This window comes from Natator depressus, chromosome 2, assembly GCF_965152275.1.
Source record: "Natator depressus isolate rNatDep1 chromosome 2, rNatDep2.hap1, whole genome shotgun sequence".
Lineage (NCBI taxonomy): Eukaryota > Metazoa > Chordata > Testudines > Cheloniidae > Natator > Natator depressus.
This window is the reverse complement of record NC_134235.1, coordinates 200,239,364-200,350,417: the sequence shown is the minus strand read 5'-3', so window position 1 is coordinate 200,350,417 and position 111,054 is coordinate 200,239,364. Positions and strand designations below refer to the sequence as shown.

Sequence of the window (111,054 nt, the reverse complement as noted above, 5' to 3'; positions counted from 1 at the left end):
GCCCCAAGCAATTGCTTAATCTGCTTATGCCTAGTGCTGGCTCTGTTCATGTTACCTGAGCTTATCAAATGGGCTCCCTGTCCTTGTTAAGGTGCAGCTGGATATTGAAAGAATGTAACGCTGTGTCCTGCTAAAAAGAGGCCAGGAAAGCCAGTCTTCCCAGTTCCACTGTCACTCTATTACAGGAGTGGGTAGGTGAGATTCTGTGACCTGCAAAGTGCAGAAGGTCAGAGTAGATGATTATGATAGTCCTTTCTGGCCTTAAAGTCTATGAAAATAGCATCAGAGTACAGCTAATTCCTGCACTGCCTAGGAGAAGTCTGAGAAAGGAGGGAGAGCCATTGCTGATCATTTGTATTTAAGGCCTGGCAAATCCTTTCAGGACAGTAAGAAATTTAACGGGATGTAGTGCTGATCAGTGGGGCTTCCACTTCTGACTCTACAGCTGGCTGACTATGTAATTTCTGACAAGTCACTTAGGGCCTCTGTGCCTCATCTATCTTGTCTAAAATGAGAATAATCCTACAGTTTGTACAACATTTTGAGATCAACAGTTGAAACTCCCTAGACAGCCACAAAATATTATGTTTGGATTCTTTGTTGTTGTTATTGTTAGAATTCAGCTAGGATGTTCAAAATGTTGCTATTAGTGTTTAATACCAGTACTGGTCAATATCTGACCAATTGTCAAAGTCCCATGTTATAAATGAGTAAGAGCTCAGAACAGGGTCAGACTGTGAAGTCATTTTACCCCCAAACAGCATGGATAGCAAGAATCTTCCTGTCTTTAGACTGCTCTGGAGCGGGGGGTGGGGAAGAATAATTCTGTTTTCCGGCTCAGTCAAGCCCTTTGCTTCTCCACTGAAACTATCAAAAAGAAAAGTGCTGTCAGTGTTGATGGTGGCTTTTGACAAACTGGATTTATCCATTAGAAAATGAGCTGTGACCATCATTTCATTGCACAGAGGCCATCAGCTTCTAGGTGGTAATACATTTGGGCCACATTTCTAGAGGCAAAAGGTTCCATATCCTATTACTAACCCCCATAACCAATGAACCCACTGGTTTAATTAGCTTAAGTGAATCGAGATTTTACACAATGCTAGAAAATATGTCATCATATTAATTATGCAATAATTGTATGGAATTCTTGTCACTCCAAAGGAGGCTTTCTTTCCAGTTTAGAGTGGGTGAGTGGGCAGTGTTGGAGAACACTTGGTCAAAGACAATGTATTTCTATGCAATAAATGCCTATGGGGGGAAATTGTATTCAAGATACTTATATATTCCCCTTCTTCCTGCCCCAACTTTTTATAAAATGTATGTTTAAGAAAAGAAATCCAGGAAGTAGGACAACTTTAAAAAAAAAAAAAGTAACTGCAAAGAGACAAGAAGATGAGGTTCAATTTAACTCTGCATGGTAGCATTGTAATTACTCCTAATCTAAGTATCATTAAGAATTTGAACTGATTAAAGAAATGAACTTTTTAGGATGAAAAATCAACATTCAAAAAATGAAAAGAAGCTTTATTAAGAACCTTGCAAAATGTTACCTTAAAGCCTGATCAGTCCTGCACTGGCTGAACTAAAGACAGAAGGGGAAGACAGGGTTTAACTAGCTGGTGACTCATTCCTTGCTATTATATGCTGGTCAGGTTGCTGCTCACTCTTGTTGCAAAGAAGATTGGGTAGGGCAGTTGGAGGCTCCCTTCTCCACATGTGGAGGGTGACTTCACCTGAAAAAGACATATCTGGCTCTTCTGAAGCCCCAAGGTCTGCAAGAATTTAAAGGAATCAACATCTAATGCTGCTGAGATGTTTGTACCTGAGGATCTAATGTAAGAACTGCAAAGGGATAGATGGGACTACTTGTGCACTTTATTGCTTCTAAATTATATTTGTATAGTTCAAATTCGACTTGTTTTACATTAGAAATATGAGGTCTTGTTTTTTTGTGTGGAGAATTAGTGGGATAATATCACAAGAGGTTGAAATCTGAGCAGCTATATTCCCAACCCGGAATTGAACAGAAGGATCAACATGCCCTGGCTATCCTTTGAGAGCAGCAGCTCAGCTTTCAGCCTCTTGTGATGTCATGCCCTCTAGTCCTCCAAAGTGTTTGGCAGCAAAGCTGGGAAGCCAGCTCCCAGTGTTTTTCTTCTTTCTTAAGAAAGAATCTTTGGTGCAGAATTTCTACATTAGGAGGCACAATCCCTCCCCCCCCCCACATCATATCCTCCTTTATTCCCTCTGATATTCACCTAAGGGTCCTTCCCCCCTGCCCTACCACTAACCTATGGTAAGCCAGGGTGGAGTTTTGCAGGGTTCTGACATTTCCCAAGCATCTTAAAAATAGGAATAGATCTTTGGATGTAGACTTCAAATAAAAATTTAAATGATCAGTAGCTCCATCCAAAGAATTGAATTTAACATTCACATTTAAATACTTTATCTCAACAAAGCAGTATGTGTGCATTGGAATACAAACTTATAACAGCCTTAGGCCCTGATCCTATCTGAGTACCTTTACTCAGATGAGCAATCCCCCCTGAAGTTAATAGGAATCCTCACATGAGTAAAGATAAATGTAAGACTTTGCATAGTTTGGGATGGCAGTTCATAATATTTGACACTTGATACATACAGTTTATCCATGCCAGAAGTATTTTGCTCTTGTGTGCATGGCTTTCTTTGCCATGTCTCCTTCTGTTTTGTATCTGCAAGAACACCTCTTTTTCAGTTTTGATCCTTTCCCTTATTCCTAGGAACAGCTCACTATTGCTTAAGTAACAACTGCAGGCTCTAGCTCACCCTTCGCCCTTATGCTCTGAGCATTCAACACTGAGTTAAAAACTCAGTCCTTTGGGCCAATAATAGTTAAAGAAATACAAACCTACATATTTGTTCCAATCAGGAAATAGGTATACTGTCCATTCTACTGTTGCAGACACATGGCTTTTTCTTTACACCACTGTTTTTCCATTCCAGGCCTAGAACTCAATTTTGCAGGTCCATGTTTTGTCCCCAATCTTGTAAACGTTTACACAGGTGAACCATACCATTGATTTCAATGGGGCTGGTCAAGAGCACAGAGTTATTTACATGCATAAGTGTTTGCAGGATCTGGTACACAATGGCCAAGAAAAAAAAGAGAGAGCTCAATTTTACCCTTCCTTATAGAAACTGTTTTCCTTATAGAAAATTTTGCCAGTGATTTACATAAATGGAAGCTGAATTGAGACTTAAATTAGGTGCTGTAAATACACCTACCGAAGACATATGAATATTTTCCCAGGTTTGCAGCCCCTTGTAATTGTGTAACTCCAGAGGTGTTCTCCATGACTGGAGCTTCTAAAAAAGCTCAGTGTTGGCCCCAACTGCTCTAATGTAAGTGGGAGCAGAGTTAGAACAATGTTGCATGCTTTTGAAAAAAAAAACCTTTAAATGCTACCGGCAGACTCCATACTCAGTCCTGAAATTATTTAGTAAGGTAGAATTTTATTTAAATGCAATAGTTACAGGTACAGGATAAATTTTCAAGGGCAAAACTCAGAGCAGTTCATTTCAAATCATTCTAAAAAGGACCAAGAGAAGTTTCTGGAAACTGACTATTGTGGGTGCAACCACTGTCTAAAAGAAGGGGACAGACTAACATGGGTTTTTGGTTTGTTTCTTTGGTGTGATGTCAAGATTGAGCATGGTGCATGAGGTGATGCTGTCTTTAGCAAGAGGCATAAAACCACAAGTAGTCCTTCTCTTGTGCATGAAAGAGAGTCTTAGCACTTCCTGCAAGACTACGGTGGTATCTCCTGTGTCCTGCTTGATTCCAGTTTGAATAACTATATTCAATATATTGAAATTCATCTTGTTCATGCTTTAGCTATAGCAGGTTTTAATACCATCCCATTGTCTGAAATGGGAAACTACTATGTCAAGAAAGCAATGTACAGCATTATAGTTTCAAACACTACTGCCCGCCTCTCCGCAACTTCTTATGTTGATTTGAAAGCTGAAACCTAGAAACACTATCTTTGCAATTACAGACAATCACTTTTCCCTTACGCATTATGTAGAAGTCAATATTATTTTTCTGTGATTATGGTTTACTGTACAGGCGATTTTGACAGTTGATTTAATGCACTATTCATCCATTTGAATAAGCTTTCCAGTTGCTTTTTGTTGTACCAAGGGAGAAATTGGCCGTGTCCATCAACTGTAAAATTTTAGGCTTCAATAAACCTTAAGGATGCTTATACAACCCACCTCACACCCACACACCCAACTTTAATAATACTTAGCAACTTGCATAGTGCGTTACTTCTCCATAGCACAGTGGTCTGAACATTAATCCTTATAACACTCCCAAAAGTAGATAAGTATTATCTCTATTTTACAGGTAAGTCTGTAGGGCCAAATTCATATCTTATATAAGTAGCTGCATCTCCACTGGCTACATGCATCTTGTATTTGCTATTGTCTGAGAATGGAAACTAGACTAGATGGAAGGTTGCCTCAAAAAACCAACTTCTAATAAAATGTGGATTCAGAGTCAGATGAGCATTCTAAAATGTTTGGTCTCTACCTGAAGTGATTATCCAAACCTCTTGAAGTTTGCCCATCACTTATCCACATAATAAAGTGCAGATGCTGCATATCTCTAGCAAACAGTTCCTGATAGACCACATATTATAAAGTATGGGTGTGATTTTAAAATGTGCCTGAAAGACTTAGGAGAACAAGTCTCATTGACTTGCAGTGGGACTCATGGTCCTTAGGTCTCTTATTTAATAAAAAAAAATAAATAAAAAAGGCTTGGTATAACCTAGGGTGAGAATTTAAACTGATTTAATTATACCAATATAACCCTCCTTGCAGATGCTCTTATTCCAGTATAAGGCTGTCTCTACATACTACACAGACTATGCTGGCAAAGCTATGTTGGTGTTGCTATGATGCTAGGATAACCTACCGTGCAGACAGAGCCTACACTGATGGAAGGGATTTTTCCATTGGTGCAGGAACACCACCTCCTCAAAGTTACCTATGTTGATGGAAGCGCTCCTCCATCGCCAAAGCTGCATCTCCACTGGGGGTTAGGTTGGCATAGCTGTGTAAGTGAGGGGTGTGGTTTTTCCCCACCCCTGACTGACACAGATACCTTGACCTGACTTTTAAATGTAAACCAAGAGGGCCTTTTTTGGGGGGGTGGGGGTTAGTTTATGTCTCTTGGGTAGAGGGTTAAGCTTAAATTGAAAGAAGGTCCTCTTATTCTGTCTGGAATAAGTGTGTCCACAAAGGGGGTTATACCAATATAACTAAGCCTATGTCACTTTAGTGCCAGCTGGGTATGACACGTTTCCTATGAAAATTATCCTCATGACAAGTATGTTAATAAATGTTACAGCACAGAGCAGTCACCATTGGGTTAATAAATAGCACATGATAGTTTACCATAACGGCACATACCAGACGACTGCATGCTAATGTATGAATTTCTTTTTCTGTGTTTTAAAGCATTCATGCTGAAGGGAGAGTTCCTCCCCCTCAACAGCTATTCTTGCCTTCCAGCTGCTACTTGATCTTTTCCAGCTCTTGCGCAGAATTCTTCCTTAAAGAATCTTTCAGTGAAACTTTTTCAATCAGGCTGTAGTATAACATTTCTGCAAAGCCACTGTTCCTTTGTTCTCTTTCTCCAGATCGGGTTGTACTTGTAAGCAGCTTTCTTCATAAACCCAAGAGAAATCTTCTTTTTCCTTTTGTCTCTATTGAGAGAGAGAGACCTAAATCCCAAGTCAGTTATAAGCCCTGAAATGTGTGTTTTTCCAGTGTTTTGATATTGGTTACTGCCATGGTCTTTACCTATTCCCCTGGCCAGCCAGGAAAAGACACACCCTCAGTCAACACAATCGAAAGCCATTTAAGTAAAAGCTCTTCAAATGCTTTAAAAATGTTTGCTTCCAGCAAATCCCAGTGTCAAGCAGCAGTCATCTGACACCTTTCAAAAGCAGCCAGTGTAGAGTAAAAACAGCAGCATGATTCTATTCGTAAATCATTTTTAGGTCTGAACTGCTATCATAAAGGCCTACGTTATGTTTCTGAGGGGACGTGAGGGGACACTTGCACAGGTTTCATTGGTTCTTTCTGCCATTTTCTGATTGTATAGAGGCTGCAGTATATGGTACCAAGGATTGTAAGAATTTTACTCTCTCTCTCTCACACACACGCGCGCGCACGCGCACACACACACACACACAGTAGTGCAAATATAGGGCTAAATTATCTGGAGTCCTTGCAAATGTGGTATTTGTATGCCCACATAGCACCTAGCTGGTCAAATCTGTATGCAAATACTTCACTTGTCAGTACACATTGGGTATTTGCATGCGTGAGCTGACATGTGCAAATCCACATGTGATATGGCACGCATGTAACCTTTGAAAATCTGGCCTTTGATGTCTCAATAAATGCTTTTAGGTTTGAAGGTTTGAATGGAGAATCCCTTGAGAGTTCAAGGTGAAATACAATGCAAGCAGGCTCTGAATAGAAAGCCCAGTGTTCTGAACCTGCCATACCTCGTCCCAGACTGTTACAGGAGTTCTGAGAGAGGAAGACATACCTGCTCTAACAGCAAATTAAGCATAAAGATTTTAATCTGACAAAAAGCTGTTTAATGGAAAGTTTAAAAGTCCAGGGGAGCCTGGAGAGCACAGCTCTATCTTTTCTGCTAAAATCAGAGGCAGGGCTCCTCTTCTCCTTTATTTGTGGGGGCAGTGCTGTGGTCAGCCGGTGCAGTGCAAGCTCCCCAACCTGTTTCAATCTATTTTAACCCATGATTCAGTAGCCTCATTTTGATGTGTTATGGTGAGGTTCACTCAGGGCTCAACTCACAAGGCACTTGGAGAAGTGCCAGTTCTGCTTGATCAAACAATTGCATTAGCTTATTAAATATATGGAGAGGCTGAGGGCAAATACAGAAGGGATTCCCCTTGCCCATGCAATAAGCATCTCTGAGTGTGGGATTGGGCTCTGAAACTCCCCCTTGACTTCAGTGAGACTAGAGTTGGGCCAATGCTGAGCATTTCTGAAAGCCTCACCTTTAATGTTTGCACATTATAGAGCTCAGATGAAGATCTGTTTCTTGTATGGCAATTTAGTGGACACACTTTCTTGCTCCTACTAGTAGGCAAGTCACTTGCATCTTGGTACTTTGAGGGGAAACATACCCTTGGGATTTCAGGGTATACAATGAGCTGGCAAGTGGCAATTGCAGCTGTAGTGAGCCAGTGTCTTTTGCTTTAAAGAAGGTAAATCCTGGAGTCATTCTGCTGGAATCCTGAATTGGAAACCTCATTCTGCATCCTAGATAGGGACTGGGGCTGGAAGAAGAGAGGTCATTCTTGGTGGAGGGTTATCATCTCTGGAACTCATTCTCCTTTGTGGTTTTTCAGAGCCCAACATGATGGCCTGCAGGGATGGTGTCAGACCAGTCTGTTTACGCAAATATTTTGCTTGAGCCAGGCAAGTGGGTTGTCTTTTTTTCCCCCTCCTGATATTGGTGGCTAATAGCCCTTTATGGGTCATTTCCATCAGGTTCAGTGTCGTGTTTTGGTCTCTGCAGACAGGTGTTTTTTTCACAATGTGTTTTTGATCTTTCCTGTGACTTTGCCTAGATGCTCTAAAAAATAACTACACCTGATGATGTGGCTGTGTTGCTTCACCAGGTAGTTGTGCAGTCTCACCCATCCCACTGAAAAAGGTTTGAACCCAGTCAGTACATAAGTGAAAGACTGCCATGGAATAACTGTCGGAAGAGGACCGAGTCATTCAGTAGGTGGCACTCCTCCTTCCTCTGTTAGTACTGAAGCATGGAGTTGAGGACAGAAAGATGTTATCTGAAAGATGAGATGTAAAACTGAGGTCCTGATAATGTGAGAGACAGGGTGAGTGAAGTAATATTTGTTATTGGACCAACATCTGTTGGTGCGAGAGAGAAGCGTTCAAGCCATACAGAGCTCTTCTTCCTGATAAACTGTCAGTACTATTAAAATTCCAGTAGCTTGCCTATGTAAGGTACTTACATTGCTCCTATTACCATAGTATTTGAGTACTCCATGACCTTTAGTGTGTTTATCCTCTGAGGGGAAGAAATACTATTATTCCAATTTTACCCATGAGGTGCTGAGACACAGTCAGGCTCCTTGACTTGGCCCCAGGAAGTCATTGGCAGAGCAGGGAATGCTTTTCACAAAAAGAAGGACGGTCCTGATTAAATTCCAAATTTGTCTGATAATTTCTTGGTGCCCTCCCTAACCTCAAATGAATCTTGCCACATCCTCTTTACTCTGTCATGTAGTGCTGATGCATGCTGTTATATTTCTGCTACATTTCACATCAGAGGTGGCTGTGTTTCTGTGAATTGCATACTGATTCCTATGCAGACAATCTGCAAAGTATTTTGGGATCCCTCTGGATAAAAGATGCTGTATAAATATAAGTTGTCACAAGAGTGTCTATTAGGTTTCTGACAGTGGCTGTGGTCTCATGGCAGAAATGCAGGCACATGCACTGGGTCACAAAATACATTTTAAAAATTATCTTTGCTTGCCTGGTGTTTGATAAAGTAGGTCTGAGATGGCATGTCACACAGTGCAGGCTGGCTGGCATGTCACACAGTGCTGACAGATATATAAGATTGTACAATGTTCAAATAATATAAATATTCACCACAATTACAAAGCAATAAAAGTGATCTCCCCACCCCTGGGATAGGCTGGTCTGACAAGCTCTTAGGTCTGCACCCTTAATTGGAAGGAACTCATGTCCTGTTGAAGATTCTAAAGTCTGTTCACCTTAAGGGACTAGCTGGTTCCAGTGGGTAGCGCCTCTCTTGTTCCAGTGCTGTTTCTAGTGGCTCCCCAAGCTTGGGCCATGTCTACATGGGAAAGTCTTTGGGGTATGATTTTTAAACCAATAACCACTAATAAGAGTGTCCACACAGGAGGAGGAAGGTTATGCCTGTTTAAGTATATCTGTGTAACTGGTAAAACCTTCCTGCTAGACCTAAAGCCTAAGATGGCTCACTTGGAGTGGGGTCTGTGAGGGTATGTAGACACAGGGATGAAAAAACCCATGACCCCGACTCAACTCACCCAGGCCAGCTGCGGCTGTGCCAAGGGGCTTTTATCCCCCTGTAGATGTACCCTCAGTCTCTTGTAAACAGTGTTCTTCAACGAAGGACACAGTCACAAAGGAAATCACTGAAAATGGATCCTTTTACAGAGGTTGTTAAAAGAAGGCCAAAGAGATGGCTATATTTAGGGGATGGGGGATTCTATATTTATGGCTATATTTATGGGATGGGGGAGTCTATCCTGGGAATCAGTGACTCTGAAAAAGATCTGGGGGTTGTGGTGGATAGTCAGCTGAATATTAGCTCCTAGTGCAACACTGGGCCAACAGGGCTAATGCGATCCTTGGATACATAAACAGGAATCTTGAGTAGGGGTAGAGAGGTTATTTTACCTCTGTTTGACACTGGTGAGACCACTGCTGGAATGCTGTGTCCAGGTCAAGAAGAATGTTGATAAATTGGAGAGGGTTCACAGAAGAGCCATGAGAATGATTAAAAGTTTAAAAATAATGCTTTGTATGGATAGACTTAAGGACCTTAATCTATTTAGTTTATCAAAGAGAAGGCTAAAAGGTGACTTGAGTCTGTAAGAACCTACATGGGGATCAAATGTTTGATATGGGCTCTTTGATCTAGCAAACAAAGGTATAAGATGATCCAATGCCTGGAAGTTAAAGATAGACAAATTCAAACAGGAAATAAAGTGCCAAGTTTTAACAGTGAGGGCAATTAACTATTGGAACAATTTACCAAGGCTCATGGTGGATTCTTATTATTATCAATTTTTAATCAAGATTTGATGTTTTTCTAAAAGAGATGCCTTAGGAATTATTTAAGGAAAGTTCTGTGGCCTGTGTTATACAGGAGATCAGACTAGATGATCACAATTGTCCCTTCGGGCCTTGGAATTTATGAATGTCTGGAAAGGAGAAAAAAATCACCAGAAACAGTTAAATTAAGAGTGAAGAACAATTTCCTCCACTCCTGGGATTATTGGGTGAAGCTGGGTCATGCAGGAGCTCAGGTATCATAACACCCACTTTTGCAACTTATGGGCTCTTAACATCTATGAACTTTGAAATGGAAGCTCAGTCAGCCCCTTACCTTGGCACTCTCCTCATCATCCTGACAAACCAGTTTAAAAATATGCTGATTACAATTTTATTTGTTGGACTATGAAATAGACTTTTCTGATTGATACTCTGCCAAGGATGTAACTTGCCCAAAGTTTTTCCCCCTCACACTTCATTAAGTTTTTCCTTTCTGAAAATTCAGGAATGGAATTCTCTCTGTTCTTCAAAGTCCAGGAATACACAGGTGATCCCACCATCTTGGTACCTAGAGGGGACACCCTTGGCATCTCAGGTACATCAAGTTGACAATTGCAGTTGTACTGAGCCAGTGTCTTTTACTATCAAGAGCAGGGTATAACTAATAATTTTGGCACATTTGGGGCTCCCTCTTGGCTTGTTGGGCCCAACAAGAATCTACAGGTTTCATGGGCATTCTACAACCATCTCTCATACATTGGTTACTATAATAATATATTGGGGTGAGGAAGAGAATATTTTAGCTCTTCTGAAAATCAAAAGCATGGTAAAATAGCTTAATAAGGGGCATGCCCAGGCTCATTGATTTTTTTAGATTTCACATACAGGGATTTAATGTGAAGGTTATTTAACTTGGTGCTTGAGTCATTAAAATGAATGAGTTTTACCATGTCAAAATATTAAGAGCATGAGACCTTTTAAAAACAGTAACTGGCCTTCCATCCTGCCCAATATGCTGGTCTGGTTTTGGACCCCACTTTCCCCAAATCTAGGTGGGCATTTATACTCATTTATACCCTCTGTTTATTCACCTTCCCTGGTAACTTATTTCATAGTGTGTGTTCACTATTACCCTCTGTTCAGTTCTACTGTAGATTCCTAATGTTTAGGTTATAGGTCCCCTAGTTTTGATACTTTCAATGGTATGACTTTCTCCCCAGGATTTTTTAAAGTCAATTCAGATGTTTGGATAGCGTATGTTTCACTTACTGAGAACGATTTTTATTTTTTTTTGCTTGATATAAAGTTTTGGTGTATGTAATCAAGGATAATCCTCAATACACCCAAGGATATATGTCTTCAGATCTATTTCCAGTAGAAGAAGCTGTTCCCACAAGACAGTAGTGAGATACATTATGCAGCCTCCTGATCAGCAAAATGACAGAATCTGAAGTCTTCAGAGAAGCCACCTGCAATGGAGGTCAGAAATCTTGAGAAAGAATTCCCTCCACCCCAACCCAAAACATGAAGAAAGCTAATTCCTCAGTAAGTTCTTCATGCACTTGCTTCGAATGTTCTGAACACTGTAGGGTGTTAGCTATTAATTGTACCATTGCTAAAGGGTTCATTGAGTAGGAACAACAGCATCTGAGGAATAAGACATAATGTGCTGTGAGGTATTTACAAGTGTGGTAGGTATAAGCACACTAGAGAGGTACAAGACATAACGGAATGTCTTCAAAAGTACATCTGTTATAAAACACAGCTTTGGACATACATATTTAAATGTGGCCTTTACACTCTTTGACGGACAGGCAATCTGATTTGCTGAGGCTATAGCAAATTGGCAACAAAATGGTGTGCTGAGCTGAGACTCACTATGTGCTTTATTGTGTATGCATTATGAGCCTGAACTAGTTCCCACTGAAGTCAACTCCTGTATTAGGATTCTAAGGAATATTTGGACTACAATAAAGTTGATTCTCAGCTGATAGGTGACAGGATGTTTTATTTCCCAGTTGAGAAAAGCTGTTGGAGCAAATCAGTCTTCCTGCACAGTTGTTCTCTGGTTTTTGAAAATCTGTGGGGTGGAGTTTTACCAATAAGTTCTAGGTAAGCAGAGTTAGGCCAATGCTGAGCACTTTTGAAAATCCTATTCTCCATGTCTAATCACTGAAACAAGCATTCATTTTGAAGTCAATGGTAAAACTCCCCCTGATTTTCACAGAATCAGAGTTGAACACTTTTGAAAATTTCACCCTGAAATTGACGCTATTTTCTTTTATTCTATACATTCTCTCCTCAGAGAATCTAGATTTCCTAGTACTTCTAGAAAATGAGCTGTCATCAGTGCAGGTCCCTTATGCCACTTCATGTTTCTTGGAATATATGATATCATTAGGCCACAAGATTGCATGGTCCAGCAACCTGCTTTATGTGAATGTGCAGTTGTCAGGTCATACATTTAAATGAGCACACATTTGAATGTGTGACTGAAGGCTGTACATTCAACGACAGGCACTGGGATATTTATCAGTATTTTCTTTTTCTTCTCTTGATTCTTCTTCTTTTAAAAAAAATCAGAACAAAGCGTTCAAAGAGAAAACACCATGCTCATGTGATGATTGAGATTTTAAATGCACAAAAGGTCATTAAATTCAAAAGTTAGGATCCCCCAGCAGCCATATCTTATAAACATTGGGGGAGAGGGAGAGAAACAAAATTAATGCCACACAGAAATATGAAATACTCCTTATGCACATAGGTGCCAAGTTACAGTTGAATCCAGTAGGTCACAATGACATGCACTGCAAATCGGATTTATTTATTTTTTTGGCAGTTTAACAAATTGAGATTGAGGGTTTATCCACCCGATAATGGATATCTCTGGGCACTGTTTTATGAAGATTCCATAGAACTTGTGTGCAGTGTGTCACTGTATGGCAAACATTGCAGGAGAGCTATTGTAAAGTTACATGATTTGCTTATTATCTGCACTCAGTCAGCAATTAAGTAGCAGTACTGGTATATTGATACATCATGTTATTACTACGGTAATAAAGGTCAAGCCAAAGTCTAAATGCTAGCACCTCAGATGTTTCCTCAGATCCTGAGTTGAAGATCCGACTCTAGGTCTTTTGTTAAAAATTGGCCTGATTTTAAAAGGAATGAATATAGCACACACTAAATCTTAGGGATGGGCCTAAACCAATATTCTGGGCCTGGTTCACTTTAGAGTTCATAGTTTAAATGTATCTCTAGAAAAGGTAACTCCAAACAGCTCGATATTGGAAGGCTCAGATCTGGATCCATATTTTTGAATTCCCAAGTTTGGGAATGCTTAGAAGTAGAGCTCTGGTTTGGCCAATTATAGAGAGATGCATTCTTGATTTAGATTTAATTGAGGCTCATCTCTACTAAAGAGCAATAATACTTTGCATCTACATAGCACCTTTCAGCTGGGACTCTCCAAGTGCTTTACAAAAATTAGTTCAGGCTTACAATCCTCCTGTGAGGTAGGCAAACATTACACATTTTTTGTTTTGTTTTGTTTTTGTTGTTTTTGTAGAAAAGAAATCCATGCAATTTGCTAAAGGGGTTTATGCTCTTCCATTAGAAAACAAGACTTGGGAAAAGGCACTTTCTGTGTGTTTGGATTATTCCTCTCCATGAGGCCCTGGTACCCACAAGAGCATGTCAATTTCTCACTATGCAATTTAAGGATAGCAGTTGTGGAAGCCAGTAAGCTGAAGAAAAGGCTGGAACAAAGGTGGCCTTTACCATACTCCCACTTAGCTGTCAGCTTCCAATTCTGAAAATGTATGTTTTGGCTCATCTAGAATATCAGCTGATATGTTGTTTTAACAAGCAGGCCTAGAAGGTGGCACCAACGTGCCACTTTCCAAAAATGTGCATGGCCAAAGTCTCAGCACAAGCTGTCTGACCTAGTGTGAGATTGTAAGCAGCATACAGGGAGAATGAAGATTGCAGTGTGGAAAAGGTGAAAGAGGACACAAAGATAAAGCTAGTATGATCTTGTCAGCTTTTGCATGCTAAACAGGGTCATGACTTGGATAGGATATGCCCCAGAGAAATCAGAGAGCAGATCTCAGCACTGAAACAACCCTGGAGCATGGTAGTAGGGGGCACGGTGCTATTGCAGCGCTTGGCCAAAAGTGACTAGCGATTTTAGGTGCCTCAATTTCTAGGTGACTATCAAAGGGCATGATTTCCCTGCAGCACCCTTCTGGATAAATGTGGGTCTGCTGAGGGTTGCCTCAGTCTCCCTTTCATTCAGGATCCCTTAAAAAGTCCACACAGTCAAACCATTCCCCCTTTTGGAGTCCAGTTTACTAAGTCCTGCACAAAGTCTTTCAAAAGAGAAAAAAGTACAAAGCCTTCATCCCAGTTTCAGATGTGCCCAACCCCTCCTCCCTGAGGGTCTTCCTCCCAATATCTCTTGGCCTTTTTCACACACCTTCCCCACTGGTGTTTTCTTTACTCTCTGCAGTGCCTCCAGGCATCTGCCATCCACATGCAGATGTCTCACCCTTTATAAGGCCCAGATGCCTTCCCTGAAGCCAATAGTGCATCAGAACCTGCTGCAGTGGACCCTGCTCCCTCTTAAAGGGTCCTGTCATCCTGCAACAGTGGCCAAAATAAGGTACTTTGAACTGAAGGGGCCTGATTTTCTGAGGGGGCTTCTCAGCACTTTGTGAAAATCAGGCCCCTTTAAAGTGTCTCAAGTTGGGCATCAAAATCTTGAGTCGCTCTTGAAGATATAGGCTGTTGTCTTGGCTGTGTCTTGGCTGACAGGTAAAATCGATTTCTCTCTCTTGCTCTGAGGGATTTCTCATTTGCTCATCATTGTGATATGTATCTACAGGATGATAGAGGATCATTCAAGATCTCCATGCACTATTTCCAGTAAATATGTCAACCCCCTGATGTTCTGATCAAATTCTAATTTTGTTAATTACATTTCGATTACCTAAATTCTACTGAACTGCAGTTAGGATTAGTATTCTTCTTCACCTCTGAACTGAAACTGTTTTGTTCTCTTGCTGCATATGGCTACAAAGTTGCTGTGTTCCACTCTAGAAGTGGCTGCATTGCATTAGCTGGTGAATGACTCCTGAATATATAGTGCGTTTGGTATCCTTTGTGTTATATTTTCCACACACAAAGTATCATTATGTGCTTCCAGTCAGGAGGCTTAATTTTAGATTAAGGAAAAAACCCCAGATGTCTCAGGGGACAGAGAGAGGACAGTGTGACTCCTTCCCTTTTTAAAATCTTCTATCTGGAATGCTTCAAGCACTTAGTGGAAAGTATTCAAATTTACAGGGGCAGTGCACAGAAAACAAATGGAAGTTGCATAGCTACAAACACCATAATTTGGGATAAAAATATATAAAAATTATATATAAAAATATAAATAACATGACAGCATACAGGTCCTAGGCGGGGAACTGTACAATCAATTTAACAGAGCTCTAAAATAATTTAAAATGGCAATTAAAAACAAACAAACAAACAAAAACCCTTGCTTTGAAAGTCAGCGCAGACTTGGTATTATGAACAGTCCAAAACTGAGGATCACAATTAGAAAAGTTCAAGGGTAGAATTTTCAAAGGCACTTAAGGGTGTTTGACACCCCACTACCGTAGACTTTCAACAGGAACGGGGTACCTAAATCCCTTAGTCACTTCTGAAAATTCCATCTCTGGTTCCTAGTGTCTCAAGATTGTTTTCAGGACAAAACTAAACAGCCTGCTGCTTCATAAGGCATTCAAGGAACATGGTCCGGTATGCTGGTCCACAGCCATTCAGGGCCTTGGAAATACTGTAACTAAGAAGACTTTAATATTAATATGAAACTATTCAGGAAGCCAGTACAAAAAGTTTAAAATAGGAGTGATAGGCTGGTTAAGATAACTGAATGCTTGTAACAATGAAAACTGCTGCATTTGGAATAAGCTGCATCATAGAAATAACAGTGAAAATGAAGAGTTACAGTAACTTCAATCTCTTTGGTCACTCGATTACAGACCTAAAAGTGGCAATTCTTCAACAAAAAAAACTTCAAAAACAGACTCCGATGAGACACTGCTGAATTGGAATTAATTTGCAAACTGGGTACAATTAACTTAGGCTTGAATAAAGACTGGGAGTGGATGTGTCATTACACAAAGTAAAACTATTTCCCCATGTTTATTCCCCCCCGCCCCCACCTGCTACTGTTCCTAAGACGTTCTTGTCAACTGCTGGAAATCGCCCACCTTGATTATCACTACAAAAGATCCCACCCCCACCCCCGCTCTCCTGCTGGTAATAGCTCACCTTACCTGATCACTCTTGTTACAGTGTGTATGGTAACACCCATTGTTTCATGTTCTCTGTGTATATAAATCTCCCCACTGTATTTTCCACTGAATGCATCCGATGAAGTGAGCTGTAGCTCACGAAAGCTTATGCTCAAATAAATTGGTTAGTCTCTAAGGTGCCACAAGTGCTCCTTTTGTTTTTGAGTAACTTACAAATTAGTCTATATCCTCAGTGAATGCAAGATTCCTATAATTTTACTGACAATCCAATTGATGTGCCTTGATCTGTCAGGGTGTTTGTATGAAAACAAAAAGACCAAAAGCCAAATGAAAATTAATTGACATCTTTAGTTTGTCCAGTCGCTTAATTTCTCTCATCCCAAGAGCTGGATTCAGATCTCTCCCCATGGATATTGATGTACTTCCAATACCTTAACTGTGGGGGATCTCTTAAAAACTATCCTTCCTGAACCCAGTGTCCCAGGTCTGTAAGTGTTCCTGGAGAGGAGAATTTAAGCAGTAAGGTCTCTATTCTTTTTTTCCCAATTTGAACAAATGACTTTCTCATAGCCAAGGAGGAAGGCAGCATAACAGGGCAAACAAGCTTATATTAAGATACTACTTGCTAGAAATATTTACACGTTATATAAGAACGGACATACTGGGTCAGACCAAAGGTCCATCTAGCCCAGTATCCTGTCTTCTGACAGTGGCCAGTGCCAGGTGCCCCAGAGGGAATGAACAGAATATGTAATCATCAAGTGATCCATCCCCTGTCACCCATTCCCAGCATCTAGCAAACAGAGGCTAGGGACATCATCCCTGCCCATCCTGGCTAATAGCCATCGATGGACCTAACCTCCATGAAGTTATCTAGTTCTTTTTTGAACCCTGTTATGGTCTTGGCCTTCACAACATCCTCTGGCAAGGAGTTCCATAGGTTGACTGTGCGTTGTGTGAAGAAATACTTCCTTTTATTTGTTTTAAACCTGCTGCCTATTAATTTTATTTGGTGGCCCCTAGTTCTTGTGTTATGAGAAGTAGTAAACAATACTTCCTTATCTACTTTCTCTACACCAGGCATGATTTTATAGACCTCAATCATATCTCCACTTAGCTGACTCTTTTCCAAGCTGAAAAGTCCCAGTCTTATTAATCTCTCCTCATACAGAAGTCATTTTGTTGCCCTTTTCTGAACCTTTTCCAATTCCAATATATCTTTTTTGAGATGGGGCGACCACATCTGCACACAGTATTCAAGATGTAGGCCTACCATGGATTTATATGGAGGCAACATGATATTTTTCTGTCTCTTACCTATCCCTTTCTTATTTATTTCCAACATTCTGTTTGCTTTTTTGACTGCTGCTGCACATTGAGTGGATGTTTTCAGAGAACTATCCACAATGACTCCAAGATCTCTTTCTTGAGTGGTAACAGCTAATTTAGATCCCATCATTTTATATGTATAGTTGGGATTATGCTTTCCAGTGTGCATTACTTTGCATTTATCAACATTAAATTTCATCTGCCATTTTGTTGTCACCCAGTTTTGAGAGATCCTTTTGTAGCTCTTCGCAGTCTGCCTGGATCTTAACTATCTTTAGTAATTTTGTATCATCTGCACATTTTGCCACCTCACTGTTTACCTCTTTTTCAGATCATTTATGAATATGTTGAATAGGACTGGTCCCAGAACAGACCCCTGGGGGACACCACTATTTACCTTTCTCCATTCTGAAAACTGACCATTTATACCTACCCTTTGTTTCCTATCTTTTAACCGGTTACCAATCGATGAGAGCACCTTCCCTCTTATCCCATGGCAGCTTACTTTGCGTAAGGTGAGGGACCCTCTCAAAGGCTTTCTGAAAATCTAAGTCCACTGGATCCCCTTGGTCCACATGCTTGTTGACCCCGTCAAAGAATTCTAGTAGATTGGAGAGGCATGATTTCCCTTTACTGTTGTTCCTGGAAAATACTGAATGAGCCAGATCCCTGCCATGGAGCTATGCCAGTGTACACCAGCTGAGAATCCGTCCCTAGACTAGTTTATTGAAAATATAGCTTTGTACTATCCCACTTGTGCAAAGGGAAGGTAGAATGGGAAGGGAAAGCATGTCTTCTAGGGGGACCCAAAGGAATCCTCCTCTGGGAATTTTTAAAAAAATATCTGTAGTCTGGTGGAACTTGGTCCATTCCAAAGTAAGTATGAAGAAGGCAGCAATCTAGCTTGCTGAGGATAAAGCCATGAATGACCACTGCAAAATCTGCAGTAAAGAGCAATGGCCAAACCTTGTGAAGAACCCAGAGATAACAGCTACTCTAGAAACTGTCCCAGCAGTGGTTTGCATGGTGAGAGAGAAAGCCAGAGTAACTCAAATGCCAAGCTTGTCTCCATGGTGTTTTCCTCACCCTCTCAGCTCTTCTCAGTGCCCACAAAATCCATTTGTCCGATGCAGCCTGAGCTGGCCAATCATTCCTTAATCAAATAGAGATGCTAATCACGCAACTTGCTCTACAAATAGTCAACTGAAAAGCAGGCATTGAGCAAAGTGTAAAGCAGGCATTGCGCAAAGCCAGTGAGCAGGAATGCAATGAGATTACATACACAGCAGAGAACAATACAGTTATAATAACTTACTGCAAATGGCCACATAGTTTGGAAAAGATTTTGATATACGGGAACCCTACCCAACAAAGTTTCCAGCTGAAACTAGGATTTTCTTGCTTTCACTATTGCTTTTTCTTGTTTAATACCTTGAATACTGTGTTGTGACATGAACAGACTAGGACCAAGCCCTTTAGGATAAATAAGGTATAATGGCATCTGCTTTCTAAAGACACTTGCCCGGTCAGTATTATCAGTCTCTTCAGTATGTGTATTGTGATCACTATTCTATATGTTCTAAAAGAACATGCATCAAAATCTGTTCAGATCTAACCAGACTCACTAATAAGAAAACAAATGGGTAACTGGGTGTGGTGCCAACCTTTGCTCATGCTTTGTTTGTTTGCAGTTGTCAGGAAGCAGGCTGAACCATTTATCTTGTTCAGTGAAAACCATACACTAATATTTAATTGTAGTCACAAGGAAATGGGCATGTTCTTATAGTCACTGCTTTAGTTATGGAAAGGTGGTAGTCACCTGGCGTGTAATCTGCATTTCATTGGTGGGGCTCTGGAATCTTTAAATTGTCCCTCAAATATAGCTGTCAAAGTGTTCTTTGTTAATATTTCAGTATTCATACTAATTATTATTATGTTGCCCTGGATAACTGGGAACCTCCCCAAATATAGTAATGTGCATGTATCAGGTAGGGCAACTGTTCCCCAAGTTTTATATTATGATCATTGATTCTTTTTTTGTAAAAAAAAAAAATCTTCCTAATATGTTCATTTATATTTTGGGATGTTTGACAAATGTTACTAATAACAAATGTATTTTATTATGCAAGGGTAATTACAAAAAAAGCCTAATCAAGAACTGGAGAGACATGGTGGGTGAAGGAATATTTTTTATTGGACCAACTTCTGTTGGTGAGAAAGACAAGCCTTTGAATTATGTAGAGCTCTTTCTTAGATCTGGGATAGGTACTTATGGTGTCACAGCTAATACAAGATATAAGAGATAGTTTAGCATAAGTAGTTAGCACATATTCTAAGGAACCATTCAAGGTGAAATGACAGGTTTCAGAGTAGCAGCCGTGTTAGTCTGTATTCGCAAAAAGAAAAGGAGTACTTGTGGCACCTTAGAGACTAACAAATTTATTTGAGCATAAGCTTTCGTGAGCTACAGCTCACTTCATCGGATGCATTCGGTGGTCAACTGCATGCATCCGATGAAGTGAGCTGTAGCTCACGAAAGCTTATGCTCAAATAAATTTGTTAGTCTCTAAGGTGCCACAAGTACTCCTTTTCTTTATTCAAGGTGAAGTGATTGGTTAACACCCCTGCAGTCAAAAAGAGGGGGTTAGTGGGTTACAGATTGTTATAATAAACCAGTGTCTTTACTAGACACTAAAAATCATGGTCTTAATAGAGTAATGAATTTATGCTCACAAGCTCAGCTTTTGAAAGTGTTGTGTGGGTTTCCTTTGAGGATAAGGACCAATAGGTCAGCAACCACACAACAAAACCACTAACCCAGGAACCTATCCTTGCAACAAAGCCCGTTGCCAACTGTGTCCACATATCTATTCAGGGGACACCCTCATAGAGCCTAATCACATCAGCCACGCTATCAGAGGCTCGTTCACCTGCACATCTACCAATGTGATATATGCCATCATGTGCCAGCAATGCCCCTCTGCCATGTACATTGGTCAAACAGGACAGTCTCTACTTAAAAGAATAAATGGACACACATCAGACATCAAGAATTATAACATTCAAAAACCAGTCGGCAAACACTTCAATCTCTTTGGTCACTCGATTACAGACCTAAAAGTGGCAATTCTTCAACAAAAAAAACTTCAAAAACAGACTCCAATGAGACACTGCTGAATTGGAATTAATTTGCAAACTGGATACAATTAACTTAGGCTTGAATAAAGACTGGGAGTGGATGTGTCATTACACAAAGTAAAACTATTTCCCCATGTTTATTCTCCCCCCGCCCCCCGCCTTCCTCAGACGTTCTTGTCAACTGCTGGAAATCGCCCACCTTGATTATCACTACAAAAGGTTCCCCCCCCCTTCCCCCTCTAGCTCTCCTGCTGGTAATAGCTCACCTTACCTGATCACTGTCATTACAGTGTGTATGGTAACACCCATTGTTTCATGTTCTCTGTGTATATAAATGTCCCCTCTGTATTTTCCACTGCATGCATCCGATGAAGTGAGCTGTAGCTCACAAAAGCTTATGCTCAAATAAATTGGTTAGTCTCTAAGGTGCCACAAGTACTCCTTTTCTTTTTGTCAGATGTAGAGTGATGGCTTTATGAAAAGTGTTCACCCACAGGTGATAGGGTGTTTTTGACTTTTATCATTTCCCTGTGTGATTTCATCTGAGAGCACAGTGTTTGTCTGGTTTCACCCACGTAGTTGCTATTGGGGCATTTAGTGCACTGGATGATGTATACCACAGGTTGTGATAGGCCAGTGTAAATCTCCTAGAACTTGAAAGGTGTGTTGTGGGGGACGTTGATCATTGTAGCAGTGGAGATATGTCTGCAGGTTTTGCATCTGTTGTTCTGGCGGGATCTGGTGCCGCTTTGAATTGGTGTGGAGATTGCTTCTGATGATGAGCTTGGAGAAGTTGTGTGTGGGGGGGGCAGGTGTTGTTTGAAGGCCAGAAGAGGGGGTTCAGGAAAAAATTCTTTCAGCAGTCCCCATCGAGTATGGATTGTAGTTGTTGATGATACCTCATATGAGTTCTAGTGTGGGATGGCAGGTGACAAAAAGGGGTGTGTGGTTGGAAGGGGTTTTATTTCTGTATTGAAGCAGGTTCTCTCAGCATATTTCGGTGGCCAGTTCCCTGATGTGATCAACTTCTCTGGTGGAATGTCCTTGTCTGGTAAAGGCAGTTTTGGGTGTGTTAAGGTGTGTGTGTGTGTGTGTGTGTGTATATATATATAGAGAGAGAGACTTTCTCCTTGGATAAAAAATATTACCTCACCCACCTCATCTCTGTAATATCCTGGTACCGACACAGCTACAACAACATGGCACACATCATCAAAAACTAGTTATTTTTACTAGAACATGGACCGCTCTTGCAGTCCTGCTAAGGCAATGTGAGGCTTATCTGTACAGGCGCTGGAGGACGGGCTCCTAATTGGACAACTAATACTTAAAAACATGTTAGTTCAGTAAATGCAAGAATCCTGAGGGAATACAGCACTGCTTCTATGTGGACAAGGGCCTTTTAAGGCTTACCCCATCTAGATATTCATAAATTCTGCCGCAGACCCTATGATCACATGGAAACTCTGCATGCTGAAACTCAGAATTTCTAGTCACTTATTGGGCTTCCACCACTGTAATGCCCATGGAAAGGTTGATTTGTCCCAACAAATGGACTTGGGAGCTCACCTGTAATGAGGCTTATTCCCATCACCCGTTAGGCAAAGGGGTTAAAAGCCAATTAGGGCACCAGTAATTGATTGTTGCCTGGGGGCAGAGGTCGGCAACGATCACTAGGCACCTTCCCTTATAAGGGAGCTCAGGAACTGCAGAGGCTGTCATGGAGAAAACCCAGTAAAGTGTAGGTTAGTGGACAGGTGGAAGAGTGGTGAGTTCAGCACAAAAAGGAGATGCTAGGAGGGTTGAGGGAGAAGCCAGAGGCCTCAGAACCAAGGGGAGGTTGTGTTAAGCACAAGCTGTGGAGAAGCAGCCCAAGGGAGCTTGGAGGTAAGAAGCAGCCTGGGGAAACAGTAGCACATCTGAAGAAGCAGACTAAGCTGTTTAATACAGGGCCCCTGGGCTGGAGCCCAGAGCAGAGGGTGGGCCTGTGTTCACCTACCAATCCCTGAGGAAGGGGCATGGAAGCCACCAGCAGGAGTATTGAGCCCAGGGTGGGGTGGAAGACTGACACCAAAGGCTGAGTGGAGGAATAGCCCAAGGGGGTGGAAGGCTCTCCTGTGTTGCGATATCTTGTGACGTTTCCGTTTAGACCTTTCCTTACCCTGGAAAGGGATTGAACTTTGTGACTTGGCTGAGTCTAAGCCACAGAAGACCTGGTGAGAGGCAGGTGGCCTGAAGGAGGTACTAGAGATGAGGGCCCCTTGTGGTATTACACCCTGACACAAGGGGATGCAATGGGTAGTGAGTACGCTACCTTATGCCATCATCAAATGTAAAACTATGCTGGCCTTTGTTCTTTCCAGATCTGGGCAATACTACACAGGCAAGAAAGAAAAAATGATCCTGCCCTTGCCTACTATGTAGTTGAGATTGTTGGATTATATTTTTAAATAACTGTAGAATGAAATCAAATGTACTGACAGTGTGGGCTGTACTGCTAACAAGTCTTTGTTGGCTTTGTGTTTATTGGTCAAATCTTCTTTTTGAGGAGATATCTATATAGTTCACTTAGTATTACACCATTTGCTGTATGGAAGTAAAAGAGAGATAAAATCAGAGAGGGGTGAGAGAGAGATTAGCTAATTTAAATTCTCTCACCTGGATAATTTGTTAGGTATTTCCATATATATTTACTTTCTTTATAATTCTTACAGTAAAGTAGCACACATTTGGGACCCGTTGACATAGTAGGGTCTCTTTGGAGAGCAAATAACTATACAGCGAGAATAATAATATTTGTGCATGCACAAATTTGTTGGTATCAACACATCTGCTGCCAGCTAAAGAAAAGCGGTTAGTTCTAGCTTCAGAATGGATCTTCTAGAGTTAGGGTTTTGATACCAAGAATTATTTCTGAAAGACAGTGAATTAAATTACACTGTATAGGAAGGCAGCTGCTTCTCCCAAGATCACAGAAATTACAGTTTATAATCTATTTTGGCCAAAACCCTCATATGGTCCCATGACATGTCCCTTATTAATAAACCAAGAGTGACAGATTACAAAATCCAAATTGTTTCATTTTAGCCTGTAGTTCTTTGGCACTTTTCTGCATTATCCCATGTATTACTAAGTGTACGAGGTCTGTCACAGGACATGCCCTCATCCCATTCATGGAAAGACTAATGAGCATGTCTGCACTCAGGAAGCAACAATTAAGTGAAGGTGGTCTGCCTGGGGAAGGGGTGCTTAAACAAGTGAAACTTGCCAAGGAGCGGGGGGAGGGGAGGAGTTTGCCCAGGAGGCGAGGCTGCTAGGAACTGCTGTTGAGCTCCGGGAGCCAAGCCTGAGGCTGGGGCTAGCGTTTCCTTCCTCTGCCCCCCTCTGCTTGGGGACAGACTGACACTACAAGGCTGACATGAGGCAGAGGCCCCAGAAGGCTGCTCCTAGCCAGTGCCCTGTGGCATGCAGCCAGGGACTAGAAGTAATTGGACTCTGAGGGGACTTCGGGAGAGAACTGAATTCCTGCCAGGGACAGAAGGATTTCCCAGGAGTGGGGGCTCCTTTATGGGGCAAAGGGACAAGAGACCCAAAGGGTATGTCTACAATGTCATTAAAAAACCTGCAGTGCCAAGTCTCAAAGCCTGGGTCAGCTGACTTGGGCTCATGGGGGCTTGGGCTCAGGGAGCCCAAACATTTACACAGCTGTCTTTAGCCCCCCTGAACCCAACTCAACTGACCTGGGCCAGCTGTTGCTGTGCTGTGGCTCTTTTATTTCAGTATAAGCATAGCCAAAGAGACTACACCGAGCCCAGGCTCAGAGTCAGCCAACTACAAGTCAAGAAAATGGTCAGGGATGGTCTAGATAATACTTAGTCCTGCCTTGAGTCTCTTCCAGTCCTGTGATTCTAAGAAAACAGAACTTGAGTAGTGTTCTCATTTAGATCAGTTGTGCTGTTGTTCAGTAGGGAGAGGTCAGGTCTCAGGTATACATTGTATATATCTTATATAAATTTAAGAGAAATGGGTGAGGGAATATCTCTTACTCGACCAACTTCTGTTGGTGGAAAAGACAAGCTTTTGAGCTCTGCTGAGCTCTTCTTCCTGTTTGGCAAATTTGATAGTCAGTTACTTACTTGAGCCTTCGTAACTTTTTAAAAAGCGAGCGCCACCTTGTGATCCAAGGGAATTAATGCTGCTCGTACAGTGCTGCTTTAATTGCTCATTGTTAGAGGCAAATCAATGATACGTGTGTATCATCTTGCTTAGAAAAGTTTGTGAAGATCAAAATATTCAATCATATAAATGTATTGTAAATACTGGAAAGGATACAATAAAGCAGGGAGTTTTATGATGTGCTAGGATTGTCCCAAATGTTAGAAAAAACAAAAAGTTGTTACAAATATCTGTGTGCATATCATGATGGGACAACTCAGGGTGACTATTTTTATGCTTTATTGGAAATTGTAAAAACAGTCAAAAGCCAAATGAGACACTGCTTCAGCTTCTGATGCTGTTTATCCAGATGGTGATCGCAACTGGAACATCCAACTCCTTCACAGTCCTTAAGAAAAGCCATTGTAAATTTTGACTTTAAGACATTTATTCTCATTGGATGGATTTCAAGTTGTCTTTATAATCACTTCATTTGGCTGTTGTTAAGCAATTGCAACTCTTCTCTGTACTAGTAAACGTTATCTAGAGTGTATAAATCTTGCAATGGAAATAGCGAGACTAGTATGCTAAATGGTTGGGTTTGTTTTCACTAACTATACTGAATGTAAAGGAGCCGGATTGCACAACAGCAAGCAAGTTAACTGATCCTTAAAAGGAGACCGCCAACTTGAAATCTGGTCAGCTGTAAAAAGTGAGTTTAAAAGGAGCTTCAAAAGCTACACCTGCCCCTAAGTCACCCTAACAATGTTTCCAATCCACAGCCACAAGTGTGGTGTTACAATCAGGTTTTCCTCTTTTTTTTTTTCTTTGCTTGGCTTTTTAATATTTTTCATTCCTGAGATACCCCATGCAAACAGGGACAACTGGCTAAATGCATATCATCAGTTTTCACTGTTTATAGAGTCAAAGCACTGAGGTTCTCCCCACCCCACCCCTTTCATGTCTCTGGTACATGAACATCACATGTTATTTACAACACTATCCATTTAAACGACATTTTCCCAACTCGTGTTCCTTTAATTTTACTTTCTTGAGTGTTTAACATCAGAATGTTTCCTCTGGATTTCAGACTGAAGAAATGCCATAAAAACCTATTTGACCAAATAAAAAAATGGCCCACAGGAAATTAAAAATTATACTGTCTGACATATGCATGCTTCACTCATGAAGTGCAGATACAGTGACTGTGCTTAAGAAGCCCATACAGAGATCCATTGTCCTGAATTTCATTGCACCGCTGAGTCCTGGGACTTATTGCTTTGTGCTAGAGGGAAAAGTGACTTGGGATCCCAGCCTTTGTGAAATGCAGTACTTGCATAATCATGAATCCTCTCCTGTTTATCTCTGTTTTTTATCTAATATTCATGGGTTGGGGTGGGAAATCTCAAGTTTCACACACATTCTCTAACAGAAGGCAAGTATATTGTCAAGCCACAACTGTGGCCTCCTCCTGAGCGCTTAAACAAAGACAGCCTTTTACATCTCTGGTGATCCATGGAACGGGGTATTGTGAAACGTCCCTGCTGCTAATGCACTGTGAGGTGAGCAACCACCTGGACTGCTTACTGCAATCAGCTACAAAAATGGGGGAAAAACAAAGTGATTGTGTCGTCCTTCCCACTCTGGAAAGAAAGAACCTCATCCAAAGATGGTGTGGGGAGGGGGCTATTAACACAGGGAGGTCAAACTCCATTCTGTGGAGAGCGCTGCATTACAGCTATGGGCCCTACAAAGTTAGAGTCATGAACTACCATCCCTCCACAATAGCTATGCCCCACTGATAACAATAGGCTTCATCCTGAGAGGAGTTGCAGGTGCTTAGCAGCTCGCAGGGTCAGCCCCCACAGAAGGTTTGCCCAGAGAGCAAGTATAAAAATGTGGCCTATATCTAGTCACTCTATATTTTTAGAGCCAGATCCTGGGCTCAGTTTTGCAGGGCCAACTTCTGTTGACTTCAGTGGGAGTTGCAACTGTGTTAAGGCCTGATCCAGTTCTACTGACTTCCGTAGATTTTGCAACAGGTTCTGTGTTCAGAATTTGACCATTAGCAAAGCTTGTCTAAACAGTTCTTGTGCTGCAGATAGAGTTTAAAGCAATACAACTCTCTCTATTGTTGCCAGAGCCTTACTGGTGAACAGGTACTTATGTAGCACTCAAGTTAAAACAGGTATGTAAAAGTATTTTCATGTGAATGTTTTGTTTAAGAACTAGATGGAATGCCAGGGCTGTATTTTCCTGGACCCTGTCCCTTTAAGGATTAGAACCGTACTGCAAAGGTCAGAGGGGAGCCAGCTTGAGGGAGCAGGGATGTGGTCACTGCAGTGTGGTATGCTCCTGTAGGACTCCTGAAATAGTTTTGTGCAAGTTGGGTTTTTTGTACTTGTTTTCTGGGGTAATTTTTACTTATGGCAAAAGCTTCATAAAATGCTCCTGTTTTAAACTGTCCCTGGTCTGTCAGTATCATTGCTAAATTGAGGGGAATAAGTTATTCCAATATAGGCACCTTTATACAGGTATAACTGTCTACGCTGCAGAGCTTGTGCACTTTAACTCTGTTAGGCCATGTCTATCTGTGCAGCGGTGCAGCTGTTCTGATGCTGTGCACATGAACGGTTATATCGTTGTAACTTACGTCGCTCAGGGGGGTGGTTTATTCATACCCCTGAGCAACATAAGTTATGCTGACATAGGCTGTAGTGTAAACATAGCCTTACTACATTGGTGTAGTTAAAGTGGTAGAAAAACTACCAGTACACCAGGCCTTAGTGGGGAATAATGATGCAAGGCACTCTTAGTATCGCTATTTCTGCCCTTTATGTATCTGGCCATTGGTGGGTTAATGATCTGTGCTCTCAGCTGCTGAAAGAACAAATTAGGCACACCATTGCAAGAGCGAAATTCATTAATACCCCGATAAACTGAATGGGTAGTTTAAAGCACTCACAGGGCTGCTAAGTAAGGCTATCTCTGGTCACGTTTAGTAGACTGTCTTGTCTTATTTTTGAATACACGCTTGTGTGATGGCTGCCATCTTAGCTGACACACCAGGTGGGGACTTCCAGGGGTAAAAGGGTCCATGCTACAGCTTGAGCTAAAGAGCCAAGGTTGTGGCCATTGATATCCTCTGTGGATCAGCACAGAGAGGAACCTGCAGAATGTGCTCGCCAGTAGGTTATACTTGCATTCTGCAAAATCTGGGTACCTCAAGCACATTAAATTCAGCCATGGTGTTGATCAAATGAGCTAGGGCTATTTTGCCATCTCCCCCCTGTATTAAATGAATACATTGCAGTGCAAAACACTACACCCTGTTCACTTTTACTCTCATTTATACACTAACAGCTGTCAGTAGCCACAGACCACAGTGGTACTGAACTCTGACATGTGACAAGGTTGTTAACCTTTTGTAAACCTGAATCAGGTTGTGAGGTGGGAAATAAAGACAAGCCTCTCAAGGGTGTGTGTGTCATACCTTTATTACAGTAATGGACAGTGCTTTCACATGAACTCAAGTCCTGTTTATCTTTTATACACATTTTAAACGAGAAGTTATGAAACTCTGATTTCACACCAGACATGACATGTTCACACACAACATACACTTAGTTTCTTTGCTCAGAAAAACAGGATGAAAATAATCATAATCGTGGCAGCTGTCTCCAATGGATAAGGATCATCTTACTGGGTCCAATTAAATATTTAGTTGAATACACTTTAGTTTTGTGTTGTGTCATTCACTTGATTTCAATGAATTTGCACCAGCATGATACTACAGTACTGAAGTAATGAATCAGGCCCACTGTCTCCTAATCACTGATCTGATGTGCTGTGACCAGCTTGTCTGAGATCAATAACATTACTGAAAGCCAGAACCTGATTTCCAGGCTTAAGGGCAGATTTCACAGGTGTTCTATCGTGGAACCAAGTACATCTGAATAGGTGGTTAGCTGCTGCAGATTGGCAGAATGGTCAGTATTTTGATGCTCCTACCTCTGCCAGCCATAAACCTTCTTGATCTTTGTGTCTAAACTGTTCTGCAGTGTTGCTGTATACTATTATATAGCTGCATGTCAGTAGTGGGAGAGAAGATTCCTGTACATATAATTTGTGGAGAGAAGATTCTGTACGTATAATCTGTAGAGAGAGTCCCCCAGCTGCAAAGTTTTGATCCACATCAGGCCTCTGGATTTGATTTTTAGCTCATTAAAGAAAGATTGAATTCTAAATCTGTGGATGCTTACATACAGGGATTGGTTTGGACTAGTCTTTCATTGTTGGCAAAATATTTTGGGGCTCAATGGGACTATAGAAATGACTCCTCCATATCTACCAGAAGTTATTCTTTTTAACTGTTTCATTCAGTTTAGTACCCTTTCATTTAAAAAGGGATTCACTACTTTTAGGAATAGATTTGTTTATATTCAGGCCTTTTCCTTTTTCTGCTGTACTAAAATTCTTCCTCTTGCTATCTCTTTAATGTACAGGGAAGTTCAATATGTTTCTACATTATTGTCTTTTTTTTGTACAAAGTATCATTAAGTGCTTTGCAGTGACCGTTAAAGTGAAGCGAAAAGGAAGACTTTAAAGGACTAAGAGGAGGCTAAGACTTCAGGAGCAGACATTAAAGTAGATGGATATTAGGTCTGACTGCAGAGTGCAACAAAACCATGGAGAATTATGAAAAACAGGAAGGTAAAACTGAAGCAGATTCAGAAATGGACAGGAAACCATTGGAGATAAACAAATGATTATTAGTGTGATCCCATTTTTCTGGCCCTAGTAGTTTTGCCTCAACCTTCTATGTTCCCTGAAGCTTAAAGAATTGTGATTTATATACAATGTTAAGAGAATGGCTATCATCAGGATGGAAACTGTTGAAATGAAAAAGGATTTCGGTAGAGATGGTGAGTGAGGATAAACTCTAGTTGTGTGTTGGAGGAGGTACTAAGAACTGCAGAGAATGGAGGTGTTGGGAATTCTATTCAGTCAAGAATGACTGCAAGATTTATGGACTAAGATCAAATTTATCTTCTGAGTTAAAGATGAATCAAAGACATAGGAATATGGAGACTGTCCGGATGGGTAAACTGATAGGAGATACAAGGATTTAAAGACTGAGTTAATGACATTTTAGATTTGGTTTTATCCATAATATCTGGAGTTCAAGCTAGGAATGATCCTGAGATGTCCTAGACAGAAATCATAGCTAAGCTAAATACTAGTTAAGGTGGTCCTTGAGGTGCTCTATAATAAAGAGTAAGGGGAAACTTCACCTTTCCCGCCCTTCAGTTCAGTGAAATTGTTACAATCAGATATAAATTAGAGCAGAAGATGATCAGCCACTGTAGGGTGAGTTGAGACAGGGGTCTGTGATCAGAAGTATGGAACATCATTGACCATACCAAGAAAAGTAGCTGTTTCATTAGTGAGGATACTCAGGGTGAAATTCTGACTCCCCTTAAGTCTACATCAAAACTACAATTGATTTGAGTGGGGTCAGAACTTCACCCTAGATGTCTGACTGGATCCCATGTGGAGAACAAAAAAATGTATAATGTGCCAGGGCAAAGATAGAAGGAATGGCAGAAAGTGGCTGTTAACACACAGAGGAGTAGCTGGGTAAAAGGACAAGGATATAATCTATGGAGACATGATGACCTTGTTGCCTATAAACTTTTTTTAGATGGTGTTTTGTTAGTGACTTTATCTTTGGCTGGAGTAAACTTGGCAGCTACTGCAATCTAGAGGTGCTAGCGGATTGCTAGCAAACAGTGGTTGGCTATGATTCTGCAGGAAGGTCATTTTGCCCTCTGTACTGAAACTAATTCAGTTGGCAAAAGTGTTGTGTTGGGTTCATTTGTGCTGAGCACCTGTGGAGTTTGGCACCAACCTTCTATGGAATATTGTAAAGGAAAAGGAAATTTGAGATTTTTTCCGGTGATTTCATAGAAAGACTCTCTGTTATGGGGCCTGCTCTTAATACAATCCGGGGGCAGTTTGATTAATGGTGGGTCATGCCTTCCCATAGAGTGACTTTACTGACCTCAGAAATAACCAGACTGGATTTTATTTAATCTTTTGTTTTTTCAAGTGCATTTCATATGTGTAAAATGGGCTGGTTGGCTGGACTGTCCTGGACATGGGAATATGTCTTTAATAATAACACTGGTACCTTTATTTGTATTACCATAGTGACTAGGGGCCCTAATCATGGATCAGGACCCCACTGTGCTAGGTGCTGCACAAACATAGAATAAAAAACAACCCCTGCCTTAGAGAGCTCACAATTTATGTATGTCCTGGGTAGGATCGAGCAGTCCCTGCCAGTTGGATGGACTAGTTGTAGAAGTGAGTGGGTAATTTCCATGTTTGTTCACGCCCTTCTGTTGAGACTGCCAATGTCTGCAATGTGGCTAGAGAGACCACTTGGCAGAAAACTTTCAAAGTATTTTTTTCCTGAAAACTGGCTTTTTTATTTCTAATTTTGTGTGTGACTTGTCCATGTTATTTTCATTTCTCATGAAAAATGTTCTGCATTCTTGGATCTTTAAAATTTTTTGAAAGTTTGGAAACTAGCATTTGTGGAAACTCTTTTTAAAAGTAAAGTATCTTTTGAAGCGTTGAAACAAAAACAACTTTTAACATCTTGAAAACTTCCACAAAAACTTCTCATTTTGCCACCAGCTCTACCAACAATTCACTTCAGATAGGCCACTTACAGCTATCTGAGGATAACTATGAACTGGATTTGAAGCGCTGACCAAGAGGTGAAAGGCTCTGTATCCCATTCATATTCACCTAAGCATGTCCTCTGACTTTTTGCACACACACTGGGGCATTTCTCTCTCCAAAATGGCCCCAGATATTGTAGCATAGTTAGTTAGGCTTCATTTAATAAAGTTAGGCTTTGTTTTTTAAAAATTTATTCGTCATAGGCCAAACTCATAGGTACTTATTCAGGTACAGGCATGCTGCAATTCTCCAAAAAGGGCCATAGTTTTGGAGTTAAATGTACCCACACACAACCACAGCATATATCATTTGAAAGCTTATTTTATGTACATCTAGATGAGGTATGACGTGGAGCTGTCCAATGGTGCTGTAAGCCTGTAGGTGAGGTGAAATGATGGTACCAAAATGAGAAAATAGTTTTTTGCACAGTTTCAGAAACACTGCAACATGACTGACTACAGTTCTTACTCCTGAAGTTAATTTCAACACCTTAATATGGTGTTAAGTGATCACAGCTACCAAAGGACAATGTATTAAAAGATTTTTATTGGTTTTGCATAGGCAAGTATTTTGAGAAATAATTAAGCTGCTTAAAATATATTCATCCCATGGACAAGTGATTATAATTTTCTATATTTGAAATTTACTGAGCATATCAGTCTCACACTGAAGGTTGTGAACCAGTAGCAGTAAATTGCATGCCCAGAGTTTGTACTGCATAGTGGGTAGATATAAACGTACATGAATTCCTAATGTAATGCTTTGCTACATACAACATAGCATCTAGTCTGCCTGGTAGAAGGTTTTAATTTGTAATTGTCTATGCATGCAGTACTAGTCTTTGAAATATTCTAGAAACTAGCTTTTTAATTCAGTGATGCTTATGCACAGGTTAGTATTAGAGAGGACAAAAGAGTGGGCTTCAGTTAAAGTGCTCACTAAACAAAAATGACAATTCTGAAAGTAATTAAGCACAAATTATGTTAGATACGTCTGTATATTTGTACAAAATGAAAAGTGTGGTGGTGATGCTAACATGCTTTGGGAATCTTACCTTTACAGGAAAGTTACAGTAGAAAGACATTGACGATACAAACCGCTTAAACCGTACATCAAGGAGGAAAAAGCTCTCAAACTTTGAAAACTGTGTTATTTCACAATAAAAGCAAAAGAATGCAAAACTGTCAAAAGCTGCTAGTGCTGGACAGAATTCTGTGATGCTGGCAGCAGAAGCCAGAAGAGATGAACTGTATTGGTGGCTGCTGAATGAGTTTTTCTAGTTTTGCAAATCATCTAATACTCCTATCACAGGGATTGCTTTCAGAGCTACTCAAACAAGTTGAATTTGGCATGTTAGAGTTTAACTCAGGAAAGACACTGAATTTGATTAGATTCAATCATGTTCACCTGCTTCTATAGCCACCAGAAGGAGCATGTTCTCCAGTGCTTGGTCCTGTCGTTATTGTCTGTTTGCTTGAGGAAAAATAGAAACATTTTGAGAGAGCAACCATCTAAGGGAGGCAGCTCTCCAAACACAAAATCTCATGTTATTGTCCAGAATACCCGTGAAAGACTTAAACTGCACCCTTGGCAATCGTCACTTACCATGCCTTTCTTTCTACTTGAGTAAAATGAATCTTAAATCAAAACTATCTGGTTACACTGCAACAATATTCACCTTTTGTCATTTCATTTTATCAGCTAATTGAAGAGAGAGAGAATGATGTTGTAGCTTTGTAGCAGCTTGGAGAGAATAAAACCGTACTTCTCTCAGATGTAGAAACTGCAAGCTACTCCAGAAGCAAATTACAGGCAAGTCTAGAAAAACACTGATTCTGCAATTTCATCCCATGGACAAGGCAAGCCTACCACTGTTCTGTGCAGCACAATGCCATTAGCTGATGTCATCCAAGCTGCCAGCCGTCTGAATCAGGAACTTACGTCATCCAAGTGTTTTGTGATGTTCTCCTGGCAAGTGAGCCTGATGAACAGCTTTCAAAAGAACAAGTGTTTTTTGTATAATGTCTCTTCAATCCTTCAGTCTGAAATAGCCAAAATGAAAGCTTCAGAATATTATACAAAGCCATATCATCCTTCAGAAGACCTTCAAAGAAGGTGCCTCTGAAATGCAGAGTGCATAGTATTTAACAGTTCTAAGATTATCACATCACTGCACATAAGCCTGGCTGCACAGCTACACCCTGAGTCTGGGTCTCACAATTTAATTTAATACTACACCTTCATGGATTCTGCATCAATGATGATGACTGGAGATAGTTTATCATTAGTGCTGCAAAATCTGAAGTAGTCTTCAGGGAGGTGTGTTCTTCATGGGTGAGATTTCCAGCAGCCTGAAGAAAACAGTTATCTATGTAGAAATGTAGAATGTAGAAACCACCGATGAAAAGAATACATTCCATTCAGTGACTAGAGTGGTATTTCAAGAACAGTCTGCAAATAGTCCAGCATCACAAGAAATATCATTGTAGCATGGGAAAGAAAAGTCACACACTTTCCCTGGGCAAACAGAGTCTCTTACGCAGCATACGAAAAACCTAGAACACATCCAGAACCAGCTTGCCATGGAAAAAGCACTTGAGAAAATAAATTAGGTTCATTTGTAGATAAACAGGTTTGAGATCTCTCCTGGTGGTGGGGGTTTTTTTGTTTGTTTGGTTTTTTTGGTCTTTTTAAGACTACTACTTTGTGATGTCCTACCAATACGAAATGACATTTGATATTGTTAATCAGTTGATTCCATTTTGGACTGGTTTCAATCACAAGCTTGCAACAAAGAGCAGCTACACAGCAGTTGCATATACACCTTTTCTGGAGATCAAATCAAACCAGCTGACAGAGCCACAGTCCATACTACAATGCTGAAATGTCAGCAGCTGTAGAACATTAGCATGCTGCTTGGACCATGGATCAGCCGCTCTATCTGTTGCCCAGGAAGTGATATGGACTGTCCCAAATTAACTTAGTACCAATGGGATTCACCCGGGTGGTCTTCACACCCTGTGTTGTTTTATTGCACGTATTGGGGAAATTTTGGGGATGGCTAGATCATCTTGTTGATTCTGGTGTGTAGGCAGCTTATACTACAAGCAAATACTTGGTCGTAAGTAATTCAGCTGTGCTCTTTGTGGCTTGACTCTCTGGCATTTGAGGCAATTGTGCGCTCTGAAACGCTATTCATTTGCCAAGTGGTGTGAGCAGGGAGGAGGTACTCGTATAGTTCCAGCATTTGTCTGGCAAGTGTTAGCTGACACTCAAAAGGTGTCATTAAAGAACTTGATGCTGTAACCCAGCATATGCTACCACTACTGGAGGAATTTCAGACCTGGGTGGTATGCCCAGTTTCCTACATTCAAGTTCTGGGATCACTTTCTCCAGGTTTTGCAGATACTACGTCTAAATGGCTGAGTCAGAGGATGATTTGGAAATTTCTGTGAATGGCTAGCCAACTACAAAAGCAGTTTCTCCTCCCTTGGCGTTCACACCTCAACTGCTAGAAGAGGGCCTCATCCTCCCTAATTGAACTAACCTCATTATCCCTAGCCTGATTCTTTCTTGCATATTTATACCTGCCTCTGGAAATTTCCACTACATGCATCCAATGACGTGGGTACTCACCCACGAAACCTCATGCTCCAATACATCTGTTAGTCTATAAGGTGCCACAGGACTCTTTGCTGATTTTACAAATCCAGACCAACACGGCTACCCCTCTGAAGTTTGACACCATGCAAGGCACTGCATTTAGCCGTATGAGTGGAAATCCATCAACCTCATGAAGAAACTTGCACAAGTACAGACAGATATCATCTTCCTTTCCAAATGCAAACAGATGGACATCATACCAAATGGACTGAAGGTGAAAAATCCATTGCTATCTACATACTACACAGACCACAGTGAGAGATTATGCCATACACAATCAAAGAAACTGAGGAACCACCTGATCAGCATCCTATACAGCAAACAGGAAACCATCAAAAAGGAGCTCTCCAACCTGGAGACTCTCATAAATAACCAACCTTCCATACAAACGGACTTTACTAAAATAAGACAGGAAATCTACATTACACACTTCACCTCTCTACAAAGGAAAAAGGACAGTAAGCTGTCTAAAATCCTACTTGCCACATGGGGCCACAACAGTGGTACCCCTAACTCACCCAGCAATATTGTCAATCTATCCAGCTATACACTCAGCCTGGCAGAAGAGTCTGTCCTATCTCAGGGACTCTCTTTCTGCCCCGCCACCCCCACAACCATGATACAGTTCTTCGGTGATCTGGAAGCCTACTTTCGCCATCTCCAACTCAAAGAATACTTTCAAGATAACACTGAACAGCACACTGATACACAAATACCCTCCCACCAACAGCACAAGAAGAAGAACTCCACATGGACTCCTCCTGAGGGTCGAAATGACAGTCTGGACCTATACATAGAATGCTTCCGCCGATGTGCACAGGCAGAAATTGTAGAAAAACAACATCGCTTGCCTCATAAGCTAAGTCATGCAGAACACAATGCCATACACAGCCTCAGAAACAACCCTGACATTATAATCAAAGAGGCTGATAAAGGAGGTGCTGTTATCATCATGAACAGGTCTGACTACCAAAAGGAGGCTGCCAGACAACTCTCCAATACCAAATTCTACAGGCCACTTTCCTCAGATCCCACTGAGGAATACACTAAGAAACTGCACCATCTACTGAGGACACTCCCTACACTAACACTGGAACAAATCAACATATCCTTAGAGCCCTGACCAGGGTTATTCTATCTACTACCCAAGATCCCTGGGTAGTAGAAACCCTGGACACCCCGGCATTGGTACTCTCACTGAAGACTGTCAGGATATTTGGACTCTCTACTCAGACCCTACGCCACCAGCACTCCCAGCTATCTCTGTGACACCACTGATTTCCTGAGAAAACTACAATGCATTGGTGATCTTCCAGAAAACACCATCCTAGCCACCATGGATGTAGAGGCTCTCTACACAAACATCCCACATGCAGATGGAATACAAGTTTTCAGGAACAGTATCCCTGATGAGGCCACAGCACAACTGGTTGCTGAGCTCTGTAACTTTATCCTCACGCACAGTTATTTCAAATTTGGTGACAATATATACCTCCAGACCAGTGGCACCACTATGGACACCCACATGGCCCCACAATATGCCAACATTTTTATGGCTGACCTGGAACAATGCTTCCTCAGCTCTCGTCCACTCATGCCCCTTCTCTACCTACGCTATATTGATGACATCTTCATCATCTGGACCCATGGGAAGGAAACCCTGGAAGAATTCCACCACGATTTCAACAGCTTCCACCCCACCATCAACCTCAGCCTGGACCAATCTACATGGGAGGTCCACTTCCTAGACACCAGGGTGCAAATAAGTGATGGTCACGTTAACACCACCCTATACCGAAAACCCACCGACCGCTATCCCTACCTTCATGCCTCCAGCTTCCACCCCGGACACACCACACGATCCATTGTCTACAGCCAAGCGCTGAGGTACAACCGCATTTGGTCCAACCCCTCAGACAGAGACCAACATCTACAAGATCTTCACCAAGCATTCTCAAAACTACGATACCCACATGAGGAAATAAGAAAACAGAACAACAGAGCCAGACGTGTACCCAGAAGCCTCCTGCTGCAAGACAAGCCCAAGAAAGAAACCAACAGAACTCCACTGGCCATCACACACAGTCCTAAGCTAAAACCTCTTCAACGCATCATCAGTGATCCACAACCCATCCTGGACAACGATCCCTCACTTTCACAGGCTTTGGGAGGCAGGCCTGTCCTCGCCCACAGACAACCTGCCAACCTGAAGCATATTCTCATCAGCAACTACACACCGCACCATAGTAACTCTAACTCAAGAACCAATCCATGCAACAAACCTCGATGCCAACTCTGCCCACATATCTACACCAGTGACACCATCACAGGACCTAACCAGATCAGCCACACCATCACTGGTTCATTCACCTGCACGTCCACCAATGTAATATATGCCATCATGTGCCAGCAATGCCCCTCTGCTATGTACATCGGCCAAACTGGACAGTCCCTATGTAAAAGGATAAATGGACACAAATCAGATATTAGGAACGGCAATATACAAAAACCTGTAAGAGGACACTTCAACCTCCTTGGACACACAATAGCAGATTTAAAGGTAGCCCTCCTACAGCAAAAAAACTTCAGGACCAGACTTCAAAGAGAAACTGCTGAGCTTCAGTTCATTTGCAAATTTGACACTAACAGCTCAGGATTAAACAAAGACTGAATGGCTAGCCAACTACAAAAGCAGTTTCTCCTCCCTTGGTGTTCACATGTCAGCTGCTAGAAGAGGGCCTCATCCTCCCTGATTGAACTAACATCATTATCCCTAGCCTGTTTCTTGCTTCCATATTTATACCTGTCTCTGGAAATTTCCACTACAGGCATCCAATGAAGTGGGTACTCACCCATGAAAGCTCATGCTCCAATACGTCTGTTAGTCTATAAGGTGCCACGGGACTCTTTGCTGCTTTTACAGATCCAGACTAACACAGCTACCCCTCTGAAGCTTGGAAATTTCTCTCTCTCTCTCTCTCTCTCTCTCTCTTTGCCCCTCCCTCCGCCCCTCCCCACTCCCCGCATGCATTTCCATACTACTTACTGCAAAGAGGCTCAACTATGCCAAGTGGATACCAGTCTACATTCTTGATATGTTAAATCTTCCTACACAGAACTGTGTATCTGCCAAGGCAGTGAAGACTGTGGTAACCCATGCACTCTGACAGATCATAATGATGAACAAGATGTTGACTAGAAATATCACCAATCTATTACATTTCAATGATACTTGTATAAATTATTAGACTTTGTTTTAGCTGTGACCTCAAATTCTCAAAGATCCCATTTTATGTCTTGAAATAATAGTCATTGAACTAAAGAACAATGACCCCATCTACAGGTCAAAATGGCTGCTTTGAAATATTTGTATCAGTTTATATCTGTTTCTATGGTAATGGCACCACTTGACAGATCCCTATCATCCTCATCTTAATGTAGAGGTAATAAATTTTCAAATGACTCTTATGGGGGGGGTGTGTGTGTGTGTGTGTGTGAGTGAGGGGTGGAGAGGGTACATTATCGACCAAATCGGTGATGTCTGTGGCTCACCTAGTAAATTTTGAATTTCATTGTTAATAGTTAATAATAATAAACTAGGTGGAGACCTCACAACGTGATTCAATAAAAAATATTAGCAGAGCTGGTTTATAAATTTTCCAACAAAATGACTTTTTGACAGTTTCAGGTTTTGGCATTTTCAATTAATGTTTTTCTGATTTATGAAAAACTTTTGAGAGAATTTCATCATCTTGAATGTGGAGGGGGAGGGGGACCCAGAGGCAGAGGATGACTCAGAGGTCAGAGATGCATGCAGCCAGGAGCTCTTTTCTACCCCAGAGGACGCTAGCCAGTCACAGCTGTCAGATGTTGGTGAAGCGCAAACAGGAGAGGAGACCCCTGGTAGGTGGATCTGATTTTGGGAATTGCTGAAGCGAGTTGTTGGGGGCAGGAGGTTTGCAGAAAGCAGACTTGTGTCTCTGTGATGCACATACCACCACATGCCTAGTCTGAGTGGCTGAACAGGCTGTTGATTGACTCCCTCACTTCCCGGGAATCTCTCTCAGATCTCCAGGAAACTCTCATGGAGATACTGGGCAAACCACTGCTCACCCTCAGCAGTGAGATATCTTCCATAATGATCACATCCTGTGAAAAGTGTGGGGACAGGAATGATTATCAGGCCCCTCCTACAGTGCTGGCTCTCCCCAAGAGCCACGTGCCCAGTGTACAGCAGCGTCCATGATTTACCCTGCCCCTGTGGCTAATCACCAGTTTGGGGGACTTGTGGCTTATGTGTGGTTGCCTGGGGTCAGCCTGTTAGTGACAGGTATGTGAGTACTGGCTGTGTTTTAAATCACTGAATCAGTGTTCTGTGTGTTGCAAACAATAGTGCTTCTGTAAAATGTTCCGTTTAAACTTCACAGAGATGACCCTCTTTGTTATCTGCAGCTGAATGGCTGTGCAGAATTAGAAAGTGGCCAAGAAGAACTAAGGAGGACTTTCTGCGTGAGGTTATGATGCACTCCGCGGCCAAGAAGGAGGAATTGAAGGAGTAGCGGGACAGCGAGACGAGGGACTGAAACGAGAATGTGGCATGCCAGAAAGAAGCCACGGAGCGGCTCTTAAACGTTATGGAGCTCCAAGCAGACACGCTTCAGGCGATACTAGCTCTGCAAACTGAGCAGCTCTGTGCCTGCCCTCCCCTGCAGCCACTGTCTCAAAACTCTTTCCCATGTTCCGCCCAGACACCGCCAACACACTTTTATCAACCTCCTGGCTCCAGTCTCTACCCGCAGCATTCCACTCCTCCCCCCTCACAGACTGTGGACTCCCACTACCCACTGAACTCAACACCCATCCCTCTGCAGTTTGGCCCTGCTGAAGTACAGCACCCGCTGCACTGTACTCCAGAGGAAAAGGTTGGACATGATCCCTGGACATACTCAAATCTCTAGCTGTCCCAGGACCCCACCTCCTCCTGAGACCTTCCCTTCCCCCATACTCCTCACTGCTGAGGGGTTGTTTTTTGGGTTTGACTCTCTCCGCCGGTGGTTGATTTTTAATAAAAAAAATTGTGTTGGTTTGAAAGCAAACAGAGCCCTGCGAAGCAACAGACAATAATGTTAAACCTTCATATTTCATCGTCTGCACCAGTCACCTCCTAGCATTACAAGCACTGCACTCCCGAGCATCGCAACAAATATTAGTGGCTTTCAGCTGCAAATTGCTGCCTCAAGGCATCCCTGATCCTTACGGCCCCACACTGCGCCCCTCTAATAGCCCTGCTCTCTGGCTGTTCAAACTCCAGGCGCTGAGCCTCTGCAGTCCAGCCCTGAGTGAAGCTTTCACCCTTCCCTTCACAAATATTATGGCGCATACAACACATGGCTATAAACATAGGAATATTGTCATTGGCCAGGGTCAGCTTCCCATATAGGCAGTGCCAGCAGGCCTTTAAATGGCCAAAAGCACACTCAACAGTCATTCTGCACTTGCTCAGCCTGTTGTTGAACAGCTCCTTGCTGCTGTCAAGTTGCCCCGTATATGGCTTCATAAGCCATGGCATTAGGGATAGGCAGGATCTCCCAGGATCACAATGGGCATTTCAACTTCCCCTACGGTGATCTTCTGGTCTGGGAAGAAAGTCCCTGCATGCAGCTTCCTGAACAAGCCAGTGTTCCGAAAGATGCGTGCATCATGCACCTTTCCAGACCAGCTTATGTTAATGTCTGTGAAATGCTCATGGTGATCCATTGAGAACCATTGAGAAATATCCCTTGTGATTAATGTCCTCGGGGGCTAGGTGGTCTGGTGCCAGAATTGGAATGTGTGTGCCATCTATCACCTCTCCGCAGTTAGGGAAGCCCATTTTTGCAAAGCCATCTGCAGTGTCATGCACATTGCCCAGAGTGATAGAATCATAGATGATTAGGGTTGGAAGAGACCTAAGGAGGTCATCTAGTCCAATCCCCTGCTCAAAGCAGGACCAACACCAACTAAATCATCCCAGCCAAGGCTTTGTCAAGCTGGGTCTTAAAAACCTGTAAGGATGGAGATTCCACCACCTTGTGGAGAGTCACGGTCTTTCGGAGAAGGATGCAATTAATAGCCCTGCACACTTCCATCAACACAAGTCCAACGGTCGACTTTCCCACTCCAAACTGGCTAGTGACCAATCGGTAGCAGTCTGGAGTAGCCAGCTTCCACAGTGCAATCACCACGCACTTCTCCAATGGGAGGGCAGCTCTCATTCTCTTGTCCTTACGCTGCCAGGCTAGGGCGAGCTCATCACACAGTCCCATGAATGTGGCTTTCCTTATCCTTATCTGCAGCCACTGCTCATCATCCCAGACGTACATCGTGATGTGGTCCCACCACTCAGTGCTTGTTTCCCAAGCCCAAAAGCGGTGTTCCACTGTGGTCAGCACCTCCGTGAATGCCACAAGCAATCTTGTGTCATAGCTACTATGCGTGGCGACAGTGCGGGATCCATTCCTGAAGACTGCAGAGGCAGGGCGCGCAGTACACAAACCATTGAAAGATGGTGCCAAATGTGGAGGGAAGCACAGGGATTGCTGGGATGCAAAGCAATTCATCGCGGCACATTGGGACGGGACCCAGGATGCCCCGCAACCTCCTCCGTCTTCCCACAAGTCTTAGTGGCAGAAAAGGAAGAAATGCTCTGTGGATAGCTCCCCAGAGTGCAACACTCTGAATATCGCTGCAAGTGCCACAAGTGTGAACATGCTATTGCGCAGGCAGCTGACAGTGTGAACACACAACAGCGGTTTCCCTTTAGCGCTCTCTGAGCGGTGCTATAACTCCCGGCGCTGTAACTCTGCCAGTGCAGACATGCCCTCAGTATGGGCCCTCCAGTGACCAGGGTCAGATCATCCTAACTCAGTATCCTCCTGGGTTCATAAATGTCAGTGACTCCTAAAGTAAAAGCCATTAGCACCTTTTGCCATAATACAAAGCATGTTGAGATCCTGGGATGAATGATGTTGTTGCAAAACATTAGGTAAAGAATGAGCTCCTTAGTAGCATGTAATAGTTACAGCTCCGTGTTCTCAAATCACGTAAAGCCAGTTAAAACTATTAGCAGTAAAAGTACATTTGGGTTTTATGAACACAGCTGCATTTAAAAAGATAAATTATGTTAAAAGTAAATGTGCCTACTTGATTCAACCTCCTCTTTGGCACATGCCTAGATCTGGTCAAAAGGAAAAGAGAGATTCTGCTTGTTCAACTGCCTCGAAAAATGTCTAAAGACTAAATGGAAGCTAGAGTGTAAGAGTTTATTTTAATGAGCACATCATAGATTAACACCAGCAACTTGAAGTTATATCACCAAATCAAGGCTGTTTCCATGGGAATGCCTCCAATTCCCAAGAACTGCTGTTAATGCACCAGTAAAAGCAAAAAATAAAAAGCTGGACCCAGGCTCCCAGGTTCTTAGCAACATGGCAACTACACTGTCAAGCTTTGTTATAATGGAAAAGAGGATATTTACATTTTGTAATATACGAATGTGAGTAAATACAAGGTCCCAGCCTGTGAGATGTCCTTGACTCCTATTGAAGTCCAAAGGGCTCCAGGGCCTTCAGGAACTTGTAGGATCAGGCCCATGGTATATAATTTCCAACTACTCTAGCTGTACTGTGTCAACTCTCATTACAGCAGAGTGTAATGTGGGCTCTGCTAGTGAAATAGTTTTCATCAATATAGTAAATCTGGCCCTGTCTGAGTGATATCTTTTGCAGTTAAGATTATGACTAGCAATTGAGAAATAGGTCCAGTGATTGAAGGATGTGGAAGTTGGGGATGTGGGTAAGGGAGGAGAGAAATATTTTCAAAAAAAGAGAAAAAAGTATTAAGTAGATTCCTTCCTCCTCTCTGCCCTGAACGTACAGCCTGAAAGGGGCATTGAATAGAATAGAAAAGTAAAGCAATGAAAATCAGAGCTGTGCCTAAATTTGCTCATTTATTATTTTTCCTTCTCCTGTTTATCTAACTGACCCTCTCTTCTAGCTAACGGCAGGCTCTCTTCTGCCATTGGCTCTCACTGTTATGGTGTGCACCCCTGGGGTTCAGTGCCTGGCCCACCTCTTCTCTGCCTTCCTCACCATCTATCCAAACTGTACCATATCACAAACTGCACCTATCCCTGTAAATGCTGGAACAAATTTCCTCACCTTCTTCTCAGAAATCTCTTCAGAGGCTTCCTGTCCATTTCAGGCTCCAGAATGGCTGTTCCGTCAATGGACACGTCCTTGTCTCCCTGACAGCGCCTCTTCCTATTATCCTATTATCATTCCCCATACACCACAAATATCAAACTTTCTTCTGCCCCTCTTTTTCCTACACTGCCGCATTAATTGGAATAGTCTCTCTCCACTTAATGGACTCCTTACCTACCTCAAAATCCCACCTCAAGAGCCATTCTTCCTTTGGCCTATGAGTCTTCACTTTCTCAGTAGCAAAACATCCATATTAGATTCTATCTCCACTTGTAAGGAAAATATTTTTAATCTCATGGTTCTGTTCTTTAAGACTGCAATTATGTGGGTATATCTTCAATTTAACAGTAATTTTTTTATTGATAGGTAAGTGTGTTAGTGGTACATTGTTCCAGAGTTTTGCAGTGAAGTGCTGAGATTCTGGGAAGGATTTCACTAACTGCTTGCTCAAATGTTGTTTTTAAAAGATACAAAAGGCCAAATTCCCCTCAAGCCCCCCTCCCCTCCTTTCCCCCCCATTTTTAAGGCTAACAGGCACAAGATGTAGAAATATATGCTTCTTTGTGGATCAGAACTTATGGTCATAGTTACCATAATTGTGTTTGAAAGTCAGACATTTTGCATATACAAATCACTATGTAGACCTATTTTGACAAATTTATGTCATGATCCCATAATCTGACCCACACAGACAGACCCCTGCACTTGTGCTTTACAGGACTAGGGCATATGTATTACTCTTCTATTTCACCTTTTGCCAGAATTGTAAGAGTGAATGAACCTTAGGACAGATATAATTAAGAGATCTAGGAGTTGAGGCGTGTCAATTGTTTCAGTTACAAAGAAGGAGCAGTTAGATAAACTGAGGCATTTGTACACTACTCAATTTGCATGCACAATGGCAGGAATTGTGTGCGCAAATGTGTGTGAACCTTGGGTATTTGTTTTTAAATTCTGTTCCATAATCCTGTTCTTGGTACTCTGAGTTGCATCTTGCCATTAGACAGTTAGATTTGAAAATTTTGGCCTAAACATTACGCATGGCTGCCCTGACAAAGGGACTTCAGTATGAGTACAGGTCTGGCCTGCAATGACTACGGAATAGAGAGATTTTTCTATCTTTACAAGGGAAGTGGAAAAGGAAAACACGGTCTTGAAAAATGCTGATGTTTGTGCCCACAAATCACATTGTACTGCTTTAGTAATACTCCCCCTAGTGGAAATGAAAATCTTATCCTGTTCCATAATATAACATTTAATGGCTATAGCAAAACTCTCAATGCCAGCTATTTGGAGTGGATCTTATTTCATGGCTATGATTTAAGAGGAGAGTTTTATTGTCTCATTTTGGTAATAGTCTGTTATACTCTGAAAAGAGACTCAACGTATTGTAGCGGCACACTTACCTGCCGTAGCTCATTCTGTACACAGTCTCATGGGATCATGTCCCAGCTAGTGCTTAATCCTGCATTTCTGTTGCAGGCAAATCTCCCATTGCTTCGCTGATTGTCTTGTTCGGGAGAAGGCTGTAGAACTGGATCCCTTATTTACTGTTTAGCTGTTCAAGAGCTGTCCCCGGTTAGTCAGGATTGTCCCACTTATTTGTCTAGGTACAAAGTGGCCCCCAACACTGTAGTATCTGAAAGCCTCATAATTATTAACTAGTTTATCCTTGAAACACTCTTGTTTTTATATTTCAGACTGGGAGCTGAGGACCAGAGAGATCCAAAGGAATGGCAGAGCCAGGAATCGAACCCAAATCTAGTGCCTTGACTGTGTAATGATAATACGTTCTCCCATAGACTCACTAAAGAACAAAGAAAAAGTAGGCAAAGAAAACTCAGGTGGTGTAGGAAGGTAGCAGTATGTGCTATTTATTCACTATAGGCCCAGTCCCGAAATCCTAACTGCAGCTGCACTGAAGGCAGTGAAGGATTTTCCCAAGTAGGTCATGAGTAAAGACTTTGGGATTTGGATCTAAAAGAACAAGTGAAGAATAATACTTAAACTCACCAACAATAACAATACTAACATTTTTAGAAGACATGATCCCTGAATGTATTTAAGAGAGATTACAAAGAGTACTTCTGCTGCACCAACTTTTCAGTCCCTGCATGCCTGATGTGTGTTAGTATGGGTTGTGAACTGTGTATAATCTTTCTCTAATTTTGTTCAGGCAAAGAAAAGAGCATTACACTTTTCCCAGATTTAGGATCATATTATCAGAGATGACAGTCTCAAAAAACCCTACCTCCATCCCCCAGAAGAACACCCCAACAAGGAACATATCAAATATTAAATCAGTACTAGCACTTACTCTGTATATTAAATAAGATGGCTGAATGCAACAAAACAACTTCTGTGAACATTTGCATTTTTAATTAATGTAGTTCTCTTTAATTTGATTGGATAGTGCAAAATGTATATGTTAGTGCTATTTGTATTACTTCATACTATTTAAAACAGAAGATCGTTAAACTTAACTTCTAAGATTGTGTCTCTTTTTTTATATTAATGAAAAATTAGTACTTTAGGTAAAAAGAAAAGGAGTACTTGTGGCACCTTAGAGACTAACCAATTTATTTGAGCATAAGCTTTCGTGAGCTACAGCTCACTTCATCGGATGCATACTGTGGAAAGTACAGATGATCTTTTTATACACACAAACCATGAAAAAATGGGTGTTTACCACTACAAAAGGTTTTCTCTCCCCCCACCCCACTCTCCTGCTGGTAATAGCTTATCTAAAGTGATCACTCTCCTTACAATGTGTATGATAATCAAGTTGGGCCATTTCCAGCACAAATCCAGGTTTTCTTCCTTCCCCCCCCCCCCCCCCAAACCCACTCTCCTGTTGGTAATAGCTTATCTAAAGTGGTTTAACAAGAACGTCGGGGGGGGGGGGGGAGGGGTGGTAGGAAAAAACAAGGGGAAATAGGTTACCTTGCATAATGACTTAGCCACTCCCAGTCTCTATTCAAGCCTAAGTTAATTGTATCCAATTTGCAAATGAATTCCAATTCAGCAGTCTCTCGCTGGAGTCTGGATTTGAAGCTTTTCTGTTGTAATATCGCAACTTTCATGTCTGTAATCGCGTGACCAGAGAGATTGAAGTGTTCTCTGACTGGTTTATGAATGTTATAATTCTTGACATCTGATTTGTGTCCATTTATTCTTCTACGTAAAAGAACACCCATTTTTTCAGGGTTTGTGTGTATAAAAAGATCTTCTGTACTTTCCACAGTATGCATCCGATGAAGTGAGCTGTAGCTCGCGAAAGCTTATGCTCAAATAAATTGGTTAGTCTGTAAGGTGCCACAAGTACTCCTTTTCTTTTTGCGAATACAGACTAACACGGCTGTTACTCTGAAACCTGTCATTATACTTTAGGTAACAAATTCATGTGCAGGAATGTTTTTTTTTTGTTTTTTTTTAGAAAAGATTAATTTTAAAAGAATAATGGAGATTATTCACAGAAGGCAAACTTCAAATTTTCTTTTCATGAAAACTTGCACCAGAAACCTGATTTTTCCCTGCTCCCACCCCAGATTTGCCTCAACCAATAAACCAAGCAAAAGAGAACCCCCTGCCCTCCCGCATCTGTCTCATCACTGTGAGGGCCTTTAGAATGCTGAATAGTCTCTGTGAACAGCTTGTGAATGAGCTGCATAAGAAGAATTATTTGTAAATAATTTGGCAAATAATTTTGAATAACAAAATCAACAAAATTATACCTTCCTTGTGAAAAGAAAAAAAGGTGGAATGTGTTAGAGTGAATAAATTATTTAATCTTAGGGGTTTATAGTGCCACCTATCACTGAAGTATCCGAGTGCGTTCCACATTAATAGCAATAGTGATGTCCCTAGTGCACTTCCTGCAGTCGGACACCCTACGATATTCTCCTATTATGGGGTCAAAACTCTGCTTGTGGTAGGGTGGTTTTTTTTAATGTATTAAGATACTTTTTTTGTAGTTTGCTTTGTTTGGATTTTTTGGATTGGTTGGGGGATTTGGGGTAGAATGAGGTGGCAGTGTCGTGAGCATTCTGATGGTGGAAAAAGGAAAAGGACAACCATATAGTTAAGTATAATTATACTCAACTCTAATATTGAGTTCAGAATGGTCCTTTTAGCCCCTGCTACAGAATATGAATGGGGAGAAGCTGTTTGTATTAACTGATATTCCTTCTTTCATTAACCAATGTTATTCAAAACTACATTTCCATTATGGGTACAAATGCTCACTAGCTACCATTCACCCATCACATATTGCACAATACCACCACAGGCCATGCTCAATATGCCTTTATGGGCCACAGCATCAAGAGGCCACTTACCCACTATATATAGACCACAGACTGTGCCCCTGCCTATCTGAGCTTCCCTGTATTTCTGGATCACATTATCATTGGTTTGGGCTGTTGCTAGTTTAGGCATCAGTAGTCCCTTAGCAATTACAGGCCTACAGTGAATTTAATTTTCCACATACTGGTCTAAACTGAGGTGCCAGAAAAGCCTCATGTCGGCCCTCCCGTGAAAGTGTTTTTTAAGGGTGTAAATTCAAGATGGGATTAATCTGAACAGGATGTGTAAGAAAGCAGCTGTAAATCCCAGGTACGGTGGCTGAGCACGATGAAAGAATGAGACTGATGAGCTAGGAGTGTTACACAGCTCAATTCATGAAGGCTAGCAGGAAAGCTGCTCACTGGTACAACATTCAACACCCATTAAGGGCGAGCAGCTAAACCCACAGCACCCAAAGCAACTCTTGTAGCTGCTCAAGCCAAAATACACAGGAACCACAGAGAAGGTCACATTGAAAGCATGGGACCATTACAGACTGCCTTATTGGTGAAATGGATACATTATCTGATCTACATTAAAATGTATTTTTCATATAATCAATTAAAATATATATTTAAATATTCCAAAATTGGAATTTTTTAGAATGGTAAAACATAATATAATCCATGTATTCAGAGCTAGATACCGCAAAACATTAATAATGTATTGCACTGATACACTTGATATAAAACTATTTTACTGATACAGGTATAACATATAGTAACTATACTAATTTAGTTACTTAATAAAACTCAGTAAAGGTCAGTATAAAATGATGGGAAAGCTTCATCTCTTTAGGGTGGTGCAAATTGCATTCTTCCAGCCTGAGTCCATGGAGCTAGCTGTGAGGAGAAGGAGGAGGATCTGGGGGAGGCAGAAGACAATGGGGCTCTATGCAGGTGTCCACCTGCACAGAGCTGATTATAGTCCTTGGGGCCTTTTTTGGCCACTTACACCACCACTGAATTGCTGTAGTGTGATTTTCCCCCTGACACTGGAAGACCCTCTCTTGGACATGCCCCACCTCTTTTTTGCAGCTACACCCAGATCCCTGGATGACTAAACAGAGTTAGACAAATTTTAAATAGTTTGGCACTAAGCCCTTTTTTCTGACTAACAGTTAATGTACAATAGGGATATGTAACAAAGATAACTACTGCTGGCCAGGTGTCAAGAACATAATACTTAAGTGTGTTTGAATCATTTGGCATATAAACTATGTACTGTGGGTGAAATTTACCACTGTATAGAGCACCAAGATGAGACCTATGCACCACAGCAATTCCACTAAAGTCCTTCAAATAGGGCTTAGGTGGTACTTAATTCATGCATAGTCCCTCTGCACAAGGTGAATTTCATCCTAATTACTTACGATGGGTTGGAAAGGGGAATAATCCTACACTTTAGCTAAACAATCCACAGGATCAGCAAGAAACAACTTTTAAAAAATATTGCTCTGCTTTTTGGTTTCCTCACTACTCCTGTCTCTGTATTTTCCTCTTTATGCTGAGGCAATATTTGTGTATAAATATATAACCTGATTTAACCCAAATAGGTCATTTCAGTTTAATAATATAGGTTCCAAGCCCATTCCATAAGAATTTGTGCAAGTAATTCTGGATGTAAGTAGCCCATAAAATTGATCTCTAATCTAAGCTAAAGAGCACTGTCTTGAAAAATTGACACAAAAACTATTTTAAGATTTGGCACTTAAATCTCTCCCTCAAGTACATTTTCAATGTCATTTTTCTTCTTCTTCACGTAGAACAAAGTTGGGTTTTGGTTGTTTGGAACACCCACTCGAAAAGGGACTCATCCCAGCCTGGTGTAAATGAGTGAGGGAGGAAAGGATGGTGCATGAGAGAGAGTGACGGAGTGGGTTGGGTGGGGTGAGGCCTAGAAAAAGAGGTGGGGAAAAGGTGTTCCGTTTTGTGCGATTGCAAATTGGCAACCCTTTAAGGTGCAAGTTAAGCACTCACTGGAAATGTGTTTAGAAGACTCTAAAACCTGTGGAAGCAACTGGAGCAGATTATTGAGGCCAAGGATTTCCTGGTTTGATAACTAATCTGAAAACTGATTTTAGCAGAAGACAGAACAATGGGAAAAGGGATTTCCATGATTTAGAATTCCAGGGAAAGACTTTCCATACCCACAACACAAAGACAGCGGTCCATAGCCTGCCAGCATAGCCTTTCAACATCCTCAGTGAGATGAGATTTCCATTCTCTGGATCTATGTGAAATGGATTTGCGGAGCCTTGGAACTACTTAAAAATCCTGCAGGATGTAGAAACACCTCATTTAGATTTTCTAAAACACCTGAACATGATTTTCATTGATACAGCTCCAAGGAAATGAGCATCCAGTTACCTGAAGCACCTAGAAGGGGCTGGTGATTAAACAATCCCCAGATTGAGGATTTTCTGTTATACAAAAGCAACCACAAACATTTCTCCTTATTCCTGAAAAGTGTGGACAGAGCCTTTCAGACCACAACTTGATTGTATGTTTCTTCCCGCGTGAGCTTTTGATAAAGGAGAATCACAGACTGAATTTGTGGAAAAGAAAATCTGCTGGGATGAGTAAACAATATTTTGCCTTTATAATTTAGAAGGCAAAGTCCTCCTCCTCAAGAGTTATTCTTGGGAGTGTAAAGATTTCATTTGTAGTTTCATCAGCTAGTAAACCCCCCCAATATTTTTATATGGTACAATTTGGGGTTTAGGGCTCCCAAAATGGCCAGACTCCAAGTGCTCTATGTATCTATGTTATGCATCGGAGTTTGGATTTTCACAGTGGAACAGGAGCAGCTGCACTCTTCTGATTAGCAGGCAACTGTTTTAGGATTTGGGATTTTAAAAAAACAAATGCTGGATCCAGCAAGTTCCAGGGGCAGGGTACATCTGTGTTGTGCAGTTGCTCGGGTTTGCAACAGGATCTGGAATTTTTCTTTAGACACTTAAATTTGTGAGGGGCAAGGAAGGGGGTAGATTTAACAACTGCCGGGCTCCAGGTAGTAGAACCGCGTGCTTTCCAGCGCTATTGGACCGGCATTCACCAGCTCCACCGAGCGAGACGGTGCAGTGTGGGGCTGAGTCACACCAGAAAAGCTGGGGAACCAGGGCCAAAAGTGGGCTGGGGCTGGTGCTTTTACTGTCCTCCTGCTCCAAGCTGTGCCGAGGCCCGGCGTCACACCCCTCCCCCGGAGAAGCCAGGGGCCTTGGGCTCTATGGGGATAGTGCAGCTCGGGGGCTGGCGACCAAAGATGCTCAGGATCCAGGTTTGACGATTTCCTTGGGGAGCGGGTCTGAGCTTCGCAGGCCCCTCAGCAGGGACACCCGCCCCCGGGGCTGGGCCTGGCAGCGGAGGAGCAGGTGGGAGGGAGGGAGAGCCCCGCCCCCGCCTCCGCCTCCGCCTCCCCGCGGCGCCTCCCGGCACTTCCCTGCCGGCCGCGGCCAGAGCGCAGAGGAGCAGCGCCCGGCGCCTCTCTCCGGGGCGGATTGCGGGGAGGTGGCGGCCGCTGCGGTAGCGCCGGCAGGTCAGTGAGCCAGGCTGGAGCGCGCCCGTGGCCGCACCTGGGCGCGTGTGGTCCTGCCCGCCCCCTGCTGCCAGGACCCCCTCCCCTCCGGGGGCAGAGTCCAACTCCCGCGCTCCCTGAGGGGGCACCTCGGTGCTGCTCGGCGCCGGGCTCGCTTCCCTGGCGGGCTCTGCCTCCCGCCCTCAGCCCGGCTCCCTGCCCCGCGCCGGACTTCCCCGGGCGCGGGGGACTCCCTCGAGGGAAGGCGTTCACGCCTGGGGTTTCCGCCCACCCCTTTTCCCAAACGGGTGGGCTGGGAACGGGCTGCCTGGGCAAATGTAATTTGTCGGCATTTCCGTGCAACGCAGCCTGGGAAGCGCCCGGAGATGGACTCCAGAAGTGGAAAGTGCCCCGGGTAGCCCGGTGATGGGTGCCCACCGCCATCGATTATCTGTCTCTTAGACACCTGAGTGGCGAGGTCCTGCCTCCCGAACAGCCTATGCTCTTATAAAGCGCCGTGTGGGTAACACATCTTTTAAATGGCATATTTGGCATGAAAATGATCCACGCTAGGTGTGACTGCTGAGTGCGCTCGGGACTTTTCTTGCAGTTTCTAGCTTCTAGGTGGATCCACTCAACCTTCTTGTTTGTCCAGCATTTTTTAATTATTAGCTGTAGTGGTTATATAAATAATTATACCTCCCTTATATAAAGATATAAACTAGCAAGGACTTCAGTGGGGCCAAGATTTTGCCCAAGGTGCTTCAGTCCAAAGTTAGACCAAACCCAGTACAAACTGAAAACAGGGATGGTGCATGGGCCAGTAGGGTAGCTGTAAATAAGAGGGGAAAGAGTATAGCCCTTTGAGATGTCCTTTCTTTCAGCAAGCAAGAGGTACAGTGTGACTGGTGACAATGTGGGTTTCATGTTAGTTACAAATTTAGTTAGCATCAGTCTTTTTTTTTTTTTAATCTCTTTGAATCAGAATAACTTGTAAGAATTTATAAAGTTCCCCCTTTTCCTGTAGTTCTTACCCTGGGAATCTAGTTGAAATGCTATCTGACATAATTATTCTTGAACAATGTTAAGTTATATTAAGTGCATATAAACAGAGAATTATGTGTCTGTTGTCCTTAGTGATTTAGAATTATCCATGTTAGCATAGCATATCAGGAGAATATATAGCTAAAGGATAGTTGGAGAGTTTTTTTATACTTCAAATGTTGCACATTCATGAGAGTGTGAGATTATGTCACAGGCCATCGGGGGGTTGGAGGAAATGTGTGGCTGTGTAGTTACAGTTAAGAACATCAGGAGTTCTAGGAATAGGAAAGAGGCATCCGGGCGAACATGCCAGTCCTTTTTTGGTTCGTTACTGAAGACTGGATAGTTCTGGTTAAATATTTTAGAATAGTAACAAAATCTTGCTAAAATTAAAACAATTTTCTGCATGGAAGTAAAAAGGGCAGTTAATTCAAAAGGAGAAAGGAACTCTTCAGCTATATGGTAGGTGGTGGTCATTTCTACATGGAATAATCATGGAGCAGTCTTTACGTAGGGTCTGAAGTTTCCAAATGCTTTCAGTGATATAGAAATATTGCTTGAGATCATCTTCATCCATAAAATTGGTAGCTATTACAGTGTATGTTGTGATTGTTTTTATTTAACTATCTATTAATATAACTGATTTTTAACATCTCAGATGGCATGTTCTACAGACGTATGTCTTTGTGTGTGTATATAGATGATGTGAAAAATTAAATGAAGCAGGCTCATAAATCAAAAATGGAAGTTTAACTTTTTCTGTTAGATCAGAGTGTTTTGTCTCTTTAGTTTTATATAATTTTGTTACTTGAATACAGTCATTATTAAAACAAGGACACGAAGCTAGGTTATTACTATTAATTTAACATTATAAACATACAGCATAAGTTGTCTTTGGGCAAGTTTTGCTTTGCCATAACAGTACATGTAATACCCACTGAAATATTTAAGACTGACTCCTGCTTCCCTACCATCTTCCAGGCATAGAAGTTCCTAAACTCAGTAGAACTTCTGTATGTGGTTCACTTGCGCAGGAGGGCAAGCCACAGAGAAGCTATGCAGGGAGATTATGCAACTCTATTCTTTGATACCTCTCTGAGTTAGCTTGTGGGGGTGGAGAAGTTGTTGGGCATATGCCGGATGCTAGTGCAAGTCAAATACACTGATTCACTGGCCTAAACATTTCCGTGAACGGAGTATACAATGAGCGTGGATGCTGCTGCAGCCCATGGCCTTTAATAGTTTTTGCATGATCTTGGGTGAGGAGGGAAGATTCTATTCCCCTGCATCCTCTACCAAGTTACCCTGGACAAGACCCTTTTACTTAAGCTTTGCACATGGGTTCAGAATTCTCCCCTTAGGAGAGACTTATTCCCCTGTTTTGTTGTGCAGTTGGTTGTTTTTTGCTTAATGATGGCAAATTAAATATGGACTTGGCCCCAACCCTGCAAGAAACTCTGTGGGTGTGGATCCTGATACCCACACAGAGCTCCTTACAGGAATGTGACCTAAGATATTACATGCAACCCATTGCCATGTTAATGCAACACTGTTATTGATTATATACTGTTTATATTACCTATGGGCTCTGTCAGGGTTCCTTCCCCACTCTGAACTCTAGGGTACAGATGTGGGGACCTGCATGAAAGACCCCCTAAGCTTATTCTTACCAGCTTAAGTTAAAAACTCCCACAAAGTACAAACTTTGCCTTGGCCTTGAACAGTATGCTGCCACCACCAAGCGTTTTAAACAAAGAACAGGGAAAGAGACCACTTGGGGTTGTCTTCCCCCAAAATATCCCTCCAAGCCCTACATACCCCCCTTTCCTAGGGAGGCTTAAGAATAATATCCTAACCAATTAGTTACAAAATCATCAAAGACCCAAACCCCTGGATCTTGGAACGATGGAAAAATCAGTCAGGTTCTTAAAAGAAGGATTTTATTTAAAAAAAAAAAAAAAGAAAGAAAAAGGGGTGGGGGTGTAAAAATCATCTCTGTAAAATCAGGATGGAGAATACTTTACAGGGCATTCAGATTCAAAACACAGAGGATCCCCCTCTGGGCAAAACCTTAAACTTACAGAAAACAGAAACAAACCTCCCTCTTAGCAGAGGGAAAATTCACATAAAACAAAAGACCTCCTGAGGTCCCTTCCAACCTTGATATTCTATGATTCTATAAACTAATCTGCCTTGCCTGGCTTACCTATACTGGTTTCAGTATTGGAGACTTGGATTAGGCTGGGTTGGCGAAGATAGATTTCTGTCTGGCCTCTCTCAGTCTCGAGAGAACAACCAAGTAAACAAAGAGCACAAACAAAAGCCTTCCCCCACCCCCCACCACCTCAAGATTTGAAAGTATCTTGTCCCCTTATTGGTCCTTTGGGTCAGGTGCCAGCCAAGTTAGCTGAGCTTCTTAACCCTTTACAGGTAACAGGATGTTGCCTCTGGTCAGGAGGGATTTTATAGCACTGTATACAGAAAGGTGGTTACCCTTCCCTTTATATTTATGACACGCCCCCCAAATCACAGATAGCCAGTGGTTCACCCTGTGATTTTTCTCCTAGAGCTCCAGGAAGAACAGAGTTAATAAGACACATGCACCTCTAAATATACTACTAACTGTATAAAGACTAACAATATTTTCCACATCTCAAGGACGATTTTAACCAGTTGATTCTGGGAAACTTTCACGGGAGAGTGCATCAGCCACTTTGTTAGAAGCTCCTGAAATGTGTTGTATGTCGAAATCAAAATCTTGGAGAGCTAAACTCCACTGAATAAGTTTTTTGTTATTTCCCTTGGCGGTACGAAGCCACTGTAGCGCAGCATGGTCGGTTTGCAGGTGGAAACGCAATTCCCAAACGTATGGGCGTAGCTTTTCCAGAGTGTAGACAATGGCGAAATATTCCTTTTCACTGATTGACCAGTGGCTTTCCCTCTCAGAGAGCTTCTTGCTGAGAAACATGACAGGATAGAACTCTTGATTTGATCCTTCCTGCATTAAGACTGCTCCCACACCACGCTTGGACGCATCTGTGGTTACTAGGAACGGTTTGTCAAAGTCTGGGGCCCTTAGCACAGAGTCAGACATGAGTGTTGCTTTAAGCTGGTTAAAAGCCTTCTGACACTGTTCAGTCCACTGAACTGCATATGGCTGTTTCTTTTTGGTTAGGTCTGTCAGTGGGGCGGCGACTTGGCTGTAGTGCGGTACAAATCGCCTAGGATTGGATTGGACGTGTTTCTTTGACTTTGGGACAGGCCACTTTTGGATAGCATCCACTTTGGCCTGTAGGGGGTTGATAGTTCCCTGACCTACCTGGTGTCCAAGGTAAGTCACTCTGTTTAGGCCTATTTGACACTTCTTAGCCTTAACAGTTAGTCCTGCCTCCCTTATGCGCTCAAAGACTTTTTGTAGGTGTTCCAGGTGTTCTGCCCAGGAATCCGAAAATATGGCCACATCGTCAAGGTAGGCGACTGCATATTATCCCAATCCAGCTAGGAGACCATCTACAAGTCTTTGGAAGGTGGCGGGTGCATTCCGCAGCCCGAAAGGGAGCACATTAAATTCATACAGCCCGACGTGTGATGAAGGCTGACCTTTCCTTGGTGGATTCATCTAACGGTACCTGCCAGTACCCCTTGGTTGAGTCCAAGGTAGAGATGAACTGGGCCCATCCCAGTTTCTCCAATAATTCATCTGTGCGTGGCACTGGATAGTTGTCTGGGCGAGTTACAGCATTTAGCTTATGGTAGAAACGCATCTCCCCATCTGGTTTGGGAACTAGAACCACTGGAGATGCCCATGCACTGCGGGAGGGGTGGATTATCTCCATCTGTAGCATATCCTGGATCTCCCGTTCTATAGCAGTTTTAGCTTGAGGAGACACCCAGTAAGGTTGGGCTCTAATTGGGTGAGCGTTACCTGTGTCAATGGTGTAGTATGCCCATTCAGTCAGTCCTGGGGTGGCTGAGAACGTTGGCGCGTAGCTAGTGCGCAGCTCCTTGATCTGCTGTCGCTACATACGCCCAAAGGTCATGGAGAGGTTCACCTCTGACACGCCACCATCACTTTTCCCTTCGTAGTAGACACCTTCAGGCCACTCAGCGTCATCTCCTCCCTGGGCTGTAAACTGACAAACCTTTAATTCTCTGGAATAAAAGGGCTTTAGAGAATTAATATGGTACACCTTAGGCTTTTGGTGGAGGTGCAGAATGCTATGAGATAATTAACAGCTCCCAGGCACTCTTAGACCGTGAATGGCCCTTCCTATGACGCTTCCATTTTATGGGCCTGGAGCGCCTTTAAGACCATGACCTGGTCCCCTACTTCAAAGGAACGCTCTCTGGCATGTTTATCATACCAGGCTTTTTGCTCTTTTTGAGCATCTTTTAGGTTTTCTTTAGCAAGGGCTAAAGAGGTTTGGAGGGTGGTTTGTAGGTTGGTTACAAAGTCCAGAATGTTAGTTCCTGGAGAAGGTGTAAACCCCTCCCATTGCTGTTTCGCCAACTGTAATGGCCCCTTAAACTTGCGGCCATATACAAGTTCAAATGGTGAAAACCCTAAACTGGGATGTGGTACAGTTCTGCAAGCAAAGAGAAACTGCTGCAATACTAGATCCCAATCACTGGAGTGCTCATTTACGAATTTACGTATCATGGCCCCCAAAGTTCCATTAAACTTCTCCACCATGCCATTTGTTTGATGATGGTAAAGGGTGGCAACCAAGTGATTCACCCCATGAGCTTCCCAAAGGTTTTCCATAGTTCCTGACAGGAAATTAGTTCCTGCATCTGTAAGGAAGTTGGAGGGCCAACCTACCCTGGCAAAAATGTCTGTTAGTGCCTGGCACACACTTTTAGCCGTGATGTTGCTTAGAGCTACTGCTTCCGGCCATCGGGTGGCAAAATCCATGAAAGTCAGTAGGTACTGCTTTCCTCTGGGTGTCTTTTTCGGAAAAGGACCCAGAATATCCACAGATACTTGCTGAAATGGAACCTCAATGATGAGTGGCTGGAGAGGGGCTTTGACCTGGTCTTGGGGGTTTTCCCACTCTTTGGCATACCTCACAAGATCGGACATAGGCAGAAACATCCTTGCCCATTCCCTCCCAGTGGAATGACCTCCCCAAATGGTCTTTGGTCCTGTTCACCCCAGCATGGCCACTAGGATGATCATGGGCTAAGTTCAAGAGCTTTTCCCAGTACTTAGTTGGAACTACCAACAGTCTCTGAGGATGCCAGTCTTCCTGGTGTCCACCAGAAAGAGTTTTCTTGTATAAAAGTCCTCTTTCTACAACAAACCAGGATCGATTAGAAGAGTTGAGAGGTGGTGGGTTGCTCCGTGCCTCCAAGCTCTCTGGAGGCTTTCATCTGCTTCCTGTTCGGCCTGGAACTGTTCCCTTGATGCTGGATACATCAGTTCCTCAGTGGATTGTGGACCTGGGCTTGGTCCCTCTGGAAGTGATGCAGGTGATGGGGCTGTTTCCATTGATGGTGAACCACTTTCTGCTGGTGCACTATGGGGTATTTCAGGCTCTGGCTGAGCCTCTTGTGCAGGGTCATCTGCTGCTGCTGCCAGTGCAGGCTCGGTGGTGCCCTCTGGTGTTAGAGCTGTAGACGGGGTTGCAAGCACTGGACTCAGTGCTGGCAATGGTTCTGGTGCTGGTTGCTTCGCCAGTTTCGGTTCGGGGACTGGCTTTGGCTGGGTCTCTGGGATTGGATCCACTATGGCCGTTGCAGTCGTTGGCAGGGGATCCTGTTCCACCACCTCCATCTGGGTCTCTGGTAACACAGACAGGGCCCTGGTAGAAGGCTCAGGAACAGAGAGAGGTGTGGAAGCTTGCTTAGTCTGGCTGCGGATGACCATTCCCACCCTCTTGGCCAGCTTTACCTGGTTGGCCAAGTCTTCCCCCAGCACCATGGGAATAGGATAATCATCATAGACTGCAAAAGTCCACATTCCTGACCAGCTCTTGTACTGGACAGGCAACTTGGCTGTAGGCAAATCGAAAGAGTTGGACTTGAACGGTTGAATCATCACTTGGGCCTCTGGGTTGATTAAGCTGGGGTCCACTAAGGATTGATGGATAGCTGACACCTGTGCTCCAGTGTCCCTCCACGCTGTAACCTTCTTCCCGCCCACACTCACAGTTTCCCTTCACTCTAAGGGTATCTGGGAGGCATCTGGGCCTGAGGACCTTTGGTGTGACCCCGGTGCAATGAACTGTAATCTGTTGGGGTTCTTGGGGCAGTTGGCCTTCACATGCCCCGGCTCATTATATTTAAAACATCGCCCAGTTGACTGGTCACTGTGGCGAGGTGGGTTGCTGGAGAATGGTGTGGTGGGACAATAAGGTGCCTGGGGTTTTCCTTGGGATGTAGGTGGGGCCTTGGGTTGCCCCTGGTGATAGGGTTTTGTTTCGGGTTGCCCCTTCTGATATTCGCTCCAACTGCCACTAATTTTTTTTCTTTTCTGTCACCTCCACCCATTTGGCTCCAATCTCCCCTGCCTCAGTTACAGTTTTGGGCTTCCCATCTAGGATGTACCTTTCTATTTCCTCAGGAACACCCTCTAAGAACTGCTCCATTTGCATTAGGAAGGGCAACTCTTCAGGAGCAAGTGTTAAATCTCCAGATATCCAGGCATCCCAATGTTTCACAATGTGGTAGGCATGTCGGGTAAATGACACATCTGGTTTCCACCTTAGGGCTCTGAACCGCCAACGAGAATGCTCGGGTGTTAGCCCCATTCTGACTCTCGCCTGGGTTTTAAAAAGTTCATAACTGTTCATGTGTTCCTTAGGCATTTCAGCCGCCACCTCTGCTAAGGGTCCTTGAGCTGCGGCCTCAGCTCTACCATGTATTGGTCTGTAGAGGTGCTGTACTCAAGGCAGGCCCTTTCAAAGTTTTCTAAGAAGGCCTCGGTATCATCGCCTGCCTTGTAGGTGGGGAACTTTCTGGGATGAGAAGCGGTACCTGGAGAAGGATTGAAGGGATCTGCTGAGCCCTTGCCTTCTCCATCTCCAGTGCATGCTTCCTCTTTTTCTTTCTCCTCCATAGCTCTCTTGTGGGCAGCATCCTTTGCCTTCACCCTGGCTTTTTCTGCCTCTACCTCCAAGCGCCTTAAGGCCATCTGTCTATCATGCTCTTTTTGTTTCTCTTCAGCTTCGAATCTGGCCAGCTCTAATTTATTAGCTGCTTCACTGGTAGTCATTTTCCTGCTTTCTTGTGCTTAACTCTAGCTATACCTGAGAGTTAGGCAAAAAAAAAAAAACTTGTGAATTTCCCTGCAGGAGGTTAACTACACTGCCTTTAGGTAGAGAAAACTCCAACTCAAAAAAGAAAAAGTTTTTTCACAAAGGGATAACACCTCTCTCTCCAGGCAAATAGACAGAAAACCCTCTAGCTGCTCTCAGCTTGAAAAAAAACCTCTTCATGTCTGTGCTTTTGGTTCAAAATGATCTCTGGTTCAAAATGATCCCACCGCTCTGCCACCATGTCAGGGTTCCTTCCCCACTCTGAACTCTAGGGTACAGATGTGGGGACCTGCATGAAAGACCCTCTAAGCTTATTCTTACCAGCTTAGGTTAAAAACTCCCACAAGGTACAAACTTTGCCTTGGCCTTGAACAGTATGCTGCCACCACCAAGCGTTTTAAACAAAGAACAGGGAAAGAGACCACTTGGAGACGTCTTCCCACAAAATATCCCTCCAAGCCCTACACATCCCCCTTTCCTGGGGAGGCTTGAGAATAATATCCTAACCAGTTTGTTACAAAATCATCAAAGACCCAAACCCCATGATCTTGGAACAATGGAAAAATCAGTCAGGTTCTTAAAAGAAGGATTTTATTTAAAAAAAAAAAAAAAGGTAAAAATCATCTCTGTAAAATCAGGATGGAAAATACTTTACAGGATATTCAGATTCAAAACACAGAGGATCCCCCTCTGGGCAAAACCTTAAAGTTACAGAAAACAGGAATAAACCTCCCTCTTAACACAGGGAAAATTCACATAAAACAAAAGATAAACTAATCTGCCTTGCCTGGTTTACCTATACTGGTTGCAATATTGGAGACTTGGATTAGGATGGGTTGGAGAAGATGGAACTGAGAGAGGCCAGACAGAAATCCAAGAGAGAACAACCAAGTAAACAAAGAGCACAAACAAAAGCCTCCTCCCCCCCCCCCCTCAAGATTTGAAAGTATCTTGACCAATAAGGGGACCTTTGGGTCAGATGCCAGCCAGGTTAGCTGAGCTTCTTAACCCTTTACAGGTAACAAGATGTTGCCTCTGGCCAGGAGGGATTTTACAGGACTGTATACAGAAAGGTGGTTACCCTTCCCTCTATATTTATGACAGGCTCCAATCAAAATTGAGACCTCATTGTGTTAGGCACTAAACAAACTCATATGAAAACGTGGACCCTGGCCCAAACACTTTGCAATCTGGGTACGAGACTGTAATTAAAAAAACAAACAGTTAAAGCTATTGTGCTTTTTACTGTCTGTTTTTAATTATTTTGGGAATACAACGATGTTATGATAGGGGCTGTATACATTTTTAGATTAACAGAAATTTGGGCCTTAATCCTGCAAATTACTTCATGTAGGCAGATTCTTACTGACTTTAGTGGAGCTGTGCACTGGTGCAATGGTCAGCTTAGGCTAAATTCAGTACAGAGTCAGTACAATAGGGATTTTCATTCTGTGATCACACAGTAGAGGAAAATGCAACATAGACTGTATTTGCCAAATTCAGTATTAACAGCAAGGAATCAATTTCTTTTTTTCTGTATTGCTTCTCCAATAAGAAAATGTAAATAAGCTGAATTTGTGTACTGTTTTCTGAATGCACATCTGGTATGTCTCATTGTCTGTTACTGCATATATACTGTACTGCCATATTGGAATGTATCCTGATTTAAAGTTACTGCTAACTTTGAATTTTCTTACTCTTCTTTTAAAAAAGGCTATGTCTGTTACAATACTTATTCTTTTTTTAATTTAAGATATGTAGTTCTTTTTAAAGATTAAAGAGAGAAAATATAAATAACTTATTTCAATAAGCACTTCAAATCGGCATTTATCTGAATGTCTCATCCTAAAATATATATATGTATTCACCTCTGGGCTAGGACTAAGCATGAGAATTTCAGTCGGAAGGTAGATATTTTAGAAAGTCAAACTACTGAAAATAGAGGCTTAAACTGAAAAAAAATATTTTAACACTACCTAGCTAATGAATAAGTGCATTCTAGCAAGAATATATTAAAAAAAACTACTAAAAACTAAAATAAACTAAAAAAAAAAAAACTAAGCTTGATGGTGTTTGTGCGGAAACAGAAAGCTATCCACATGGTTAAATACTGAATCCATGACAGCATCAAACAGAATCAGGGATGTCTGCATTCAAAAGTAGTAGTGCTACCTATCAAACTGCTTTGTATGCTGGTAGTAATCTATTTTGAGGCTTGAAAGTGGAAAAAATCTTGTCTACAAAAAATCTATGTTTCACAGGCTCCTGTTTCTGTGGAGGTGTCTTCCCTGCAATTACTAACCAGGTCTGTCTCTGCTTAGCTGTTAAAACTAGATGAGAACAGGCATATTAAGACTAGCAGAACCTTGCTTTTTTTTCCTCTAACTTCCATAATTTATTGTTTCTGGAGGAACTTGAACATCTGCTCTATTATTATGTGAGCATGTTAGACCATTAGTTTTAAAATCATAAATCACTGCACAGGTGAAAAGTTAGGGCATGTTACTGCTGCAGGAACATTATTTTGTTCTGGCACAACAGAGCTCACAAAGTCCAAGCTCTCTAGAGAGTATAACAACTTAATATGACTTCTCATTTTTCAGAGATCCGTTTTGAATTAATCACTATGTTAACATGGCTATTATAGCAACACCTGCATTACTCTGTCATTACCTGGTTCTTATATTATTGAAGAATCAAAGGATTATGTTTGTAAATTGCATTATTGTAAATTACTGTGAACATTTTCCTCTCTTTAGAAAATTGAGGAAGTCAGAAGTGGAAAATGGTTATACAGTTCTGAAACTCAGCTGGTCCTGGTGAAACCTAAACAGGGCTTCCTAGTTTTTCATGCACAAGTGGAATTTGATCAGGGTAGTCCAATGGCTGTCAGAGTTCATAACAGTGATGAATGATGGTATAACCAGATCTATACCTGAAAACATTCAAAGTGCTTTGGTGAATGCTTAAATCAGTGAGAAAAAGTATGTCCTATATATGCTCAGTACATAGCTTTACAAACGTTCATAACTTTAGGCTGTAACCAAGTGTCTTCAAATGGACTCATTCACTATTAGGTACATGTCAGCTTGGAAAGTTTAAAGCAGCCATTGGAAAACTATTATGTGAAACACCTAAAGAATTTTCATGTAATGTAGAAAACAGTTCCCCCATGCTTTGATAACACAAAAACCAGTTTAATGTATTTTCTTCAAACTTTCCAAAAATATCCACCTCTGGGCTAACACTAAACATGAGGAGCCTGATTCTCCATTGCTTGGCACATTGTGTTGTCTCTTAGCTCTATGCACAGTGGATGTAAAATGCTGTTGATTCAGCATGGTAACACTTTGTACCCTCTCTGCATAGGGGTAAGTGATTACATAAGGTGCAAGGCATGAAAAATCAACCCCAAGAAATTTGCAAGGTACAATTCTCTGAAATTTACAAGGAAGTATAACAGGAGCTTATCATGGAAAATGCTAGCTTAGTGCTGACACTGACACTTTGAATGATCAAGAAAGCTGTCAGTTGTGTCTGTTTTGCTACTTAAATGTAATGAAATATCCATCATTTACATTCCTGGCAATTGCAAAGTCTTTTTGGTGTGGTAAGTTAGGGAGAACTAGAATTACAATGTTTATGCTTGGTTCCTATAGCTGTGTGAAAGCACGGGGAATGACAATGAATTAATTAATACAATAATTAATTTACTGAGAGAGTATCTAGCTTAAATAGATCTATTTAATAAATTGTAAGCATGATATCTTGACTATTGAACCACTTGTTAACTGTATCACATTTTGCCTTTGTTATAAAATCACAGACAGGATTGCAGCATATGGCATTAGATCATAATGTGTTGCTTACTCCTTTGTTAAAAGGCATTGAAGATACGTTGCCTTCTTTACTAGCACAGTATTATGCAATGAAAAGTGTACATGCTCTCTGACACTTCTTGCTGTGTATAAAATAGTACTGGCTGCTGTTAAACTTTTTGCCCAAATCAGTTACATTTTTAAAATGCACTTGGGAAGACTGTTTTTCTTTTCTTCCCTGTATAAAAACTGTGTGCCTGTTAAAGTCATCATGCAAGTATACAAGGAAAATACCATGGGCACAGGAGGTTGGTGTGTGTGGGTGGGGGTTGGTAGGGGTGTTGGGAGGTTATATATCAGGAGAACAAAGGATATCTTTGGCAACTTAATTCCAAAGAGAATACTGGCTTCTTTTGGGGTTATTTTGAGTAATTCCAAAAGCAGTTGTCAAATTGTAGCTGGAATTTGATCAGGAAGTTGCTTACTATTACTACGAATACATTTCTGTATGGTAGTTTACAAATCAGTGTCTTTTAAAAAAAATTCTTATTTTTATAATTTTTATAATTTATTCTAGGGCCCGAACCTGCCAACAGTTTTGCACATGCTTAGCTCTATTCCCGGGTAGTTCCACTGATTTCAATGAAACTATTCATACTATTATCTGTAGTTAAGTTAAGCGCGTGTGTGTTTGCAGAATCAGGTCCTTAAGGATTGATCCAGTTCCCATTGAAGTCAGTGGGAAGATTGATACTAACTTCAATAGAAGATGAATCGTTTCTTAAATTAGTATGTTAATGTTGGGGAGATTGTCATTGTTTGTTACAGCAATGAGTGGCAGAAATGTGGCCCACTGAGAATCTCATGCAGCTTGCAAGGTAGAAGCAGAATGTTCTTATTAGTGGACTTTTTGCATATCTCCTGCTTCCATTGTGTGTGTTTGCCATGCTGAATCTGCTGCCGTTGTCACCTGCAGTCACTCCACATACAGCATGTCTTCCTCCACTGCAGGTGCCTCTATCATTCTAGGTGAACTGCTTCAGTGTAGCTCACCTGTGCATCAGAGAGCAGGAACCAGATGTGGAGAGTGATCATAATAATTTGATCAAAGGAGGAGACAAATGGTGAAGGGTAAAGGAGGATATAAAAAACTGGCAAGAAAAGGGAACAGACAACTGGAGGAAAGAGAAGGAGGGCTAAAAACTTAAGTAGAAGATAAAAAAAAAAAAAAAAACCACAGATAGAATCGATCCTGCTAGAAATGACCTCTTTCTGCCGGTCACAGACAGGAGATAATGGCTATTCTGGGGATGGAGCTGATGCTGCGGTTAGGAAGTTGGTGCCAAAACTGATCAACTTCTCTAGAGGAAAAAAAAACTGCACAAAAACCTGATTCCTGAACAATTCCTAATAAATAGGTGTCTCTCTTAGCCTTGCCCTTAAATATCTCCAATACTGGCAATTTCATACCATTTTCCATTGACAGTGATTCTTGAATTTTATTTGATAACAGGGAAATTATATTAAATATTTAAGATTATTGCAACACTACTAGCCTGTCTTTGACTAGTGACGATAATTGATCCCTGTATCTTTGTAATATCCATGTATGTATTTATAGATTCTTACTGTGTCTTCCAAAAGCTCTCTTCTGCAGTATGAATGTGTTAAAATCTGCAAACAGTTGAAACCGAAAGCCTTAAACAGAAATCAAAGTGCACAATCCTTAATCTGGTAAAATTCCCATTGGTTTAGGTGGGCGCTTTGCCACTATCAGGAATTCAGAAGTAGGTATACAAGTAAAAATATTTAGCCTCTCCTGATTCCTGATATTAATTCATTAGAGAAATAACAGTCACAAACTACCTTGAAATTATTCTTACACACAGTGGATGAAATCAAGACCCTATATAAGTCAATGGGAGTTTTGCCATTGAATTCGGTAGAGGCAGGATTTCACTCAGGGTCTTTAAGTTGGTAGATTCAATACACAGGTCACTATATTTTAATTGAGTTTTTATAACTGTCAGCTACTACATTTTGAAAGCAATAAAACTTTTGCTTTGTGCTGTTCAAATATTTGTCAATATCCGTAGCCAAATTGTGCTATATTAGAAATGGGCAAACCAGTTAGGATAAAATAGAGAATGGCCCAAACCTTTGTTAGGAACTCCAAATAAAGCTTTATGATTCTAGCCAGGACTGATAATGTTGAAATACACAAGAGAGGCTACTCTGAAAAGTGTTTCTCCCCTGGAAGTAACTGCCAGAAATCTCATGAAATTTTCAGCCCAATTTTGCTAACCCAGAAAGTTTGAATAGTTTTTATGAAGTGCAGTTGGATAAGCTTCCAAATGTTTGGGTCAAGCCAAGCAACCAAATCTCTGTTGGGTTACTTATCTCTGATCGTTTAAGTAATAAAAAAAACCCCACACCCAATATGGTGGCAATATGCATACATTTATTAAATAACTTAGACTTCTATAGCACCTTTTATCTACAGGTACTAACACACTTGCCCTACTGTAATGAACACACATATTGGAATCATCACTTCTTCCATCACTGGACTACAGCCACTTTTGGGGTGGAATGTAGCAACTGTTTAACAGTGTTCAGCCCAACAGTTTAAGAGAGGAAGTGAAGAATGTTACCTCCAGTTGACTCTACAGTGGATGACTAGAATGTAATGACTTCTACTGGAATTTACTCTGGAACCTAGGGTTAACATCCATACTCTTGCAAATAGACCTGAGGATGAAATCCTAGCCCCATTGAAACCAATGGCGTCTGGATTTCATCTAAGGCTTTAATGTCCACAAGTGGTCAGGCCCTCCATTGTACTCTAATTTAAAAGGTGGTACTCCAGCAACAGACAGTATCCCCAACACAATGTTGAGGCGTAAGATTAGTATTGAATCAGAGGGAAGAGTGCTAAAAGACCAACTATTTAATTGGAGAGTGGAACTTCCTGCAAGTTGCGTAATCAGGTTCTTTCAATGGAAGGGATTGTTCCTGTGGGAACAGTTCTTTGTAAGAAAAGGACCAAACAATCCAACTTTGCCAGAAACATGGTCCCCATTTCAATTTTTCCTAGGGTGCAGAACTGGAGAATAGCAACACTGCTGTTTCTGGAGAAACAGCAAGTCTTGAAAATGTGACTTGAGAGGGTGTGTAGAAGACTTTGTGCATGCTGCAAATCAAAACAAAAACAAAACACTCCACCTTTTTTGGATTAAAGGACTCAAGCGCTACCCTTACTCAAACACCTGAGTGATAGAAAAGTAGACAATGACCTTGAACTTCCATTAAGCAACTCTTTATTTAACACAAGCCAATGATTGACTTTGTATCAAAATCAATGTTGTTTTTGTTTAGCTCTTAAATAAGACGTCTCTCTCTCTGAGTGGTTGACTTAGTGTACACGTTATTCAAAGGAAACTCCTTGTGTGGGTTCTTCCCTTCTACAAATGAATGCATTCACTTCTTTATGTCAGACTGAGTTGATCTCTACCTTCATTTGTTTTCAGATAATGGGGGCACTTTAAAGTGTGGTTCTCATCACTGTAATCTTAATGCACTTCTTCATGGTAAATTTAATTATAATTTTCTTCCATTCCTAGTTTAGAGCTAGAGGATCATATTCTGTTCTACTACATTAATGCAAATCCATTGAAGTCAGTAGACTTGACTCACAACCGTGGTCATAGGGGGTGTAAATGGCAGCAGCCTTCTGCACCAACACAGAAAGCTGTGCCTCAAAATGGAGTTGAGAAGTGGACAAGAAGCTGGATATGAGTCAACAGTGTGCCCTTCTTGCCAAGAAGGCTAACGGCATATTGGGCAGCATTAGTAGGAGCATTGCCAGCAGATCAAGGGAAGTGATTATTCCACTCTATTCGGCACTGGTGAGGCCACATCTGGAGTAATGTGTCCAGTTTTGGGCCCCCCACTACAGAAAGGATGTGGACAAATTGGAGAGAGTCCAGCGGAGGGCAGTGAAAATGATTAGGGGGCTGGGGCACATGGCTTATGAGGAAAGGCTGAGGGAACTGGGCTTATTAGGTTGCAGAAGAGAAGAGTGAGGGGGGATTTGATAGCAGCCTTCATCTACCTGAACGGGGGTTGCAAAGAGGATGGAGCTCGGCTGTTCTCAGTGGTGGCAGATGACAGAACAAGGAGCAATGGTCTCAAGTGCAGTGGGAGAGGTCTAGGTTGGATATTAGGAAAAACTATTTCACTAGGAGGGTGGTGAAGCACTGGAATGGGTTCCCTGGGGAGGTAGTGGAACCTCTATCCTTAGAGGTTTTAAAGGCCCGGCTTGACAAAGCCCTGGCTGGGATGACTTAGTTGGGATTGGTCCTGCTTTGAGCAGGGGGTTGGACTAGATGACTTGCTGAGGTCTCTTCCAACCCTAATCTTCTATGATTCTATGAGTCATGCCCAGGGGAGAGTAGCTGGCATTTGCAATGCCATCTTGGAATGGGGCTCCAGCAGGGAATGGCTGCTTTGATTTGCAGCCTGGGCTCCACAGGAAACCTGCTGGAGAAGTATGGAGTCAGATCATCCCCTAGGTCATGGTTTCTTAAACTTCATTGCACCGTGACCCTCTTCTGACAAAAATTACTACAAGACCCCAGGAAGGGGGACTGAAGCCTGAGCCCCCCTGTCCTAGGGGGTGCCGAAGCTTGAGGGCTTCAGCCCTGCGTGGGGGGGGCTTGGACTTGGGCTTCTGCCCTGGGCCCCAGAAAGTTTAATGACAGCCCTGGTGACCCCATTAAAATGGGGTCGTGACCCAGAGTTTGAGAACTGCTGGTCTAGGTGCCAATATTATATACCTTCCTGGGTCAGTGCTGCCCTCTTTTGTGGCAGTGTTGCCTGGTTCTTAGCTTCCTGGTGGAATGGGAGTTGCAGACTGTGCATAAAGATATGGCGCTCTTAATATGTATATTAGAAAGGGTACATCAGCCTGTGGCACTGTGTATTTCTGTTGAGCTGCATATTACTATTAAACTCATAGGACTTCCTTTGTACCACTCCATTTAGTCTCTAAGGACTCTAATACCCACAGAGACTGGCTCCTATTTTATGTTCAGGATAATCTCGTACAGAGAAGAGAGAGTTTGTGTGCTCTTTACTGTTGTTCGTTCTTATTTTAATTCTAAAAAGTCATTAGATTGAAAGTGTCAGTTTGCTCTTTGTGTATGAAGAAACATAACATCTGGTACTTAAAAATTGCATGGTTTGGTTTGTGTTGGAATTAAATTCCAAATGACTAATTCTGAACATAGAAGCCTATTCCAAAGTGTTTCCAATTGTGGTTTAAGTATAGCAGAAAAATTAATCTTGCTATGTAATGTATATACACTTTTCTCTGTTTTTGTCTATTTTACTTGTGTGTGTCTGTTGTGTTGTCTTTGTAACATTTGTGGTGCACCTGTACCAGCAATTTCAGCTGTTCTTTGGTGTTTGACAGGAGCAAGTGGTGGACACAATTAATCATATTGTCTGTTCTTCAAACCGTGAAAGATGCTTCATAAGGCCGATTTTCCAATGTATCTTTATTTTTATAATTCCTGTACTTTTCCCATGATCTAAAAATTTTGGTTTGACTGAATATTTTAAAGAGTAGAACTCAAGGCAATATTTTTAAATTACAGCAGAAATAATATTTGATTATCTAAAACTGATTTTGAAAACTAGGAGCACAGTTAATGGTTTGCCTTTTTTCTTCTATTAATCAACAAATTATATGTACATATCATCCATCATGCCTTTCTGTGCATTTGCAGAATAACTTACACAACTCCCAAGCTGCCCTGGCTCCTGAAAATGTCAATTACAAAATAATTTTTTTTTAAATTGCACAGAAATTGACTTGTGTAACCCAGTCAAAGTGCATGGATGCTGTACAATTATTTCTCCGCAATACATTCAGACTGAATGAAGAGGTCTGACTTTTCATACTGTCTTCATTGTTATATCATAGTGACGGTGCAATATGAAAATCTGATGGCTGTAGGAGTAGAACTCTACTTCTGAAAAGGGAATTTTGTGCTTCATAAGCGAAGGCATTTTATCTTGGTGCAGGGAGGTAACAGTTCCTCTTTATACATCTGGTGCAATTGCATCTGAAATGTTCCAGGAATCCCATTACCAGAAAGATATTAACAAACTGGATAGATTTCAAAAATGTTCAGACTGGTGGACTGACTTATGAGGGAAGATGAAAACAGCTAAACAAATACATCTAGGCTAAATTATGTGTGCTTGTGGGGTCATAATTCTACAAATATTTCACAGGTGCAGATGCCAAGGCAGTTAAATAATTCTATTTAGCCTGGTACAAGAAGGTATAACTAGGAGAAAAGGGATCAAATTAAGAAATTCAGCCTAATTTTTGCCTATCAGAAAACCTTCCTAACAGTTAGAGCTATTAGACTATGAAAGAGTTTCCCAAGGGATGTAATACAAGCCTTGTTATTTGGGACACTTAAAATTAGACTGCACAATCTTGCTTTGGCAGGGAGATGAACTAGAAAACCTAGTAGGTCTTTTCAGTCTCTAAAATCTGTGACTTCAGGGTCTGATCCTGCACCATGAAAGTCAATCAAAGTTTTGCCACTGACTTCAGCAGTACTGGGATCAAGCCCTCTGCCCATACTAACTATGGCCACCTGGGTCTTCCTTTCTCCCCTTGCCCCCACAAACTGCCAGCCTCAAATGCTAAATTTCTCAACCCCTTTTGTTCCTTATTCCCAGGGAAGGCTCAGCCCTCTCCAACTCCAACTAAAAAAACAACATAATTGTACACACACACTGTAAAACTGCCTTCCCTAGCCCTCCCCAGCACTCCCAGATTGATTAACAATATTGGCAATGGGGGAAGGGAGACATAATTCTTGTAAAAGAACTCTAGTTCTTTTAAATAACTTTGAAAGGGAAAAATAAATTGTTTGACGAAAAGAGACGGATCGGGGAGGGGGAGAGTTGTACAAATATACAGTGAGCGTTTTTTAAAATGCTACAGTGAGAGCAGAAGCAGCAAAGGGTTAGAGTGTGGAGAGAGAGAGAGTGAGAGAATATGCATTATTGATGATACCTTGAAGGGCTTCCCGCTTACATTGGTGTTAGCAATCTCCTAGGCACATTTCCTTTTTAGATTCAGAGTTTATTTAACCTGCAATATGAGCATTCGTTACCAAGGAGTACCCTCCAGTTATTATTTGAAGACACAATCTTTGTTTTAACCAACAGTGGGGTGGGCAGGAAGTTGAGTGCAGTGTAATCTTTAACGAAGAAATCAAGCTAGTAAATGTGTAAGTGAAAATATGAAAGATTGTATTGCTTCGTACCAAGAGAACCCGGTGTACTAACCACACATCCGTGACATAAGTAGAGAAGAGGTTCACTTACTGATAAATAACAGTCCTATTCACTAACATTCGTAGATCCTACAGTAATGGACCTCTATCTTAAAAGCCTGATTTTCACTATAGGACTTCATCTCTGCTTCCCCTGGAGTGTGCACATCTTTTGGAATGTACCCATTTCCCGAGCACTAACCCTGCTGTGTGCAAATAACAAAGCCTGCACCTCCGCAGTCCAGTTGGGCAAATTGAAATTTAACATGCAAAACCCATCGCCTCTGCACAGACCCGTCAGAACCTGTCTGCTACACATGCTAGTCCTTGTGCTGGAGACAGGTGAGCATCAGTGGACATGAAGGGGGCTGAAGAGGTTATGTCAGCTAGGGATTCTGAGCTTGAAGGGGGAGGCTGGAAAGGGTGCTGAGTATGGGGCTGACAAGGAGGTGTAGGAAAGTCAGCTAATAGGCTTTTTAAGGATTTACATTTCCTTCTCCTACCTGTCAGCCCCTCCAGAGTATGCTTTACCCCCCTGCCATGCCTGTATGTGTTCTGCAGCCCTCCCCCCCCCAAAAGTGTTTGTTTTTTCACTCAGAATATTTTCCAAACCCAATTCATATTGAAAATTAAAGTCCAGTGTTGCAGAGTAGGAAAAAAAGAAACAGAAACACTATCAGTAGATAAGACTCATTGCCCTTCCAGGCATGCTTGATTCCCAGGGCAGTCCAATAGGAGGGGTACAAGGCTACTCTGGCTTTGTATGTGGGCTAACAGACAATTCAGTGCAGGCCTGTAGACCCACTGGCCAGAGATCAGTCCTGTCCTCTCTGGTCTCACTGGGGGCACCTCCAGATTGTTCTCCTGTCATTCAGACATGTACCTGTGTCTCACGTGCTACTTTTAGGCTGTTCACCCTGTTCTCTGCTGCTGCGGGCCTCCTGCCACCAACAATCTGCTTCCAGGCTTAGCTTTCAGCTTTTGGGGCCTGATCTTCCCTCCCCGGCCAGCTGGGCTGTCACCACTTGCTGGCTGTTCACACTTACCTACAACCTAATGGCTCTCTCCCTGTTTGCCCAGTCTCTGTGTGTCACCTCTTTGTCCACTTCACTTAACATCGTGGAGCCCTCTGCTGGCTGGATGCTGAAATGAGTCCCTACTGTTACTAGCATGATATGTGGTCAATATTTTTCTTCCGGCTCATGATGGAAGGGGATGGACTCAGAGGCGTCACTACTGAGTCAGTATGGTCACTACAATACTGAAAAAAGACACTGTTTAATCTAAAACCCTCTTGATGATTTAAAAAAAATGGCTGGGTCCTCTGGTCCTGGTGCTGAGGATTTGTCCCATCTCTCATTGATTCACTCTGTCATGGTATTTATTGCTTTTCTTTAGTAACATAAACTTGGGCATTGTAATGTCTACTGTTTCGCCAGCTAGAAGGCGTAATATCAGATGAATTACTAGTATTGCGAGTTTAAATATCCCACAGCAGAGCTTTTAATATTGTCCTAAAACTAAAGGTAGTGTAATGCCAAACTGAATAATTTGGTCTTTCCTTGGATGACTCAGTGACCCATGAACCCCTCAGTGCCAACTGGCAAGGGGTTTACAGGAATGTCCTGATCCTGGTATGTACGTTTTGGTTCACCAAAGAACGTCAGCTGTCTTAAATAAAAGCCAGGTCACATTGGTCATTAATATCATTGTGAAATGTATGCACAGATGCTATGTAAGGAATTATGTATGTATCTTGGAAATATGTTCTAAAGTCTGTATCAGAACAGAGATAACAAACACGTTTTCTATCAGACAAAAGATATTTGTTCACCTGTCTCTGTTCGCATGTAAATTAAGCATTGTAAGCTAACACAATGGAAGCTCCATTTACATACGAAGTCAATGGGGGGAGGATGTGAAATAAACAGGGAGGCAGCACACCAGAGAATAAGCCACGTGTGTGTGTGGGGGGGGGGGGTGGAGGAGGGGAGTGGGGGGCAGTGGTGCTGGCTATCATGGGTCTGGGTACTTTGTAGGATATAAGGAGAAGGCAAGGAAAACACCCCTTTATCCTGCACCTAAGAAGTAATTGACCAGTGCAACTACATTCATGAAAATGGGATCACAACCAGCCTTGGTTGAAATTCTGCAAAGGACCTTTGAGGTGAGATAAACTTCTGTAGACAGAAGGTTAGTCTGATAGATGTAGTCTCTAGAAAGCATGTTATGATTTTCTTTTATATGTAACCTTTTGATTCCGTTATCCTTACTCACTATCTCTTGACTCTGATAGTAAACTTCTTGTTGTTTTTTACTGTAAATATATCTCAATCTTGTCGTACTATATAAGGAGCTGATCCTGAGATGAATCATATAGGCTGGTGTGTACGATGTTCCCTTGGGGATAGCCGGCCTGGTATTTCTGTGAGTGTTCAGTGGAGAAGGGGCTGGATGCTACAGGGCAATGCTTCCAAGGGGTTTGGGGACTGAGATGCACTTATTAAACTGAAAAGCAAAGTAAGGGCTAGCATTCCCAGAGGAGAGTGCTTAAGTGGATAACACGCTGGTAAAGTCAGTGAGCTGAAACCAATATAAGCACAAGCAAGTTTCCTTCACGCTGGAGGCAAGATGGTAACAAGGTGGCTCTCAGTCATGGGCACCCTGAGACCCGTCATAGCCATCACTCAACTAAATCCAGCTAGGAATTTTAGCACACATGGATCCATTCTTCTTAGCAAATGTTAGGAAAAATCTGGCAGTTGTATTTCATGAGCATCGGTCAAATACTGTGGAGAGTGCCATACTTAAAAAAACCCCTAGACCCATGAACCAATCACCCAAAACCATAATACTAAACTTGACCTATATAACATATATTCAAATTCTGTGATTATTTAAAATCTAAGCAATTTACCTCAGAGTTAAATTATTAAAAATAATGCATTTTAAAATTATTTTCCCAATCTTTGCAGTCCTCCAGAATCTGCAGTTCTCTCTTTGTAAATTATTACCCTCATCCTTTTATTGGAAAATTGAAAATACCTTTTTTTCCCCCCTGGATTTGGTATATTACTAAAAAATTCTGAAAATAAATTTAAAATTAAAAAATGACAGTGATGCTATACATATCTGACTAACACCTGAAATTTCTAGTGCTTGGAGGGCTGTTCCTTGGAAGTAGTAATGCACTTAATGAAACTCTATTCTGGAAAATTGTTTCTTTGTTTATTATCAGTCATGTTTGTTTGGTTTTTTTTTATTGGACATAATCCAAAAATCCTTACAAAGTTCTTTATCTATCTATAGAAATACAAAACTCTCCTTAAAATGGAGTTTCGTCGTAATAAGGGGTTCAAGATTTGTCTTATTGTAATTTGTTCTTTGTAGCATAATTGCATTTCAAGTTATGAGCTGGATTCATCTCATAGCTGAAGTTGGACAGGTTGGCATCTGTACATGTAGAATTCATGGAAGCTGTCCAGCTATGTCAGCTGGCTCTTTACAGATATCTGAAGATAACATTCATCTAATGAGGGCTGTTCATACTGTAGTACTAGAGGCTGTAGGGTACAAAAGTCTTCAGTCTGCTGAGAGCTAGCAGTTTGGCTGGGACTGTTCTTCTGTTTGCAGTATGTAATGACATTTTCTTCCCACCTCAGGACTTAGAGTTCAACTGGAATCTTTCATAGCGGAGTGAAGCTAGAAACTTGACAGATGCCTGTGCCGCCCCCGCCTCCCCCTCCTCCACCACCACCTCTCCCAGCTTCTGGAGGACCACCCCCAGCACCTCCACCATTGCTATCTTCATTACCTCTGGTAAGATCTGTTTTTTATTTTGATTAGTGTAGCAGGGTAAATTTTATCACAGATTATTGTGATAATAGCAGGGGCAAAGCCTGCAAAGTATTTTGGGTCAGGTGTTTTGAACAAAAACCTAGGCCGGGGGTTGGGAGTGTGTGTGTGTATGTGTGGTTGTGTATGTTTATACGCACTTGTGCGCATGCAAATTTAGCACTCATAAGTACCCCCCAAAACACAGAGAGCTTGATTTTAGTTTGAAAATGTGCATGTGGGAAGTGTTGATTTCTTCTTTCATTTCTAATAGCTTGTGTTAGAGATTTTAGTGTTTTTCCTTGCGGTGTATCCCCAGGAAGAAAAACACCTATGATGCTTTTATCATGTTCACACGTACAGTTACTGCATGTAACAGATCACCCGGTTGCATGTCACCAACCAGTGCATGTGCCCTTGCAGTGAGTGGCTGATGCCCTGTCTGGAATTTTTTTATGTGTTGCAGTCACTTGTTTATGGGGTGTTTTCAGCCTTGAAGCTATGACTGTAGAGAAAATAATGAATAGCCATATTCAAGGCCAAGCACCTCTGATTTCCTCATACACTTTCTCTGCCAGGGCTATACTCCTTGCAGCATGCATTAGTTTTCTATCGCTGTAGAAATAAGTGCCCAACTCTTTCAAAAATAGAGCTTGCTTTCTTTTATGCCTTGTGGTGCTGATATAAATACATACATCAGACCCTTGAATTTCTCTTTCCTGCTCTTACATCCATGCCCATGTTGTGAAGGAGTCTAACAGTTTTATTTGATTATGTTCCAATTTTGTCCTCTCCTAGGGAGATATTACCTTGCACCTTCTTTATTTGCCATTCCAAGTTTTAAAGAATTAAAACTGAACCATCCCGCAAAACTATCAAAAAAGTGCAAGGTGGTGAAGGGGGAAGGAAAGAGAATAGTGCGTGGCCTGAAAACATACAGGTTGAGGAATTCTGGTTTCTCCGGTTTAATTTTGATCTTCAGGCATATTGACTGGAGTTTTCACATCTGTGTTCCTGATGTTTGTCTCACAAATCCAGTTAGATGCTGAAATAAGTGGCCTGATTTTCAGAGCAGTTTAATGCCCACAACTGCTATGGACGTCAATAGAAGCTGCAGGTGTCTCTCTTGACATTAGCCACGTGTATTTAGGCACCTAACTTTAGGCATCCAGTTTGAAAAATTTTGCCATGATATACAAAGGGGCAGATCCTCAACTATGTCCCAAGTGTAGGAAGTGTGTATATGTGTGCAAAAGTGGCTTCAAGGTCAACATTGCACTCCCAGATCCTGTTACAGTCTGTGCAGGGCCAGTTTCCCAGCACAGAGTTAGTGCTGTCGTCAGGCTATTCTACCTTACACCAACTATAAATGGCCCCAGGTGGCTGAGAACCTAGCCAAAACCAGCATAACAAAGGGGTGTCCTGGTCATGCCACTTTTTCCCTGGTACACCATCAGCAGGAAGGGATTGTGGGATAAGAGCCTCTAGATCAGTTCCATGTAAATTCATTCCTGCACTGGGATGATCCTTTGACTAGTTATACTGGTTTTAGGGCCAGTTTACACTGGTGGCACAGTGGAAAGCGGCCACGTCACACTTTTTAGAATCTGGCCCAAAGTGTCCACCACTTCAGTTACAAGGTTACCTCTCTAGACCAGTTGGAGGCAACTATGTGGCAGGTTTTTAGGGACTAGATGGCACCTTAATGACCCAACATTCTCCGCAATCTACCTCAGAGTTATTCCTCTAGAACTAATCATGTTCTCGGGCAGACTGGTAACTGGCCTAATTCTTCTTTGGTGTAAATATCTCTCTCTCTCTCCCTCTCCCTCCCTCCCCCCCTTCTTGTGGTAGTTGCAAATCCCTTCCGGAAGGCTACGTAGCAGAGGCTCAACTAAATGTGTTGCTACTGTTTTCTGCAGTAGGTCTGGTTACTGCCTCCCATTATTTGTCACACATGGCACTATATCTGTTGGGAAAAATGGAAATATCCCAGACATGAGGAGCTTTTAGAATATGCAGCAGCTGGCTTCAGTCAGTTCATACTCTGCCTCCAAAGGGGTTACGTTTTACCTTGAATTTTGCTCTCCTTCTGGTGCCAGAGAATGCTGACATCTTCCCATCATTTCATTTTAATGAATTACAAAATGTATTTCTAATTTATAAAGCATACTCAGTACATTACCCTGTCAGCTGGAATTTGGAAAATCTTCCAGTGCAAGTGCATAATTTAAAGGGAGCAAATAGATCCTGCATAAAGAATTAGTAAGACAATTCTGCCGAATGTTGTTCTCGCATAACAGTGAAAGGAATCTTCTCTGCTAAAGTTGAATCAGAGGGAAGACCATCTTTAAGAGGCCCTCAGTGTCTAGTTAGTGCTACAGAAGCAAAATGCTGACATAGGTCAAACCCCTGTTACAACTGTGCATCTGGCTAAAGGTGTTAATTGGGGAATCCATAACAAGTAGCTACAGACCCTAGATTCTTTTGCTAGGAAGATATTGTCTAGAATTTGGCATCTGTATCCTACAGCTGCTAAAACTGCCCAGCTGTTGCTACAGCTGCTGAATTTATTGTTGGAGAATGGAAATATAAAAATGATAGGCAGTAATATAAAAGTACCATTGAAACAAACAAGCTTTGCCTAGTCAATGCACACAGTTAAGTGTACACACACAGATGTAAGTAAAGGGGTAATTTTTATACCGATTCAGTTAAACCAGCACAAGTTTTGTATGTGGACAGACATAAGCCCGGTTTAAACTGATACAAGTGTCTTCACACACAAGTGTTGCATCAATTTAATTAAACTGATTTAAGTTAAACTGCTGCAACTTCTGTGTGTAGACAAGACACAAGGCCTCCATTTAGTATTTAAATACCCTGCATTTTCAAGCATGCAATTATATGGGATATGAAATTATATTATTTTTAAAAGAGTCCTGGATACTGATACATGGACCTCTTCAGTTTTCATCTTTGCTATCACTAAGGGGAGCTTGTCAGATTGGCCTTCAGAATAAGGGGAAAACCTATATGATGGGTATTTTATGAAAAAAATTATCCTGAAAGATCTCTTATCTTGTGTGGGAGCTTATCTTGGTATTTTATCTAGAAGATAGCACAGCTTTTCTTAGGGGATCAAATAACACTTGTGAAATGTTGCTATGCAGGTGTGATCCGACATCTGGCTTTGCTGCTAGATAATTCAGGTGAACCTGCAGAGAGTGAGTCCTTGCGCTTACACAGATCAGCTGACATTTGTTAAAGAAGAACCAGTCAATTACTTCCCACTTTGTTTTTGTCGTTGTGGCAGAACGAAGTAGGTGATTCAGGCCAGGCGAAGTCTAACAAAGGGAAAAGAAGGATGCTGAAGAATTAAGGGGGCAAAGAGTTGAGGCTGGTAGAGTAGGAGACTCTTGATATAAGGGGAGTGGGGACAAAAAGATTGAACACAAGGAAAGAGTGTAAAAACGGAGAGGAGGACTGAGATGGAACTAAGTTTCAAGAAAAAAATAAAGAAAACAGCTGAAACAGAGCAGGGTTGTTGGGTTTGGTTTGATGGAGCTTCTCATTTCTACTTCCCAGCAGTCTCCTTTCTTTTTTTCTGTCTCCCTTTGGCTTTGCCATTAATGGATCGAGATGTGGCCCTTCAGTTCATATGTCAGGCTTTTTGACCCTGGTGGCACACCTGCCGCCTTATGTTTGTGTGACATGGTCAAGAAGTACTTACATATGCAACGTGGTTAGAATAATCATGGACTAAGACTACGCTGCATCAGTTTTATTAAATGTCACTAATACTTTGGAGAATATTGGGTTACCGTGGCCAGTTGAGATGTTAACAACTTCCACTCCCCAGGGTAAGTGAAATAATTCATAGATTCATAGATATTAAGGTCAGAAGGGACCATTAAGATCATAGAGTCCGACCTCCTGCGCAACGCAGGCCACAGAATCTCACCCACCCACTCCTGCGAAAAACCTCTCACCTATGTCTGAGCTATTGAAGTCCTCAAATCGTGGTTTAAAGACTTCAAGGAGCAGAGAATCCTCCATTACATTACCTCCTTGCCTGCATATTTTATCAACATCTCATCTAAGATAACTCTGGATCCCTCGTTAAGCCACAGTCCTCAATGATTTTGCATCTTTTCTTTTCTCCAAACCCCGAACTGCTGTTTGCTCTTGAGTCCTTTGCAATTTTAATGCCTTCCTTGAGTCAGATGCAAATTAGTTTGGTTTATACTGGTTTTTAAATCTCTTGAGCTTGGAGATAGTCTGATGTGAATGCTTTAATTATAGAACTGTGTTCTACTTATTTCGTAGCTGACATGTTTTTTTCCCATTTCTTTTGTAATTCTATCATGCAAGCAGTCACAAAAAATGTTGAAATGATACAAAGACAGAATTCAAAGCATGTTAGGAACCACCTGTGCCCAACAGCTGAAAAACTCCTGGCTGCTTGAGCATGTAATAAAACAAGGCTTTCAAACGAATTTTCGAGAGGGAATGTGGGAGTATACATGCAGCAAGAGGTGTAGGTGCTACTTGTTAGATATTTATGTGGCACCGTAGGTGGCTGATACAAAATGTAAATATAACTAGTGGGAGTAATTGAGCATCATTTTGTGTGCCTGCCTTCAGGGGTCATAGATAAAATGGAGGGGGAGTTGTAGGAAGAAAAAAAATGATAGGTTTAGGCAGTGGCTTATAGAGTCTTAAATCTGGGTCCTCCTGATGGAAAAGGGGCAATTGAGGAGTTTGTCCTCATAGTCCAATAAAACTGAAGGAGTTTGTTTCACTTAAACTTTCTAATCTTTCTGTTTTCCTAGGCTCTTTTTCTTTTGAAGTGTATGTTTTTTTTTTATTTGGTAGGGGAACGGGTTCCTATAACAGCCCATGATGATGTTAAAAATAGGCACTGGTCTGGTACTAGAAGGATTACAAAGATGTCATTGCTTAAGCTCTCAAGAGAAGCAGGACTGGCTCTAGGCACCAGCAAAGCAAGCACATGCTTGGGACGGCACATTTCCAGGGGCGGCATTCCGGCCATCCTTTTTGTTTTTTAAATCCACCAATGTACGAAAAAAAATACACGAAGATCAAAAAAATCTCCAGTAGTGTGATAGGAGTGTGACGTGAAAAATATCGTGTCACGTCGTGACATGGTCACTCATAATGTGAACATGCATAAATGTGTAAACGTTAACGATTGATTAAATCAGGAATCACGATTACTTGTGTGTACTGTGCCGCCCTATCAGCGCCATTCGTGCCAATTTCCATGTTGCATCAGTGCCAGTGGTTATAGGGCTAAAATGCCAGGACGAAAACAACTTTCCGGTGCTGCCTACCGGCAACAAAGAGAGAAACGGCAAAAAGAATTAGAAAAACTATCTCGTACTTCAAATAAGTATTTTTAAAAAGACGACAATCAAGGAGAAAGCTCTAAGCAACGCATTGAACGTGATTATTCATCAACTGATGAAGACCAATCGAACCAAAGATTCTTTATCAACTGATAAAGATGAACAACAATCCGACCAAAGATTATCTTCGCTAACTGATAAAGATGAACAATCACAATCCATCCAAAGATTAACTACTTCACTTGAAGAGTCCAGAAACGAAGAACTGTTATCCAAATCTAAAACTGAAGAACAATTATTGGAAGGTGGAGAGACTGACATAGGATTGGATCCAAGTACATGGCCGACAATAATTACTGATGCAATGCTAATGATTATTGTGAAAAAAGGTCCTTCAAAACTAGAGCCTACATTTGAATATCCATTTAATGAATCGAATTGTCGATTTATGCCATCCAGTATGAAGAAGAAAATGAAAAATGGGGAACAAATTAATCGATTGTGGTTTGTGTATTCACAGACCTAAGATGTAGGTTTTTTGTTTTTGCTGCAAACTGTTCTGTAACTCGGATATTCTTCTGGTCACTGCAGGTTTTAATGACTGGCGAATTTTGCATCAGCATTTGAAAGAACGTGAAACCTCAAAAAATCATTTACACTCATTGACAAATTGGATTGAGCTGTCAACCAGATTACATTCCGGTACAACAATCGATGCGGTACAGCAAAGTCTACTAAATTCAGAAATTCTACGTTGGCAAGCTGTGTTGAAACATTTACTGGCAATCATTAATTTCCTAGCCGAACAGTGCCTCGCATTCTGTGGATCCTCGGATATTTTATATGAGAATAACAATTGAAATTTCTTGAAATTCGTTGAGTTATTCGCAAAATTTGATAGTGTTATTGCTGAGCATGTATGAAGAGTGAAACTTGGAGAGATTCACACCCATTATTTGGGTAAAAATACATAAAATGAAATAATACAATTAATTTTTAATGGAAAAAACACAACAGTTTTGTTATGAGGCTCATGATGATCCTATTCTCGATCCAAAAGAGAGGTTTAAAGTTGAATGTTTCTATTGAATGTATTCTGGATGTAGCTGTAACTTCCATTGAAGAAAGATTTTATCAGTTGCATGGTCATTGTGAAACTTTTGAATTTTTATACGATATTGGAAATATTAAAAATCAGTTTTCCAAAGCACTGCCAAGCACTACACGTGAAGCACTGCCAAGACCTACACTTAGTGCTCAGTACTCATAACGTTGCTGACACTGATGGAGTAGAATTGTATGATGAATTAATAGCTTTATCTGAGCTAATAGTCCTAAAACTTCTCCTCTAAAAGTATTAGAATTTATAGCAAGAAATGATTTTTTCACTCCAAACACTGCTATAGCATTACGCATTCTTTTAACATTACCAATATCAGTGGCTTCTGGTGAGCGCAGTTTCTCAAAACTGAAATTACTAAATTATTTGAGGTCCACCATGTCTCAAAATCATTTGTCAGGACTCGCATTAATTTCAATTGAAAGTACCATTGCAAAAAATTTAGATTTCACTGGATTATTAAAAGACTACGCAAGTATAAAAAAACAGAAAAATTCAGTTCATGTAAATCCTTTTAATTTAGGAGAAACTGGAAGACAGTAACACCTTTACTGCACCGAAAGACAGTAACATTTTTCATTACAGTGTATAGTTGAACCCAAATTGTTTGTAATTGTGATTTTGTTAAAATTACACTAGTAGGAAATTTGTTTTATTTCACAAACTACAAATTCTCTGTTTTCATTTTTTTAAAAATTTTAAACAGTCAAAAAACCTCCCAAAACAAAACAAAAAAACATTGCAAAGTGCAAAAGTGTGTAAAAGCTCCCCCCCCGTAGGTTTTTCATCCATATGACTTGTGCATGACTTTGCTGAGTGTGTTTAAAAAAAAAAAAAAGGGGGGAGGGAGGGCCGCCAAAATTTTTTTTGCTTGGGGCGGCAAAAAACCTAGAGCTGGCCCTAAAGAGAAGAATGAGAGTAGGTGTTTTGATAACCTGCTATTTGTTTTAAAGTGCAGTAGTCTGTTTACTGATCTGCTGCATGTGTCTACAAGCATGCATTTCTGATATTATGTTCAATCAACATCTATTAAAATGTTTATCTTAGGAAGTGTATGTACTAGACCCTCACAGTAGATGTTTGCTTAATGATTCAGACATTTCTGAAGTTAAAGAAAATATTTCTGCCTCTCTTCAGAATTATTTTGTTCTGTATAATGAAGTGTCGGGGCAGAAATGAACCAAATAATTTAAAACCAACAGAATTACACCAGGAGTATATGTCCCATTGTTATGTTAAAACCAAAGGTGAAAAATGTTCTTGCTTCAGGAAAGCATTGAGTTAGTACAATGTAAAACTTGAAATAATGCTAAAGGTAAATTTATCATATGGATTAATCATAACTGTTCCAGGATTCTTATTTAATGAAATAGAATTAAGGGAAAATTACAATAGCTGCTGAACATATGGCAATCTACTGGTTTCTTCAGTTGGCTATTGTACTAACTTTCTATTCTTGCATTAAAAACCTCAGAGGAACAATTCCTCTCTATGTAGCAGTGTGATAAATGCATAATTTACACAGAGATAGAATTTCCAATGTTAGGGAAAACATCAGATGATCTCTGCAGTGGGGGACTTTTCCCCTCTTCTCTTTCATGCAGTTGCTATGTTTTGTCAGAGAAAACCTTGTAAGCCCGCTTAAGAAAATTGGAAAACGACGGTGTTATCTATGAAGTTGTGTGGGAGTTGTTTTGCTGTTATGACATTTTTGTACTGCTAATGTTTAGAAATGGAAATAATATATGTAGAACAACTTGGTTGAATAGCATGGGAATTTATTGCCTCATGCATTTTGGATATATCTTTGAATACTCTTAAGTCAGGTACATGATTCATGTAACTTCTGAATATTTCTTAGTGTTCTGTTAACTAGTTCTGTTAAGAGGCTCTCCCAGATGTAGAGGTGAAAGATCACAATACTTTTGAGCAATGTCAGATCTTGGCTGTGTTTCAAATAGACTTTGAGTTCTGTGTCTCTTCTAACTTCTAGAAGGAGTGATCTAATACCAGCTTTGGTTAGAAATCTCTTTTCAAGGGGTTGTGTGTATATATATATTTTTATTCTGTAGTAGCTAGAATTGTCTTCAGTATGACTCTCAGATCTTAAGAATATAAGCAGAAAAAATTACTCTCCTTCCAGTTTGAGGTGATTTTTGGAGGCAGTAAATGCTGCTGCTCATCGGAATGAAGATGTTCTTTATGAAGTGATGCACTGCGCAGTCACTTTCTACCCAGCTTTGAAGTGAATGCAGATCCCGCAGAATAGCGGGATAAGAAACTAGGGGTGCAAGTCAAATGTGGATCTCTCAACGCAGTGCAGCACGTTATCAGTAGGCAGTCCGGATTCTATTGCAGCCTTCAACTTCCTAGTCTGTAGGCCTTGAACTATCAGTCAGTTTTTACCCCTGAAATATCTATTTTGCTCCATATTTTTATCAAGCCTTTAAACAGACTCCAGAATCATAAGATTTCCCAAATACTGCAGTATTTGGGCATATGTAAAAATAGGTTTCTTACATTAAATGCAACTTGAATTTGTTTGGCTTTAATAGCTGCAGAGAGGCAGGCTGGATTGCTGGAAGGCCTGGACCATTTGGCATGAGGAGCTAAGCATTCCTGCTGGGTTTTCCAGTGCTTTCTTTATTAACTCTAGAGGCAGGATTCCTTGAACCAACAGACTAAAGAACCCCTCTTCCCCCCCACACTTTTTTTTTTTCTTTTTAGACCACTCACCAGTGCCAGTATTGCCAACTCCTGTTACTTTATCAAGAATCTTGCGATATTTGGTGGTTTTCTTAAAGCTGCTCCTGGGGACAACTGATGACATGAGAATCTCAGTTTTCACTTAAAGGGAAATTTTGAGCCCTTATTGTTGTAGTGGAAAGCTTGAAAACACAAACCGAGTGTACTCTAAAAGCTCAGAAGGCAAGCAAAAAGAGCTTCCAAATATATTTTTTTTAATCTCATGATTTTGAGGTCTAATTCGTAGATTTTTTTTTTTTTTGAAAGCTTGGAGTTGGCAATACTGCACCCCCAGTCTTATCTTTTTATGGTATCCCTGCATATTATCATTCAGATTAGAGTCTGAATTTGGAGTTTGGCCCATTCTCTTCCTGGGTCATCTCTCTCTGTAAAAGTGGTGATGAGAAGCTTAATTTAAAAAAAAATGGTCTCAATATAATCTCAATATTGTTAGCTTCATATGGAGTATCTTAAAAAATGGGGTGAGGGGTTATCTTGCTTTTTTTCCCCTGGCTGCTTGTGTGTGGATTTCAATTTGCCTCGCCTTGGGTAATAAAGAAAACTTGCTCTCTCTGTGTCTTGAGTATGTAGCCCATTGCGCTGTCTGATACAAGTGTAGTTGGAGATGATCTTCTTGTAGACATTGTTGTCACCATACAGGCTGTAACTGCTCAAATAATCGGGGTATTTGTAGATACCTAATTATTTGATTTTTTTTTTTTTTTAAATAGTGGAAGAGGCTGGCTTGAAAGGAATGGTACTTTTGTAGTCATGTTGAACTGTTACAGCTCAAGCCACATGAAACTGTAATCTTTATATATAACCTTCTGTATTTGTAGCTTCAGTGGGGCAATATGAATACGAAGATAAAACCATGCCAAGATAACATTGCTCAATTTATTTCTGTCTGCACTGGTACAAGGACATGTACTGCATATATCTGTAGATGATAATACTCTAGAATGGTGAGTTAACTAGGATCATGCTGACTTTGTTGCTAGGAAGCACACTTCATTTAAGCAGTTGTGTTCTGTGCAAGGCTGTTTTTATAATAATCTCCATTGTGCTTAACATCTGACTTTAGTAGAAAACATTCCAAACTAGAATGGCCGTAAGTTTTTCATCCATATGACTTTTGCATGACTTTGCTGAGTGTAACTCACTGAAATACCACTAGGCCATCTGCGATACATACACATACTCAGGTGCAAATTGTGACTGGTGGAATTTGCAATAGATTTCAATCAGTCAATTAGTACTATTCTTACAACCTTTTAGTTTTAAAAAAAAATCCCACACAATGCCGTGAGTTAAACTTCTGTACATTGCTGGAATGTGATGTTACAAGAAACTGAAAAGATGTTCATTTTTTCCTAGTCTTAAACTGATTAGAGTTTTTCATGGATACAAAAGGTCATTTAAAACCTTTGAAATGTGTTTGCGTAGGTAGCCAGACAAGGTGAATCATATAGTTTCTTTAGAGCAGGCCTAGATTAAATTATGATGCCTGTAGGAGGTCAGAGATGCTGTTATTATTTACTTGTATTACTGTAGTACAGAGGAACCCTCGTTATGGACCAGGAGCCCTAGGTGCTAGACAAATACAGAGTCAGTGTTGCCAACTCTCGTGACTTTATTTTGAGTCTTGTGATATTTGGCATTTTTCTTAAAGTCTCATCTCCTGGAATTATGTCATTACATGAGAATCTCAGCTTTTGCGGGGGGGCAATGCTAGCCCTCATAGGTGTGGCGAAAAGCTTGATAATGTGAAATCAAAAGGCAAATATAAAAACCTTAATATTTATTTTTTAAAAATCATGAGATGTTTAAGCCAATCTTGTGATTTTTTTTTTTGGGGGGGGGGGGAGTGGGAGGCGGGCTGACTCATGGTTTTGGAGGATTTCAGATTGACCATACTGCAGAGTTCACATTGCCACCCACCTTGGTGCCCTGTGTGATTGTGTGTCCGAAATGGTTTGAAAGCCTGCTCTGTAGAAAGAGAACTTGACACAAAAGTGTACACCAGCCTGATCAAATTTGGATGCCAGAAAGTTAGGCACCTCAGTAAATAAAAGCGGCTCGGCACTTCTGAAAAATCCATATAACTTCTGTTCAGTTAACTAAACATGGATTTAGATTGGGGTTCTCAAACTTCATTGCACTGGGACCCCCTTCTGACAACAAAAATTACTACATGACCTCATTAGAGGAGAACCAAAGCCTGAGCCAGCCTGAGCCCCACCACCCTGGCGGGTGGGGGGAGACGACGAGGACTAAAGTCCAAGCCCCCTCACCCAGGGCTGATTTCACTAACTGGATTGGTGTGTGCTGGTGGTGGTGGCGGCGGCGGTAGGAGTGATGATGGAAATGAGTGCTGGGGTCCAGCTGCAGACAGTTTCCCACCATAGCTACTGTGATGGGATATTGCAACCACTTGCAGTATCTTTGGGGACCATATTGTGTTAAGTTTATATATTGCTGTGTGCCAAGGATTGTATGCAACTCCAGGGGGGAGGGTTGCCACCGCTCTGACTGGAACTAAGAGCTCTGAGTGGTGATTAAGGAGAATCACTCAGGTTGTAAACACCTCTACCCTTGGGGAGGCTAGCATATATTGGTTTAAACTTGGGTTTCCGGAGACCAACAGACAAAGAAAGGGTTTTTTCTATACAGACTGACTCAGGGCCTTCTTTCTGATCCAGAAAACATAAGCAAAGTTTCTTCTTGATCCTCATTAATTAGAAGTTGACTTGTGACCTCAAGGGTGGGAGGGGTGGAGTATGTATATGGCTTCCAAATCATGTGTTTTGGGTTTTTTTATTGTTGTAATGCTAGATGTTCTCCTTACCCATATAAATCTTCTATCTAGTTCTGACTCCTGCTAAGCTCCTGCACTCCACTGCTTTCCAATTGTGTAGTCATTTACAATTCTGTAAAGAGTATGCAAAATACTACCATTCTGATTTGGTAGTGTTTTACACCTGCGGTGCACTGTGTGAATGATTACACAAGGTGCAGGGCAGTGAGAACCGGGTCCATTGACATTTAAGGATCTTGTGGAATACGTGGGTCTTACAAAAAGCAAGTCCCTATCATCAAGTGCAGTTAGTGCTAGAAAATCCTGTTTCTAGACATAGCTGCAAGTTAAAATTAATAGTAGTCCCTATCTCCTCTTTACTATTGTAGAGGAAGGTCAAGGTGAAGGAGAAAGCACCTTGGCCTGGCCATGCTGATTCAGGTTCTGTTTAGGTCAGCACAATAAAGTGATACAGTGCTGATGTCCTAATGTAACCCACATACCTCCTGGGTGTGGTGTTGTGTCCCATCTAGTGGCACTGAGACCACTTAGGGATTAATGAGTCTGCTCTACAGCCTTGGCTAAGTGCCATCTGGCTTTTAGCTCATGCAATAGAGGCTCATGTATTTTGCTCCAGAAGTCCCAGGTTTGATCCCGCCTGCCGATGACCAGGTTCTGTCAGCATTTCAAGTGGAGGCTCGTCTGGGATTTCAACTGGGAAGTCTGTGAAGCTTGGGACGTGTTTCCTCAGCTAGGGGAAGTATGTAACCGACACACCTTCTGAGTGTGGCACCCTGTGCTATCTAGTGGCACCCTGTGCTATCTAGTGGCACTGAGACCACTTACAGAGAGATTAATGAGTTTGCTCTACAGCCTTAGCTAACAGCCATATAGCTTTTAGCTCATGCAGTAGAGGCTCAGGCACTAAGCTCCAGAGGTCCCAGGTTCGATCCCACCCACTGACGACCAGGGTCTGTTGGCGTTAGACTAACAGACCCAATAAACCATTTTGTCAGAAAAGTGTACATTGAATGTGCTTTCCACCTGCATTTTGATTTGTACAATGCCTACTGAAAGAGAGGGGACGGGCACATTTTGAACATAAGTTATCTATATATTAGATTTGTTTTCCTTTATTTTTCTTTGTATATATCTGTGTGTGAACTCTAAGTGCATTAAACTAATCCATTTTCCAGACGTCTTTAATCCTGTTAATTTAAAACAGAAAAGCCCTAAAGGCCAAGCCTGTGAGAGATGTTCAGAACTCTTAACAGACGTGGTATGCATACATCACACAAGAATATGAATGATCAGGGAGTTATTAGTTTTCAAATGATACCTCACAAGGCATATTTTGTACAAAGACTATTACAGCAGTGTGTAAGTACAGGAGTGCTTAGTGCCACTCTGACATCCACAGCTGTGTGTCAGCCTTCTCCTGTCTCTCTTCTAGCCGCAAACCTATCAGAGCTTCTCCTGGTCAAACAGCTTGTGCAATTGATTTACAATATTCTTTCCCACCATCTTGACAAACTTGTGCAGCTCTGTATTTACAATAGCGTACAGTCCTTAGCTCACTTAGCCAAGGGGCGGAGACAGACAGTATCTTTCCCCTGAAAGATCTCTCCTGGCTCCCCCTACTGAGCACTTCCTTCCTGAGGCTTTTCTACTTTCTGGGCTAGTGGGTTAATTAGCCTAATAGCTCTCTCCTTCTCATCCCCAATCTATCAGTAAGGCACAGCTTTGCCCCTCAGATGTACTCTGGGGTGATGATATTATTAGTGATCCAGTGATCGGAGTGCTGGTACAGCTGCTGTTGCCCAGCTCTCTGTCACAGGCTGCCTAGGCTGCAGATATGTTTTTGCTGTACTGTTCACTTGTTTATTAACAACTCTACCCTGAATTGCTGTGGGAATTAGATCAAGAATGCATTTCAGAATCAACAGAGTGAAAGTACCCAGCCCAACCCGAATACCCACCTGAGTCAAGAAGGAATTCCTCTTTCTAGGTACCATGGTAGGGTTGCCACCCGCCTGTTTTTAACCAGACTGGCCTGTTTTTGTAGTGTCTTGCCAGCTGCTGGTGAAAATGTGCTCTTTTTTCCCACTGGCACTAATGTTCTCTCTGTAAACTGCAATAAACACATGTGACAGTGTCCATGCAGCGTGTAACTTCTTGCACACACATGCCATGTGACTAAGAAGGGTGCATACTGGCACAGCACCTGGGTCCCACTCTGCAGGCCAGGCCCTCAGCTGAAGCTGCAGTAGCTCCTCTCAGCACTGGGGATTGGGAAGAGGGACAGACCTGAGGCTCACCAGCAGAGAAGGGTCAGGAGCAGGGACTGGGATGAGGGTATCAGGGGCTCCTGGAAGGGGGCTCCCTTGAGGACTGAGGCTCCTGGGAAAAGGTAAGAGGCAAAGAGGCCTTGAACTGCCTTTAGTCCTCCACCTGCACCACTTCCTGTATGAGGGGAGCAGACAGGGTTAGGATACTGGTGTGGGGGCACCTGAGGGGAGAAGAGGAGGGTCAGACTGATGGGATCCCTCTAGGGGGGAGGACTGTGTCTGTTTTTTCCATGTCTCGGAGGTGGCAACACGGCACCCGTAAAGTTTTAAAAATACTAGCACAATTTTCGTCTTTAAAAAATAACTAATATTACCATAACTGGTAGAATCTTTCAAACAGCTAAATGCCTTTTACTCTTAAATAACTATGGAATCTGAGCACCTCTCAAGTATTTATGCTGAGCACACCCCTGTGAGAAGACAATATTCTCATCCATCTTGTAAAGAGAGAGAGAAGATGATTCACATGGCTATGGTGTAGCTGTGGTGGCACACAAGTAGACTCCCATCATGAATAGGCCCTTGGAAATCTTCCTTCAGAAAGAGTCAGCATGGGAGGATTTAGTCTTCTTAAGTCCCTCAAAATTCCGTCTTCTAACTTCATTTGTGGTCAGCCTCATGCTCTACTTCTTTCATCTTATTAGGTGAATTGAAAAATACTATTTTGTTTTTACAGTGCAGATATTTGTAATCAGAAATAAATATAAAGTGAGCACTGTACACTTTGTATTAGAAAATGTAGAAAATATCCACACATTTAAATAAATGGTATTCTATTATTATTTAATAGTGCAATTAATCACATGATTAATTGTGATTTAATTTTTTTAATCGCTTGACAGCCCTAGTTCTTATTATGCCTTTCTCCACTAAATTAAAGAGCCCTTTAATGTCTGGTATTTTCTCCCAGTGAGATTACTTATACACTGTAATCAAGTGATAGCTCAGTCTTCTTTCTGATAAGCTTAAACAGGTTGATCTCTTTAAGTCTCTCAGTGTAAGAGATTTTTCTCTAGCTCTCAAACCTTTTATTTGTGGCAGCTTTTTTTTGCCCCCCTGTCCACTTATTCAATATCTTTTTATAGCTTGTGGACACCTGAACTGTATGCATTATCGTTCTCACCAGTCATCTCCCTGCTCTGACTTGCTACTCCCCTGTTTCTACATCCAAGGGTTGCATTAGCCCCTTTTTTTTGTCACAGCATCGCACTGGGCACTCATGTTGAACTGCTTGTCTGCTATGACTTAAATCCTTTTCAGAGGCACTGCTTTCCAGGATACAGTCACCCAGGCTCCAGTTATATACACTCGTGGTGCCCAGGCTCCAGCAATACTCAGGGCCCGGGGGCCTGACTCCGCCAATGTTTGGGGCCAGGTCTCTCTCCTGGCCCTGCCTGACGTCCCCCTGCACCTCCCCTGAATGTCCCCTGACCCCCACTTGCTGCCCCCGCTCACCTCCCCGAGCCCTGGAGCCTGCAGCTCACGCTGACTCTGCCGCTCCCCACATCAACTGCTGCCGCAGGGTCCTAGTGCCCCCCATTCACAAATGGCAAGGCAGGCTGCCCTTACCCTACCCTTCCGTCCTAGCCCTGAGCCTCTCCAATGCCCCAAACCCCTCTGCCCCAGCCCTGAGCCCCTCCACGCCCCAAACCCCTCAACCCCAGCCCTCATCCCCCCGCACCCTAATCCTCTGCCCCAGCCCTGAGCCCCTCCACGCCCCAAACCCCTCAGCCCCAGCTCTCATCCCCCTGCACCCTAATCCTCTGCCCCAGCCCTGAGCCCCTCCCATACCCCAAAGCTCTCATCCTCAGCCCCACAGCCCTCACCCCTGCACCCCCTCCCCCAGACCCCCTCCTGCCCCCAAACTCCCTCTCAGAGCCTACACCCCTCATCCCCTCCTGCACCCTAATCCCCAGCCCAGGGCCTGCACCCCAGACCTCTTCCCCCCACCCAAACTCCCTCCCAGAGCCTTAGGCAGGTGGGGGGCAGAGGGTTTTTTTTGGGGGGGGGGCAGGTTCTGGGCACCACCAAAATTTCTACAAACCTGCCACCCCTGCAGTCACCTGTTCTTCGCGGATGACCTGGATTCCTTGTTCCTAGGTTAATACAATCCAATCACTTAACATTGGGCTGTATTAAAACGCATTTTGTTTTGAAGGGCCCAGCTTACTATGCAGTCCAGATCGCTCTGTATGACTGCCCTGTCATCTTTATTATTCACCATTCCACTAATCTTTGTGTCATCTGCAAATTTTGTCAGTAGTGATTTTATATTTACTTTCAGATCATTGATGAAAATAGATTCATAGATACTAAGGTCAGAAGGGACCATTATGATCATCTAGTCTGACCTCCTGCACAACACAGGCCACAGAATCTCACCCACCCACTCCTGCGAAAAACCTCTCACCTATGTCTGAGCTATTGAAGTCCTCAAATGTTGAATAGCATTAGTCTTAATACAAATCCCCGGGGAACCCTGCTAGAAACTCCCCCATTTGAGTTTTTTTTTTGAGCTCAGGCAGTTCTTAGCCCATTTAATGTGTGCTTTATTGATATTGTATACTGGTAATTGTTTGAAACAGAAAGTGGTACAGCCTTACAAAAGTCTAAGTATATATTACATCTACACAGGGAGGATCATCTGAAGTTTCCAGTATTGGCTTCTGCCATAGTATATGGATGTGAACCAATGGTCTGATCGGATGTGCTACATCCTATGTAATATCCAGCAATAAAGAATTTTTGGGATATGAATGTTGGGGTGCTTGGTACAGTAGGTAGGAAAGCCTCTATAACAAAGGGATTTAAAATAACAGCATGAATAGTGTCTGTCAATGCAGAAACAACATGGCCTCCACTTACCAGCTTAAGTTTAGGTGGCATAACATAGGACATTAAATTGCAGCCTTGGCGGTTTAGGTTGGACATTAGGAAAAACTTCCCAACTGTCAGAGTGGTTAAGCACTGGAATAAATTGCCTAGGGAGGTTGTGGAATCTCCATCATTGGGGATTTTTAAGAGCAGGTTGGACAAACACCTGTCAGGAATGGTCTAGATAATACTCAGTCCTGCCTTGAGTGCAGGGAACTGGACTAGATGACCTCTTGAGGTCCCTTCCAGTTCTATGATATGTAAGGGAAAAGTATGGTGAAACTCAGTGAGGTGAAAAATAAAGCATTTCTTTAAATTGAGGCTACTGCACATGTGACTTATTCTATTTCTGTAACAAATTATTTAACACGACATTCTTTTGTGTGAAATAATAGAGCAATAACCTGATGGTTACCAAGGAAATGAGAACTAACCAATTTAATTTCATTCTGTGTTACCTTAGGCATCTCTGGCATTTAGTAAAACAAACGATCTTCACATTCTTGTCTGCTTCCCTTTTGATTTTCAGTGAAGGACTGAGACATTTCCTATTCTGTAAATGTATCTGCCCCATTAGTGTAGAGAAGCACTTTGTAAGAATGATACCCTTCGTGCTGCATCTCTGCTCCCCCCTGTGAGTGCCAAGGAAAATGTATTTGTCTTCTTGCTCAAGACACTTCTGTGTATATTTTTAAGATTGAAGGTCTAACCCCAATGAAGAGTTCATTTCTGTCTTCTGGCTGTACCAGCTTACCCAATTATTTATTTATTTGTTCTGTATAAATGACAGTGAATCCCTGGCTAATTCTTCTTCCTTAACAGATATCTGTGCAGTACCCAAGAGATGATGCTTGAAAAGTCTGTCTGCAGCTAATCAGTTGGAGCAGGTTTCCTTACTGGAGTATATTCATATTTCTGCCCTGATTGGGATACTTGTGCTAAAGGGTACCAGCACTCACTGGCACTATTAAAATGTCACACACAGCGTAGGTGTGGGCAATGCTGCAAACAAGAAATCCTTAGAGTTCTCACAGGTGTGCAGCCAAGCAACACTGCTACTCCCATACTGTCTTGACCTTGTAATGCAAAAAGATAATCCATATCAAGCTGTTCCACAGCATAATCAATCAGCAGACAGATCAACCGCTCTGGCCATGAAAATTATATATAAATGTACAATATGAGGATCTAAAACTACAGGAGTGTGAGGGGGAGTGTTTGAAGTGAAGATTCCTACAGTTCTATCCTACAATACATTTTATATTTGCAAAATGAAGTATTCCCTCTTTGTGTAGTGACACACACACACACACACACACACACACACACACATCTCTAAAGGGAATTTAGCAGTTTATATTAGAGGGACACTGTGTCAGAGATCATTGTGACCAATTTAATCTACTACAGATTGTGTACTGAAATACAAACAATATTCCAATACCCTATCTGCTCATAAGAATGGAGCAGGCAGGCAGAGCGGACAGCTGGCATAATATGTGGACACATGAACCCAGAAACAAAAACACAGCTGTTGGATCTAATTTTAAACCTAACAGTCTTGAACAAGTAGCTTTAGATCCTAATTGACTAGCTACAGCTAAATTATTAGTGGGAGTGGGGAGAAGAAAGTTTGAAGATACTGGTGAAAAGCTTTTGATACAGGCAAGATATATTTGCTCCAGTTATGGTTCGTCCATTTGTCATAGTAAGTATTGTGAATAGTTGAGGAAAAAGTGACTGGAAATAAATTCCAACTGGTATGTACCCTATAACATTGCTTATATCAGTCAGCCTTTCAGTGCCTTGATAACCAGAATTGTGTATTGCTTGTACGTTTAAACTTTGTTTTAAGCATGTGGGAAAGCAGAACTGTTATGTAAATTAGGGAACTATCTAGGAATGACTATATTTTTTCAATGCCCTTTTGAAGAATATATGGTCACAGTATCGGTCACAAGGTTATTGCGGAGTTTTTACATCAGATGGCAGGAATGTAATAGGCATTACTGTCACCTAAGAGTGCCACCTAGTGGACATATTTGCAAATCCAGATTATTATTTTTTAAAGCATAGTGGATAAAAATAGGATAAAAATAGGATAATTTAGGATAATAATAGGATAAAAATAGGATAAAAATAGGCAATAAAATGTAAGTATCAATTAAATTAGCTGGGTAAAAATTCTGATCATATAGTGGATTCTAAAAATTTTCAATCCTGTTTTCCATCTTCACAATTCTCAGATAGTATTTTTTAAGAGAGTGAGATGTTTGAGCCAGAGTAAGTATAAAGTTAAAGTGGAGCAATAATAGGCTGCTAAAGAAAAGGGTCTTGTGTGTTTCTGTTTTGGAGGGATAACTTGGCTATAATAACTTGCTCTGGACTTGGCTATAAGGACTTGCGCTGAGTTGAAGATTCTCATATTGGAGGACAATCCAGTGCCACCCACCCACGGGCTTTGGACATTTCCACTTTGTCCTTTTTTACCTGTTTGAAGAAAAACCAAATTGTCAGACATCTGAAATAAGAACAGATTTCTGCTTTTTTTTATTCTGGAGAGTCTCATATTCAAGAACAAACCCAAGATTTTATATTAGTGTGGTCATACCGAGACAACTGCTCGTCTTTACGCTTATAGGCCTTGAACACACTAGAATATTGTTTATTTAGCTACATTGATTTTTAAAGCAATCTATTTAAACTGTTTAAATCTATACAATTCCCTAACACAGAGGCACTTAAACCCCAGTTGAAATGTCTGAATTATGATATCATCAAGATTAAACACAAGATGCTATATAGTAATGTGATCATATCAGTATTGCAGGTTGCAATGCTTACGATTAAATGGTCTTTTTTAACGAGGAAGGAGAAATACAGGAAAAAATTGTGTTCTCAAATTGCTTATGAAATCTTCCTTTCATAAAGCATTGTAGGTAAAAATCAAAAGACCTATGTGCCCTCAGTGTTAGAATTACAGGATGGGGGAAGGAGGCGGGCAGGCCTGGCACTTCTAGGAACATTGGTAGCTCATTTGCCAGAAGGTCAGATTGAAATGAAAGTAGGTCCCTTGTTTTCTTCAGATGAAATTAAACAGTGCTAGTAGAGCCCCCTTTAACTTGCAATTTCCTAGCTTTTGTGTGTCTGAAGACAGTTGTGTTAATTCCAATAATTTAAGGCACAGTAATAGAGATTTCAAGATAACTGCCTGAGATGCTTGCTTCACTCTGGATTTACTCTATTAAAGTTTATTTTGTGCTTCCTTTCTCAGCTTTTGCCTCACTGTCTAATATTGTTATCTTCAACAGGCAAGTACAGAGCCCCCAAAGCTCAGAAAGGAAGATCAAAAAGATCGAAGTGCATTACTAGCAGATATTCAGCGAGGGACTCACTTAAGGAAAGTTACCCAAATCAGTGACCGAAGTGCACCACAGATTGAAAGTAAGTGTGCGGCTTTGTCAACTCTGAGAAAGGGGCCCAGGCCTGCCAATCTCTTCGCCTGAGTAGTCCTGTAGAAGCCAATTGGACCACTTGTATGACTAAGGGTCTGCAAAATTAGTCACGGCCTTATGTTTGTCTTAAGGCCAACTTGAGTATGGACAACTACTGAGGGGAGGGCTTGATTTGCCAAATTTAGAATCCACTTTAAATCATAGGTTCTAGATTTGTCATTTAGCACTTTATAGCAACATAAGTGCACTACACTAGACATTTCACTGTCAAAATTGAATTTACACCCCTCCCCAGAAGAGCTTACATTCTAAATGAGAATGTTGAGAAGAGAATTTGTTGACTGTGGGAAAAATTAGGAGACCTTTTTTCCTTCCATGTTTTTGTTTTATTTATCTGATAAATCCTAGAAGCAGAGCTACTCTGAAACAAGAACATTTATTGGCTGCCTAGCACAGGTTTCCATTTAGCTACAAATATATTATTTTTATTATATTACCCCTGGAAAGCTGATTTTAAATTTAAAAGGTAAAAAAATAGTTCTAGAGGTATCTAGAGATACCTGTGGGTCATTCCATTCTCTCACAAACCACTTCCAGGCTTCTGAGTAACTGTTGGCAGGTTGCCAGATGTTTCTAACACTGAAGGAAAGAGTCTTACACATGTGTGACAGCTTTAATCAGTGCTGGATACCCAGCTGATCCACCGGGGAACTGATGTGCAGATCAGCTGGAACCAGTGAAAACCGTGCTTTCTTAAGAGATTACAAGTGACTTCTGTCACTGTCAGCTACTCTTCAGAATTGTATGAAAGATTAAAATCTGAACTAAATGATAGTTTAACAGCTCATCACAAAATGATGGCTGAATACGAGACTAAAATGTCCTAGCATTATTGAGGCACGAGAAGGTGCTGTGCTCTAAGATGTTGGTTAAATAGTAAAGTTGTCTCTCTTGCATCCTCAGTAACTTTCTTGGCTGTATATGTTAAAACAACAAAATCAGAGGCTGGTGTTAGCCCTTTGAAAAGCCTGAATGTAGACAACAAAACATCTATAAACTCCTCTCCTTGTAACAGAACCCAGAGGACCTAACAGAGATGGAGGTGGACCAGCAACCAGCAAAAGTGGTGCTCAGCCATCATTGGGGGGCTTGTTTGCAGGTGGCTTTCCCATGCTGAAACCAGTTGGCCAAAGAGACATGATGGGTAAGGACACTTTTCTGTAGGAAAGAACAGACTAATGAAACTGGGATTGTAATGTGAAATAAAGACACTCCATGTAGCTTTTGTGATTTTTTTTTTTTAAACCTTTGATTTATTTTGGCACCAAACTAATACACCTTTATGTGCACCTGAATCCCCCTTGTCTGTGCCTCTGCCCTTAAACGCTAAATAGTTAACCCTCAAGACCAATGATAAGAAAAATTGCCTAATATAGAGATACTCTATGCTTCTAATCCAGTTCCTCAAATCTACTGCACTACAGATGTGCAGATTGCTTTAGAGGCACATAATAAAAATCCCTGCCCTCTGGAGCTTACAAAGAGTTAGACCTTGATCCAACAAATTACTTAAAGCCAGACTTTCAAAGGTATTTAGGTGCCTAGTGGGATTTTCAAAAGTGCCTATACACCTAGCTCCCATTGATGTCAATAGGCACTTTTGATGATCTCACTAAGTGCCCTTAGTCAATGGGACTTGGGCATCTAAGTCATTTTTTTATGAACATTTCAGCCGTAAGCAACTACCTAATTTTAAGCGTATGGGCTTTCACATTGACTTGAATGGGGCTACTTTCATACTTACTTAGGCACATGTTTAAGTGTTATGCTGGACTGGGGTCCAAGGAACTAAATCTCCATCCCCCTTGATCACGTGAGTAGTCCCATTGATTTAAACAGAACTACTTGGGTGTGTAACGCCTGTGAATGTATGTTTGTAAGGAAGCCCCAAGTAAGACATGACACAGTAACTGTGTGTGTGTAAAAAAAAAAAAAAAAAAGTGTGTGGGGGGAAGTGGTGTGAGCGCTGAAGGTGGTGACACTAAAGGAGTGAGAGCTATGCTTTAGTTGTGCTCTTGTTAATGTTTTGTAATCTATAGCAAGTATTAATTATAATTTTGTTATATTGGTAATTTGTGGGAGTTAATGAACGCTAAGGCCCTGTCTTCACAGGAGGAATTTTCCAAAAATTTCCCACTGTTTTTGAGATCCATGTAGCTCCAGGGATACTAGTAGTGTAGACAGAGAGCCTGTTACTGCCACTGCTGTATGTACCTCCTCAGAGCAGTTGCTTTTAAGGCACAGTAGACCCCAAGCTTGTTAACACTAGTGCAGCTGAACTGCTGTTGGTAAAGATGGGAAACTTTGAAAAATGGCCCTAGTCTCGATGGTGCCTAAGAGATCGGTATTAGAAGTGAGCTAAGAAATGAGTCTAGAAGGTTGCTTGGTTTCAACACCTGTGTTCACTTTTAGTCACCCCAATCTTGGCATAACTGCAAGGGCAGATAACATACACTGTATCTTCGTGTACATTGAATTATTCACCTGATGCTTTTAAAACAAGAACTTAGAAATTGAAACTAGAACCTGCAGAACTTCCCCAGTCACTTTTCTAGTGGCTTTTATATAGACCTGTTTCTCCAGGTATAAGAGGAGTTGGCTTTCAGTATCTGGTTACCCAGTTGTGACAGGCTATCACCATAGGTTATAGAAAGGTCATCTTCACAGATAATGGGCTTCATGTCTCCATTTACTCCATTCTCTCTCTGTGATATGGAATTGAAATTGTCACTGTGTGATTGGTTAAGCCACTACTAAATTGATTTCTCCCCCTCCCCCAATACAAACCACAAAATTGTCTCAATTTCCTGTGGCAGTCAGGAGACAAACATTTCTGAACCAGGAATGAAAACGAACAAGTGTTTTATGAGATTTCCTAGCTGGACCTAGAGACAGGAGTTAAAAATTAAAATTAAAACCTGAGCATGAAAACATTAATTTTATTCTATTTCCTCTGATAGTTTTGCAATATGCTGGACCAAGATCAGTAACACATTCTGGATGCATTGTGTTAGTAATATGAAGCTCTGGGGAAAATATTAGTTGAATTATTTGAAAATGTGTCAATTAACTAATCACTCAATTAAGTGAAAATGTCTTGGGACAGTTAATTAGAACTGAAACTGATCTTTCTCGCTTAGGAGCTGTGTGTGTAAGTTTAGGGGAGCTATGGATTCAGGCCCTTTGATCCTGGCCTTCTGTAACAGGTAGTCAGCAGACACATATATTGCCTTTTATCAATGGAAAATAAATGCTTGCTTGATAGATGGACCTTTTGAAATAGTAAATGGGCTTGTCACAGAACTGCTTCCTAATCACTGAAGGCAGCTGTGGGTGCCAAAATGGTGGAGTTGCTCTTTCGGAACTAATGTAGGCTCAGACACTCAGCATCCTGTGTGCCTGCTGTGTCCACATATCCCTTGTGTATGTGGCTGAAACAGCCACAAAGTTATGGAGCCAGCCATTTTGTTATGGCCCACCCTGAAAATCCATGGGATGGAGGGATCCTTCACAGAGCACATCTGCACAGCGTGCAGGAAGTGAAGTGTGCACATTTGCCGCATTGGAACCACATTGGTTCTGTGGCCTATTGTGTCTTCTCCATCCACTGATGGAGAAGGATTTTCCCAGTATGATTGAAGTTTGGGACACAGCTGGATCAGCAAGCAAGGAAGGTATTGTATCAGAGTTGGTGTTTTTGAGAATTTGGTTTATAACATTAGCTCTGCAGCCAGATTTGCAAACTGATGAATCTGGGACCTCCCTGTCAGAGTTAAGAAACCATGATGTGCATCACCCGCCTTCAGAGGCTGAGAGAGCAGAATTGGAATAACACCTGCATTTTTTATTGGCCATTGTAAAAGGCAGACTACGTGGAATATTCTAAAAGTGCTACTTTGAGTGAACCAAGTCAGTCCCCAGTGCTTATACCACGCAGGAGCAGGCATGAGCAACCTTAAGAACAGCATGTGGGTTAGTACCCAATACAGCATGCAGTTTTAAAGGCACTTGTCTGTCTCCATCTCATTCTACCTTGTGCAGAGTGGAAAGCCTGTGTCGTGAGCTGTCACTTATGATCTCCAAAATTTTCCCTAGAGTAGTTTTTCCCCTCAGGTTTGTCAGGCTCTCATATAATGGAGTACTAAAATGGCTGATAAACTGGAGAATGTTAAGAGGAAAATGAACAAGTGTCTCTTGTAGCAAAGCCCTGCAACCCAGTCTGGCTGGTGTGTGTGTGTGTTTCATTCCAAGCCTCTCAACCACTGTCTGCAGCAATCATGGACTCCATGGCTATTTCTCTTACTAGCCAGACTGAAAGGGGGACTATTGCAGTCCAATCTGCAGTGGGCCACAGCACTGACAGATGTGACTGGTTTGAAGGAACAGCCTTGCTCCTAAGTGGCTGAAATTCCATCTAAATGGCCTAGAGCCAAGCACCATGAGAAGGGCCCTGCTTTTCATTCCTCTTTTAGTCTGGTCAGATAACACCATGGTAGTACGCTAGCCACAGAGACAAAGGGGAACCAAAAGCCTTCTCTCCACCTAGCACTAACAGGCTGGATGTCTTTGTCCCTGGGGCTTTCCACGGCATGGGAAAGTGTTACCTGATTTATTGTGTGGTTATTGATAATATTCCCTGTTACGAGTTTCCAGCTAGACACTGGTTAAACTTTTGAGGTTTGAAAGGTTATAGTCCCAGAATCAGGTGGAACAGAAGTCAGCTTAAGTTTAGTGTCTGGTGGGAACCCCGATGCGCCCAAAGGCAACACAAACACTGAGGGCAGAGCAAAGCTTTAAATACTTTTATTAGCACGATTAGTAAAAAAAAAAAAAAAATGTTCCAAACCAAATGAGATAGTAGCTATAGTGTAAAATCAGGCTGATGTCCTTTGCACATACTGTCATACCTCTCATGGAGACCTAGTGGTGATCCACAAGGGTCCTACCCTACCTCTGGCATACCAATCAAGTTCAGTGGTCAAGATCTTGAGGCATACATGGTGGTTTGGCCTATTATAGTGTCTGTTGGCTGTCATGAATAATCATATTAATGCCTGGCCTCCTTTATCCATAACTAGCTCTCTCACTCTAATAATGTTGGTGTCTTTATTCTGTGGGTTAGTATATTAATGATCCCAACTTATCATTTACATCAATTTGTTGCCAAGGCAAGTTCATGGTTATGTATTCCCAGATGTTCCAGTCCTAAAATATCCAAAGCTGGTATCAGTTTGATTTCCTGTAGTTACCTGGTATTTTATACAAGCTTGTAGCAAAAATCCCCTAAGTAACCCACTCCTGGTTCCCCAGTAGCTTAGGGTTGCTGTTAAGCAACTCACTTATGCTAAGTCTCAGAGGCCTCAAAGCCTTATGCTAGCTACTTAAGTTAATGTCTTACAGGGTATAGGCCTATAGGTTTCTTGCATTATTGCTAAATAAAATGCCTTTAATCTAACTCTATGGGCTACAGAAAGGTAAGTCTTCAAACAGATTGCTTACACAGAAGCTCACTCCTCTGCAGAGAATGGGCACACTTCCTGTTACATGGGGAAACTGAGGCAAAGAAATGAAGTGACTTGCCCACTGTCACCCAGGAGGCCAGTGGCAGAGGTCTGAGTCCCAGTCCAATCCCCTGAAACATGCTGCCTTCTCGACCCCCCTCAAGTTAGAGATTGTCCATTGCAGAAATACTATTTACAACATTTGTGTGATGGGGAAGAGTGTCAAATCCCTTGCAGTATTTCAGTAAAAGTTTTATTGGGCAAATAGGACCAGCTCCTTTTTTGCGCTGTTTTTATCTGACGATTTGATACCATGTTTGTGTTGGTCTTTCATGATCTACCTTGAGGCTTGTGGTTTTGTTTTCCAGCTGGCAAGGCTGGGCAGCTGCCTGGAGTACGAGTGCCTCCTCCAAAGTCTCCAGCCCCATTGAATGGCAATGCCAAAGCAAGCAGTAATGTTTCAAGTCCACTTGATTGTCCAAGAGCAGCACACCCATCGGACCTACCCAGTGGGCCACGAGCAGGACCAGCTCGGCCCAGCATGCCTGCCCCTCCCCCACCTCCGCCAGTTTCCAGCAAACCTTCCCTTGTTTTCCCACCTCCTCCACCTCTTCCCTCTCCTCTGGAAAAACCTGCAAAAGTGTCACCCCCGAATTTGGTGGTTCCTCCTCCACCACCACCTCCTCCTCCGAGTGACAAGCCCGCCAAGGTTCAAGCAACAGCTTCATACCTGCCACCTCCTCCCCTGCCCCTGGCACCGCCTTGTGGATTGCCAGTTAGAACTGACTTTTATTGCAGTTCTGCCCCACAGCCTGATTTGAGGGATTATCCACCTCCAACTCCTCCCCCGCCTCCACCACCACTGCCTCCTACTCCTTCTTCATCAAGGGGATCCTTGCCGCTGCCACCCTCCCCTACCTTTAACAGTGCTGTGAACAGCCATGACATTCCACCCACACTGCCCCCCAAATCTCCACACTTCTTGTTCCAAAAACCTGGTATTCAGTCCATGCCTCTCCCTCCTGCCCCACCCTTCCCTCAGCCAGCTGCAGCAGTGCAGAAGAAGAGACAAGGCAGAGGTGCAGGTAGGTTTTGAAAATGAGTTTTCAAACTACACAAGTCTACAGAAAAATACAACCCTCGTCTGCGAGCTACGGTGGCAGAAGACAGGATGTCTGGAGCAGCAGGATCTAGGCCCCACATGTAGAGAGGATCTCTGAACCTGGGAGCATAGATCACTGGGAACTCTGTGAGAGCAGTTGCTCCTGCTGTGGGTCTGTCTCCTACACTGCTGAGAAAACTAGTCAGTGCTTGGCTTTCTCTTCCTGAGAGCTGAGCGGTGCAGCAGGTTGGAACCAACTTTAGGACAATAAGTATTAAGTGGATTTCCTGGGGAATCCCTTGGGAGAGATTTATGCAAAAACCCAGCTTTTTGAAGCTAAGCCCTTATGGAGAGGGTCATTGTCTGCTGACTACCTGTTACAGAAGGCCAGGATCAAGGGCCTGAGCTGTATTTAAAAAAACAAAACAAAAAAAATCTGATCTGTCCGGACTGGGTTCTGGATATAAGATAGATGAACTTCTAACCATGGGGAAAACCTAGTTGTAGGTTTTGAAAGACTAAAACCTACCAGAGCCCTAGTTTGGAGTTGGGGATGATCTCTTGGTAGGCTTTTTAGCATGCATGTAAATTTTTATTGTTTTGTTGTTTTCTCTGTAATGCTTTTACCTCAACAATAAATGTGATTGCTTATAACTGTGGAAAATACACTGATCATGGCCCTCTGAAAGAAAGCAAAGCACAGGTACTGGCCTTTTTTAGCAGTCTGGCTTGCTGAAGATATCCCCGTGTAAAGCAGGGAGCTGTGCAGGCATAAAATCCCTGGTCTGCAGAGTGAAAGGCAGGTTTCTGCTCTGGGGAGGTGACAGCAGAGAACTGGAACCCTAAAGGGGGTGCCCTTTGTGGACCCTGGAGGGGGAGTACAGGAGCAGTTACCCTGAAACTGTGACACATAGGGGGCAGTGTGTGTGATCTATGACTGTGTGAATTTCCATAAGTGCCAACAGCAGTGAAAGAAGTGTAGAAGGGCAAAGCACAGAGAAAAGTCACATAGTGTTTATGGGAAAGGAACAGTGAAGAGAGAGACAGGAAAATGAGTTATGAACAACTCAAGAGAAGGCAGCTAGTTGCGCTAGGTAGAGAAAGGCAGCTCAACACTGAAGAGTGGACAAAGGCAAAGCTAATCAACTTGCTGTATTCTGATGAGGAAGAGGAATCATAGTTCAGGTTCACAAACAAAAACCAGCCCAGGAGAAATCTTAGAACCAACTCCTTGGAGAGAAGCAGGGAAGAGGTTGATAGAAACATCCTCCATGTTCCATCTAGACCAAATGCATCATTGCAACAGGGATTGGGGACAGATATACAGGCAGACTGAGAGGATACAGGTGGAGAGGGGCAGACTGCATCTGGAAATCCAGCTGCTTGTAGACCAGAAGTGCCAGTTGGAAAAAATATGAAATTGGGTTTGTGAGATTGAGAAATATGCAGCTCCCCATAATAAAAACCAGCTAAAGGGTATGGGCTGAACCTTACATATCGACGTGTAGAGAGCGCAATTAATTGGCTATATTTTTTTTAAAGCTAAGGGAAACACCTTTTAAATATAATGGGTCAGGTATTCGGAGATAGTGATGAGTATAGAATAGATCCAAGCATTACTGCTGTAGTGATTCTAACGTGACAGCTATAAAGTAACCTCCTACCATGGTGCCATTTGGCTTTGAACTAAACATTGTGTCTGGTCTAAAGTCCAATCAGTTCATTTTTCAAAAGAATGTCTTAAGAACTCATTCATCCATTACTGTATCTTTGTGGTGTCTGCTTCTTTTTAAGTAAGCCACACTGGAAAGTTAATTCCGCCTCCGCTGCCTCCAGCAAGATCACCATCAACTGAGCTTACAAGCAAGTGTCCATATACCCAAGTTTCATCCTGGCCAGCTGCACGTGAGCCCTTTCCGCAGCACAGAAATGGAAACATGCACATCCTTGGTAATATTTTCTAAATTATACCTCTTTGCTATACTTGAAAGATTTCTACACAAAAGCCTGATAAATATACATCCTACCAAAAACCTCTCACAAATCTTACAGTAACTGTGAAAGTCCAGGGTGCATGAAGTCCACTGTGAAAAAGCAGTATAACTAGAGATAGAGAGATGCTCTGTAGTGTTCCTCTGTAGAAGAGCCTTATACAACAACAAAGTTTATAACTTCTCATTAGGTTTTTGGACTATCTGATAGAATAGAAAAGTAGACACCTGCTATAAAATTCTACAGGACAGTGCAAAATGCTATACAAAAGTAATAACTTTCTATTAAATTATATTGGGTTTAGAGTAATATCTACAGAAGCCTAGTGGTTTCATCCCCATTAAATTCTATAGGACAGAGGTTCCCAAGGACACTTTTTTGTGGTTTGGTGAGTTGGCTGTTTGGTCTTATCTTTGTTTCTAGCTGCTTCATTACTCTAAAGCCAGGTCAGAATACATCAAACACTGTCCTAACCAGAGCCGTCCCTAGGGTATGGCAAATCGGGGCGACCGCTCCGGGCCCTGCGCTTTGGGGGCCCTGCAGGCCGGCGCGATTGGCCAGCGTGGTCAGTCCCAGAAGTGACTGATTCGTCACTTCTGCCCCAGGCTCCGCACCCCCTTCAGGACGGCCCTGGTTCTAACATCATAAAAAATTGCTGTGATTGCCAGAGGCATGTTATATGATTAGTATTGGGATGGTGCAGTTGTGAACGTAAAAGGGGTGATTAACCAGATAATCCCACTTAAGATGGAGTTTTTCCACAGCATGAACCACTGTAAACATCACTGGGATATCAGTCAGGCACTTCAACTGTAATAGTTAACTGCCTCATCAATTTTCTTCCAGTGGTAACCCAGCTTTGTTAATGGTGACCAGAGTTTATTTTCCAGGTAATAGACAACTTTTTTTTTTAATTCTCCAGATGAGTTTGAGTCTAAGTTTACTTTTCATTCTGTGGAAGAATTCCCCCCTCCTGATGAATTCAAGCCATTTCAGAGAATTTATCCCAGCAAGGCATCTAGAGGTAAGTATTGAAAAATCTTGTACAAGCATGACAGGATTAAAGCTGTTTTTCCAACATAGTTAAAAATGTCAATGTGAATATAAATAAAGTAACACTGGGCAACAATTTAGCATTAAATTATGATTGAGTTGCTAGGATATCATGATATACTTTCAGTGTTACTGTTATAATGAATCCCAAAGATAGGATTCATTGTCTTTCGTTATAAAATGTTTCTAGAAAAAGACCAAACAGTAACGTGTGCTGACATGCCACCAGTTTAATTGTATTCATTACATTAAGTAGGAAGCTCTTAAGTTAAAAATATTATGTAAACAGACTTAGCATGGTCTTGACTCAGCCTTAACGTGTTCATGAACAGGTGATGTCAGAAATGAACTGTGGTTTAAGAGACTAACATTTAGTCTCTAAGGTGCCACAAGTCCTCCTTTTCTTTTTGCGAATACAGACTAACACGGCTGTTACTCTGAAACCTGTGGTTTAATACTGAACCTGTAATCACTATATACGAATATAAACAACAGTTCCAAGATTTCAAACCTGAGTGCTTAAAGTTGTGTCCTAACTCTCTATTTTGGCACCTAGATAAGAATGACAGATTCTCAGAAGCACCAATACGCTGGGAGATACAGATGCTCAGCCTTTGAAAATCATATCACTGTGTTTTGGGAGCACAACTTCACCCACCCAGCTTTGAAAATAGGCATTTTAAAAATAGATAAATAAAATCACACAAGTTCCTATCCTAACCGTCCAAGCTACTATTTGTATAGATCCCATGGGTTCTGTGTTATGTTAGACAACTCCCTACCCCCGAAATCTTCATGCTGGCACTACTTTTCTTAGACTGGTTCCAGTTTCTACACAGGGGCATTGCATGATGTACTGTAAGCATATACAGAAACAATGGACATCCTGTAATAGATGGTATCCTATGTATCTTACAGATACCCCTACAAATCCTCCACTAAGAACACATGTGAGATGAGAAGATCCCTCTAACAGATCTCTGGTGCAGAACTACACAGGAGGGTGAAGATGATAAGATAATCTATGAAACAGAGGAGGTTTTGTTTAAATGAGTAGAGATTATATTTTAACAATCAAATGATGCAGCATCACTGATCTGATATTTTTAACTGGAAAAAAGAAAATACTTTAATTATGCATTCTCTGAACTAGCCTAGTCATCGTATGGCAATAGAGGAGAGTGCTGGCACAGGCTTTTAAATGATTGTTGTTTACTTCAGGAATTTTTAAAACCAAGCACCATGAGATTTAAATTCTTTAGTAGTGGTCATTATGTAATTCTCATTCAAATCATCATCAAGCTGTCATCTCAAACAGTATTCCATGCATTACTCATATTTTTCTTCCTCACCTTTTAAATATTTTTAGTATTCCCCCAGAGAGCTCTAATTGTATTTACAGGAGTTTTCAATTAGCTATCTGAAAATAAGATACTCTATATATTGTATGTTTTTTGGCATGACTTTATAATCTCATTGTAAGTTACTTTGCTGCCTGTTTCCTACCTACCACCCCTCCCTCCCCCCCCGCAACCCACTGCAAAATGGCCTCTTCCTCAGTATTACCAAAGAGGGGTCCATAATTACAGGGATCTATTGGTCAAACATATATATAGAGGCAGGAAAAAGGGGCTGCGGACACCACTGCACGCAGTACGCTACTCTCTCTCAGGTTTGCTAGTGGGTGTACCTGTCAGAAGGGAATGAGCTGGAACATGACTACCTGGGCTGGACTGCCTAACAGCATTGTCATGCATTAGCAAATAAGGCAAAGCTTTTCCAAAGTGTTTCTCCTCGGTCAGAAAGCAAAACTGGGATGAATGCATTTGCCAGCATGTGTGTGTACAAGGGCACAGCTGGACCATCATGTCGCTAACATGGGACCCTTTTGTACAGTATAGATTTTCTCTTTAAATACTGCTTATTGCTGCTGCTAGCCAGGAGCCCACCTGCCACTTGTCTGACAGGCTTTCTAGACAGTGTCATTCCCTCACCCCCCATAATCCCCAATGTGCCCCTCTCCCGTTAGCTAAAGAAGCATTTAATAGCTAAATACTAGAAAGACGACAACTGGTATTGCTCATTCTCACCAATCTCCTTTGAACAGCTCTGCAGGCAATTGCCAGAAGTCCTCCTTCATTTATATGCTCCATGCAGCTCTTTTCACCCAATACTCAATGCGAGCTGTGAAGGGCTGCAGTCTGGAACTGCAGATTGATTCCCAAGATACCTCAGTTTGCCACAGGTGCCAAAAACTCTCCTCCCCTTTCTGCCAGTTGCCAGGATAGCTGACAGGGTGGTGAGCTCATGCAGGTTACCTTAATTACCTCACTGGAAATCAGACATTTCCTTGCAGGTGCATCCATAGGTTGGCTTGTCTCTGATTGGCTTAAAGTTATACAATAAAAATGGCCAGGTTAAGAGTGCTTCAATCAGTCTTTTAATTCACGTGTTGTTTCCCTTGGAGACTCAATTTCAGGACCCTGGTCCTGAGTTCCCACAAAGTAGCTTTAATCTCTTGTTTTTCAAGAGCCCAGGAGTGTGGGGGTGCCTGAAATCATTCCAGAGGTTCTGCACTCTGGCAGGCAGCTTCTCATTAATCCTCTTCATTCCAGGGGAGCAATGGCTGCTTAGCTAAACAGAACTGATTTTGCAAGCAGTAGCCAGGAGGGGGAGCAGCAGGCTGCAGATCAGAGAAGGGAGGTAGGAAACACTCCCTGGTAGGCTAGAAAGGGATCAAGATTCTGGCTTCCATTTCAGTACAGACCTTGTGGGGAGGAGACAACCTGGACCCCTCCCTAGGTTAGCAGAGGTGGTAGTGATCTCCAAGGGAGGAAACTCAAATATGGAGCCAGAGCAGGGTAGATTTTAGGAGGATGGCTAGATTTGATGGTGTGGGCTGGGGAAAGCTGATGGCATTATGACTATTCAAATATGCATATGAAATTAAAGCCTTATTTGCATAAACTCTGCAGCATCCCAAATTGCAAATCTAGCAGGTATGTTAAATCCAGTTTAGGGGTGTAGTTCTTCTATCTCTAGATAGTGCCTTTCTCTGCAAAGTTAGCTAGTAGCCTTGCACCACCACCTAAATACTAAGGAAGGCAGAAGTGGTCATGTCCTTGTAACTAGCTGGACTTTAAGGACATCAGGTAAAGAAGATCCCAGCAACTCTGCTGTGAACAATTGGGGGTGGGGAAGTTGTTCACACGATGCCTGACTGGTCAACAAAAAGAAGGTAACTGTGTGTGGAATCATTCATGGATGGATAAGTGGGCTGCAGATACCTACTTATGCTTAATATACTACCACCCCCCCAAGGGCTTGGGACCAGATTCATCAGTGAACTCTAGCAATTTGACAGCTACTTTGCATTGCTGGAGCCACGGACCACAGCAGTGAATCTGGCCCTGAGTCTGATGGGATAGAGGAAGTACAGAGTGAGGTTCTGGAGCCACTGAATTATCTCCTGGAAGAACAATTTTTCCAGCTGTAGAATGCAGCAGCACCATAGGGCTTCTGAAACGTAACCCCTTTCTGGCTTTTTTTCTTGCCTGTACTGATCTCTTAATAAATAGTTTGCCTGTGTGTGTGACATATTGGAAAAATAAATGCTGTCACCAGTATTGTAATTACAATAGTTAACAGTGCTTGAGCATATAAAATATAATAGTCAAATTTAGGTAGGCATCAACATGGGCATTGCATCTTTTCTTACAGAAAGTCTAATACGAGGCTATTCAGGAATAGTAGTCTGCTACAGTATTATTGGCATTGTGCATTAAAAGCAAATGTGGAGTATGATTTCTTGCCTATTCTCATCTGTACTGGACCCTGTAATACTGTGCAACAAATATTTTATAAGGATTTGTAAAACAATAAAGTGTCTTTGTAGATTAGTTCCTCCTTTGTACTTTAACTTGTGTGCATTAAATGGAGATGGACCCACCTTGGGAGAAGGGGTTTTGGGCAGCAGGCTCCAGTGCTGGAACTTCAGGAGCCTGGCCATGCAGCCCTGGGCTCCAACCATAGGGTGGCAGGTACTGATTCCCACTCCCTCTCCCCCCAAAAAGATCCAGCCATGCAGCCCTGGCAGGGCTTCAGCCCCTGGTTCTGGCCCCCGACTCTGTCTTGGTTACTGGCCAGGCAGTGGCAGATGCTGGCCCCAGGCACTGAGCCGCAACAGGCTTTAACCATGGGGTTTCGAGATCTGGCTCCAAGACTTCTGCCTTTGGACCCCAGTTCTGGCAATGCAGTAGCGGGTGCGGGTTCTGGTCCTGGCCTCCGGCTGCACAGTGGTAGGCACTGGCCCCAGGTGCTGGCCCCCAGCCATACGGCAGCAGGCTCCGACCGTGGGGCTTCGGGTGCCAACCCTTGGCTCCAGCCATGCGGTGGCAGGTGCTGACCCCCAGCTCCAGCAGCGTAGCCCTGGCGCTGATCCCCTGCCCCAGCTGCATGCGCTGACCGACAGCTCTGGTCCTGGCCTCTGGCTATGCAGCAGCCGGTGCTGACCCCAGACCACTCAGCAGCAAGCGCTGGCTCCAGCTACACGGTGGCGGGCGTGGACTCCTGGCTCCAGCCACGGGTTCTGGCCGTGCAGTGGTAAGCAGAGGCCCTGGACTCTGACCACAGCTCCAGCTGTGAAGCAGCAGGCTCTAATCTCTGGCTCCAGCCACACAGCTCCTCTCCCCGGCTCTGCCCTGGTAACATGGCAGCAGACACCAACCCCTGGCTCTGACCATGCAGCAACAGGGCTCAACCACCCCCATTGCCCCTGGACCCTGCTGCCTCCCATGACCTGCATCCATCCCACCATCATCTCTGGCCCCCACTGCTGGGTCCTGGGGCTTGCAGAGAAAAGTGATATTAACAAACACATGCAAGTATCACTTTTCACAGCCTCCCAGGTAGCTACTAAGTGTGCTGTGAAAAGTGATATTAACAATCACTTTTCACAGTATTATTTTTATTAAGTCTACAATATACCCCTCCATATATAAATTTATTATTTGGATGTGTATCTGTGCCTATTTATTGTTCCTAAATTTAATTTTTTTTTTTTAAGGAAAAAGTGTCAGTGCAGCCACCAGCGAGAGTTAGTGGCCACACTCTGAGACCACCAAAAATTTTGTTTTGATAACCCAGGCACTAGATGGTGCCTCATGGAAGCTAGCCAATAGGAGGTCCCAATCCCCACCCCTCTGCAGTAGACATCTAAATCTGGGCTGCAGGGGGGTACCTTGAGATTCTCAGCTGCCACCCCCTTTTTTTGGAGTTAGATGCCTATGCCGCTTCAGGTAAAAGTGTGGGAGGAGGAGGAGGGAACCTGCCTCTAACTTTGGTTAGGATACTAATTTAGGAGATCAGAAAAACCTGGTTGAAGTCACCTTCCCCCTGAGAAGAAGGCCTTTGAACAGGCATCTGCCACCTTTCCAGGGGGATAGTCTGAGAGGGCCACTTCTCTCTCTCCTCTTGAAGCTGTTCCACTGTGGATAAAGTATTTTTAAAAAGTCACTGGAGCAGGGGCATTGGCTTCTAGGTCTCCCATGTGATTTCTCTAGCAACCACGCTACAGTGAGTCTTGTGCTTGCACACACTGTTGGCCCAGTGCCTTTTTCTTTTTAAAATTATCTACAGTGGAACAGCTTCAAGAGGATGGATTAAGGAAGTACCACATCAGACTATCCCATAGTCCAGGGATCTCCCAGCTCCCAGCTGAGTTCCCTAGCTAGTGGGCTAAAAGTTGAGGGAGTCGTCCTTGCTCCCCCTAGTCAGTTTGTCTAGGCCTGCCTCTAGGGGTCCGAGTTGGTGCTGTGGCACCTGAGCAGAGATTTTTGTGAATGGCAGGATCCCTAAATCTGGGGTTTAGGTGCTTTAAATCCTTTCTTGAATCTAGCCTTAATTTAAAATTCCTCTGTATCCAAACCTTCATCCCACTACATGTTTATA

At 42.0% G+C, this 111,054-nt stretch overlaps 1 protein-coding gene across 2 annotated transcripts; it reads left to right on the top strand.

Moving 5' to 3' along the window:
• The first annotated feature begins 51,294 nt into the window (after positions 1 to 51,294).
• Positions 51,295 to 108,982, top strand: WIPF3 (WAS/WASL interacting protein family member 3). 2 transcript variants are annotated; one of them, XM_074945717.1, is made up of 8 exons: positions 51,295 to 51,388; positions 74,515 to 74,671; positions 95,254 to 95,386; positions 96,473 to 96,601; positions 101,327 to 102,043; positions 103,855 to 104,010; positions 104,975 to 105,076; positions 106,024 to 108,982. In XM_074945717.1, exons 2-8 carry the CDS (start codon positions 74,570 to 74,572, stop codon positions 106,062 to 106,064), a joined length of 1,380 nt encoding a protein of 459 aa, XP_074801818.1. In that variant the 5' UTR covers positions 51,295 to 51,388; positions 74,515 to 74,569; the 3' UTR covers positions 106,065 to 108,982. The 2 variants fall into 2 exon arrangements, with proteins under 2 accessions (XP_074801818.1, XP_074801819.1); XM_074945718.1 differs by lacking the exon at positions 51,295 to 51,388 and adding an exon at positions 51,735 to 51,886.
• Positions 108,983 to 111,054: the final 2,072 nt, after the last annotated feature.

Bases quoted from the DNA above. Each gene is read 5' to 3' on its own strand.
- WIPF3 (XM_074945717.1), top strand. From the start codon at position 74,570: ATGCCTGTGCCGCCCCCGCCTCCCCCTCCTCCACCACCACCTCTCCCA. The intron at 74,672-95,253 runs GTAAGATCTGTT...TATCTTCAACAG, and splicing joins TGCTATCTTCATTACCTCTG to GCAAGTACAGAGCCCCCAAA. The intron at 96,602-101,326 runs GTAAGGACACTT...TTTGTTTTCCAG, and splicing joins TGGCCAAAGAGACATGATGG to CTGGCAAGGCTGGGCAGCTG.